Here is a 121896-nt window from a genome sequence, read left to right as displayed (position 1 = left end):
ACACACAAAGCTGACAGCTTCTGTAAACTAGTTAGTAAATGATGCATAAGTTATCAATTGTTGCGATGAATTAAAAACAATATGATAACTTGGTATATCTGAAATACAATTGGGCACACTTTTCAATGGATTTGGGATAGAACCCAAACTCTGACATGTTTTCAATGTAAGGATTCCCTGCATATGCATTGCAGTTCCTTCTCTCTCTCAAGATGGTCTTCATCATTGTTTGTTTGTTTTAAACTATAGTCAAATGACTGATAATAACCTGGACCATCAAAACTGACTGGTGAAGTGGGCAAAACGTGAAGCAGTGACTTAGTAACATTGGTGCAATGTCACCTCAACATTTTGGATACTTTTTCACGGGGTGGAACTGTAAATGTACAGGTTGGTGCGAACTATTAAAACAACGACATCAACCAGGAGACATTCAAGTGCCAGAATATAAGTACAGAGGGATTGACTCATCAAAGTACAAACTTCATCTCACATGGCTTTTTCAGTAGATAAAAACAAGTATGTAACAACCACAATAGTAGTCATGTTAGATATGGCCATGAATACTGACATTGTATTTGTAGTTTAATTAACAACAACAGTAGTAGTAGTAGTTCGAGATAGCAGCAAAGTATTTAAGAAAATGTCCAAACAATGATCAAACTGAGTTGTTCAAACCTGTACATAAATACAATGTATGTAGAAAAGGACATAAATACAACAACTGTATGTACTGCATAAAGGGAATATTGCACAAATATGATACGACAATTGTGAGACATTGCCTTCGCCTTGAGGGCTTGTCATTTATTGGTGGAATCATACAGTAATGTGTGTGTAGACCAATTGCAACAGATAAAGTAACTAATTCTTTTTTTTAAACAATTGAACAAATGTACGTTTATACATTATATGCTACATTATATTTATTGATTACAAGTATGAAAGTGGAAACAATTGCTACATTTTCAATACAGTTGTACATCTATTTACAGTAATATATAGGGGTTTTGTTTCTCGTAAGCCTATGCTATGTTTTTATGCAGGATCTTCCAGCATTCTGTTTGAGGTGTGTGTGTGATGATGTTACACAGCCCTATCAACTGCAGCTTCTTCTACTGTCTGTGTTGATAGGTGTGTCCGTGCTTTGTTTTCATCAGCAAAATGCAACAGTGAGTCACATGACCAGTGGTGTTTTCTTTTACTGGTGATGTTTTTTGTACAATTCATCTGTGTCCTTTTGTATTGCATTTGAGTGTACAGAATGTGCCATCTGTCATAATGTATTTTTTAAATGATTCCCCCAGCAACACTTTCATCGTTTTAAACAACTCCAATTTAACATTTCAGCAGGACTTTTCAAGTTGTATGTAGTTATATAATGGCATCTTCAAGAATAATGTTAAAATCGCAAATGACCATATCCTCACAATTAATTGATGTGGTTTTAAACCGTACTGTACGTCTGATCAATGACATGCAGGATATGACACGTTAACTGTGACTTTGAGTTCAAGTCTGAGATATGTTTTGGCCAGCTGACACGTTTTAACATCGTTACTCCCACATTGGGAACATATTGCTATAAAATTGCAGAAACTTTGAGAAAGTCTGTATATTTACATTGCAAATATGCAAACAGTCAGGTTGTATTTCCCTCTTCAATCATGATCACTTCATTTCCACAATAACAATCTATTTCTACCCAAACCACAAGGCAAACCAATCCATCTCATATGTACTCAACATGTTTCAATGTTTCTATAATAGTAAGAATCCCTTATCCCATCTCATTTTTATAAAAGGATAGAGAGAAGTGTGTTTTAAATGTCTGTAACCAGGTTTCCATCCAAACTTTTTTTGTGAGGAAAGTACAAAAAAATGTAATGCCAGGCCTGATGGAAACAGAACATTTTTTGGTAAACTTTTCAAATGTCGACAAAACAAAATATTCTAGAGAAGGTGGGATCTTTTTGTGTCGGTAAAATTAATTATGCGAGAAATATCGGTGGAAATGCTATTATGCGCAAATATTAATATTATAACCATCATATCGAAGTAAATTTGAAGTCACGCGATGACATGTTGTGTGGTCATCCCACTAGGACTCGTCGGGAAAGGATGCAGTTTATAAAGCTACAGATTAAATAAATTACGATGAAGTTCACTGGGTGGTGAACGTGCAAGGTGATGAGCTTGATGCTACTTTCCAATAAATATCGATGGTCTTCGGGTGACATGATCATCGATGCTTGGCTGCCGTTTGACAAATGCACATAATCTTGCTCTTTTGTCCATGATAATCTTTCATCAATATCGGTGTGCACACTCGCTATAACAAAGCAACATGTTTTGTTCGAAAACCACTAGTAGACTTGAAAAAGTATTTTTTATGCAGTACAATTTAACAGCAACATTTATTTTTATGTGCACTAATTCATCACTCACAGCCTTTTATGTGCAACAAGTTCATTTAATGGAAACACATCTCTGGTGGGAAAATGCACATATTGTTTTTATGTGGATTTGAGAATATTCGCATGTAAATCTGTCGTCAATTGGATGGAAACCAAGTTTATGTCTATATGCTTGAACACAAGTGTGTATAAAATGTATCTTGCTGAGAATCAACCTTAAGTCTCATTCAAACTCTCCCTCCCAATGTCCATGACATTTGAGGGAGAGAGGTTTCATGTCAACCATGAGTTGATGTAAGCTGTACTTAAAGTAACTGTTCAGTGAAAATCTCACTTCAAAAGTTCATATTCTGTTAACTCATACCAAATAATGTTGTTGACTTGTCCTATACTTGTATTTGTGGCCAAAGTATACATTGGAGAGAAAAAACTACTTAAACTTGTATCTCAGAGGTTTAAAAAATGCATGCTATTTCCTCATACTCCTGAGTGGCCTACTCACATTAATATTTTGAATCACCAGTAATACGCCCACACCATTCTGTTGTTCTGGTACGCCCACACCATTCTGTTGTTCTGGTACGCCCACACCATTCTGTTGTTCTGGTACGCCCACACCATTCTGTTGTTCTGGTACGCCCACACCATTCTGTTGTTCTGGTACGCCCACACCATTCTGTTGTTCTGGTACGCCCACACCATTCTGTTGTTCTGGTACGCCCACACCATTCTGTTGTTCTGGTACGCCCACAACATTCTGTTGTTCTGGTACGCCCACACCATTCTGTTGTTCTGGTGCGCCCACACCATTCTGTTGTTCTGGTACGCCCACACCATTCTGTTGTTCTGGTACGCCCACACCATTCTGTTGTTCTGGTACGCCCACACCATTCTGTTGTTCTGGTACACCCACGCCACAGAAAAGCTGATTTTTAACATACTTAATTATAAAATGTTGGAAGGAAAACTATTTTACTCATAATGTAAGTAGCTATAGGTAATATTTCATAGTAATCTGGAAACACTGGACAGTTACTTTAATTTAGGGAAAATTAGGCCAAATGAATTGAACCAGTGTTGCTCTTATAGTATAAATACTCCCTCTTGGGGTATAAATACTACCCCTTAGAGTATAAATACTCCCTCTTAGAGTATAAATACTCCATCCTATAGTATAAATACTCCCTCTTATAGTATAAATACTCCCTCTTAGGGTATAAATACTCCCTCTTATAGTAAAAATACTCCCTCTTATAGTATAAATACTCCCCTTTTATTTTATATCAGCGAAGTTGAGTCGACTAGAGTTTAATAAATAACTAAAGAGTCAAGGAAGGGCTTTTAGAATACTACATTTAAACGGTAAGAAATCACATTTAAAGTGTAAAATATCACACAGTACTGACTGATTGTATGTCTCTTCTTGGTTTCATGTTGTATTGGTATATCCCTCAACTGAATCTTCCCCATCTTTTTCCATCTCTACAAAGTCATACTTTAAATCACGTTTATATTTCAGTTGTTCATTATTTTTCTGGCCCACACACCTCTAAACATCTCAGTAACCTTGACGACCTTGTATCAGCTCCACATGAAGTGTGTCTTACCATGTGAGAGCACAAAACTCTCATCTTACTCTCATGCATATTCTCTCTCTTCTGTGGTCAGTGGTAATCACACTGTCACTCCTAAGAGAGAAAACAGTCCTCCACCTTTTGTAGAAAGTGATTTCCACCATCTCTCTCCACTTGTAAACTTCTTGTGTCTCACAACAATTGTACCCAATAGTACTTATTTAGTACATAGTACTTGCCCCTATCTTTCTACTGTACCTCTCCTGCTCCACCCACCCCCCTCAGATGGCAGTGTCCCACACCACAGCCTGCGGCCTCTGGCAGGGAGGTGTGCCCGTCTTGCGGGGTTCAGGGGTCCGTCTCCAGCTGGGCAGGATAGGCATGCTGTCCTGCTTACACAGGCTCTTGTCCGGGCGCCGCTGGGCCTTGATCTCTTTGCATAGGCAGCGCTTCCTCTCGATGACCTCCAGCAGCTTACCATCCCTCTGGGTCTGGGCTGCGGATGCGGCGGCGCCCCCGGTGTTGGGAGGCTGTCCCTGGGCTAGCTGAGCCAGGTGCTGGAACTGCAGCTGGAGGTGGTGCTGCTGCTGCAGCTGCTGGAGCTGTTGCTGTAACTGCAGCTGCTGCTGATGGAGTTGGAGCTGCTGCTGCTGTCGAGACAGACTGGGACTGCAGGGTGTCTGGGAGGAGTGGGACAGCCCATGCAACTGGCCAGAGAGAGGCAGATAGGGAGAAAGAAGGGTAGTTAAAGGAAGATGCATGATTTGGGTATTTTGTGTCAGTACATTACCTTCAATTTAACCTGGGGTATGCATGAATACTGCATCCATGTTGTATCCCTATAAACACTGAATCTTTGTTGTAGCACTGAATGCCTGAACAGCTTCTATCCCCAAGCTATAAGAATGCTAAATACCCGGACTACCTGCATTGACCCCCTTGCACTGACTCTATGCACACACACTGGACGCTACCCACACACTCACACATACTTAAACTGACACTCCAACACACACATACACCCACACACAAATAACATGCACACACATGCATACTAATGCCACACTCACACACACCCACACACTTTCACACTCACCACATACACTGCTGCTACTGTCTATTATCTATCCTGTTGCCTAGTCACTTTACCTGTACCTATACAGTGGGCCTAAAAAGTATTTAGTCAGCCACCAATTGTGCAAGTTCTCCCACTTAAAAAGATGAGAGAGGCCTGTAATTTTCATCAATGGTTACAATTCTACTATGACAGACAAAATAAGATTTTTTTTTCTCCAGAAAATCACATTGTAGGATTTTTAATGAATTTATTTGCAAATTATGGTGGAAAATAAGTATTTGGTCAATAACAAAAGTTTATCTCAAAACTTTGTTATATACCCTTTGTTGGCAATGACAGAGGTCAAACGTTTTCTGTAAGTCTTCACAAGGTTTTCACACACTGTTGCTGGTATTTTGGCCCATTCCTCCATGCAGATCTCCTCTAGAGCAGTGATGTTTTGGGGCTGTTGCTGGGCAACACAGACTTTCAACTCCCTCCAAAGATTTTCTATGGAGTTGGGATCTGGAGACTGGCTAGGCCACTCCAGGACCTTGAAATGCTTCTTACGAAGCCACTCCAATTCTCCAAGGTGGCATAGCAGTTCAGACGTCTTTAGTCCTCGTCTTGTCGTGTCCTGTATATATATATATTTACAACTTTTTCACATACATTTTATTTTTATTTTCCATCAACTCATCTTCAAAACACTCTCCTGCAACCCGCCTCACCAATGTATATTTATAAAAAAGTATTATTTACCTCAGATCTGTAATCCTCCAAGAAGCTAGCCAGAAACTCCAGGAGGCTGGCCTGAAACTAGCCAGTAGCTAATCCAGAAGCTAGTTCAGAAGCTAGTTGGCTCCTTTACTGGCAAGTCGTTGGTGTTCAGCTAACCACGGTTTGTGGTCATCGGCTATCCTTTGGCTCGAAAGTCTATCGCCAGTTCTGTACGGCGCAGCGCGGCTCGGAGCGGAGCATACCGGACCAATTTTTCTCTCCATGTCCCTGGATTTCGACTGCTCTCTGGACATTCATGCCCGGATCTCACAGCTAGCTAGCTGCTATCCGTGTGACTATCGGCCTTCGTCGATTCCGGAGCAAACATCAATTGTTCCGGAGCTAGCAAGCTCCGTCAATCACTCCTGAGTTCCATCAATCGCACCTGGGCTGCAGTCGCCTATCCGGACCCGTTTTGCTGCCTTCGCGGAGCCCCACCGGGCCTTCACAACTGGACTGCCGACGTTATCTACCCGAAGGAGTTATTCGGCTGGCTCCTCCGTCGCGACGTTACCTGAACGCCCATCTGCGGCCTGCTAACCATTAGCTGTCTTACCGGCTGCTATCTGAATAGACAATCGGACAATTTTTTAAAATTATTTTTTTATTTATTATTATTATTATGTTTTCTTCTTGGGCCTCTATAACTATATCTATTGTTTTTATTTTTGTTGTTGTTGTGTGATTTGGATTGATCCCCTCTACCACACGGAACCCCACTAATCTACTGACGGAGCGCAGGAGGTGGCTAACAACAGACCTCCATCCTATGCTAGCTTGCTACCGATGCCCTGGCTAGCTGTCTAAATCACCAACCAACCTCTCCACTCACCGGACCCTTTTGATCACTCGACTAAGCATGCCTCTCCTTAATGTCAATATGTCTTGTCCATTTCTGTTCTGGTTAGTGTTTATTGGCTTATTTCACTGTAGAGCCTCTAGTCCTGCTCACTATACCTTATCCAACCTATTAGTTCCACCACCCACACATGCAATGACATCTCCTGGTTTCAACGATGTTTCTAGAGACAATATCTCTCTCTTCATCACTCAATACCTAGGTTTACCTCCACTGTATTCACATCCTACCATACATTTGTCTGTACATTATACCTTGATGCTATTTTATCGCCCCCAGAAACCTCCTTTTACTCTATGTTCCAGACGTTCTAGACGACCAATTCTCATAGCTTTTAGCCGTACCCTTATTCTACTCCTCCTATGTTCCTCTGGCGATGTAGAGGTGAATCCAGGCCCTGCAGTGCCTAGCTCCACTCCTATTCCCCAGGCGCTCTCTTTTGACGACTTCTGTAACCGTAATAGCCTTGGTTTCATGCATGTTAACATTAGAAGCCTCCTCCCTAAGTTTGTTCTATTCACTGCTTTAGCACACTCTGCCAACCCGGATGTTCTAGCTGTGTCTGAATCCTGGCTTAGGAAGACCACCAAAAACTCAGACATTTTAATTCCAAACTACAACATTTTCAGACAAGATAGAACTGCCAAAGGGGGCGGTGTTGCAATCTACTGCAAAGATAGCCTGCAGAGTTCTGTCCTACTATCCAGGTCTGTACCCAAACAATTTGAACTTCTACTTTTAAAAATCCACCTCTCTAAAAACAAGTCTCTCACCGTTGCCGCCTGCTATAGACCACCCTCTGCCCCCAGCTGTGCTCTGGACACCATATGTGAACTGATTGCCCCCCATCTATCTTCAGAGTTCGTGCTGCTAGGCGACCTAAACTGGAACATGCTTAACACCCCAGCCATCCTACAATCTAAACTTGATGCCCTCAATCTCACACAAATAATCAATGAACCTACCAGGTACCTCCCCAAAACCTTAAACACGGGCACCCTCATAGATATCATCCTAACCAACTTCCCCTCTAAATACACCTCTGCTGTCTTCAACCAAGATCTCAGCGATCACTGCCTCATTGCCTGCATCCGTAATGGGTCAGCGGTCAAACGACCTCCACTCATCACTGTAAAACGCTCCCTGAAACACTTCTGCGAGCAGGCCTTTCTAATCGACCTGGCCGGGGTATCCTGGAAGTATATTGATCTCATCCCGTCAGTAGAGGATGCCTGGATATTTTTTTTAAATGCCTTCCTAACCATCTTAAATAAACATGCCCCATTTAAGAAATTTAGAACCAGGAACAGATATAGCCCTTGGTTCTCCCCAGACCTGACTGCCCTTAACCAACACAAAAACATCCTATGGCGTTCTGCATTAGCATCGAACAGCCCCCGTGATATGCAGCTGTTCAGGGAAGCTAGAAATCATTATACACAGGCAGTTAGAAAAGCCAAGGCTAGCTTTTTCAAGCAGAAATTTGCTTCCTGCAACACTAACTCAAAAAAGTTCTGGGACACTGTAAAGTCCATGGAGAATAAGAACACCTCCTCCCAGCTGCCCACTGCACTGAAGATAGGAAACACTGTCACCACTGATAAATCCACCATAATTGAGAATTTCAATAAGCATTTTTCTACGGCTGGCCATGCTTTCCACCTGGCTACTCCTACCCCGGACAACAGCACTGCACCCCCAACAGCAACTCGCCCAAGCCTTCCCCATTTCTCCTTCTCCCAAATCCATTCAGCTGATGTTCTGAAAGAGCTGCAAAATCTGGACCCCTACAAATCAGCCGGGCTAGACAATCTGGACCCTTTCTTTCTAAAATTATCTGCCGAAATTGTTGCCACCCCTATTACTAGCCTGTTCAACCTCTCTTTCGTGTCGTCTGAGATTCCCAAAGATTGGAAAGCAGCTGCGGTCATCCCCCTCTTCAAAGGGGGGGACACTCTTGACCCAAACTGCTACAGACCTATATCTATCCTACCGTGCCTTTCTAAGGTCTTCGAAAGCCAAGTCAACAAACAGATTACCGACCATTTCGAATCTCACCATACCTTCTCTGCTATGCAATCCGGTTTCAGAGCTGGTCATGGGTGCACCTCAGCCACGCTCAAGGTCCTAAACGATATCTTAACCGCCATCGATAAGAAACATTACTGTGCAGCCGTATTCATTGATCTGGCCAAGGCTTTCGACTCTGTCAATCACAGCATCCTCATCGGCAGACTCGACAGCCTTGGTTTCTCAAATGATTGCCTAGCCTGGTTCACCAACTACTTCTCTGATAGAGTTCAGTGTGTCAAATCGGAGGGTCTGCTGTCCGGACCTCTGGCAGTCTCTATGGGGGTGCCACAGGGTTCAATTCTTGGACCGACTCTCTTCTCTGTATACATCAATGAGGTCGCTCTTGCTGCTGGTGAGTCCCTGATCCACCTCTACGCAGACGACACCATTCTGTATACTTCCGGCCCTTCTTTGGACACTGTGTTAACAACCCTCCAGGCAAGCTTCAATGCCATACAACTCTCCTTCCGTGGCCTCCAATTGCTCTTAAATACAAGTAAAACTAAATGCATGCTCTTCAACCGATCGCTACCTGCACCTACCCGCCTGTCCAACATCACTACTCTGGACGGCTCTGACTTAGAATACGTGGACAACTACAAATACTTAGGTGTCTGGTTAGACTGTAAACTCTCCTTCCAGACCCATATCAAACATCTCCAATCCAAAGTTAAATCTAGAATTGGCTTCCTATTTCGCAACAAAGCATCCTTCACTCATGCTGCCAAACATACCCTTGTAAAACTGACCATCCTACCAATCCTCGACTTTGGCGATGTCATTTACAAAATAGCCTCCAATACCCTACTCAACAAATTGGATGCAGTCTATCACAGTGCAATCCGTTTTATCACCAAAGCCCCATATACTACCCACCATTGCGACCTGTACGCTCTCGTTGGCTGGCCCTCGCTTCATACTCGTCGCCAAACCCACTGGCTCCATGTCATCTACAAGACCCTGCTAGGTAAAGTCCCCCCTTATCTCAGCTCGCTGGTCACCATAGCATCTCCCACCTGTAGCACACGCTCCAGCAGGTATATCTCTCTAGTCACCCCCAAAACCAATTCTTTCTTTGGCCGCCTCTCCTTCCAGTTCTCTGCTGCCAATGACTGGAACGAACTACAAAAATCTCTGAAACTGGAAACACTTATCTCCCTCACTAGCTTTAAGCACCAACTGTCAGAGCAGCTCACAGATTACTGCACCTGTACATAGCCCACCTATAATTTAGCCCAAACAACTACCTCTTTCCCAACTGTATTTCATTTTAATTTATTAATTTATTTTGCTCCTTTGCACCCCATTATTTTTTATTTCTACTTTGCACATTCTTCCATTGCAAAACTACCATTCCAGTATTTTACTTGCTATATTGTATTTACTTTGCCATCATGGCCTTTTTTGCCTTTTACCTCCCTTCTCACCTCATTTGCTCACATTGTATATAGACTTGTTTATACTGCATTATTGACTGTATGTTTGTTTTTTACTCCATGTGTAACTCTGTGTCGTTTTATCTGTCGAACTGCTTTGCTTTATCTTGGCCAGGTCGCAATTGTAAATGAGAACTTGTTCTCAACTTGCCTACCTGGTTAAATAAAGGTAAAATAAATAAATAAATAAAACTCCTTCGTTGCCCGGGCGGTGTGTTTGGGATCATTGTCATGCTGAAAGACCCAGCCACGTTTCATCTTCAATGCCCTTGCTGATGGAAGGAGGTTTTCACTCAAAATCTCACGATACATGGCCCCATTCATTCTTTCCTTTACACGGGATCAGTCGTCCTGGTCCCTGTGCAGAAAAACAGCCCCAAAGCATGATGTTTCCACCCCCATGCTTCACAGTAGGTATGGTGTTCTTTGGATGCAACTCAGCATTCTTTGTCCTCCAAACACGACGATGTGAGTTTTTACCAAAAAGTTATATTTTGGTTTCATCTGACCATATGACATTCTCCCAATCTTTTTCTGGATCATCCAAATGCTCTCTAGCAAACTTCAGACGGGCCTGGACATGTACTGGCTTAAGCAGGGGGACACGTCTGGCACTGCAGGATTTGAGTCCCTGGCGGCATAGTGTGTTACTGATGGTAGGCTTTGTTACTTTGGTCCCAACTCTCTGCAGGTCATTCACTAGGTCCCCCCGTGTGTTTCTGGGATTTTTGCTCACCGTTCTTGTGATCATTTTGAGATCTTGCGTGGAGCCCCAGATCGAGGGAGATTATCAGTGGTCTTGTATGTCTTCCATTTCCTAATAATTGCTCCCACAGTTGATTTCTTCAAACCAAGCTGCTTACCTATTGCAGATTCAGTCTGTCCAGCCTGGTGCAGGTCTACAATTTTGTTTCTGGTGTCCTTTGACAGCTCTTTGGTCTTGGCCATAGTGGAGTTTGGAGTGTGACTGTTTGAGGTTGTGGACAGGTGTCTTTTATACTGATAACAAGTTCAAACAGGTGCCATTAATACAGGTAACGAGTGGAGGACAGAGGAGCCTCTTAAAGAAGAAGTTACAGGTCTGTGAGAGCCAGAAATCTTGCTTGTTTGTAGGTGACCAAATACTTATTTTCCACCATAATTCACAAATAAATTCATTAAAAATCGTACAATGTGATTTTCTGGATTTTTTTTCTCATTTTGTCTGGCATAGTTGAAGTGTACCTATGATGAAAATTACAGGCCTCTCTCATCTTTTTAAGTGGGAGAACTTGCACAATTGGTGGCTGACTATATACTTTTTTTGCCCCACTGTATGTACAGTTGAAGTTGGAAGTTTACATACACTTAGGTTAGTTTTGCAACCACTCAACACATTTCTTGTTAACAAATTAAAGTTTTGGCAAGTCGGTTAGAACATCTACTTTGTGCATGTCATTTTTTCAACAATTGTTCACAGACAGATTATTTCAATTATAATTCACTGTATCACAATTCCAGTGGGTCAGAAGTTTACATACACTAAGTTCACTGTGCCTTCAAACAGCTTGGGAAATTCCAGAAAAAATATGTCATGGCTTTAGAAGCTTCTGATAGGCTAATTGACATCATTTGAGCCTATTGGAGGGGTAGCTGTGGATGTATTTCAAGGCCTACCTTCAAACTCAGTGCCTATTTGCTTGACATCATGGGAAAATCAAAAGAAATCAGCCAAGACCTCAGAAAAAAATTGTAGACCTCCACAAGTCTGGTTCATCCTTGGGAGCAATTTACAAATGCCTGAAGGTACCACGTTCATCTGTACAAACAATAGTACGCAAGTATAAACACCATGGGACCACGCAACCGTCATACCGCTCAGGAAGGAGACGTGTTCTGAATCCTAGAGATGAACGTACTTTGGAGCGATAAGTGCAAATTAATCCCAGAACAACAGCAAAGGACCTTGTGAAGATTTTATTTATTTATTTATTTTATTTTACCTTTATTTAACCAGGTAGGCAAGTTGAGAACAAGTTCTCATTTACAATTGCGACCTGGCCAAGATAAAGCAAAGCAGTTCGACAGATAAAACGACACAGAGTTACACATGGATGCTGGAAACAAGTACAAAAGTATCTATATCCACAGTAAAACGAGTCCTAAATCGACATAACTGGAAAGGCCACTCAGCAAGGAAGAAGCCACTGCTCCAAAACCGCCATAAAAAAGCCAGACTACGCTTTGCAACTGCACATGAGGACATGAGGACAAAGATCGTACTTTTTGGAGAAATGTCCACCGGTCTGATGAAACAAAAATAGAACTGTTTGACCATAATGACCATCGTTATGTTTGGAGGAAAAAGGGAGAGGCGTGTAAGCCAAAGAACACCATCCCAACCGTGAAGCACGGGGGTGGTAGCATCATGTTGTGGGGGTGCTTTGCTGCAGGAGGGACTGGTGCACTTAACAAAATAGATGGCATCATGAGAAATGAAAATTATGTGGATATTTTGAAGCAACATCTCAAGACATCAGTCAGGAAGTTAAAGCTTGGTCGCAAATGGGTCTTCCAAATGGACAATGACCCTAAGCATACTTCCAAAGTTGTGGCAAAATGGCTTAAGGACAACAAAGTCAAGGTATTGAAGTGGCCATCCTCAAGCCCTGACCTCCCTCCTATAGAAAATTTGTGGGCAGAACTGAAAAAGTGTGTGCGAGCAAGGATGCCTACAAACCTGAGTCAGTTACACCAGCTCTGTCAGGAGGAATGGGCCAAAATTCACCCAATTTATTGTGGGATGCTTGTGGAAGGCTACCTGAAATGTTTGACCCAAGTTAAACCATTTAAAGGCAATGATCCCAAATACTAATTGAGTGTATGTAAACTTCTGACCCACTGGGAATGGGATGAAAGAAATAAAAGCTGAAATAAATCATTTTCTCTACTATTATTCTGACATTTCACATTCTTAAAATAAAGTGGTGATCCTAACTGACCTAAGACAGGGAATTTTTATGAGGATTAAATGTCAGGAATTGTGAAAACTGAGTTTAAATGTATTTGGCTAAGGTGTATGTAAACTTCCAACTTCAACTGTAGATACTGTAGCTACCTCATTCCCCTGCACATCGACTCGGTACCGGTACTGTGTATTTATTGCTTGTTTGTAGGTGACCAAATACTTATTTTCCACCATAATTCACAAATAAATTCATTAAAAATCGTACAATGTGATTTTCTGGATTTTTTTTCTCATTTTGTCTGGCATAGTTGAAGTGTACCTATGATGAAAATTACAGGCCTCTCTCATCTTTTTAAGTGGGAGAACTTGCACAATTGGTGGCTGACTATATACTTTTTTTGCCCCACTGTATGTACAGTTGAAGTTGGAAGTTTACATACACTTAGGTTAGTTTTGCAACCACTCAACACATTTCTTGTTAACAAATTAAAGTTTTGGCAAGTCGGTTAGAACATCTACTTTGTGCATGTCATTTTTTCAACAATTGTTCACAGACAGATTATTTCAATTATAATTCACTGTATCACAATTCCAGTGGGTCAGAAGTTTACATACACTAAGTTCACTGTGCCTTCAAACAGCTTGGGAAATTCCAGAAAAAATATGTCATGGCTTTAGAAGCTTCTGATAGGCTAATTGACATCATTTGAGCCTATTGGAGGGGTAGCTGTGGATGTATTTCAAGGCCTACCTTCAAACTCAGTGCCTATTTGCTTGACATCATGGGAAAATCAAAAGAAATCAGCCAAGACCTCAGAAAAAAATTGTAGACCTCCACAAGTCTGGTTCATCCTTGGGAGCAATTTACAAATGCCTGAAGGTACCACGTTCATCTGTACAAACAATAGTACGCAAGTATAAACACCATGGGACCACGCAACCGTCATACCGCTCAGGAAGGAGACGTGTTCTGAATCCTAGAGATGAACGTACTTTGGAGCGATAAGTGCAAATTAATCCCAGAACAACAGCAAAGGACCTTGTGAAGATTTTATTTATTTATTTATTTTATTTTACCTTTATTTAACCAGGTAGGCAAGTTGAGAACAAGTTCTCATTTACAATTGCGACCTGGCCAAGATAAAGCAAAGCAGTTCGACAGATAAAACGACACAGAGTTACACATGGATGCTGGAAACAAGTACAAAAGTATCTATATCCACAGTAAAACGAGTCCTAAATCGACATAACTGGAAAGGCCACTCAGCAAGGAAGAAGCCACTGCTCCAAAACCGCCATAAAAAAGCCAGACTACGCTTTGCAACTGCACATGAGGACATGAGGACAAAGATCGTACTTTTTGGAGAAATGTCCACCGGTCTGATGAAACAAAAATAGAACTGTTTGACCATAATGACCATCGTTATGTTTGGAGGAAAAAGGGAGAGGCGTGTAAGCCAAAGAACACCATCCCAACCGTGAAGCACGGGGGTGGTAGCATCATGTTGTGGGGGTGCTTTGCTGCAGGAGGGACTGGTGCACTTAACAAAATAGATGGCATCATGAGAAATGAAAATTATGTGGATATTTTGAAGCAACATCTCAAGACATCAGTCAGGAAGTTAAAGCTTGGTCGCAAATGGGTCTTCCAAATGGACAATGACCCTAAGCATACTTCCAAAGTTGTGGCAAAATGGCTTAAGGACAACAAAGTCAAGGTATTGAAGTGGCCATCCTCAAGCCCTGACCTCCCTCCTATAGAAAATTTGTGGGCAGAACTGAAAAAGTGTGTGCGAGCAAGGATGCCTACAAACCTGAGTCAGTTACACCAGCTCTGTCAGGAGGAATGGGCCAAAATTCACCCAATTTATTGTGGGATGCTTGTGGAAGGCTACCTGAAATGTTTGACCCAAGTTAAACCATTTAAAGGCAATGATCCCAAATACTAATTGAGTGTATGTAAACTTCTGACCCACTGGGAATGGGATGAAAGAAATAAAAGCTGAAATAAATCATTTTCTCTACTATTATTCTGACATTTCACATTCTTAAAATAAAGTGGTGATCCTAACTGACCTAAGACAGGGAATTTTTATGAGGATTAAATGTCAGGAATTGTGAAAACTGAGTTTAAATGTATTTGGCTAAGGTGTATGTAAACTTCCAACTTCAACTGTAGATACTGTAGCTACCTCATTCCCCTGCACATCGACTCGGTACCGGTACTGTGTATTTATTCCTTGTGTCACTATTTCTATTTTTTATTTTATCTTTAACTCTGCATTGTTGGAAAGGGACCCGTAAAAAAGCATTTCAATGTTAGTCTACACCTGTTTTTTTCTAAGCATGTGACAAATACAATTCAATTTTATTTGAGTATTGAAGACCAAGCTCAGCAACCACCACAGTGTCAATACTAATGTGTTGCACCATATCCTGCCACTAGGGGGCAGTGTGACACCATCTTTGGGCCTGTGGCTCCCCGTGGTGTGCGAGGGAGGGTCAGGCGGCACACGCAGACTGTCTCTGCAGCACAGCACACTTGAACTGCGTCAGCATTTGAGATGCAGCCAAGTGACTGGGCAAAACGCAACACGATTGGACATCGGCTCACTGCTCCAAAACACTGTAGAGAAGCATGCTCCTTACATCTCCGCATACGTCAGTTAGAGCGTTGCTCTCTCCTGGACTTATTCTTTAAGGCTGCTGGCCACATCCTTATTCTGCTCACTGAACATATCTCCACACTATAAATAGCTCAGGAGGAGGGTTGTTGCTATCAGCACAGGGCATGATAAGAATGACCATATTCTTCAGAATAATTCCAATACTACTACTTGTACAAATTATAGTAATCACAGTAATACCAAAGATCATCGTTATTATAATAATAGGTATTATTCACCTGACTCAGTGCCTCTCGATGAGGCAGGCTGCTCTGCCTCTGAACGTCGCATCCACCCACCTGCCTCGCCCCAGAGGTGGATGATGAGCGGCCGAATCGACCCAGTTCTGGAACACAAAAATAACAAGCAATGTTCATACACCTGTCTATAGCCACAAATCAATAATGGTTATTGTGCTGTTCATGTTGCCAGGGAGAACAGCTGTGCATATAGAAGGCAGTGCATTCTTACATGTGTCTATGTACAACCGCTGGTACATGTGGGGGAGGTATTGTGTGCATAAGTATGTGTATATGTGTGTATATATAGCTCTGGTACTACACATGCTGCCACTGATGATCTTAACCCTTAACACCATGATCATGTGACTGTGGATGGAAGAAATCCACCTAATAGGATCTTCAGAGGCATCTGCTGATGTTATCTCTTTTCTAAATAACTTTTTGTGTGCTAGTGAAATCCTTGACATACTTTAGAGCACTTTCCCTCAGAAAGATTCTGCTAGAAGGATTCTGTTCTAGGTGTCTAGGTGCTCACCTCCATTGCGATAGGCTGGGAAGGTTTGGCAGGGGAGAGGTAGACCCCCTCTAGGCAGGGCTCGGAACCCCAAGAACCCCTCCTCCATCCCGGCCAGGGACTCACTGTGGCCCAGCCCCCTCCCTCCAGTGAAGCGTACTGGGATCCCAGAGTGGCCTCCTCCTCCTCCTCTTCCTCGATGCCCTGGGACCAGTTCCTCCTTGTCCACCCTCAGGAGGGCATCGGCACTACCATTCCATGCACGTCCTTCATCCTCTGAGAGGGGAATGACAGAAGGGAATTGTTGAGTAAACATACAATGATTGTCTATTGACAGTATAGTAACAGATGACACTCAATTTACAGTCTAATAGTCTGATTATCCCTCAAAGGGATGAGAGGAACTTCTGATAAGATTAAATATTTAATTTTAACCCATGATGCCCCCCCAGCACATGTTAACTTACTTTCTCTTGCTGTCTCTCGGCTGCCATGGCTGAAGGAGAGTTTCCTCTGCACGGGCCAGTAGGACCCGTCGTCTCCAAAGCCACTGCTGTCCCAGGGCATGAACCCAGCCTTCCCCTGGACGGGCCCAGGCACCGTGCTGCTTTTGGAGGCCACATCACCATGACCCTGGTGGTGCAAGGAGGGCAGATGAGACCCTCCTCGCAGGCTGTCGTACGCCGGGGGTCTCCGGAAGCCCACTGAGGGGTAGGTCCAGAGCAGAGGGCTGTCTGAGGAGGGGGGCTTGTAGGCAGGCAGGCCATGAGGGGTGTGGGTGCGTTGGAGGTGGGAACGAGAGTGAGGGCGAGAGTGAGAGGAGGTGGAGGAGGACTGGTTTGGGTTTGAACTGGTGCTGGTCTGGGATGAATGGCTGTTGGTGGTGGGAGTGCTCTCAGCCTGAGAGGAGGTAGAGTGGGACCCTGTTTCTCTGTCTTTGTCACGGTCTCGCTCTCTGTCTCTCTCCCTGTGTCTCTCTCTGTCACTATCCCTGTCTCTGTGATTGTCCCTATGACCGTCTCTTTCCCTCTCTCTGTCCCTCTCTCTGTCCCTGTCCCTGTCTCCTTTGTCTGACTTCAAGCAGAAGCTCACAGACTTGCCCTCCTTGCCAGAGCCCTGGGTCTGGGTCTGGGCAGTGGACTTGGAGGAGGTTTCTGAGCCATTCTTGTTGTTGGTGTTGGGGTTGGGCGAGTCTCCTCTATCTGGCTTGCGGTAGTGGTGGTAGTGTGAGGGGCGGTGGTGGGGGTGGTGGTGCTGGTGGGAGTAAGGGGAGGTGGACTTGGAGGAAGGGGGCAGCGGTGTGGAGTGGCTCCTGGCCCTTAGACCCGGTGCAGGGTCGAGCTGGCTGTCTCTGTCTCTGTCTCTGTCTTTGTCTTTGTCTCTGCTCTGCTTGTCTCTTTCCTTAGACTCCTTACAGCCTGACAGGAGCATGGGGAGATTGGAGGAGGGGGTGGTAGAGGCAGAGGAGGTGCTGGATGGCATTGTCATACTGGAGGAGGTCTGGATGCTGATGGTTCCCAGTTTGGCAGCAACAGCTTTGTGTTGGACCCCGACCCCGCTGGAGGCAGCAGCTGGCTGGGGGAAGGCGAGCAGCGGAGGCCGGTGCTGCAGCAGGTTGGGGAAGGGGGCCGGGATCTTACTGGTGGACTCTGTCTCTGATTTGTTCCCCTGGAGGAGATAGGGAGTAGGGGCCCGTGGGGGTTGCGGGCTGGAGGAGAGTGGCTGGGGGACAGGGGTGGTGGAGGTGGAGGAGGGGAGGGGCGAGGAGTGGGAAATGGACACTGTGGCTTTAGGTTTGGAACAGGAGGGGGAGGAGGAGGGGCGAGGTAGAGGGGCAGAGATGCCAGAGGAGTGGTGTTTGGAGGATTTGAGTCTCTCGTGTTTGAGAGGGATACGTTTGTGTCCCTCTCTGTCCTCTGGCAACGGGTACTTCATCTCCTCATAGATGGCCTCGTTTTGGTCTGAGTCTGAGTCGGGTGTGGTGGCGACGGGAGTGACAGGGTGAGGGGTGGCAGTCTGGCTCTCCCTTGTGAACACCTGGCCCACCATCTCTATGTAGACAGGCTCATCATCCCCCTCCTCACCCTGGGGCTTACCCTCACCCCCCTGGAAAGGCAGGGGCGTGGCAGGAGGGGGCACGCGGGCTGGTGGGGGGTCAAACGAGAGCTGAGTGCTGGGACTTCGTTTGGGCTTCAGAGGCGGCACCTTCTTGGACATGTCCCCCGAGTCTGACTTCTTCATTGCTGGAGGGGAAAGAGGCAGAGCAATGAACTAGAGACATTTCAATCATCACAACAGGGACAATAATAATAACCCACATTTCCAAATTTCCCCACTTCACTGTCCTCATTACTGTTGCAGTAGCCTACCATTCTTCTTCTCTGAGTGTTTGGCCTGCGAGTGAGTGGGTAGGGGCGGTGGAGGGGTGTCCGGGAGGACGTGAGGTGCTCTGGGGTCTGAGGAGCTGAGGCGGGTGCTGGGGTGTCGTTTGGGTTTGGTAGGGGGGCAGCGCCCGCCATGCTGTGACTGGGTGTCAGAATAATCCTCCCCATTCTCCAGACCTGTGTCTCTAGCGCCCACTGCATGGCAGGACTGGGAGCGGGGGGCCATGGCAGAGGCACAGGAGTGAGGGGACAGATCCTGGGAGGCAGGCATGGTCATGAAGCCCATGCGGAAGTGGCGTCGGAAGGACGCCAGGTCACGGACCTTGCCCACCGTTGCTGAGGAGGGGTCTTTCTGGCTGGAGCTGGAGAACACAGGAAGCACAGCATTCCGTCATTCAGCAGTTAATCACGTCTCAGTCAAGGACCTTAATTTATTTCCCCATTGTGTTGCCCCTCCCCTTTTCTGCCTCGCTCCCTTTTTCTTTTTCTCTTCAGAAACGTTCTTTAAATAGCTTCAGTCCTTTACCCGTCTTCCTCTCCCTCTGTCTGTCACACACACACTGCTGCTCATACATGGATGGCACAGAGAGACTAGCTTCCCGTTGAAGAGTGAGTGATGAGAGATTGGGCGAGGCAGTGCAGCAGCTGTGCATGCCAGTATTGTGTGTAAGGGGGGACTCTTCCGTCCTTCCATTTCCCTCCACATCTGCTCCCCTAGCTCACAAACACATTCAATTAGGAAATGACTTCCCCTAAAATCAAACTCCCCAAAATCTAGCAACTCCTCTCTGACTGTAATCTCCCTGTATGTACATCACTGTGTCACTGGGTATCTCGAACTAATTGTTTATCTGTTTTATTACGTTGTCTCTTCACTACACTCATCATGACCTCTGCCAAGCATTTGATCTGTTTCCATGGCAACTGGCTTGCCTGTTTATTGGTTTAGTGGTTTGTCTTAAAAACCCATGACATTTCACATGGTATTGCTTGCCAATGTACAGTACTAAACATACTGCAAACAAGCACACAAAGGAACTGCAATTTTTTGGGGCTATTTATTGCCTGAAAAAAAGGTGTGGCAGTGCAGCATAAAAATTCAAACTGGAGTTTTCTTCAATTAAAATATATTGGAGTTGAAGGTATAAAGTACTGTGCTGTTCCTTTGATTAAACAGGTCACTCAATTCATATTCGCTCTCTAAAGCCAATTTTACTTTCTAAAACTTCATATGGAAAATCCCTGAAGGTCTTTTGAAGGTCATCATGACCACATCCAAACTACCATCATGCATGAACACCACAGATTCAGAACATCTTTGGTTTCCTAACAGGTGAAACCAAAATCTATATCTCTACAATAAAGCTACTGGTTGATTAAATTGGAGCAGAATCCATACAACAGTGTATCTTGATGAGCAACAACATGGGACGGGGAGTTGCAGCTGACATGGTCCAAATCTGGAGTTATTGCATTTAAAATATACAGTATAGGTCTGTAACAACAGCGGCTGAAGTCATTAAAAAAACACTGTGCACAACAACTACCGTGAAAAGAGCTGAAAGGATACCGCTACAACCATCTAGAAGGAAATGATTGGCTGTCTGGCACAGAACAGAAAGCCTCAGTGTCAGCTATGGCTCGTGTCCTTTTCAACCTGTTTCTCCGATTCTATTGATCCTGTTCCACCGTGGTGACTAGTGGAGCGGTAGCCATTGTAAGGAAGGAAAGAGGGGATGGATGGGTGGGATCTGACTTCCCTAGCCGGACCAGAGGAATGGTGCTGGAGGAATGGTGCTGGAGAAATGGTGCTGGAGGAATGGTGCTGGATGAATGGTGCTGGAGAAATGGTGCTGGAGAAATGGTGCTGGAGGAATGCTGCCGGGGGCAAAACCGCCTTTTGGTTTCCCTGCTGGGAACGAGTGAGGGCTGAGTGCGTGGGTGCACACATCTGTGTATGTGTATGTCTGGTATGTGTGTGTGTTGGTGAGAAAGAGAGAGAGAGAGAGAGAGAGAGAGAGAGAGAGAGAGAGAGAGAGAGAGAGAGAAAGAGCAAGCCTAGGTAACTGGGTCTTTACGTGTGTGAGAAGAGGAGGAGGAGATGTTGAGCTTCCGAGCATGCAATCAAAGGCCTCATTTAAGAGGTTATCGCAGGTGAGTGAACCCTGAGTGCATGTTGCCTTGTTTGTTTGAGCTAGAGGAAGCAAGAGCGATAAAACATAACAAACTACACATCAAATGTAGGCCTCATTTTTAGGTCACAATGTGTCCTGTACTACTGATGAGCCTTAATTCTGCCATCATTCCTTATGAAGAGCTTTGCACCTTCCTTTTGAGAGGAGGGAAGCTGGCGCAGGGAGAGGAAACAGCACTGAGCATGTTCATCATGGAGAACCGAGATGCAACTGTTTTCTGTCTCATTGCATTATGTGAAGAAAAGCCAAGAGCAGAGCTCTGTGTGTGTGTGTGTGTGTGTGTGTGTGTGTGTGTGTGTGTGTGTGTGTGTGTGTGTGTGTGTGTGTGTGTGTGTGTGTGTGTGTGTGTGTGTGTGTGTGTGTGTGTGTGTGTGTGTGTGTGTGTGTGTGTCTTTAAGTGTTCCTGTGTGTATATGTGTGTGTGTGTGCCTGCGGAAGTGTGTGTGCGTGCCATAATCTAGATAGACACCAATGGGCCACATTGGCCCTGTAATGAAGGCCATAATGCTCCTCTCTTCACATTTTCTGTTCCTCTCATCTGGTTTCTTATCTTCCTTTCTACATGCCCCCACTCCCCTTAGGATGACAATTAAGAGGTTGCACATAAAATATGAACAACAAAACTCTTCCACTTCAGTTCAGAAATGTACAATTGAACTGAACTGAATAATCTTCATTCCATCTCTCCAGTGCAGCATGCAGCTGTGAGTTGAGATCAGTTCACCTCTCCTCACCTCTTTTTATTGCCTTCCTGGTCCTTGTGCCTCCAGTCCAGCCGGCTCTTACGATACAGCAGGTTCATGTCGCCGCGGGGACACTGCTCCTCCTCGCAGCCAATCACAGCGCAATGTAGCCGCTTGCCCCTCCTCTCTATGTCACGCAAGAAATGCTCCACCGCCACATCCTGGGCGGAGCCAGAGCTCATGGTATAGAAGACCAATAGGGTGAAGGGGATGAATGTCACTGCAGACCAAGCTTGAGTCACCTAGACATGGAGAAGATGGGGACATTGTCATTGTTAATAGTCATTTATTATATGTTGAGCTGACATGACAGAGCCCTGTCCAGTTGTCCTCTTATACAGCTCCCCTACACAGCTCTCATGTCGACATGCTGTATGTAGGGCAGTAGCAATTACAACATGGTTGTAGTACCTGGCTCCTTCTCTTCATTACAGGTGAACAGGGCAGGAGGGATTCCTCCAGACATAATGAGGTGCTCAGAGACAGGGTAGGACTTACCAGAAGTGAAAGGTAAAAACCAGAGAGGTCGCATTATAAACCATGTCTGACACAATATCTGACCAAAATATGTGAAAACATCCAAATAGATGGACAGGCAGGAAACGTAACTAATAAGGCTCCTTGTGTCATGGACATCCTTTCCTCCAGGGTAAAACAAACTAGCCAAGCAGCCAGGTAGTGAGGTAGCAAGGTATTGTATGTTTACTCAGTCCACTGTGTTGTTTACCCCAACGCCCAACCTACAGTGGATCACATGAAAACACTATTTATATTTTCATTATCCAATTATGACTATCTGAGTAAGCATGGTAACTCAGCTGCAGTGTTTCTCTCTGGCTGGGGGCCTTGGGGTGGCCTAACTAGGGCTGTTTGCTACCCAGGCAGTAATGTGGTTTGTCATATGTAGCGCACGCAGGGCTTCCTGCACACGCTATTCACCCCATGAAGAGTCAGGCTTGTTGTGGGGCAGATATTTGAGGGCCCAACAGTGTTGTGTGCATTGGAGTATGTATGCGAGCGCGGCGCTGTGATTGGCTAAGAAAAGCGCAGCTGTCAGCTGGTGTGCGAGGGTTCCCAGTATTTTTCCATCTTAAATGTTTTTAAAAAATGGAGTGTGAGTGTTCAAGTGCTTTTGGTGGTTTAACTTTATACTGCATGGGACTCCGTGCAATGGGTTTTAGTCTGAACATAATCACGCAAACACTGGATGAAACGCACACCAACATACAATGTAGACTAATTCATTTAGAGGCCTGCTGCTACTACACATTGAAGAATACACTCAATGAACCCACCCATACATAACCTTATTAATCCTTCTCCAACAGCATGGGGGATTCTCTAAACTGATTCCATTAGGTTACACATCAATTATTGTCTCTGTACTTTGTTGTTCTGTTGAACTATCTATTTTTACTGATTGGCATTCTATAAGTAAGAGACCAATTTAATATCTATAACCAATACAAATCTAAACCTGAATCTGATTCCAGTGGAGGAGCGCAGGCTGCAGAGTCATGAACAATATGGCTCTGAGAACACAGGGTTCTCTACAGTGAGAGATGACATCATACAGAGAGCAGTGTCATCCCATCATGATTCTGACATGGCCCTGTGTGTCACCCTGTGTGCCATCGTAGCTCCCGCTAATTCCTATTGTCCAGTGCCCTGGCCTCCCTACACACAATGGCCTGCTGCATTGCTGTGGCCTGGCTGCCCTGCGTGGCATGGCGTGGGGTGGCGTGTTGTATGACTCAGTGTTAATTAGGTTAGGGAGTTGAGACGGTGTAGGTTGGGCTTCTGTTAACAGGGCCGCTGATTTGGGCTTCCAGGATCTGGCAGCTGAGTAGGCAGCCGTACAATTGTCGCATTACAGCTGTGGGGAAGTGTGCAATTACGCAGGCTGCTGAGGAAAAGGACACTGCTTGGGAGACGGTTCGTCAGGTTCACTAGTCCACTATACAGCACACTTCCTCTACTCCTAGAGCATGTCTTATCCATAGCCTTGGGCCATACAACATCTTTTCCCCCAAAATGATATTGCTCCTGTCTGTACAGACATAAATAAAATAATTCTAAATACTACACCAGAGAGCATCATTTAGCTACAGAGGATCAATAGCTTCAAAAAATAGCTGTGGATTAAGTTTTATCACAAGTCACAATTTGGGCAGAACATGTGCCAAATATAGAACAGCCTGTAGCATTGTGGCCATAGATATCAGCGAGAAAACGTAGGCCTACCATTTGGAAAGCAAATGCCTACTGCTGAAAATAGAAGACTAATCTGTCTGTAGAAGCGAACAATTGTTTTATCAACAACTGTTGCGGGATTCTGAGTGAACAGCATTGTTTTTCAAAGTATCTTATCACTGGTGAGTAGCCTATGCTTCATCTTCATCATTGGGTGAGTCAGTGTCACTGGACACACAGTATTTATATTTGTATTGTCTATATATGTATATATATATATATATATATGTATACTGTATATATATATATACAGTACCAGTCAAAAGTTTGGACATACCTACTCATTCAAGTGTTTTGTTTTGTTTTTACTATTGTCTACATTGTAGAATAATAGTGAAGACATCAACACTATGAAATAACACATATGGAATCACATAGTAACCAAAAAAGTGTTAAACAATTCAAAATATATTTGAGATTTTAGATTCTTCAAAGTAGCCACCCTTTGCCTTGATGACAGATTTGCACATTCTTGGAATTCTCTCAACCAGGTACACGAGGAATGCTTTTCCAACAGTGTTGAAGGAGTTCCCACATATGCTGAGCACTTGTTGGCTGCTTTTCCAACACTCTGTGGTCCAACTCATCCCAAACCATCTCAATTTGGTTGTGGTTGGGTGATTGTTGAGGCCAGGTCATCTGATGCAGCACGCCATCACTCTCTTTCCTGGTCAAATAGCCCTAACACAGCCTGAAGGTGTGATAGTCTAAATGATAGTCCCACTATGCGCAAACCAGATTGTGTATTGCTGCAGAATGCTGTGGTAGCCATGCTGGTTAAGTGTGCCTTGAATTTTAAATAATTCAGACCGTGTCACCAGCAAAGTACCCCGACACCATCACACCTCCTCCTCCATACTTCAAGGTGGGAACCACACATGTGGAGATCAACCATTCACAAAGACACGGCAGTTGGAACCAAAAATCTCAAATTTGGACTCATCAGGCCAAAGGACAGACTTCCACTGGTCTAATGTCCATTGCTCGTATTTCTTTCTTTGCGACAATCTGACCATGAAGACCTGATTCACACAGTCTCCTCTGAACAGTTGATGTGGAGATGTGTCTGTTACTTGAACTCTGTGAAGTCTTTATTTAGGCTGCAATTTCAGAGGCTGGTAACTCTAATGATCTTATCCTCTGCAGCAGTTTCAACACTTTCTTGGTTACTACATGATTCCATATGTGTTATTTCCTTGTCATGTCTTTACTAAATCCATCAGGGCATTGCATGCATTGTCACGGTCGTCATAACGAGGAGACCAAGGCGCAGCGTGATATGAATACATTCTTCTCTATTAAACGAAGAACACTAAACAAACTAACAAAATAACAAAAACGCCCATGACGCTATAATACGAATGCTGACATGCAACTACACATAGACAATAACCCACAAAACCAAGATGGAAAATGGCAACCTAAATAGGATCCCCAATCAGAGACAATGATAAACAGCTGTCTCTGATTGGGAACCAATTCAGGCCACCATAGACCTACATATACCTAGACATACTAAAACCCCATAGATATACAAAAACACATAGACAATACAAAAACACCTAGACAATACAAAAACTAAACCAACCACACTTGTCACACCCTGGCCTAACCAAAATAATAAAGAAAACAAAGATAACTAAGGTCAGGGTGTGACCCCCCCAAAGGTGCGGACTCCTGGCCGCAAACCTAAACCTATATGGGAGGGTCTGGGTGGGCATCTAACCTCGGTTGGGGCTCTGGTTCTGGACACCGCCCCCCTTCTTTACACTGAGTCCGCTCTTGTATCACTGACCCGTGGATCATCGTCGGAGGCTCTGGACTGCGGATCCTCGCCGATCCCCGCTGTGTGGATCGTCGCCGGATGTTCTGGACTGGGAACCCGTCGTTGGACCCGTTGACTGGCCCGTCGTTGGAGTCCCCGGACTGTGGCCCGTCGTTGGAGGCCCCGGACTGTGGCCTGTCGTTGGAGGTTCCGGTCTGTGAACTGTCGCCGGACGCTCTGGACTGGGTACTGTCGCCGGACGCTCTGGACTGGGTACTGTCGCCGGACGCTCTGGACTGGGTACTGTCGCCGGACGCTCTAGACTGGGTACTGTCGCCGGACGCTCTGGAATGCCGAGGCACACTGTATGCGTGGTGCAGACACTGGTGGTACCAGGCTGGGGACACGCATCTCAGGGCGAGTGCGGGGAGGAGGAACAGGACATACTGGACCCTAGAGGCGCACTGGAGGCCTGGTGCCAGAACTGGTGGTACTGGGCTGGTGACACGCACCTCAGGGCGAGTACGGGGAGGAGGCACAGGATACATTGGATACTCCCCCGGCTGTGTCCAGGGTCCTGCTCCACCTAAAATCTCCTCCCAGGTCCATCTCCCCATTAAGCGCTGTTCCTCCTTTTCACGCTGCTTGGTCCTTGTTTGGTGGGTTATTCTGTCACGTTCGTCATAACAAGGAGACCAAGGTGATATGAATACATTCTTCCTTATTAAACGAAGAACACTAAACAAAATGAACGTGACGCTATAACACGAGTGCTGACATGCAACTACACATAGACAATAACCCACAAAACCAAAACCTGAATTGGCCTGAACCAATTCAGGCCACCATAGACCTACATATACCTAGACATACTAAAACCCCATAGATATACAAAAACCCTAGACAGGCAAAAACACCTAGACAATACAAAACTAAACCAACCACCCTTGTCACACCTTGACCTAACCAAAGATAACCGAAGTCAGGGTGTGACATGCATATAGGCTTATAGGCCTAGGCTTCCACTGTATGATATGAAGAGAAGCCTCGGCCTAGACACAGAGAAAGAGAGAGTGAGAGATATGCTTTATCGTTGTCGGATAGGCTACTGCTGTCTGCTATAAAGATATAGGCATACAGAAGAAGGCAAATGTTTTATTTTTTCCATCAGAATATTGTTTATAAAGATAAGCATTATATTGTTAGATTATAGGAGTAACTCTGGTAGGCCTAAAACATTCATCCTCACCTCAAGTTCAACTGTCGGAGTCAGTTGGAGCGCCAAGTCAAGCCATTGTTTATAGGGAAAATACCAGCAGGATATTATATCATGGCAAACACAACATTACAGTTGGAAACTTAATTAGGCCAAAGAAAATGGCTCAACAGAATTAAACAAAACACTTGCTAAGTGGTTTAAACCTTCATAAAAGTTCTGAAAAGCCTATATTGCCGAAATTACCAAGAAAGGCTAGTGCCTGCTGTACCCAACAAATGACAGCAATAGGCTATTGATATTGAAAGGCCTACGTATAACCTATCTTAAACCAAAACCAGGAAAGCCAAAACCAGGAAAGCTAAGGCCAGCTTCTTCAGGCAGAAGTTTGCATCCTGTAGCTCCAACTCCAAAAAGTTCTGGGACACTGTGAAGTCCATGGAGAACAAGAGCACCTCCTCCCAGCTGCCCACTGCTCTGAGGCTAGGTAACACGGTCACCACCGATAAATCCATGATTATCGAAAACTTCAATAAGCATTTCTCAACGGCTGGCCATGCCTTCCGCCTGGCTACTTCAACCTCGGCCAACAGCTCCACCCCCCCCCCCGCAGTTCCTCGCCCAAGCCTCTCCAGGTTCTCCTTTACCCAAATCCAGATAGCAGATGTTCTGAAAGAGCTGCAAAACCTGGACCCGTACAAATCAGCTGGGCTTGACAATCTGGACCCTCTATTTCTGAAACTATCTGCCACCATTGGCGCAACCCCTATTACCAGCCTGTTCAACCTCTCTTTCATATCGTCTGAGATCCCCAAGGATTGGAAAGCTGCCACAGTCATCCCCCTCTTCAAAGGGGGAGACACCCTGGACCCAAACTGTTACAGACCTATATCCATCCTGCCCTGCCTATCTAAGGTCTTCGAAAGCCAAGTCAACAAACAAGTCACTGACCATCTCGAATCCCACCGTACCTTCTCCGCTGTGCAATCTGGTTTCCGAGCCGGTCACGGGTGCACCTCAGCCACACTCAAGGTACTAAACGATATCATAACCGCCATCGATAAAAGACAGTACTGTGCAGCCGTCTTCATCGACCTTGCCAAGGCTTTCGACTCTGTCAATCACCATATTCTTATCGGCAGACTCAGTAGCCTCGGTTTTTCGGATGACTGCCTTGCCTGGTTCACCAATTACTTTGCAGACAGAGTTCAGTGTGTCAAATCGGAGGGCATGCTGTCCGGTCCTCTGGCAGTCTCTATGGGGGTGCCACAGGGTTCAATTCTCGGGCCGACTCTTTTCTCTGTATATATCAATGATGTTGCTCTTGCTGCGGGCGATTCCCTGATCCACCTCTACGCAGACGACACCATTCTATATACTTTCGGCCCTTCATTGGACACTGTGCTATCTAACCTCCAAACAAGCTTCAATGCCATACAACACTCCTTCCGTGGCCTCCAACTGCTCTTAAACGCTAGTAAAACCAAATGCATGCTTTTCAACCGATCGCTGCCTGCACCCGCATGCCCGACTAGCATCACCACCCTGGATGGTTCCGACCTAGAATATGTGGACATCTATAAGTACCTAAGTGTCTGGCTAGACTGCAAACTCTCCTTCCAGAGTCATATCAAACATCTCCAATCGAAAATCAAATCAAGAGTCGGCTTTCTATTCCGCAACAAAGCCTCCTTCAATCACGCCGCCAAGCTTACCCTAGTAAAACTGACTATCCTACCGATCCTCGACTTCGGCGATGTCATCTACAAAATGGCTTCCAACACTCTACTCAGCAAACTGGATGCAGTCTATCACAGTGCCATCCGTTTTGTCACTAAAGCACCTTATACCACCCACCACTGCGACTTGTATGCTCTAGTCGGCTGGCCCTCGCTACATATTCGTCGCCAGACCCACTGGCTCCAGGTCATCTACAAGTCCATGCAAGGTAAAGCTCCGCCTTATCTCAGCTCACTGGTCACGATGGCAACACCCATCCGTAGCACGCGCTCCAGCAGGTGTATCTCACTGATCATCCCTAAAGCAAACACCTCATTTGGCAGCAAAAATCGCTGAAGTTGGAGACTTTTATCTCCCTCACCAACTTCAAACATCAGCTATCTGAGCAGCTAACCGATCGCTGCAGCTGTACATAGTCTATTGGTAATAGCCCACCCATTTTCACCTACCTCATCCCCATACTGTTTTTATTTATTTACTTTTCTGCTCTTTTGCACACCAATATCTCTACCTGTACATGACCATCTGATCATTTATCACTCCAGTGTTAATCTGCAAAATTGTTATTATTCGCCTACCTCCTCATGCCTTTTGCACACATTGTATATAGACTCCCCCTTTGTTTTCTACTGTGTTATTGACTTGTAAATGGTTTACTCCATGTGTAACTCTGTGTTGTCTGCTCACACTGCTATGCTTTATCTTGGCCAGGTCGCAGTTGCAAATGAGAACTTGTTCTCAACTAGCCTACCTGGTTAAATAAAGGTGTTCTCAACTAGCCTACCTGGTTAAATAAAGGTGTTCTCAACTAGCCTACCTGGTTAAATAAAGGTGTTCTCAACTAGCCTACCTGGTTAAATAAAGGTGTTCTCAACTAGCCTACCTGGTTAAATAAAGGTGTTCTCAACTAGCCTACCTGGTTAAATAAAGGTGAAATAAAAAAATAAAAAAAATAAAAAATAAGGAACACACAAATAAAAAGACAGATCAAACTTCATTCAGCAAAACTGTCTCAAAAGAATGAAACCAAACATAATTAGCATATTTAAAGAACTGGTTTAGATGAATAAATAGGCCTACAAAAATGACAATGATTTAAAATAATAATAATGATAGAACAAAAAACAATACAAATAAAGTAAGAAATGGCATCCTACCTACCAGTGAGTTGCCTGCATTTGGCCATTTGTGTGGTATTAAAACATATTCTACTAATGTCTTCTAGCATATAAATGATGTAGAATTGCATGAAATTGTCACGCCCTGGTCTTAGTATTTTGTGTTTTCTATATTTATTTGGTCAGGCCAGGGTGTGACATGGGTTTATTTTGTGTTGTGTTTATGTATGGGGGTTTTTCGTAGGTTTTGGGATTGTGGCTTAGTGGGGTGTTCTAGCAAAGTCTATGGTTGCCTGAGGCGGTTCTCAATCAGAGGCAGGTGATTCTCGTTGTCTCTGATTGGGAACCATATTTAGGCAGGCATATTCTTTGAGTGTTTCGTGGGTGATTGTTCCTGTCTCAGTGTTTTGTATTTCACCAGATAGGCTGTATAGGTTTTCACGTTCCGTTTGTTGTTTTGTATTGATCGTGTTTTGTCTACATTAAACATGTATCGTATTAACCACGCTGCATTTTGGTCCGACTCTCCTTCAACGGAAGAAAACCGTAACAGAATCACCCACCACACCAGGACCAAGCAGCGTGGTGACAGGCAGCGGCAGCAGGAGCTACGAAGTTTAGAGTATACGACTTGGGAGGAAATAGACAGGTGGGCGGTCGACCCAGAGAGAGTGCCGGAGCCCGCCTGGGATTCGCTGGAGCAGTGCGAAGAGGGCTATAGGAGAATGGAGTCGAAGAGACAAGCACGGCGGCGCAGAAGGAAACCCGAGAGTCAGCCCCAAAAATGTCTTGGGGGGGGGGGGGGGGGGGGGGGGGGCTCAGGGAGAGTGCGGCAGAGTCAGGGTTCAAACCTGAGCCAACTCCCCCTGTTTATCGTGAGGAGCAGCGATCACAGGACTTCTGGATGTGGGAGGAGATATTGGACGGAAAAGGACCCTGGACACAGCCTGGAGAATATCGCCGTCCCAAAGAAGAACTGGAGGCGGTGAAAGCGGAAAGGCGCTGGTATGAAGAGGCAGCACGGCGACGCGGATGGAAGCCCGAGAGTCAGCCCCAAAAATGTATTGGGGGGGGGGGGGGGGGCTCAGGGAGAGTGTGGCAGAGTCAAGGTTCAGACCTGAGCCAACTCCCCCTGTTTATCGTGAGGAGCCAAGGAGGAGACCAGAACCAGAGCCGGTGTTGGAGGTGAGTGAAGCAGAGACTGTGAAGGAGTTAATGGGGAAAGTGGAGGAGAGAGTTATGAGGGAGTTGCTAGGTTGGTGCTTTAGATACGATATTCGCCCGACGGAGCATATCGGGGATTTGATGGCACCTGGGTCAGCGCTCCATACTCGTCCTGAGGTGCGTGTTAGTCAGCTGGTGAAGAGTGTGCCAGCCTCACGCACTAGACCTCCTGTGTACCTACCTAGCCTTGCACGTCCTATGCCAGTCCTGCTCTCAGGCTCTCCAGTCCCCCTTCACGGTCCGGTCCATCCTGTGCCACCTTCACACACCAGTCCTCCGGTGGCAGCTCCCCGCACCAGGCTTCCTGTGCGTGTCCTCGGCCCAGTACCACCAGTGCCAGCAACACGCACCAGGCCTTTAGTGCGCCTCGCCTGTTCAGCGCTGCCAGAGCCTTTCTCCTCTCCAGCGCTGTCAGAGTCTCCCGCCTGTTTAGCGCTGCCAGAGCCTTCCTCCTCTCCAGCGCTGCCGGAGTCTCCCGCCTGTCTAGCGCTATCAGAGCCTTCCTCCTCTCCAGCGCTGCCGGAGTCTCCCGCCTGTTTAGCGCTGCCAGAGCCTTCCTTCTCTCCAGCGCTGCCGGAGTCTCCTGCCTGTTCAACGCAGCCAGAGCTGCTAATCTGCATGGAGAAGCCAGAGCTTCCAGTCTGCATGGAGCAGCCAGAGCTGCCAGTCTGCATGGAGCAGCCAGAGCTGCCAGTCTGCATGGAGCAGCCAGAGCTGCCAGTCTGCATGGAGCAGCCAGAGCAGCTAGAGCCGCCAGTCAGCCAGGATCTTCCAGATCCGCCAGTCAGCCAGGATCTGCCAGTCAGCTAGGATCTTCCAGATCCGCCATTCAGCCAGGATCCACCATTCAGCCAGGATCCACCAGTCAGCCAGGATCCGCCAGTCAGCCATGATCTTCCAGATCCGCCAGTCAGCCAGGATCCGCCAGTCAGCCAGGATCTTCCAGATCCGCCAGTCAGCCAGGATCCGCCAGTCAGCCATGATCTTCCAGATCCGCCAGTCAGCCAGGATCCGCCAGTCAGCCAGGATCTGCCAGAACCACCAGCTAGCCAGGATCTGCCAGTCAGCCAAGATCTGCCAGAACCACCAGCTAGCCAGGATCTGCCAGAGCCTACTACCTGCCTGAGTTTCCTCTCAGTACTGGGCTTCCTCTTGGTACTAGGCATCCTCTCAGTGCTGAGCTTCCCCTCAGTGCCGAGCTTCCCCTCAGTGCCGAGCTACCCCTCAGTCCCGAGCTACCCCTCAGTCCCGAGCTACCCCTCAGTCCCGAGCTTCCCCTCAGTCCCGAGCTTCCCCTCAGTCCCGAGCTTCTACCTCAGTCCCGAGCTGCCCCTCAGTCCAGTGGGGTCCTTGGTGAGGGTTATTAGGCCAAGGGGGTCGCCAATCAAAGGACGCGTTATAGGGGGACTAAGACTTGGTTGGAGTGGGGTCCACGTCCCGAGCCGGAGCCGCCCCCGTGGACAGACGCCCACCCGGACCCTCCTCTATGGGTTTAAGTGTGCGGCCGGGAGTCCACACCTTGGGGGGGGGGGGGTTCTGTCACGCCCTGGTCTTAGTATTTTGTGTTTTCTATATTTATTTGGTCAGGCCAGGGTGTGACATGGGTTTATTTTGTGTTGTGTTTATGTATGGGGGTTTTCGTAGGTTTTGGGATTGTGGCATAGTGGGGTGTTCTAGCAAAGTCTATGGTTGCCTGAGGCGGTTCTCAATCAGAGGCAGGTGATTCTCGTTGTCTCTGATTGGGAACCATATTTAGGCAGGCATATTCTTTGAGTGTTTCGTGGGTGATTGTTCCTGTCTCAGTGTTTTGTATTTCACCAGATAGGCTGTATATGTTTTCACGTTCCGTTTGTTGTTTTGTATTGATCGTGTTTTGTCTACATTAAACATGTATCGTATTAACCACGCTGCATTTTGGTCCGACTCTCCTTCAACGGAAGAAAACCGTAACAGAAATGCGTTTCTAAAAGGCAACTAAAAACAAGTCTGCTCAACTGTATGTGTTATAGATGCATGCAATGCTTTACTTTAAAGGGGTATGTTTTTACCCCACACCCTCCAGCACCCACAAATCAAAACAAATTCTGCAGCTACTGTATGTCCTTAACGGAGCCTAAATGAATATGGAGGCAACAGCATCGCTCACATAGACGTCCCAGTTTTAATCAGGTCTTACATGTGCTATAAGCATACACACGCACGCACACACGCACGCACGCACACACACACACACACACACACACTACATAGGCTATACTGTATATGCAGCCCACAATGTAGATATGCAACCAAAGCCCCCACACTGACACATTAAATCAGCAATTCAGGGATTGTAAAAGAAGCTTAAGAGGCATTTACAGGGTCAGAAGTCATTTAAATCCACCTCGTTAGAGCTAGGAGGCAGATGGAGGCAGATGGAGGCAGATGGAGGCAGATGGAGGCGTGATTCACATTCCTGGATCTGCATGCAAGGCTGCAGAAAATTTTGCCATTCAGCACTTAAACAAACACGACACACACACACAAACACACACACACAGACACACACACTGTGACACATGAACAAACAAAACACACAACCACAGACATACACACTGTGTCACATAAACAAACACAACACACACAGACACACATACAAACAAAACACACTGTGACACATGGACACAAACACACACACTGTGACACATGGACACAAACAAACACATTGTGACACATGGACAACAAACACACACATTGTGACACATGAACAACAAACACACACACTGTAACACATGGACAACAAACACACACACTGTGACACATGGACAACAATTACACACATTGTGACACATGGACACAAACAAAACCCTTGGAGCTACAACCCCAAATGCTCCCAGAATTAGAATGTAGAGATTTGCCACAGATTTAGAATGTAGAGGCTTGCCACAGTATTAGAATGTAGAGGCTTGCCACAGAATTAGAATGTAGAGGCTTGCCACAGTATTGGAATGTAGAGGCTTGCCACAGTATTGGAATGTAGAGGCTTGCCACAGAATTAGAATGTAGAGGCTTGCCACGGTATTAGAATGTATAGGCTTGCCACAGTATTAGAATGTAGAGGCTTGCCACAGTATTAGAATGTAGAGACTTGCCACAGTATTAGAATGTAGAGGCTTGCCACAGTATTAGAATGTAGAGGCTTGCCACAGTATTAGAATGTAGAGGATTGCCACAGTATTGGAATGTAGAGGCTTGCCACAGTATTAGAATGTAGAGGCTTGCCACAGAATTAGAATGTAGAGGCTTGCCACGATATTAGAATGTAGAGGCTCGCCACGGTATTAGAATGTAGAGGCTTGCCACGGTATTAGAATATAGAGGCTTGCCACGGTATTAGAATATAGAGGCTTGCCACAGTATTAGAATGTAGATGCTTGCCACAGTAAATTATGTGGGAAAAGATGTGAAAATGAGATATGCCCATAATTTAAACTAATCAAACAATAATTACTGTGAGAAGTATCTCTGGTTATAAAAAAAAGGGAAGGGAGTGGCTAACCATTGTAGGCCTACAGTATATTGAGGATCTGGGGTGTCAAAGGACTGTGGCTGTTTCTACATTTCCTATTTAAACTCAACCTTGGATGACTTCTGGATGCAGGCTTTGCATTCACTGCCATCTGGATTGTTTGTGGGAGACAGTGCTCCCGAGACAGTGAGCCCAACATCATCAACCCCTTCTCCCCCTCCTACTGTCTCCCTCATTTCTGTCTCCCCACCCGTCTCCCATGTCTCCCCTCGTCCCTTCCTCTCTCCCGCCTCTCTGTCTGTCTCCCTCCTACCTCCCTGCCTCCACCTGCATCTCCCTCCCTCCCTCCTCCCCCATCCTGCCTCCCAGTGGTGGCAGAGAGAGCACCTAGCTGTCAGGTCGTCTGCTCTATTGGGCCGTGGGGCAGCTGTCTGTCACTCCACATTGCTGGCCTGTTACAGGGCTCCACCACACCGCCACACCGTCACAGCATACAGCACAGATCCACATGGCGTGTTATTATGGCCTGACCCCTGTGGCCGTGTTGTGCCGCACGCATTCACAATGTCACTATCACCACATTCTGACACGCCCGGCTATACGCTGTGGCAGTCCAACACACTGCAGCCAATCAGTCAGGGAGAGAAGGACCGAGAGGAAGGGAGAGAGATAGCGATTGAAAGAGATACAGAGAGTGAGAAAGAGAGCGAAAAGGGTGAGGGAGAGGTAGAGAGGGGAGGAGTGGGTGAGGGAGAGAGAGAGAGAGATAGGGGAGGAGGGGCGAAATAAATGGTCCTCTAGAGTAGGATGGGTAGAGATGCATAGACAAGGAGAGAGAAAAGAAGAGGAAGGGAGAGGAAGGAAGACAGCTCAGGCAGGAGCTTGACGGAGAGAGGAGAGGAGGTTTGGGGGAGAGAGGAGAGGAGGTATGGGGAAGAGAGGAGAGGAGGTATGGGGAAGAGAGGAGAGGAGGTATGGAGAAGAGAGGAGAGGAGAGGAGGTATGGGGGAGAGAGGAGAGGAGGTATGGGGAAGAGAGGAGAGGAGGTATGGGGGAGAGAGGAGAGGAGGTATGGGGAAGAGAGGAGAGGAGGTATGGGGGAGAGAGGAGAGGAGGTATGGGGAAGAGAGGAGAGGAGGTATGGGGAAGAGAGGAGAGGAGGTATGGGGGAGAGAGGAGAGGAGGTATGGGGGAGAGAGGAGAGGAGGTATGGGGGAGAGAGGAGAGGAGGTATGGGGAAGAGAGGAGAGGAGGTATGGGGAAGGATGAGGGAATCCGATAAATAGAAACAGAGAGAGAGATCAAGGTAGAGATAAACAAGAAAACGAAATGGGGACAGATTGATAGAGAGAAATAGAGATGGAGAAAGAGAGCGAGGGGGTGAGTAAATGGAGAAAAAAGGAGGCAATAGATAAACAGTGAAAGAGAAAAGGAGCTGGACTGTAAGAATGGGGAGGGCTGCATGTGAAACCAACAAGTCTTTCACACCAGTCAATGCGTGTGTGGTCTCCTAGCAACACTGTCTGCTACTTGTCTCTCTCCAACCGCTAAATATTCACAAAGGGGGATGTTAGCGCTGTCGTTCATGATTATATGAATGGGAAAGTTAACATGCTAGGGATCCAATTCTACCCTGCTTAATTAGCCTTTCTGTGTACACCTACATTGTGTCTTAATTCCCATAGTATATCTATAATATAGATACCATACACTGTGTAGAGTGCCATTTTCACATGTTCTCCAAATGATACACAGTCATCTCTAAGGCTACCAGTCGATTCCACATATATGTATTATGAAAATCCATACAGGCCTACTATGAAATTAAATTGGACGCAACTTTTCCAATGGTGTGATGATGTTATCACGCTGTATTTGGTGTATATTGTTGTGGTAGTTAAGATAATACAGTGTGTTGAGTCACTGTGATGTAATGTATGGTCAGAAAGGAATCCCACTGGGACACTCCATGGGATCACTGCCAACCACTGGGCTCCTCACACTAAAACAAATGAATACAAAGACCTTCATTCTTACAATGCATGAGAAATAGAGCAGTATTGGGTGTCAAATGACTGCATGTGACCGGCAGCACTTCAGAATGAAGATAATTGAATAAGGCAATGTATGGAATATAGATTGAGTACAAGACAAGTACAATACAATTCTGAAGGTCAGTGATGGGCAATTTAGATGGGGTGGGGACCACAAAAAAATCTGAACTCATCATTAGGGGTCGCATTGGCTCAAGAGTCTGCTTACCCACATCCATACCCACACATGGAGTCAGAGTCGGTCGGCCCTAGACTTTGGGGGCCCTAAGTTCAATTTTGTTGCAGTTTTTAACCTGACATCTGAGTGATAGAGACTAACAAAATCATTGGGGGCACCCCGTTCTGTAATTCGACCATGATTAATACACGTTTAGATAGGTGGCTAGACTAATTTACCAATTTGCAAAATGTTAGCTGACATGAGCTAATTGAGTGACTGTCAGTGTCTGACATAGCAAGAGAAAAACTGCTGATGCACAAATACATTTCGAAATTGCACCTTGTGTATTCTACTATTCTAACTCTCAACAGTAAGTTGAGACCCCAATTGAGTCCCCCCCCAAAATAAGAATACTGGGGGAGGAGGAGCAATGAAAATGTACTGTTAACATGCATGAGGACTTAAAAATACAATTGACTAAGCTGACTAAAACTGATATGGTAGGCAGTATAATCTTCTATTTCTGTGTGATAATTATGACAGACTCAATTTTACCAGATCAATAAAATTAGAATAGAAAGAGAAAGACACTGAAACAAATTAAACTGAGAGAGTACACTTTTAAATAAAAACATCGGATGCTGACCCAAACAAAGTGCACTGGGTATAGTCACCTAGTTCAAAGAACATACAGACTCGTACACACACACGCGCAAAAACAAGCACAAACACACGCGCATGAATGCACACCACATACACACACGCACAAACACACTGTATATAAACACACTACACCCTCCTTGGTTGGCATATCCCTCTTCCACCCCTGCAATGGCTGCTCCAGCCCCAGCCCAGTCAACGGCTGATCCTCTTCCTCTGCATTGTACAAACTGAGTGAGCGATGAATCTTTCATTGAGTTGGAACCAAAAAGATACTCAAAATACCTTCTTCCGTCCTCACATATATCTCTGTCTCATTGCATTATGTGAAGAAAAGCCAAAGGCAGAGCTCTCTGTGTGTGTGTGTGTGTGTGTGTGTGTGCGTGTGTGTGTGTGTGTGTGTGTGTGTGTGTGTGTGTGTGTGTGTGTGTGTGTGTGTGTGTATATGTGTGTGTGTGTACAGTGCCTTGCAAAAGTATTCATCCCCCTGGCCGTTATTCAAATTTTGTTGCATTACAACCTGTAATTTAAATGGATTTGTATTTGAATTTCATGTATCAAGCCCCTAAATAAGATCTGGTGCAACTAATTACCTTCAGAAATCACATAATTAGTCAAATAAAGTCCACCTGTTTGCAATCTAAGTATCACATGATCTGTCACATGATTTCAGTATATATACACCTGTTCTGAAAGGCCCCAGAGTCTGCAACATCACTAAGCAAGGGGCACCACCAAGCAAGCAGCACCATGAAGACCAAGGAGCTCTCCAAACAGGTCAGGGACGCAGTTGTGGAGAAGTACAGATCAGGGTTGGGTTATAAAAAAAGATACAAAACTTTGAACATCCCACGTAGCACCATTAAATCCATTATTAAAAAATGGAAAGGGCCTCCCGGGTGGCGCAGTGGTTAAGGGTGCTGTACTGCAGCGCCAGCTGTGCCATCAGAGTCCCTGGGTTCGCGCCCAGGCTCTGTCGTAACCGGCTGCGACCGGGAGGCCGTGGGGCGACGCACAATTGGCCTAGCGTCATCCGGGTTAGGGAGGGCTTGGTCGGTAGGGATGTCCTTGTCTCATCGCGCACCAGCGACTCCTGTGGCGGGCCGGGCGCAGTGCGCACTAACCAAGGTTGCCAGGTGCACGGTGTACCCTCCGACACATCGGTGCAGCAGGCTTCTGGGTTGGATGCGCGCTGTGTTAAGAAATTGTACGGCTGGTTGGGTTGTGTATCGGAGGGCACATGACTTTCAACCTTCGTCTCTCCCGAGCCCGTACGGGAGTTGTAGCGATGAGACAAGATAGTAGCTACTACAACAATTGGACACCACAAAATTGGGGAGAAAAAGGGGTAAAAATTCTAAATAAAATAAAAAATGTTTTAAATGTGTTGTGTTTTTTTTAAATGGAAAGAATATGGCACCACAACTGTCACGACTTCCGATGAAGTCGGCTCCCCTCCTTGTTCGGGCTGCGTTCGGCGGTCAACGTCACTGGCCTTCTAGCCATCGCCGCTCCATTTTTCATTGTTCCACATTCCCTAATCACACTGCATATATATATATATATTCCTCTGTTCTCCCCATGTCTTTGTGTGGAATGGTTTTGTTTTGTGTTTGTTGTATCGCGCCAGTCTGGTTTTTCACCATGGGCATTGCCTGTTCCCCATTTGAGGAATTATTGATGAACCTTATTGTTATACAGTATTTTGGGCTTGTCACTTTTGCCAGTTGGCTTGAGTTGTAGCTGTTTGCGCCCGTCTGTTTGTTGCTCTTGGCTAATAAAGTCGCCTGATCACCTATTCTCTGCTGTCCTGCACTTGACTCGAATGACCAGCAGCGAAAACCCTGACAACAACAAAACTGCCAAGAGAGGGCCACCCACCAAAACTCACGGACAGGCAAGGAGGGCATTAATCAGAGCGGCAATAAAGAAACCAAAGATAACCCTGAAGCAGCTGCAAAGCTCCATGGCAGAGATTGGAGTATCTGTCCATAGGACCACTTTAAGCCATACACCCCACAGAGTTGGGCTTTACATCGGCAGGGACTGGGAAACTGGTCAGAATTGAAGGAATGATGGATGGCGCTAAATACAGGGAAATTCTTGAGGGAAACCTGTTTCAGTCTTGGAGTGTGAAGTCTTGGACTGTGAAGTCCATGGAGAACAAGAGCACCTCCTCCCAGCTGCCCACTGCACTGAGGCTAGGTAACACGGTCACCACTGATAAATCCATGATTATCGAAAACTTCAATAAGCATTTCTCAACGGCTGGCCATGCCTTCCGCCTGGCTACTTCAACCTCGGCCAACAGCTCCGCCCCCCCCGCAGCTCCTCGCCCAAGCCTCTCCAGGTTCTCCTTTACCCAAATCCAGATAGCAGATGTTCTGAAAGAGCTGCAAAACCTGGACCCGTACAAATCAGCTGGGCTTGACAATCTGGACCCTCTATTTCTGAAACTATCTGCCACCATTGTCGCAACCCCTATTACCAGCCTGTTCAACCTCTCTTTCATCTCGTCTGAGATCCCCAAGGATTGGAAAGCTGCCGCAGTCATCCCCCTCTTCAAAGGGGGAGACACCCTGGACCCAAACTGTTACAGACCTATATCCATCCTGCCCTGCCTATCTAAGGTCTTCGAAAGCCAAGTCAACAAACAGGTCACTGACCATCTCGAATCCCACCGTACCTTCTCCGCTGTGCAATCTGGTTTCCGAGCCGGTCATGGGTGCACCTCAGCCACACTCAAGGTACTAAACGACATCATAACCGCCATCGATAAAAGACAGTACTGTGCAGCCGTCTTCATCGACCTTGCCAAGGCTTTCGACTCTGTCAATCACCATATTCTTATCGGCAGACTCAGTAGCCTCGGTTTTTCGGATGACTGCCTTGCCTGGTTCACCAATTACTTTGCAGACAGAGTTCAGTGTGTCAAATCGGAGGGCATGCTGTCCGGTCCTCTGGCAGTCTCTATGGGGGTGCCACAGGGTTCAATTCTCGGGCCGACTCTTTTCTCTGTGTATATCAATGATGTTGCTCTTGCTGCGGGCGATTCCCTGATCCACCTCTACGCAGACGACACCATTCTATATACTTTCGGCCCGTCTTTGGACACTGTGCTATCTAACCTCCAAACAAGCTTCAATGCCATACAACACTCCTTCCGTGGCCTCCAACTGCTCTTAAACGCTAGTAAAACCAAATGCATGCTTTTCAACCGGTCGCTGCCTGCACCTGCATGCCCGACTAGCATCACCACCCTGGATGGTTCCGACCTAGAATATGTGGACGTCTATAAGTACCTAGGTGTCTGGCTAGACTGCAAACTCTCCTTCCAGACTCATATCAAACATCTCCAATCGAAAATCAAATCAAGAGTCGGCTTTCTATTCCGCAACAAAGCCTCCTTCACTCACGCCGCCAAGCTTACCCTAGTAAAACTGACTATCCTACCGATCCTCGACTTCGGCGATGTCATCTACAAAATGGCTTCCAACACTCTACTCAGCAAACTGGATGCAGTCTATCACAGTGCCATCCGTTTTGTCACTAAAGCACCTTATACCACCCACCACTGCGACTTGTATGCTCTAGTCGGCTGGCCCTCGCTACATATTCGTCGCCAGACCCACTGGCTCCAGGTCATCTACAAGTCTATGCTAGGTAAAGCTCCGCCTTATCTCAGCTCACTGGTCACGATGGCAACACCCATCCGTAGCACGCGCTCCAGCAGGTGTATCTCACTGATCATCCCTAAAGCCAACACCTCATTCGGCCGCCTTTCGTTCCAGTACTCTGCTGCCTGTGACTGGAACGAATTGCAAAAATCGCTGAAGTTGGAGACTTTTATCTCCCTCACCAACTTCAAACATCAGCTATCTGAGCAGCTAACCGATCGCTGCAGCTGTACATAGTCTATTGGTAAATAGCCACCCTTTTCACCTACCTCATCCCCATACTGTTTTTATTTATTTACTTTTCTGCTCTTCTGCACACCAATATCTCTACCTGTACATGACCATCTGATCATTCATCACTCCAGTGTTAATCTGCAAAATTGTAATTATTTGCCTACCTCCTCATGCCTTTTGCACACATTGTATATAGACCCCCCCTTTGTTTTCTACTGTGTTATTGACTTGTTAATTGTTTACTCCATGTGTAACTCTTTGTTGTATGCTCACACTGCTATGCTTTATCTTGGCCAGGTCGCAGTTGCAAATGAGAACTTGTTCTCAACTAGCCTACCTGGTTAAATAAAGGTGAAATAAAAAAATTAAATTTTTTTTTTTAAATTCCTGAGATTTGAGACTGGGACGGAGGTTCACCTTCCAGCAAGACAATGACCCTAAGCATAGTGCTAAAGCATCACTCGAGTGGTTTAAGGGAAAACATTTAAATGTCTTGGAATGGCCTAGTCAAAGCCCAGACCTCAATCCAATTGAGACTTAAAGATTGATGTACACCAGCGGAACCCATCCAACTTGAAGGAGCTGAAGCAGTTTTGCCTTGAAGAATGGGCAAAATCCCAGTGGCTAGATGTGCCAAGCTTATAGAGACATACCCCAAGAGACTTGCAGCTGTAATTGCTGCAAAAGGTGGATCTTTAAAGTTTTGACTTTGGGCAGGTGAATAGTTATGCTCAAGTTTTCATTTTTTTTTGTCTTATTTCTTGTTTGTTTCACCAAAAAATATATTTTGCATCTTCAAAGTGGTAGGCATGTTGTGTAAATTAAATGATACAAACCCCCAAAAAATCTATTTTAATTCCAGGTTGTAAGGCAACAAAATAGGAAAATTGCCAAGGGGGGGTGAATACTTTCCCAATCCACCGTACACTTGCGTACATAGTGAATTAGTGTAACTTTTTTTGAGTATGTTTTTAAGGCCAAAACTATACTGTATATTACCTTAAGATTCTTTCCTATTTTTGCAAGCAAATTAAAATTACAGTAAACTAGTCGTGCTCTCTCTTTCTCTCTCCCTCTCTCTCTCTCGCTCTCCCACCATGGTGTAGTCAACATACAAAGGCACTCAATGACCTCCCTCTCCCCCTCCCTCCTGCCCTCCATTCCCTACCCCAACCTGCCGTTGGCTTCATCATCTCTGGCTGGTATCTGCAGTAACCAAGGTGACTCAGTGCACTCAGCACACATGAACATCCACTGGCCACACGCACGCACACACACACACACACACACACACACACACACACACACACACACACACACACACACACACACACACACACACACACACACACACACACACACACACACACACACACACACACACATACTGTGCTCAAGAAAATTACAAACGGAAGAGAAGCTAAAACAACCCCAGAGCTCCAGACACACACAACCACCTCTACTGTCTCAGACAATACCTTAGTGCTGCTCTGTGAGAGAGAGAGAGAGAGAGAGAGAGAGAGAGAGAGAGAGGGAGAGGGGGGGGGGGAGAGGGAGAGAGAGAGAGAAAGACAGAGAGCGACAGATAGAGAGGGGGGAGGAAGAGAGAGAGAGAAGGGGGGACGAAGAGAGTGGAAGTGAGAGAGAGAGAGAGAGAGAGAGAGAGAGAGAAAGTTGAGAGATAGAGGAAGCAGAGAAGAAGAGAGAGAGAAAGAGAATGAGAGAGAAGGGGGGAGAGGAAGAGAAAGAAAGAGAGAGAGGAAGAGACAGAGTATATACTGCCACTGAAAGCTCAGCATGTGTGGTACAGTATGTGCATAATGAGAGGCTTGGCACAACAGCACATCACACTCCTCAGTGACACCAATGGGTTGCTGCTGAGTCTCTCATACAACAGGATAGCTTGCCCTTGAGACACAGACACACTCTGCCTCAGCTGCCTCTGTGAGCCGAAATTCACACACTCCAAATGACCAGGCCAGCTTGACCTGCTGCTGGTGTCCTGCGTTGCCATGGGAAATTTGGTATCCACCATCATGTCATACACACACAGACAGGAACACACACAAACACTCACTTACTTACACTCAATCATGCACAAACAAACACACACTGATATCCCTCCCACCTCGAAATCTCTGGGGAGCATCTTGGATAGTTGAGGGTACTTCCTGTGACTACTTCCTGTCATGTGCTGTCTGTGCTACTGGGTTCATCCCTCCCCTCTGGGTAGCTAAGGTATAGAGAAGGCATGTGAGTGTGGAAAGAGGAAGGTGTGTGTGTGTGTGTGTGTGTGTGTGTGTGTGTGTGTGTGTGTGTGTGTGTGTGTGTGTGTGTGTGTGTGTGTGTGTGTGTGTGTGTGTGTGTGTGTGTGTGTGTGTGTGTGTGTGTGCATATGAAAGAGAGAGAGAGAGAGAGCTAGAGAGAGAGAATGAAAGAGAGAGAGGAGTGAGAAAGAGAGAGAGAGGGTTGGTATCAGTAATGAAAATGGTAAAAATGCAGTTCCTCAGGGAGGACGGGGCGCCCCGTTCTGCTGAAGCCTAAAGACACACACTCCTGAACACTAAGCCAGCATTCTTTCCGAAACAGGATCTGACTATCCTATCGTCTGATGCCAATTTCCCTGCAACATTGCCCTGCGCCCCTCCTTGGTACTCTGAAATCTTTTTTATAATACAGAGCAATTGTTTGTTTCTTGACCAATCAAAAAATTATGAAAACATATGAAACATTGAAAAACATGGATGCAAATTTGTTTTTAGGCAAACCTCTGACATCATTAAAAATGTAGTAGCATCATGAGGCAATGAATCAGGACTATGTGAAATACATACAACATGATCCACAGTCATGTACCAACCCCTTTCATTTCTACCATCTCCCAAAATTGTCATCATATTCTGTCTGAGAAGACACCAATGTCTAAGGGAGTGTCTGTCTGTCTACTGTAGTTGAGGTCTATTTCTGAGTTAAATATATTTACATACTGTGTAGCAAACCCAGATGAGATGAGATCCATGACAATTAACACAGTATTTGGAGAAGATAGAGTCCTACCCCTGGGGGTGTGTACCCTTTGACCTCTTCTGAAGTGGAGCGAGCAGCAAGGAGCAGTGTTTCTGTAATGTTTACCTGTTTCTGGGCCAGCCAGCGAAAGAGAGGAGAAAGGGATGCTACTGGAAGGAGGTCTGCTGCTCTGCACTGCCTTCCATGCCTGTTTCGCTCCCTCGCCGTTGTGTATGATTCATGTTCCAATAAACCACTTCTTTGAAACATTTATGTGGTTTATTTGTTTTTATCCTATCGCTGCCCTCTTTTGTTCCTTTCAACTGCCTCTTTCCCCCCCCCAAAAAAAATATTCTAAATCTACCTCTCTCTCACTCTCTCTCTTGTTCACTACAGTCTAAATAGTCGATTAACCCTTTCCCCTTCATTTATCTTCAATTATACTGCATGTCAGCTTTGTGCAGTTCAGTGGGTGAATGGCTTTTATTGCTGGCTCCAACAAAATGGACTTAATCAACACAACACTAACACTAATCACATTGCGGTCATTTCAACCAGCATTCTACTGTAAGGCATATTGTACTGTGCCTCCAATTTGCAAGGTCAACTCGACCAGATCACAAATAGAGGTTGGATACTAATGTTGGACTAATGTCTGCGCAGAAAAATATAGTGTTTAATAAATTCATATCTGGGTTTCGATCAGACGGAGAGGAGCTCATCCACACAAGCTGAGTTCTCAAAGAGGAGAGGAGAGAAGAGGAGAGGTGGGGGCTGTTGTTATGAGAGACATACACATCACAATATCTCATTGAAACCCTCATCTCTGTCAAGTTTATTGCCATATAAAGACAGTTATTATGATTGATCTAGACTTCCATGTGACTCAGAACCTTACATCATTTGGGGATATTCTGTGTAGGGGAACTTTTCTTTTATTATAATGTATATGTTTTTAGGGGTTAGATCAGCTTTAATATTGCAGATAGATTGTAGCTTCCATCAATGTAATTTTCTGCATAATTTCCAATCCCCCATATATATTGTATATATATATACAGTGGGGCAAAAAAGTATTTAGTCAGACACCAATTGTGCAAGTTCTCCCACTTAAAAAGATGAGAGAGGCCTGTAATTTTCATTATAGGTACACTTCAACTATGACAGACAAAAGGAGAAAAAAAATCCAGATAATCACATTGTAGGATTTTTTTATGAATTTATTTGCAAATTATGGTGGAAAATAAGTATTTGGTCACCTACAAACAAGCAAGATTTCTGGCTCTCACAGACCTGTAACTTCTTCTTTAAGAGGCTCCTCTGTCCTCCACTCGTGTCCTGTATTAATGGCACCTGTTTGAACTTGTTATCAGTATAAAAGACACCTGTCCATAACCTCAAACAGTCACACTCCAAACTCCACTATGGCCAAGACCAAAGAGCTGCCAAAGGACACCAGAAAAAAAACCTGCAGAGAGCTGGGACCAAAGTAACAAAGCCTACCATCAGTAACACACTACGCCGCCAGGGACTCAAATCCTGCAGTGCCAGACGTGTCCCCCTGCTTAAGCCAGTACATGTCCAGGCCCGTCAGAAGTTTGCTAGAGAGCATTTGGATGATCCAGAAGAAGATTGGGAGAATGTCATATGGTCAGATGAAACCAAAATATAACTTTTTGGTAAAAACTCAACTCGCCGTGTTTGGAGGACAAAGAATGCTGAGTTGCATCCAAAGAACACCATACCTACTGTTTTTCTGCAAAGGGACCAGGTCGACTGATCCGTGTAAAGTAAAGAATGAATGGGGCCATGTATCGTGAGATTTTGAGTGCAGAAAACGTTTGACCTCTGTCATTGCCAACAAAGGGTATATAACAAACTATTGAGATAAACTTTTGTTATTGACCAAATACTTATTTTCCACCATAATTTGCAAATAAATTCATTAAAAATCCTACAATGTGATTTTTTTACTCATTTTGTCTGTCATAGTTGAAGTGTAACTATGATGAAAATTACAGGCCTCTCTCATCATTTAAGTGGGAGAACTCGCACAATTGGTGGCTGACTAAATACTTTCTTGCTCCACTGTATATACCCCATAATGACAAAGCGAAAACATGTTTTTAGAAATTATAACAACTTTATTAAAAATAGAAATACCTTATTTAAATAAGTATTCAGACCCTTTGATATCCTGTTTCCATTGATCATCCTTGAGAGGTTTCTACAACTTGATTGGAGTCCACCTGTGGTAAATTTAATTGATTGGACATGATTTGGAAAGGCACACACCTGTCTATATAAGGTCCCACGGTTGACAGTGCATATCAGTGCAACCAAGCCATGAGGTCGAAGGGAATTGTCCATTGACCTCTGAGACAGGATTGTGTTTAGATAAAGATCTGGGGAAGGGTACGAAAAAATGTCTGCAGCATTGAAGGTCCCCAAGAACACAATGGCCTCCATCATTCTTAAATGGAAGAAGTTTCGAACCACCAACACTTTTCCTAGTGCTGGCCGCCCAGCCAAACTGAGCAATTGGGGGAGAAGGGCCTTGGTCAGGGAGGTAGCCAAGAACCGATGGTCACTCTGACAGAGCAACAGAGTTCCTCTGTGGCGATGGGAGAACCTTCCAGAAGGGCAACCATCTCTGCAGCACTCCACCAATCAGGCCTTTATGGTAGAGTGGCCAGACGGAAGCCACTCCTCAGTAAAGGAACATGACAGCCCGCTTGGAGTTGGCCGAAAGGCACCTAAAGACTCTCAGGCCATGAGAAAAAGAGAAACAGATTCTCTGGGCTGATGAAACTAAGATTGACCTCTTTGGCCTGAATGCCAAGTGTCAGGTCAGGAGGAAACCTGGCATCATCCCTATGGTGAAGCATGGTGGTGGCAGCATCATGCCGTGGGATGTTTTTCAGTGACAGGGACTGGGACTGGGAGACTAGTCAGGATCAAGGGAAAGATGAACGGAGCAAAGTACAGAGAGATCCTTGATGAAAACCTGCTCCAGAGCACTCAGGACCTCAGACTGGGGCGAAGGTTCACCTTCCAACAGGACAATGGCCCTAAGCACACAGCCAACACAACGCAGTAGTGGCTTTGGGACAAGTCTCTGAATGTCCTTGAGTGGCCCAGCCAGAGCTCGGACTTGAACCCGATCGAACATCTCTGGAGAGACCTGAAAATAGCTCCAACCTGACAGAGCTGGAGAGGATCTGCAGAGAAGAATGGGAGAAACTGCCCAAATACAGGTGTGCCAAGCTTGTAGTGTCACACCCAAGAAGACTCGAGGCTGTAATTTCTGCCAAAGGTGCTTCAACAAAGTACTGAGTAAAGGATCAGAATAACTATGTAAAAGTGATATTTCCATGTTTTTGCTTTGTCATTATGTGTATATTGATGAGGGAAAACATTTTTAAATCCATTTTAGAATAACCTGTAACATAACAACATTTTGAAAATGTCAAGGCTACCTGCCGCCCCACATATATATATACAGTACCAGTCAAAAGTTTGGACATAGAATAATAGTGAAGACAGCAAAACTACAAAATAACACATATGGTAACATGTAGTAACAAAAAGTGTTAAACAAATCAAAATAGATTTGAGATTTTTCAAAGTAGCTACCCTTTGCCTTGATAACAACTTTGCACACTCTTGGCATTCTCTCAACCAGCTTCACCTGGAATGCTTTTCCAGCAGTCTTGAAGGAGTTCCCACATATGCTGAGCAGTTATTGGCGGCTTTTCCTTGCTCATGTTTCTTGGCCCAAGCAAGTCTTTTCTTCTTATTGGTGTTCTGTAATAGTGGGTTCTTTGCAGCAATTCGACCATGAAGGCCTGATTCACGCAGTCTCCTCTGAACAGTTGATGTTGAGATGTGTCTGTTACTTTAACTCTGTGAAGCATTTATTTGGGCTGCAATCTGAGGTGCAGTTAACTCTTATGAACTTATCCTCTGCAGCAGAGGTAACTCTGGTTCTTCCTTTCCTGTGGCGGTCCTCATGAGAGCCAGTTTCATCATGGCGCTAGATGGGTTTTGCGACTGCACTTGAAGAAAATTTCAAAGTTCTTGACATTTTCCGAATTGACTGACCTTCATGTTTTAAAGTAATGATGGACTGTTGTTTCTCTTTGCTTATTTGAGCTGTTCTTGACCTAATATGAACTTGGTATTTTACCAAATAGAGCTATCTTCTGTATAGCACCCCTACCTTGTCATATATATACTGTACTCTATATGTCATGACCTTGGCCAGTGGGTAATTTGCAAATAAATTCATTAAAAATCATACAATGTGATTTTCTGGATTTTTATTCTCATTTTGTCTGTCATAGTTGAAGTGTACCAATGATAAAAGTTACAGGCCTCCCTCATCTTTTTAAGTGGGAGAACTTGCACAATTGGTGGCTAACTAAATACTTTTTTGCCCCACTGTAAGCCCTTGACGAAAATGTAACCTCCTGTTCCGAGGACGATAGGAAGACGGTCCATACGTTGAAAAGGACTAACAGAACTAAGCCAACCTCAGCGTGAGCTTTGGTTGTGAATGGCATGAACTTTGATCTCTTATTCACTAAAGAAGTGAGAAATCCTAGCCATTAAGTTAGCAACAGCAGCTGTAAACGTGGGCTAGGAAAGGACGGACAGAGTATCCCATCTACCACACAACGACGACACTACAACGTAACCTGTTCACCACCAGAGACACTCTTCAAAGGACAAAGGACTCTGTTGGGCAACACGGCCTTCCATCTACCACCAACCTATTGAAGCGCAGCTCAGAGTAAATATTTATGGGCAGTAATTTAGAATGCATAAGATACTGTATTTACGATAGCATGGCTTCTACCTTTGTTCCTCAAGTCTTCCCGCTCTTTCACTCAAACCCAACCCACGTTCTTTGTGTAACCAGCTGTCATATCTGTTCCGCCCACTAGGGACGTTTTCCTTTATGACATCATTTGTAATCAATGTATGATTCATTCTGTGTATATGTAATTCTGTGTGATTAGTTAGGTATTTAGTAAATAAATAATTAAACCCAATTTTGTATTGCTGATTCAACTTGTTAGCCAGGGTTCGTGAAGATAACCAAGAATTTACAACTTTCAGATGAGACAGAAACAATGTGACGATTAATGTTGATTGCTATTGATGTAAAATATGACTAGGACTTTAAGAGTTTATTTGGAAGATAACAGCTCCATAAATATTATTTTGTGGTGCCCCGACTTTCTAGTTAATTACATTTACATGATTAGCTCAATCAGGTAATATTAATTACAGAGAAAGGATTTTATAGCATGTCATATCACTTAATCCGGCAAAGCCAAAGACACAACATATCCTATCTATTGCATTTTAGCCTATGCCGCTCTGACATTGCTCATCCATATATTTATTTGTTCCTATTCCATTCCTTTACTTAGATTTGTGTGTATTGGGTATCTGTTGTGGAATTGTTAGATATTACTTGTTAGATATTGCTGCACTGTCATAACTAGAAGCACAAGCATTTCACTACACTCACAATAACATCTGTTAATCACGTGTATGTGACCAATTACATTTGATTTGATTTGACAATACAACTGATTGGCTCAAACGCATTTAGAAGGAAAGAAATTACGCAAATGAAATTTTAACAAGGTACACCTGTTAATTGAAATCCATTCCAGGTGACTACCTCATGAAGCTGGTTGAGAGAATGCCAAGAGTGTGCAAAGCTGTCATCAAGGCAAAGGGAGGCTACTTTGAAGAATCTCAAATATAAAATATGAGTATATTTAAATATAATATGAATATATGTATTGATTACTACATGATTCCATATGTGTTATTCTATAGTTTTGATGTCTTCACTATTATTCTACAATGTAGAAAATAGTTACAAAAATAAAGAAAAACCCCTTGATTGAATAGGTGTGTACAAACTTTTGACTGGTACTGTATATTTTCAAAGAAGAGTGGATCCTCATTATTTGGACCGTATAGGTTAATGAGCCATATCTGTTATGGGCCAATAACATATTTAAAATCATCCATCTACCTTGAGGATCTGTTTTGAAAATTTGCACATTCGGATCAAAATTACTATTAATTAATATCATCACCCCTTTTGAACTCCTTTGCCCATGGGAGAAGTATACCCCCCCCCCCCCAGTCCTTTTGAACTCCTTTGCCCATGGGAGAAGTATATCCCCCCCCCAGTCCTTTTGAACTCCTTTGCCCATGGGAGAAGTATATCCCCCCCCCCAGTCCTTTTCCCACACAACTTCATCTAAAATTGTTGAATGAGTTTCCTGTAAAAAAAAATAGATATTATATTCCTTCTCTTTTAGCCAGTTAAACACTGATAGTCTTTTCTTATTATCTGCTAAGCCATCACAATTATAACTGGCTATACTTATTTCACCATTTACCATAATGAGACCTCACCTCAATTTGCATTATATACAGTATAGCTAATAAAATATATATAAAAATCCTGCTTATCTTCATTTCCATAATTAACAAATAATATTTGTAATAATGTAGGTGGATTGTTACCTCCCACCAGGATTGTTACCTCTAACTAGGATTGTTACCTCTAACCAGGATTGTTACCTCTAACCAGGATTGTTACCTCTAACTAGGATTGTTACCTATTACCAGGATTGTTACCTCTAACCAGGATTGTTACCTCTAACTAGGATTGTTACCTCTAACCAGGATTGTTATCTCTAACCAGGATTGTTACCTCTAACCAGGATTGTTACCTCTAACCAGGATTGTTACCTCTAACTAGGATTGTTACCTCTAACCAGGATTGTTACCTCTAACTAGGATTGTTACCTCTAACTAGGATTGTTACCTCTAACCAGGATTGTTACCTCTAACCAGGATTGTTACCTCTAACTAGGATTGTTACCTCTAACCAGGATTGTTACCTCTAACTAGGATTGTTACCTATTACCAGGATTGTTACCTCTAACCAGGATTGTTACCTCTAACTAGGATTGTTACCTCTAACCAGGATTGTTACCTCTAACTAGGATTGTTACCTCTAACCAGGATTGTTACCTCCCACCAGGATTGTTACCTCTAACCAGGATTGTTACCTCTAACCAGGATTGTTACCTCCCACCAGGATTGTTACCTCTAACTAGGATTGTTACCTCCCACCAGGATTGTTACCTCTAACCAGGATTGTTACCTCTAACCAGGATTGTTACCTCTAACCAGGATTGTTACCTCTAACTAGGATTGTTACCTCTAACCAGGATTGTTACCTCTAACCAGGATTGTTACCTCTAACCAGGATTGTTACCTCTAACCAGGATTGTTACCTCCCACCAGGATTGTTACCTCTAACTAGGATTGTTACCTCTAACTAGGATTGTTACCTCCCACCAGGATTGTTACCTCTAACCAGGATTGTTACCTCTAACCAGGATTGTTACCTCTAACCAGGATTGTTACCTCCCACCAGGATTGTTACCTCTAACCAGGATTGTTACCTCCCACCAGGATTGTTACCTCTAACCAGGATTGTTACCTCTAACCAGGATTGTTACCTCTAACTAGGAGTGTTACCTCTAACCAGGATTGTTACCTCTAACCAGGATTGTTACCTCTAACCAGGATTGTTACCTCTAACCAGGATTGTTACCTCTAACCAGGATTGTTACCTCTAACTAGGATTGTTACCTATTACCAGGATTGTTACCTCTAACCAGGATTGTTACCTCTAACTAGGATTGTTACCTCTAACCAGGATTGTTATCTCTAACCAGGATTGTTACCTCTAACCAGGATTGTTACCTCTAACCAGGATTGTTACCTCTAACTAGGATTGTTACCTCTAACCAGGATTGTTACCTCTAACTAGGATTGTTACCTCTAACTAGGATTGTTACCTCTAACCAGGATTGTTACCTCTAACCAGGATTGTTACCTCTAACTAGGATTGTTACCTCTAACCAGGATTGTTACCTCTAACTAGGATTGTTACCTATTACCAGGATTGTTACCTCTAACCAGGATTGTTACCTCTAACTAGGATTGTTACCTCTAACCAGGATTGTTACCTCTAACTAGGATTGTTACCTCTAACCAGGATTGTTACCTCCCACCAGGATTGTTACCTCTAACCAGGATTGTTACCTCCCACCAGGATTGTTACCTCTAACCAGGATTGTTACCTCTAACCAGGATTGTTACCTCTAACTAGGATTGTTACCTCTAACCAGGATTGTTACCTCTAACCAGGATTGTTACCTCTAACCAGGATTGTTACCTCTAACCAGGATTGTTACCTCTAACCAGGATTGTTACCTCTAACCAGGATTGTTACCTCCCACCAGGATTGTTACCTCTAACTAGGATTGTTACCTCCCACCAGGATTGTTACCTCTAACCAGGATTGTTACCTCTAACCAGGATTGTTACCTCTAACCAGGATTGTTACCTCCCACCAGGATTGTTACCTCTAACCAGGATTGTTACCTCCCACCAGGATTGTTACCTCTAACCAGGATTGTTACCTCTAACCAGGATGTTACCTCTAACTAGGATTGTTACCTCTAACCAGGATTGTTACCTCTAACCAGGATTGTTACCTCTAACCAGGATTGTTACCTCTAACCAGGATTGTTACCTCCCACCAGGATTGTTACCTCTAACTAGGATTGTTACCTCCCACCAGGATTGTTACCTCTAACCAGGATTGTTACCTCTAACCAGGATTGTTACCTCTAACCAGGATTGTTACCTCCCACCAGGATTGTTACCTCTAACCAGGATTGTTACCTCCCACCAGGATTGTTACCTCTAACCAGGATTGTTACCTCTAACCAGGATTGTTACCTCTAACCAGGATTGTTACCTCTAACCAGGATTGTTACCTCCCACCAGGATTGTTACCTCTAACTAGGATTGTTACCTCCCACCAGGATTGTTACCTCTAACCAGGATTGTTACCTCTAACCAGGATTGTTACCTCTAACCAGGATTGTTACCTCCCACCAGGATTGTTACCTCTAACCAGGATTGTTACCTCCCACCAGGATTGTTACCTCTAACCAGGATTGTTACCTCTAACCAGGATTGTTACCTCCCACCAGGATTGTTACCTCTAACCAGGATTTAGCAAGCAATTATTATTTTAGCAAACAACTATTGTAATTCATCCTATATTGTCCTTAACATCTTTACTCCCTAGCAACAGTTGTGGGATACACACACACACACACACACACACACACACACACACACACACACACACACACACACACACACACACACACACACACACACATACACACACACACACACACTCAACCCCTTTCCCCACAACCAACCATAGTCTCAGATTCTCAACAGTTGCACCATCCCAGAGCCCAACTCAAGAAACGTCTTGATTTACAAATGCATATACAGTTGCAGCTGTTTGAGAAGGCAGGGAAAACTGAGCAAAAAAGGCAGATTGGTAGATTTGATTAACCATTGTCACGTCCTAGGTGATAGAGGTCAGATACACCCTGTTCCCCTGAAACACCCACACATGGTCCCCCGTTGTGACCATATTCTCAAGCATTTCCGTGCAATCAGACCTTTGATTATTTTGGGGCACCAGGGCCGCAACAATATGCCCCCTCAACGAGTGTGACCCCTTCCCCATGGGTTACTGCAGCTAGTGTTGCCAGCACTACCTGGGTGGGGGCACCCTACCGGAATCACCACCGGCTAGGTACAAGGTCGTCAAGGTTCTCATTAGCAGTTTTGAGAATTTCCTTAAATGATGCTCTCCCATCAGGGGGTTTTGGCTTTGTAGGACCAGCCCTGCCAGGCAGGCTCAGAATCTTAAAACAAAAGAAAACAAGAATGTAACCCCCTTTTTCTCCCCAATTTCATGGTATCCAATTGTTATTAGTTACTGTCTTGTCTCATCGCTACAACTCCCATACGGGCTCGGGAGAGACGAAGGTCGAGAGCCATGCGTCCTCCAAAACACAACCCAACCAAGCCGCACTGCTTCTTAACACAGCGCGCAACCAAACCGGAAGCCAGCCACACCAATGTGTATAATAAATAAATCAACTATATTTCTCATTTCTTTTCAAATGTATATCCCATATCTGCACAAAAAAAGCTCTCACTTACAAACCCTGCTTACAAACACACATGGGCTCTGGGATTTGCCACCGTTATCCTTTTTCACTCACTTAACTCCACACTTTTCCAAACACAAAAACACACACCTTCCATCACAATACATCTGTACATACCCACATACTGAGCCTTCTATGTCCTCTGTGTTTTATCTCTAGCATGTTGATTCAGTACTTTTGTGTTCCAGTTCCTTATATTTGAAAATGTATTATTTCGTTAATGATCTTTTCTTCTAATGCTGTCTTATCAATTCATGAAATAATATAAATGAAAAGTCGAATACTAATTATTTGACAACATTCCCCATCTAGAATGGTAATAGTGTAGTTGTAGTTTATTTTCTTTAACAATTGTTTTTTTTATTACAATCCCTAACATGGCTAGTATTGGGTTTTCCATTATTCAACTCCTCCATGGGAACGTTGTAATATCAGAACATTTGTATTAATATACAGTTTATTGACTCTGAGAGCCTCACGCTTCCCTTTTATTATTAGGAACAAAACTTTGCGCCATTCTTCATTTTCCTTCGGGAACTGACCATTCATGCCTATTGTTGTGTTAGCAAGTATTTTACCCAGGCTTTAACCATTATTTTATCTTTAAATAGCAAATTTGGCAACGATTGGGCGCTCATATCTCAGTCCTCTCTGTCCAAAACGGTGTACACATTCTATTTGGATTTTGTCGACAGCTTTGCGTGGGATCTGAAGCGCTGTAAGGAGGAACTCCCTCACTACACCCTCAGGAACATCTCCTTCTTTCTCTTGGATACCAGTAATACAGGATGTTCTCTCCTAGATCTGGTCTGCATGTCAACTAAGGCTTCTCTCAGACAGAAGTTTCCTTTTTAAGTTCATTAACGTCCGTTTCAATCTTATTGACTGTCCCTTTTAGCTTGTTTGTTTCTTTCTCCATTGTCACAGCTTTTTCATCACTCATCTCAAGGCTCACCTTCAACTCCTTAATAGCTTCACTAACTAATTCAAGTATGCCCAGTTTGTGATTTATCCATTTTAACAGATCGGTTATCCACCCTTACCAGTCTTGTTGGTGAAAAGCTAAAATTGTCTGTGTCCCTCAAGGAGTCACGTTTTCTTTTGGCGATTGGTTCTCCATCATGTTTGGGTGTTGCTTGTTTTTGTAATATTTGTCGATACATTTCTCTACCCTTATGATTTGTTTTGTGTTGTTATCCAGGTTATTACCTACCAGTATGTGAAGTGCTAATATTTAGACTAACTTACAGATATTGAATATTACGTTTTTATATTGAGGTGAACTGCACTGCTGTGTTCAGTCCGCCACCTTGTTCCTCTTATTCCTTAACTTAATCTACTAACAAATCTGGGAATTATCCTGATCCCGTGAGCACCCCACTCCTCCTCCCATCAGTCCTCAGCTTTAGAGAGGACTACAGCTGGACTCCACAGTCACACTACAGTCTGTGCTACTCCTACACCTGCTCTGGTTCCTTTACCCACACTCACAGACTCTCTCTCTCCCTCTCTCCCGCTCCCCCCCCCAAACAGGGCTCTGAATCATACTGTATATAATCATACTGCTCACACTCTGGTCCAGTCAAATTAAATTTTGCGCTTCCAGGACATCTGCAGTAAAAGATTCATTGCGGATCAGCCAGATCAGGAGCCCAGCAGTGCGGAACTCTAGTGGAGAAATGAGCTTTAAATGTGAGCATCTGCCATGTCTGTCTGACACTCGTCAGTTCCTCCCTTCATCTCTCTCGCGCTGTCTTTCTCTCTCTCTCTCTGTCCTCTCTTTCTCTCTGTCCTCTCTCTCTGTCCTCTCTCTCTCTCTCTTCTCTTCTCTTCCTCTCTCTCTCTCTTTCTCTCTCTCTCTCTCTCTCTCTCTCTCTCTGTCCTCTCTCTCTCTTTGTCCTCTCTCTCTGTCCTCTCTCTCTCTGTTCTCTTCTCTTCCTCTCTCTCTATGTGTCCTCTCTTTCTCTCTGTCCTCTCTTTCTCTCTCTGTCCTCTCTTTCACTCTGTCCTCTCTCTCTCTCTTTGTCCTCTCTTTCTCTCTCTGTCCTCTCTTTCTCTCTGTCCTCTCTCTCTCTCTTTGTCCTCTCTCTCTGTCCTCTCTTTCTCTCTCTGTCCTCTCTTTCACTCTGTCCTCTCTTTCTCTCTCTGTCCTCTCTTTCTCTCTGTCCTCTCTCTCTCTCTCTTCTCTCTCTCTCTCTCTGTGTCCTCTCTCTCACTCTCTCGGTGCTCTCTCTCTGTCCTCTCTCTCTCTCTGTCCTCTTTCTTTCTCTCTCTCTCTCTCTCTCTCTCTCTCTCTCTCTCTCTCTCTCTCTCTCTCTCTCTCTCTCTGTGTGTCCTCTCTCTCTTTCTCTCTTCTCTCTCTCTCTCTCTCTCTCTCTCTCTCTGTGTCCACTCTCTCTCTCTCTCTCTCTCTCTGTGTGTCCTCTCTCTCTTTCTCTCTTCTCTCTCTCTCTCTCTCTCTCTCTCTGTGTCCACTCTCTCTCTCTCTCTCTCTCTCTCTCTCTCTCTCTCTCTCCTCTCTCTCTCTCTCTCTCTCTCTCTCTCTGTCCTCTCTCTCTCTCTGTCCTCTTTCTCTCTGTCCTCTCTCTCTTTGTCCTCTCTCTCTCTCTCTCTCTCTCTCTGTGTCCTCTCTCTCTTTCTCTCTTCTCTCTCTCTCTCTCTCTCTCTCTCTCTCTCTCTCTCTCTCTCTCTCTCTCTCTCTCTCTCTCTCTCTGTGTCCACTCTCTCTCTCTCGGTGCTCTCTCTCTCTCTCTCTCTCTCTCTCTCTCTCTCTCTCTCTCTCTCTCTCTCTCTCTCTCTCTCTCTCTCTCTCTCTCTCTCTCTCTCTCTCTCTCTCTCTGTCCTCTCTCTCTTCCGTCTTTCCCTCTGTGAGCCTTATCTTGACCCCTGTCTGTCAGGCTCATTTGAGTATCCCTCCATCTTTCAATCACTCAACATCTCTGGAATCCCACTGCATGTCTGTGTCTGATGGAATGTCTAAGCGTCCTCAGGCAAATGGCCAGATAGTGGGCTCTCTCTCTTTCCCTCTCGTTCATTGCAGTGGACCCTTTCGTTTTCCCTCTTTTAGTCATCACCAGTTTTACACCGACAGTGCCTTCAGAAAGTATTTACATCCCTTGAGTTTTTCCACATTTTGTTGTGTTACAGCCTGAATTTAAAATGGATTAAATATTGTTTGTCACTGGCCTACACACAATACCCCATAATGTCAAAGTGGAATTGTGTTTTTCGAAATGTTTACAAATTAAGAAAAAATTAAAAGCTCAAATGTCTTGAGTCAATAAGTATTCAGCCCCTTTGTTATGGCAAGCCTAACTAAGCTCAAGAGTAAACATTTGCTTCACAAGTCACATAATAAGTTGAATGGACTTACTCTGTGTGCAATTATAGTGTTTAACATAATTTTGGAATGACTACCTCATCTCTGAACCCCACATATACAATGATCTGTCAGGTCCCTCAGTCGAGCAGGGAATTTCAAACACAGATTCAACCACAAAGACCAGAGAGGCTTTCCAATGCCTCGCAAAGAAGGGCACCTATTGGTAGATGGGTTTTTAAAAAGCAGACATTGAATATCCCTCTCAGAATAGTAAAGTTATTCATTACACTTTGGATGTATCAATTTACCCAGTCACTACAAATATATAAGCATCCATGAAACAGTTAAAGAGTTTAATGACTGTGATAGGAGAAAACTGAGGATGGATCAACAACATTGTAGTTAGTCCACAATACTAACCTTTTTTTTATTTATTTATTTTACCTTTATTTAACCAGGTAGGCAAGTTGAGAACAAGTTCTCATTTACAATTGCGACCTGGCCAAGATAAAGCAAAGCAGTTCGACAGATAAAACGACACAGAGTTACACATGGAGTAAAAACAAACATACAGTCAATAATGCAGTATAAACCTAATTGACAGAGGGCAAAGAAGGAAGCCCGTACAGAATTTCTTTTTTTCAGAAACATGCATCTGGTTTGCAACAAGGCACTAAAATAATACTGTAACAAAATGTTTCAAAGCAATTAACTTTTTGTAGTGAATACAAAGTGTTGTGTTTGGGGGAAATCCAATTCAACATATTACTGAGTACCACTTTCCATATTTTAAAGTATAGTGGTAGCTGCATCATGTTATGGGTATGCTTGTAATCGTTAAGGACTGGGCAGTATTTCAGGATAAAAAAGAAACGGAATGGAGCTAACCACAGGCAAAATCCTAGAGGAAACCTGGTTCAGTCTGCTTTCCACCAGACACTGGTAGATGAATTTACCTTTCAGCAGGACAATAACCTAAAACACGAGGCCAAATCTACACTGGAGTTGCTTAACAAGAAGACAGTGAATGTTCCTGAGTGGCCGAGTTAAAGTTCTGACTTAAATCTACTTGAAAATGTATGACACGGACTTAAATTGATTGTCTAACAATGGTCAACAACCAATTTGATAGGTCTTGAAGAATTTTGAAAAGAATAATGGGCAAATGTTGCACAATCCAAGTGTGGAAAGCCTTTAGAGAGTGTGAATACTTATGTAAATGAGATATTAATGCATTTAATTTTCAATACATTTGCAGGAGATTTTAAAAACATGTTTTCTCTTTGTCATGATGGGGTATTGTGTGTAAATAGGTGAGAAAAACATATATTTAATCAATTTTGAAATTAGACTGTGACACAACAAAATGTGGAATAAGTCAATGAGTAGGAAAACTTTCTGAAGGCACAACACTATCCACGCCGGTGACGCGGTTTGCATCCTACTCATTGATATCTGGAAATGGATGTTAAAATGAATGAGAGGGTTCCTGCAATGCTGCTGAAACATGTGTATTTCATTCATGTACTTTCAGTCAGAAGCTGCTCAATATAGAGAGGGTTCATTAGGTCCATCGACTCCACTGTAACTGTCCTTTCTCAGGTGGATGGTAGCATTGGCAAAGAAAAAAAACAGAATTCTGTGACATTCAGGGAGAAAGGGTTCAGGTGGCATTAGCCACCTTAGTAGGAAGAGAAATATTTAGGCTGTGTGTTCTAATCCACAACCACTAGGAGTTGCTATAGATGATCTTGTTGCTATAATCACTGAACACAGGAGGAGTTTAGGGACTTTGGATGATGATACTTTTTCTTCCATTTAACCTTTATTTAACTAGGAAAGTCAGTTAAGAACAAATTCTTATTTACAATGACGGCCTCAGAACAGTGGGTTAACTGCCTTGTTCAGGGGCAGAAAAACAGATTTTTACACATTGTCAGGGCAGGGATTTGATTTAGCAACCTTTCGGTTACTGGCCCAAAGCTCTAACCACTAGGCTACTTAATGCTTTTAAGTTTTGTTTTCAACAATATTTTAGGATACATTGGTACCTACAGCACCCTATAATAAAAAAGACATACACAGAGACACACGCACATAAATACCTATATGGAGATTGATTTTCATATATGAATATGATCAAATCCCGACATATGCATGCACATTTATAGTATAATACCAATATGTATGTAAACTTTCACGATAGCAGAAAATTGTCAAACAAACACACAAGCGAGTAAAGAAGCAGTTTGCCATCTTAATGCCAGTCAATTCAGGTATTGCACTTGAAGTTGATGTTAAATTCAACTGGCCAGAAATTAAATGAAAATGACCACAAATCAGATGCATATTACTGCACATGTACACTCATAGGAACATACAGTTGAAGTCGGAAGTCTACATACACCTTAGCCAAATACATTTAAACTCAGTTTTTCACAATTCTGGACATTTCATCTGAGTACAAATTCCCTGTCTTAGGTCAGTTAGGATCACCACTTTATTTTAAGAATGTGAAATGTCAGAAGAATAATAGTAGAGAGAATGATTTATTTCAGCTTTTATTTCTTTCATCACATTCCCAGTGGGTCAGAAGTTTACATACACTCAATTAGTATTTGGGAGCATTGCCTTTAACTTGGGTCAAACGTTTTGGGTAGCCTTCCACAAGCTTCCCACAATAAGTTGGGTGACCCATTCCTCCTGACAGAGCTGGCGTAACTGAGTCAGTTTTGTAGGCCTCCTTGCTCGCACATGCTTTTTCAGTTCTGCCCACAAATATTCTATGGGCTTTGTGATGGCCACTCCAATACCTTGACTTTGTTGTCCTTAAGCCATTTTGCCACGACTTTGGAAGTATGCTTGGGGTCATTGTTCATTTGGAAGAACCATTTGCGACCAAGCTTTAACTTCCTGACTGATGTCTTGAGATGTTGCTTCAATATATCCACATAATTTTCCTCCCTCATGAAGCCCTCTATTTTGTGCACCAGTCCCTCCTGCAGCAAAGCACAGCCACAACATGATGCTGCCACCCCAGTGCTTCACGGTTGGGATGGTGTTCTTCAGCTTGCAAGCTTCCCCCTTTTTCCTCCAAACATAACGATGTTATTGTGGCCAAACAGTTTTATTTTTGTTTCATCAGACCAGAGGATATTTCTCCAAAAAGTACGATCTTTGTCCCCTTGTGCAGTTGCAAACCGTAGTCTGGCTTTTTTATGGCGGTTTTGGAGCAGTGGCTTCTCCTTGCTGAGCGGCCTTTCAGGTTATGTCGATATAGGTCTAGTTTTACTGTGGATATAGATACTTTTGTACCTGCTTCCTCCAGTATCTTCACAAGGTCCTTTGCTGTTGTTCTGGGATTGATTTGCACTTTTTGCACCAAAGTACGTTCATCTCTAGGAGACAGAACGCATCTCCTTCCTGAGCGGTATGACGGCTGCGTGGACCCATGGTGTTTATACTTGCGTACTATTGTTTATACAGATGAATGTGGTACCTTCAGGCGTTTGGAAACTTCTGACCCACTGCAATTGTGATACACTGAATGATAAGTGAAATAATCTGTCTGTAAACAATTGTTGGAAAAATGACTTGTAGATGTCCTAACCGACTTGCCAAAACTATAGTTTGTTAACAAGAAAATTGTGGAGTGTTTGAAAAAACGAGTTTTAATGACTCCAACCTAAGTGTTTGTAAACTTCCGACTTCAACTGTACATACAGTGGTAACCTGTGACAAGACATGGAATTGGATTCAGTCACATAAATTGTTAGCCTCCAGACATGTGTAGACATCATTGTACATGTGGAGTTTCTTATCATGTGGAGCTTCTTATCTTTTCATTTTTATCAAAGCTTCCTTCCCCAAGCTAAAACTCCTCACTACACCCTGGTATTCAAATACAATTGATTATAAGTATTGGCATAGAATATGCTTGTATAGAAAAGCTCCACATGGAGCAAGGGTGGAGACAAATACAAGGGTGGAGACAAATACAAGGGTGGAGACAAATACAAGGGTGGAGACAAATACAAGGGTGGAGGCAAATACAAGGGTGGAGACAAATACAAGGGTGGAGACAAATACAAGGGTGGAGACAAATACAAGGGTGGAGACAAATACAAGGGTGGAGACAAATACAAGGGTGGGAACAAATACAAGGGTGGAGACAAATACAAGGGTGGAGACAAATACAAGGGTGGAGACAAATACAAGGGTGGAGACAAATACAAGGGTGGAGACAAATACAAGGGTGGAGACAAATACAAGGGTGGAGACAAATACAAGGGTGGAGACAAATGGCTGCAGTCACAGTCACACAAATAACTTACAGATAGTGTATATTGGAATCTCCCACCCCACCAAACTCCCTCCTGTAATTTAATAGGCCTATATTCTGTGTAAATTTGTCAGTCTGCAATACAAATATGTTATCCTGAAAGGTGTATCTAAGGGAATACTCGTCACGTCTCAGCGTATCCAGCACTAAAATGTTACACACGCCACGCCCCCACGCCTCTGTTTGTCCAATTTAACGACCAGCTTGATAGATGCATTCTGTACATGTGGCATATGCATTCTCACGCTGTCATTAAATGTGTTTAAGACGAAATTATATTAGCTAAAGCACTGATATCGAAATAGCTTCATGAACTCAAAACAAATTATCATCCCAGCCAGACGAGCACATCCCCAACCCCAACACCCCAAAGACGCGCGCATGATAAACCCATTCACCTGACTACGCGCACAGACGCGGTGCGTAGGCCTAATGTCTACACATTTATTCACATAAACAACAGAAACAATGTCATTATTATGAATTCCAACGACACTGTCGGTATGTTTACGCGATGACCACGTCTGATAAGAGGTTTTTTGACAAAGCCATCCGTTAAAATATGATTAGAAAGATACGGTGCATGGGATCCATCATCACAAGTCAGCAGCTGGACTTTTTTGTTTTTCTGTGAAATATTTACGAGCACTAGTCACGTCACGACTGAAGTTAAACGCACAGTACTAAAACCTTGGATACGATATCTTTATTCTATCGCCAATAAAGCAGACATGCTGACTAGAGTTTCTGTGGGAAATGGCATAGCATACAAACACACGATATATCATCTACCATGCCTACTTGTGCTACAGCAGAAATTGCATACATGTAAATTATTGTGGAAAAACAACTTGCACCGACCTCTAGCTCCTATTTACATTGACTTCACATGCAATATTACAGTAAGGAAGGCTATATGCAAAAACCTATTTAAGGGATCTGATTTCATCTATGGTGTTTGGGGCAACATTTGCTGTTCCTATAACATGGTATGGGAAATGAAGGTAAAGGCATTACCTTATAGAAATACTGATGTATGGCTTGGCGCAGGGGTAACTGCCGATATCCAGTAGTAAAATCAGACAACAACAAAACCACGCCGGGATGTTGATGATGACATTGCTGTCTTTGTGGAAGAACGGTCGAAAAAAGCACTTTTCCAAATGTGTCAAGAAATACTGAAAGATATAATAAATAAATGGGGCGGATCTGAGAGGATTCTCGGTTCTTGTTTACATGAACAGCGTTTCCCTCTTTCCACCGATTAAACCGGCACCATACCCTAAGAAATCTGATTGAAATCCATGATGCAGTTCATTGCGACGTTATAAAAATGTTCCTCTCCAAAAAAACAGAGGGATAAACCCCATTCACAAATAAAATAATGTAATGCTATATAATTATGCGCCTTTACGGAACCATCAGATGAAACATGGATGGTTTTGGCTAAAAATAACAACAGCACAAATAAACACAGACATTTCGGTTCAAGCAGTGCGCTACCAGATATTTGCATTTATATTCATATGCATAGCTGTCCAGAAGAGGCCATTGGTTGATAAAAAAAACGGATACAACGAGGCAGGTTTATGAAGATTATATAATGCGCGTCTCTTTCAACCCGATGTGACGTCGTTTTTTTCGATGGTCGAGTCGACATATCTGCCCGCCTGACCGAGTAGCCTACGAATTTTCTATACGTCGTTTTTTTTCTAAATTTATATGTCTGCCCTTTTCTCCACCTCTTTCAACTGACTCCGCTCCAGGAGGCTATTTACAATTTCGTCTGCGGACTCGTTGCAGACGTAAGCAGACTGACAGCGTGTGCATTCCTAAACGCACATCCCCAATAGCTGCCCATCTTCACCTTAGGAACTGACAGACCTAGGCTACAACATTACATTCACACATAAAATAACACACGGCTTGCGAAAAGCACATTGTGCACCGGTTGACATGACACATATTCACACCAAACTCATTGAACTTCAACAGACATGGTCAAAACAATTATTCAGAAATACATTAAACCATTTCAGGACTTTGTCGACTAGCCAGTTATAGCCTACTTATGAACAGTTTATTACAGGCATTAACCCTGTCAGTTCGTTAGGCTAGTCCTATTTCCCATCCTGAGGTCTGTATTTTTAATATTGTGAACTGCAAACTGATTTGGGATTGAGTTAAATTGGGATTGTGTCGGCGGTGGAAGTGTCCCAAAACTGTTTGACATTCCACTATGATCTTTTTCAAACAGATAGCCAGTCTATTCAATTACCACTCTATAACAGTTGCCTATTTAGCCTAAAGTTCTCTAAGGCTTACTTTCATGTTGGTATTCCTTCAATCCCGCCTAGTTTCTCCTCTCCTCTCCATCCCATCACTCTCTTCTTAATCTATAAATAGAAGCACATTTGAAAATGGCTGCACCATCATCACTGTCTTATATGACAGGTTGGCATGTGAAGAAGGGAAATATGTATCAGATTTATTCTCAGAAGCTGAACACTGTCAGGGTGTAACGGGATACCAAAGAGTCTGAGAGCAGTTTTGCAGTTATGTTCTATTTATTTCCTACAAGTTCGCAATTCTAAAGTTCAGGGGGGACTGGAAAGGGGAATGGAAACAATAGCAAAGTATGAAATCTGTCAGCAGGCTTTCCGCTTACAATTAGAGGTTTGGAATGTTCACTCAGGATATGAGCTGCCTGGGTGCGGCGCTGTTCAGAAGCTGTGGTGCTGAATCTAGATGGTCTTCTCTTTACTTAGATTTTCGCCTTTGCGGTATTGTCCATGGTGCTGAACTACCGTGCTCATGAGCGCAGCGCTGTTCAGTGGCATGGTGCTGAATCAGCTGTCAGTCTTCTGTTGAGGCTAGCCTACTTCATGCTGGTCGCGGGCCTGTCCACGGTGCTAAAAGGTGTGTGGGCCTGAGCGCATTGCTGTTCAGTTGAACAGTGGTGCTAAGGTTTCTGTTGACTTTGAGCTGAACTCTTAACTGCCCATGTTGCTGAATGTTTGTGAGGTGGTGAGGCTTATCAATGGATTCCTGCAGGCTAGAGATATCTTCATTGTACTTGCGACTTCTACAATGTCAGTTACAACGCAGGGAGGGGTTCAATGCTTGGGGTCTCAGTCATGCAGTCAACAGTCCATTACATGCTTTGTTACAGGTAATATAAAAAGTTATACATTCCTGGTCCCTCCTGAGAAATGTTTGTATAAGTGTATTCTTTGTCTGTATGTAGCCATAGGCTCTCCGTGATTATACAGTTAAAGTCGGAAGTTTACATACACTTAGGTTGGAGTCATTAAAACTCGGTTTTCAACCACTCCACAATTTTGTTGTTAACAAACTAAAGTTTTGTCAAGTCGGTTAGAACATCTACTTTGTGCATGACACAAGTCATTTTTCCAACAGTTGTTTACAGACAGATTATTTCACATATCATTCAGTGTATCACAATTGCAGTGGGTCAGAAGTTTACATACACTAAGTTGACTGTGCCTTTAAACAGCTTGGAAAATTCCAGAAAATGATGTCATGGCTTTAGAAGCTTCTGATAGGCTAATTGACATATTTGAGTCAATTGGAGGTGTACCGTGGCTGTATTTCAAGGCCTACCTTCAAACTCAGTGCCTCTTTGCTTGACATCATGGGAAAATCAAAAGAATTCAGCCAAGACTTGAAAAAAAAGTCTGGTTCATCCTTGGGAGCAATTTCCAAACGCCTGAAGGTACCACGTTCATCTGTACAAACAATAGTATGCAAGTAAAAACACCATGGGACCAGGCAGCAGTCATACCGCTCAGGAAGGAGATGCGTTCTGTCTCCTAGAGGTGAACGTACTTTGGTGCGAATCAATCCCAGAACAACAGTAAAGCACCTTGTGAAGATGCTGCAGGAAACAGGTACCAAAGTATCTATATCCACAGTAAAACAAATCCTATATCGACATAACCTGAAGGACCGCTCAGCAAGGAAGAAGCCACTGCTCCAAAACCACCATAAAAAAAGCCAGACTACGGTTTGCAAAGGTACATGGAGACAAAAATCATACTTTTTGGAGAAATGTCCTCTGGTCTGATTAAAGAAAAATAGAACTGTTTGGCCATAATGACCATCGTTATGTTTGGAGGAACAAGGAGGAGCTTGCATGCCGAAGAACACCATCCCAACCTTGAAGCACGGGGGTGGCAGCATCATGTTGTGGGGGTGCTTTGCTGCAGGAGGGACTGGTGCACTTCATAAAATAGATGGCATCATGAGGTAGGAAAATTATGTGGATTTATTGAAACAACACATCAAGACATCATGTTAAAGCTTGGTCGCAAATTGGTCTTCCAAATGGACAATGACCCCAAGCATACTTCCAAAGTTGTGGCAAAATGGCTTAAGGACAACAAAGTCAAGGTATTGGAGTGGCCATGACAAAGCCCTGACCTCAATCTGATAGAAAATTTGTTGTCAGAACTGAAAAAGCATGTGCGAGCAAGGAGGCCTACAAACCTGACTCAGTTACACCAGCTCTGTCAGGAGGAATGGGCCAAAATTCACCCAACTTATTGTGGGAAGCTTGTGGAAAGCTAACTGAAACGTTTGACCCAAGTTAAACAATTTAAAGGCAATGCTACCAAATACTAATTGAGTGTATGTAAACTTCTGACCCACTGGGAATGTGATGAAAGAAATAAAAGCTGAAATAAATCATTCTCTCTACTATTACTCTGATATTTCAGATTCTTAAAATAAAGTGGTGATCCTAATTGACCTAAAATAGGGATTTTTTACTCAGATTAAATGTCAGGGATTGAAAAAAACTAAGTTTAAATGTATTTGGCTAAGGTGTATGTAAACTTCTGACTTCAACTGTATGCAAATATCGCTATCGTAGAAAGAATCATATCTATTAGGCTACTGTGTAGGCCTAAGCTCCAAACCAGGGAGATGGAAGAAATGTCAGTTGTACAACTGAATGCCTTCAACTGAAATGTGTCTTCCCGCATTTAACCCTCTGAATCAGAGAGGTGCGGGGTGCTGCCTAAATCAAAAATAGCTGAGTGCATATGTGTAATATCCTTTCTAGATAAATAAATAACATTTTTTTATGTATTCTCTATTTGACTCATACTCTTAACTTCATTTTACCATTAGTTAAAGGCCAACCTTTTGTGCTTTATACCCTTTCAAATCAAATCAAATGATATTCGTCACATGGGCTGAAAACAACAGGTGTAGACCTTACCATGAAATGCTTACTTACAAGCGTTAACCAAAAATGCAGTTCAAGAAATAGAGTTAAGAAAATATTTACTAAATAAAGTTTAAATAAATAAATACAAATAAGTAACACAACAAAATTACATAACAATTTCGATACAGGGGGTACCAATACCAAGTCAATGTGCGTGGTACAGGTTAGTCGAGGTCATTTGTAAAGTGACTATTCATAGATAATAAACAGCATGTAGCAGTAAAAACAAAGGGGAGGGGGGGTCAATGTAAATAGTCCCGGTGGCCATTTGATTAATTGTTCAACAGTCTTATGGCTTGGGGGTAGAAGCTGTTAAGGAGCCTTTTGGTCCTAGACTTGGTGCTCTGGTACCACTTGTCATGCGGTAGCAGAGAGAACAGCCTATGAATTGGGTGACTGGAGTCTTTGACAATTTTTGGGGCCTTCCTCTGACACCACCTAGTACATAAACTCAGCAAAAAAAGAAACGTCCTCTCACTGTCAATTGCGTTTATTTTCAGCAAACTGAACATATTTATACAGTGAGGGAAAAAGTACTTGATCCCCTGCTGATTTTGTACATTTGCCCACTGTCAAAGAAATGATCAGTCTATAATTTTAATTGTAGGTTTATTTGAACGGTGAGACAGAATAACAACAAAAAAATCCAGAAAAACGCATGTCAAAAATGTTATAAATTGATTAGCATTTTAATGAGGGAAATAAGTATTTGACCCCCTCTCAATCAGAAAGATTTCTGGCTCCCAGGTGTCTTTTATACAGGTAACGAGCTGAGATTAGGAGCACACTCTTAAAGGGAGTGCGCCTAATCTCAGCTTGTGACCTGTATAAAAGACACCCGTCCACAGACGCAATCAATGAATCGGTGGGTACGGTGGGATTCTAAATGGTCGGTGATCTGTTTGTTAACAAGACTTTAGAAAGGCAGGGCAGGATGGATATTGGTCTGTAACAGTTTGGGTCTAGAGTGTCTCCCCCTTTGAAGAGGGGGATGACCGTGGCAGCTTTTCCAATCTTTAGAGATCTCAGACGATACAAAAGAGAGGTTGAACAGGCTAGTAATAGGGGTTGTAACAATTACGGCGGATAATTTTAGAAAGAGATGGTCCCGATTGTCTAGCCCAGCTGATTTGTAGGGGAACATATTTTGCAGCTCTTTCAGAACATCAGCTATCTGGATTTGGGTGAAGGTGAAATGGGTGAGGCTTGGGCAAATTGCTGTGGGGGGGTGCAGTGCTGTTGACCGTGGTAGGGGTAGCCAGGTGGTAAACATGGCCAGCCTTAAAGAAATGCTTATTGAGATTCTAGATTATCGGTGGTGAGTGTTTCCTAGTCTCAGCGCAGTGGGCAGCTGGGAGGAGGTGTTCTTATTCTCCATGGACTTTACAGTGTCCCAGAACTTTTTGGAATTAGTGCTACAGGATGCAAATTTCTGTTTGAAAAAGCTAGCCTTTTCTTTCCTAACTGCCTGTGTATATTGGTTCTTAACTTCCCTGAAAGGTTGCATATCGCAGGGCTAATCGATGCTAATGCAGTAACGCCACAGGCTGTTTTTGTGCTGGTCAAGTGCAGTTCGGTCTGGAGTGAACCAAGGGCTATATCTGTTCTTAGTTCTAAAAAAATTTGAACGGGGCATGCTTATTTAAGATGGTGAGGAAAGCATTTTTAAAGAATAACCAGGCATCCTCTACTGACGGCATGAGGTCAATATCCTTCCAGGATACCCGGGGCAGGTAGATTAAAAAGGCATGCTCGCTGAAGTGTTTCAGGGAGCGTTTGACAGTGATGAGTGGTGGTCGTTTGACCGCTGACCCATTACGGATGCAGGCAATGAGGCAGTTATCGCTGAGATCCTGGTTGAAGACTGTAGAGGTGTATATAAAGGGCAGGTTGGTCATGATGATATCTATGAGGGTGCCCGTGTTTACGGATTTAGGGTTGGACCTGGTGGGTTCCATGATAATTTGTGTGAGATTGAGGGCATCTACCTTAGCTTGTTGGACGGCCGGGGTGTTAAGCATATCCCAGTTTAGGTCACCTAACAGTACAAACTCTGAAGATAAATGGGGGGCAATTCATTCACATATGGTGTCCAGGGCACAGCTGGGGGTTGAGGGGGGTCTATAACAAGTGGCAACAGTGAGAGACTGATTTCTGAAAAGGTGGATTTTTAAAAGTAGAACCTCGAACTGTTTGTGCACAGACCTGGATAGCATGACAGAACTCTGCAGTAGATTGCAACTCCACTCCCTTTGGCAGTTCTATCTTGGTGGAAAATGTTGTAGTTGGGGATGGAAATATTGGAATTTTTGGTGGCCTTCCTAAGCCAGGATTCAGACACGGCTAGGACATCAGGGTTGGCAGAGTGTGCTAAAGCATTGAGTAAAACAAACTTAGGGAGGAGCCTTCTGATGTATGAAACCAAGGCTTTTGCGGTTACAGAAGTCAACAAAGGATAGCGCCTGGGGAATAGGAGTGGAACTAGGGGCTACAGGGCCTGGGTTAACCTCTACATCACCAGTGGAACAGAGGATGAGTCGGTTAAGGGTACGGCTAAAGGCTATAAGAACTGGTCGTCTAGTGTGTTGGGGACAGAGAATAATAGGAGCAGATATATGCTTCAGCAAGGTTGGCTTATCGTTCATAGCAATGGTAATCAACCGTATCGCTGAAATGGAACGTAAATCACAGAAAATATAGGTTGTGGTGGCAGCTGCAGAGACACAGGGTGTGTTGAGTGGTGGTGTTCTGTCCTCCCAGGTTGTTGGCATGGTGCAGGAGCAGATACGGTCAAAGTAGTGGAAAGGGGTAGGGTTAGTGTTAGTTGGGTGTTTTTTTATTTTCCTTTTTTGCCATTTTGTATCAAATTATAATGTAATTATACTATTGTCCAATTGGGGGCGGTAATGCAACATATTGAACGCCAACCGCAGTTAAACCACACAGAAGAAGAAGCCATGCTGCTGTCTATCGTTTGACCAAATACTTTTTATAGCTAAACCAAGATAGACCACAGCCCGTCGTTTCTATTGGGAACAAATTAGTCATAGGGGCAGAACAAGTAAGGAGGTGGGCAGAGCCAAGCACAAGCTGGCAGGTCCTATTGGCGCGTTCTAACAGACATCTGCATATTTCCGTTAGGGAACGTCTGCTCTGTGAAGTGTGCGGGTGCAAAAACCCAATTCGCCTTTGCACTCCTTCTAAACAATGCCATTTTTTTAAATCTTTGGGGAAAAGTCTAAACGTTGTTGGCTCTGTTCGTAACAGATTATAGTGTTTGGAAAAATTCTGCAGAATGTTGGACAAAATCAATCCAACGTCATCACTACCATATTTATTATTGAGTGGAAACGCCAAGCGGATGCTTCATATTTATACATCCAGTGAAATATCTGTCTCATTGTTCTATCTGCGTTTCGACTGTTGATCCGGAAACTCACTGAGGGACATACTCTTCCGCTCCGAGATTTGTTCTAGTAAATAGATGATATTGAGTTACTATTAAAGATAATAGTATTGTTAATATAGTAACTTGTTCTACTGTCAATGGTTCAACATATTAGACACACTAACAATAGCTCGTTAGTGTGTCAAAGTGTTGGGAGTGGAAGTGATCGTTATTTTCCATATATGCAACTTGAATTGTGATCGAAGTAGCCTACGTCAATGCAGGGTATAACGTTAGGTCTACTAGGCTACGCCGGACAGTTGCTCTGTGAACAATTTAGGGGAAATGACAGGAAAGGTAACAGGAATCAAATCCTTTTCCTATTAAATGCATTGTAGTTTGTCTAGATTGTCAAGTAAACTTTTTGGTGGATTATCGATGTTACATTTAACACATTGCCCTGATCTTTTGATTGATATTCCGTAGGCTAGACATAATGATATATTGATGCACAGACATTAGTGCTATCGCCAATGTTAAGGTCACAAGTAAAATTGAATTTAGATTAGTGATGTAGACAATACCACTGCATTTGATTTGTCATCTCAAGTCTCCAACAAGTGTAGTAGCCTAGCCTAAAGGCCTACACGTCCCCAAGACAATCTCATTTGAAACACACAAATTGCTGACAGAGATGGGAATGCCTGATCATATTGAACTGTATCTATTTTTGCTCTTTAGGTTGAAGGAATGAAGCAGAAAAAGACTAAATTGAAGGATTTCCTCGAGAATATCAGTGTGCTGCAATGGATACTGACCTTCCTCTTATTAGGTGAGACCCCATGTTTACATGTATCTGTGCTTGTATATTTGTGTGTGAGAGAGAAACATGCTTTTTAATGAAATGTTTTTAACCATTATTTAACTAAGGCAAGTCAGTTAAGAACAACTTCTTATTTACAATGACGGCCTACACCGACCTAACCCAGACAATGCAGGGCCAATTGTTCACCGCCCTATGGGACTCCCAATCACAGCCGGATGTGATACAGCCTGGAATCAACCTGGGTCTGTAGTGACGTCTCTAGCACTTAGATGCAGTGCCTTGCGCCACTCGGGAGCCCTTTTGCTCAATGCCAGTCAGCATAATGTATGTGTCATATTTTGCATCCCTCTCTGTGGACCCACTCACCATTCCCTATTCCTCAGGTCTGGCTTGTATTGGGTTGATGGTGTACCTTATGTTTACCTCTCTGTGGCCACTGCCTACTCTCTACTTCATATGGCAGTTGAAGGACTGGCACACACCTGAAAGAGGTACTGGCATACTGAATGTTGCCCTGAATGTTGTGCATTTTTCAAGTGATACTAATCTCTTAAGGTCTCTTAACTCAAGTAAACAAAAAAATGAATTCCTGAATGTGTGCAACTTAATTTGCTTGTGTGAAAGTTCTGCTCTGTCACCACCAGGGGGCAGGAGAACTGCATTTGTGAGAAACTGGAAAATGTGGAAACATGTAAGGGACTACTTCCCAATGAAGGTATGTTGATGATGACAAGCTTTGTAAATTGACCGGAATGATTTTAGTTTTTTGTCTTAATCATTTTAAACACCCTGCTTCTCTCTCCCAATCTGTATCTCTCTCCCTGCCTTTGTTCAGTTGGTGAAGACAGCGGAGTTGAATCCAAACAAGAACTACATCTTAGGGTGTCATCCACATGGGGTCATGAGTATGGGAGCCTTTACCTCTTTCAGCACTGAGGCCTGTGGCTTTATGGACCTCTTCCCTGGGGTGCGCTCCTGCCTCTGCATACTAGGTGGCATCTTCAAGGTCCCCCTCTACAGGGAATATGCCATGGCCACAGGTATAAATGGCTTCCAGGGAAGTTTAGCTCTCTGGAAGCTGTAGTAGTGGATATTGTAAGGAGATGTAAATGTTTTCTGTGAGGAAAAGGGATGTTGTGGTGTTGCCAATCAATCACCATGAATTCCCCCTTAATGTAACACAATATCCTTCTACTCGCCTCTGTTCAATAAATTACTCTGTCTGTCTGTTCCTCTCATCAGGTTGTTATCCAGTCAGCAAGCCCAGTCTAGAGCACCTTCTGTCTAAAAGTGGGAAAGGCAATGCGGTAGTGATTGTGATAGGGGGCGCTACTGAGTCTCTGCTGAGTCTGCCTGGGGTCAATACTGTGTATATGAAGCAGAGGAAAGGCTTCGTCCGGGTGGCCCTGGAGTTTGGGTGAGTTATCTTATCACTCACACTGATGCAGACTACTGCCAATCTAGTAAGGCCAACCTTACTTTGCTACCTGACACCTTTACGGTTTTTACTTTTTTTTTCCCTCACTCAACTTGTTTTTCATTCAACTTTTTCACTCCGGACGCTTTATCTGGACATGGTTCGTCAGGACCTCCAACAGTCGAAGCTAAGTAGTAACATTAACATGATGCCTTCTAATTGCAGTCGCTGTACTCATAATATACAGGAGAACGATCGCCTTACGGCGAGGATAGCTGTGCTACAAGTCAGCTTCAGACGCAATCGTTAGGCAAGGGTAATTTCAGGGTAGGAAAGGATGAAACAGCTTCTGTGCCATCAGTAAGTACAAATAGTAACGTTAGTATAAATCCCCTCGCACGGTCCCCCCAGCCGGACAACATTCTCATGGTTTCTGGAGGGAAATGCTGTAGAAATGCTCAACCGGTGTCACTCATTCAGCCAACAACCTTTCAACTGGTTTTCCCCATTAACCTTTTATAACTAGGGGGCAGTATTTTCATTTTTGGATAAAAAAACGTTCCCGTTTTAAACAGGATATTTTGTCACGACAAGATGCTCGACTATGCATATAATTGACAGCTTTGGATAGAAAACACTCTGACGTTTCCAAAATTGCAAAGATATTGTCTGAGTACAACAGAACTTATGTTACAGGCAAAACCCAGATAAAAATCCAACCAGGAAGTGCCCCATTTTTTTGAAAGCCCTGCATGCCAATGACTCCTTATATGGCTGTGAATGAGCTACGAATGAGCTTACGCTTTCTACGTATTCCCCAAGGTGTCTACAGCATTGTGACGTCTTTTTACTAATTTATGTTGAAGACTAGCCATAAGGGACCACATTTAGCAAGTGGTCACATGACGGCTCCCGCAGAAAATCTTGCGTAAAGTACACAAGTAGCCATTTTTCCAATCGCTTCTTATGAGAAACCAATTGTCCCGACGGATATTTTATCGAATAGATATGTGGAAAACACCTTGAGGATTGATTCTAAACGTTTGCCATGTTTCTGTCGCTATTATGGAGCTAATTTGGAAAAAAGTTTGGCGTTGTAGTGACTGCATTTTCCGGTCGATTTCTCAGCCAAACGTGAAGAACAAACGGAGCTATTTCGCCTACAAAACTCTTTTTGGAAAAAAGGAACATTTGCTATCTAACTGGGAGTCTCCTGAGTGAAAACATCTGAAGTTCTTCAAATATAAATTATTTAATTTGATTGCTTTTCTTATTTTTGTGAAAATGTTGCCTGCTGGTAGCAGAGCCTAGCAATCAAATTTTATTTGTCACATACACATGGTTAGCAGATGTTAATGCGAGTGTAGCGAAATGCTTGTGCTTCTAGTTCCAACAATGCAGTAATAACCAACAAGTAATCTAGCTAACAATTTCAAAACTACTACCTTATAGACACAAGTGTAAGGGGATAAAGAATATGTACATAAAGATATATGAGTGATGGTACAGAGCGGCATAGGCAAGATACAGTAGATGGTATTGAGTACAGTATATACATATGAGATGAGTATGTAAACAAAGTGGCATTGTTAAAGAGGCTAGTGATACATGTATTACATAAAGATGCAGTAGATGATATAGAGTACAGTATATACATATACCCTACATTATTCACCTCATATGTATGTAAACATTATATTAGGTAGCATTGTTTAAAGTGGCTAGTGATATATTTGGCGACATTTCCCATCAATTCCCATTATTAAAGTGGCTGGAGTTGAGTCAGTGTGTTGGCAGCAGCCAGTCAATGTTAGTGGTGGCTGTTTAACAGTCTGATGGCCTTGAGATAGAAGCTGTTTTTCAGTCTCTCGGTCCCAGCTTTGATGCACCTGTACTGACCTCGCCTTCTGGATGATAGCGGGGTTAACAGGCAGTGGCTCGGGTGGTTGTTGTCCTTGATGATCTTTATGGCCTTCCTGTGACATCGGGTGGTGTAGGTGTCCTGGAGGGCAGGTAGTTTGCCCCCGGTTATGCGTTGTGCAGACCTCACTACCCTCTGGAGAGCCTTACGGTTGTGGGCGGAGCAGTTGCCGTACCAGGCGGTGATACAGCCCTACAGGATGCTCTCGATTGTGCATCTGTAGAAGTTTGTGCTTTTGGTGAGAGCATTATGCCATGATAAACTTACACAAATGCTTGTCTAGCGTTGGCTGTAAAGCATATTTTGAAAATCTGAGATGACAGTGTGATTAACAAAAGGCTAAGCTGTGTCAATATATTTCATTTGTGATTTTCATGAATAGGAAGATTTTCTAGGAAGATTTTTGGTTGGGCAAAACTAAACATGGCGGTGTTCGCCTTAGCAATCTCACTAGGATAAAGACCACCTCCATTCCTATTATTATTGAAAGAGATCGTGATACCTCACATCTCAAAATAGGGCTACTTAATGTTAAATCCCTTACTTCAAAGGCAATTATAGTCAATGAACTAACCACTGATCATCTTGATGTGATTGGCCTGACTGAAACATGGCTTAAGCCTGATGAGCCATCATCGACTCAGTGGGTTTTGTCCAACATGTCTCTGGACCTACTCACTGTCAGTCATACTCTGGACCTAGTTTTGTCCCATGGAATAAATGTTGTGGATCTTAATGTTTTTCCTCATAATCCTGGGCTATTGGACCACCATTTTATTACGTTTGCAATTGCAACAAATAATCTGCTCAGACTCCAACCAAGGAGCATCAAAAGTTGTGCTTTAAATTCACAGGCAACACAAAGATTCCTTGATGCCCTTCAAGATTCCCCCTGCCTACCCAAGGACGTCAGAGGACAAAAATCAGTTAACCGCCTAACTGAGGAACTCAATTTAACCTTGCGCAATACCCTAGATGCAGTTGCACCCCTAAAAACTAAAAACATTTCTCATAAGAAACTAGCTCCCTGGTATACAGAAAATACCCGAGCTCTGAAGCAAGCTTCCAGAAAATTGGAACGGAAATGTCGCCACACCAAACTGGAAGTCTTCCGACTAGCTTGGAAAGACAGTACCGTGCAGTATCGAAGAGCCCTTACTGCTGCTCGATCATCCTATTTTTCCAACTTAATTGAGGAAAATAAGAACAATCCAAAATTACTTTTTGATACTGTCGCAAAGCTAACTAAAAGGCAGCATCCCCCAAGTGAGGATGGCTTTCACTTCAGCAGTAATAAATTCATGAACTTCTTTGAGGAAAAGATCATGATTATTAGGAAGGAAATTACGGACTCCTCTTTAAATCTGCATATTCCTTCAAAGCTCAGTTGTCCTGAGTCTGCACAACTCTGCCAGGACCTAGGATCAAGAGACAAGTGTTTTAGTACTATATCAATGATGAAATGAAAATAATCATGGCCTCTAAACCTTCAAGCTGCATACTTGACCCTATTCCAACTAAACTACTGAAAGAGCTGCTTCCTGTGCTTGGCCCTCCTACGTTGAACATAATAAACGGCTCTCTATCCACCGGATGTGTACCAAACTCACTAAAAGGGACAGTAATAGAGCCTCTCTTGAAAAAGCCAAACCTTGACCCAGAAAATATAAACTATCGGCCTATATCGAATCTTCCATTCCTCTCAATTTTTAGAGAAGGCTGTTGCGCAGCAACTCACTGCCTTCCTGAAGACAATGTATACAAAATGCTTCAGTCTGGTTTTAGACCCCATCATAGCACTGAGACTGCACTTGTGAAGGTGGTAAATGACCTTTTAATGGCATCAGACCGAGGCTCTGCATCTGTCCTCGTGCTCCTAGACCTTAGTGCTGCTTTTGATACCATCGATCACCACATTCTTTTGGAGAGATTTGAAACCCAAATTGGTCTACACGGACAAGTTCTGACTTGGTTTAGATCTTATCTGTCGGAAAGATATCAGTTTGTCTTTGTGACTGGTTTGTCCTCTGAAAAATATACTGTATATTTTGTTTGTTCCTCAAGGTACTGTTGTAGGACCACTATTGTTTTCACTATATATTTTACCTCTTGGGGATGTTATTCGAAAACATAATGTTAACTTTCACTGCTATGCGGATGACACACAGCTGTACATTTCAATGAAACATGGTGAAGCCCCAAAATTGCCCTCGCTAGAAGCCTGTGTTTCAGACATTAGGAAGTGGATGGCTGCAAACATTCTACTTTTAAACTCTGACAAAACAGAGATGCTTGTTCTAGGTCCCAAGAAATAAAGATCTTCTGTTGAATCTGACAATCTTAATGGTCGTACAGTCATCTCAAATAAAACTGTGAAGGACCTCGGCGTTACTCTGGACCCTGATCTCTCTTTTGATGAACATATCAAGACTGTTTCAAGGACAGCTTTTTTTCCATCTACGTAACATTGCAAAAATCAAACTTTCTGTCAAAATGATGCAGAAAAATTAATCCATGCTTTTGTTACTTCTAGGTTTGACTACTGCAATGCTCTACTTTCCGGCTACCCGGATAAAGCACTAAATAAACTTCAGTTAGTGCTAAATACAGCTGCTAGAATCCTGACTAGAATCACAAAAATTGATCTTATTACTCCAGTGCTAGCTTCCCTACACTGGCTTCCTGTCAAGCAAGGGCTGATTTCAAGGTTTTACTGAACCTACAAAGCATTACATGGGCTTGCTCCTACCTATCTCTCTGATTTGGTCCTGCCGTACATACCTACACGTACGTTACGGTCACAAGACGCAGGCCTCCTAATTGTCCCTAGAATTTCTAAGCAAACAGCTGGAGGCAGGGCTTTCTCCTATAGAGCTCCATTTTTATGGAATGGTCTGCCTACCCATGTGAGAGACGCAAACTCGGTCTCAACCTTTAAGTCTTTACTGAAGACTCATCTCTTCAGTGGGTCATATGATTGGGTGTAGTCTGGCCCAGGAGTGTGAAGGGGAATGGAAAGGCTCTGGAGCAATGAACCGCCCTTGCTGTCTCTACCTGGCCGGTTCCCCTCTTTCCACTGGGATTCTCTGCCTCTAACCCTATTACAGGGGCTGAGTCACTGGCTTACTGGTGCTCTTTCATGCCGTCCGTAGGAGGGGTGCGTCACTTGAGTGGGTTGAGTCACTGATATGATCTTCCTGTCTGGGTTCCCCCCCCCCCCCCTTGGGTTATGCCGTGGCGGAGATCTTTGTGGGCTGTACTCGGCCTTGTCTCAGGATGGTAAGTTGGTGGTTGAAGATATCCCTCTAGTGGTGTGGGGGCTGTGCCTTGGCAAAGTGAAGTGGGTGGGGTTATACCCCCGGACAGGGCCTAACAGGAAGGATATCATCGGATGGGGCCACAGTGTCTCCTGACCCCTCCAGTATTTATTCTGCAGTAGTTTGTGTCGGGGGGCTAGGATCAGTTTGTTATATCTGGAGTTCTTATCCGGTGTCCTGTGAATTTAAGTGTGCTCTCTCTAATTCTCTCTTTCTCTCTCGGAGGACCTGAGCCCTAGGACTATGCCTCAGGACTACCTGGCATGATGACTCCTTGCTGTCCCCAGTCCACCTGGCCGTGCTGCTGCTCCAGTTTCAACTGTTCTGCCTGCGGCTATGGAATCCTGACCTGTTCACCGGACGTGCTACCTGTCCCAGACCTATTATTTGACCATGCTGGTCATTTATGAACATTTGAACATCTTGGCCATGTTCTGTTATAATCTCCACCCGGGCACAGCCAGAATAGGACTGGCCACCCCTCATAGCCTGGTTCCTCTCTAGGTTTCTTCCTAGGTTTTGGCCTTTCTAGGGAGTTTTCCTAGCCAACGTGCTTCAACACATGCATTGCTTGCTGTTTTAGGTTGTGTTTCTGTACAGCACTTTGAGATATCAGCTGATGTACGAAGGGCTATATAAATAAATTTGATTTGATTTATGGATGGACCAGTAGTGAGAGGCCACGAATGCACAAGAAAGCAGTGTTGTAGTTAAAAAAATACAACCATACATCACATAGCTACATCATTGATTCACTGAACTGACTGGCTAACTGCTTTTGGCTGTGTTTTAAGAATTACTTTTTTGTACATTTATTAGATAACAACCCAGTGGGTCAGTTCTCATCTCTCTCATTGTTCCTCAGGGCTGACCTGGTGCCTGTCTACTCGTACGGGGAGAACAATATCTTCCGCCAGGTCATCTTCACAGAGAACAGTGTGGGCTGGAGGTTGCAGCAAATCTTTAAGAAGCTCATGGGCTTTGCCCCCTGTCTGTTCGTGGGTGAATGCTGGTTCTGGATGCCTTACCACTGCCCTGTTACCACTGTCGGTCAGTGACTATGTCAACGAAATGCCTTGCTTAATTTACTGATTAACTTATCATTTTGAAAATGCACAGCGTTGTCTTATGATCTGCCATCGGTTACTGAGGTATAGCTTTTTTCTGTTATACAGTAGTTTGCAAAAGTAGTGGCTTCAGAAGTGTTTTAGTAACTTTTAGTGAGTTTTAAAGTCACTTTAGTAATTCACTAGATTAGAAAACCGCTTTGCGTGACTGATTATAGAACGCAGCTTGTGTAGCTTTGAACAAATGCTCTCTCTCTTTGTGATACGGTATGCACAGCAACATAGTGTTAAGTATCTCACTCTGCTCCACCCATTTTTGTGTATTCCTCTCCAGTGGGTAGTCCTATCCCAGTGCCAAAGCGGCCTTCCCCCACTCAGGAGGAAGTGGATCACTACCATGGCCTCTACATGGAGGCCCTGGCCAAGCTCTTCCATGGACACAAGGCCAGCTGTGGACTCTCAGACAGCCACGAGCTACACATCATATAGGCCAATCATTTAGACTGCTCCCACAAGGACTATGTGAATGACGAGAGTTGTCATGGTGTCTTTCTGTCAGATACTGTAGCCAACCTCCACAGTGGGACTACTTGAATGAACATATTCCAACTCAGGATCCAGCGATGTCCCAATCATTGATCCACTAAGCTGCCTGGCTAATAACTTTGGACTGTATTTACTGTAAGGGAACAGTGCATGTGCTTTAATGTACCAATAATTTAACCACTTTGGTAAGGTTTTTTTTCAGTTGTTCAGGTACACATTTTTTTCTTGAGGCAAGCCGAAGTCGGTAACCCCTTCGTCGGTAGTCAACAGTAGGATTCTTCAGTAAAATCTTTGTAATTCAGCAAGAGGCGACTAATTTTCATGCACATTTTTCCATTGAGAAATACTGTACCAAACATGTAAAATGCGTGACTAAGATCTCCTCTGCAAAAACGTCAATTAATGACAGATTTCTTGAGTCATCTTAGATGAATTCTGACTATTTTGAGAAAGTGTATACTGGCTAGGACTTTGGCTAGCCAACCAGCTGAACTGAAGCATACTGATGCTTTCCACTCGTCCAACATCCCACATCTCAATGTTATTACCCCCAAAAGCTGTTAAGTACAACACGCACACACACCACAACTTTTGGGGGTAATATTATTGATTGATACTGGCAAGATGCACAGTGCAACAGGTAGATATTATATTCTTAGTAGTTGTAATGTGTGTGTTATATATCCATCACAGACTATCGGAGGTGGTGGTACAGGTTGCCATGGAGATGTATGGATGAGTGGAATGCCCTGCAGGAGTTGAGGTGGAGTTTAACCTCCATAAGCCTGACAGCATGGTGCTCTCTAAAGGCCTCATTATGCTTCAGTTTGGGTGGCACCTAGCCGAACCTAATGAGTGTGCTCGCATACTCCATTGTTTGAAAAATGAGAAAAAAAAGTGGCATATGAGACGCTGTAGCCAATAAATACTTTCTCAAAATAGTTAGAATTAATCTAAGATAACTGAAAAATTCTGTCATTAATGTTGACGTTTTTGCCAGAGGGATCTTAGTAACACAATTGTACATCTGAAAAAGAATGCACCAAACATCTTAGTTAATGAAAAAATGTGCATGAAAATGAGTCGTCTCTCATTAAACGACACAGACATTATTAAAGAATCCCTACTGTTGACCAACAACCGACGAAGGGGCGTAGACTTCAGCTCCGAACTACGGCTCGCCTCCAGAAAAACATTTGTGTTCCCGAACAGCAGAAAAAAACCTTCACCGAAGTCCATAACGAACAAAAACGTCACAAAATGTTGTCTTAATTAATGCACAAACTCTACTAAACAGTTTCGGCTGGGAATCATGCTGACGCCTTTAAGATACTCTCCATTTCATAACAAACAGAGATTGATTGTGATTTAGGATTTATAAGGAAATACCGTGCATACACTTCTACATGAATGTGGATGCTACCATGATTACAGGTAGTCCTGAATGAATCGTGAATAATGATGAGGGAGAAAGTTAGAGACATAAATATCAGACACCTGTGAAAGGAGGGAGTCATTGCTAAGTTATGAGTGGAGAAACTCACAAGTTCTACCCATCACAACACTAACAACATTCAACCAAAAGAGAAGAGACCAGGTACACCCTCTGCAGTGCCAGTGGTGTACCTGGTTTCATGTTGCGTGCCCAGGCAGCGGACACAGCAGTAGCGCGCCCAACAGGAATTGCAGGTGTAGGGAGACCGGAAGCCACACATGGCACAAAAGTGACGCTGGGGCAGTTTGGAGGGCTTGGCACAGGCAGTCGGGTCCCTCATTCCGACTCAGTTCCTATAGCGAGCAGCTGGAGATGAAAGGAAACAAGGATTGTGAAGAGAAGGAGCAAATGATTAAAGAGAGGGGAGGAACGCAGGGCCAGATTTATGGACCTCACCTCTTCTTCCAGTAGAGCCAGGAATTTTTTCTGAAATCTCAATTTGAAATAATCTCGTGTCTTCTTCTTGCCTGAGGACATAAGTGGAGTGAGCCAGGAATGGACAGATCAGTGATTGCAAAACTTGTGTATTAGGTAGCTTTAGACTCATGGCTGTCCTCAAACTGGGGGAGCATCTTGGTCAGCTGGTTTAGGCTGGAATGAGGATCATCAATTGTCCTTTTCGAAGTGTCTTTAGCTGTCTGGTTAAAAGCCAAGTTATGCTTCATCCGAAAATGTGGTCGGAGGCTTCGTATGGAGATTGTGACGCCATTGTGGAGCCTCCGGAAGCATGCAGAGGCCAAATCAAGCTCCATGCACCTCTCAAATGTTGTAACAATGCAGCGGGCTCCGTATAGCTCCGCATTGACGTGATTGGTTGAAGCATGTTGTCTTCTTTTGACTCTATACTCCAAAAGTATGGATTTGAAATCAACTTTAATTATCTTCATCCATATTGGGTGAACCGTATAGAAATTACAGCACTTTTGGTACATAGTCCCCCCATTTTAGGGGAGCAAAAGTATTGGGACAAATTCACTTACCGGTATGTGTATTAAAGTAGTAAGAAGTTAGGTATTTGGTCCCATGGGAGCGGTTGGAACCCCAAGGGGTTAAATGAAAACGTCACATCAAAATAAAAAATATACAATAAATAAGTACAAAGATGAAAAAGGTTTGTTAAAATAGATAACAAAACTTACTAATTATAAATGACCTGGCAATGTGAAGATAAGAATTCCAGGGTATGGTACCTCCATGTCTGACAGTGACCTGGCAATGTGAAGATAAGAATTCCAGGGTATGGTACCTCCATGTCTGACAGCGACCTGGCAATGTGAAGATAAGAATTCCAGGGTATGGTACCTCCATGTCTGACAGCGACCTGGCAATGTGAAGATAAGAATTCCAGGGTATGGTACCTCCATGTCTGACAGCGACCTGGCAATGTGAAGATAAGAATTCCAGGGTATGGTACCTCCATGTCTGACAGCGACCTGGCAATGTGAAGATAAGAATTCCAGGGTATGGTACCTCCATGTCTGACAGTGACTTGGCAATGTGAAGATAAGAATTCCAGGGTATGGTACCTCCATGTCTGACAGTGACCTGGCAATGTGAAGATAAGAATTCCAGGGTATGGTACCTCCATGTCTGACAGCGACCTGGCAATGTGAAGATAAGAATTCCAGGGTATGGTACCTCCATGTCTGACAGCGACCTGGCAATGTGAAGATAAGAATTCCAGGGTATGGTACCTCCATGTCTGACAGCGACCTGGCAATGTGAAGATAAGAATTCCAGGGTATGGTACCTCCATGTCTGACAGTGACTTGGCAATGTGAAGATAAGAATTCCAGGGTATGGTACCTCCATGTCTGACAGTGACCTGGCAATGTGAAGATAAGAATTCCAGGGTATGGTACCTCCATGTCTGACAGCGACCTGGCAATGTGAAGATAAGAATTCCAGGGTATGGTACCTCCATGTCTGACAGCGACCTGGCAATGTGAAGATAAGAATTCCAGGGTATGGTACCTCCATGTCTGACAGCGACCTGGCAATGTGAAGATAAGAATTCCAGGGTATGGTACCTCCATGTCTGACAGTGACTTGGCAATGTGAAGATAAGAATTCCAGGGTATGGTACCTCCATGTCTGACAGTGACCTGGCAATGTGAAGATAAGAATTCCAGGGTATGGTACCTCCATGTCTGACAGCGACCTGGCAATGTGAAGATAAGAATTCCAGGGTATGGTACCTCCATGTCTGACAGTGACCTGGCAATGTGAAGATAAGAATTCCAGGGTATGGTACCTCCATGTCTGACAGCGACCTGACAATGTGAAGATAAGAATTCCAGGGTATGGTACCTCCATGTCTGACAGTGACCTGGCAATGTGAAGATAAGAATTCCAGGGTATGGTACCTCCATGTCTGACAGTGACCTGGCAATGTGAAGATAAGAATTCCAGGGTATGGTACCTCCATGTCTGACAGTGACCTGGCAATGTGAAGATAAGAATTCCAGGGTATGGTACCTCCATGTCTGACAGCGACCTGGCAATATGAGGTCTTGTGTTATTTCGGTGGATTTCAGAATTAACCTGGAAGAGTCAATTGAAGGGTTTAAGTAAACTGTCTGGGCTGTATAAATATTTGTAGATAGTGCATAATTGGCGTACATTAATGTCATAAATAGACAACATATTGAACTTCTTAAACAGAGGTGCAGATGGTGCCAGGTAATTACAGGTGGCCAGTCTTGAAAATGTATTTAAAATTTTACTGGAATTTTTTTAATGTTTGTGCTTTTCTAATGACTGTTTTCTGTGTTCATGCAAGTGTGACTGACTGAACAAATCCTCACTGTCAGTAGCTGCATTTTGACAGTACGTCCAGACCTTTGTTTTGAGAATGAAAGATATCTGTTTCAAGATCTCAGCTTAGTCTGTCACATGTTATGAGCCAGTATTGGTCAGTCACATGAATGAAACAAAATGGTAATGATGAATTCATTATGCTAAATCATGGAAATATAACTTGTCTGTGTATATCCCTATATAAGACAACTGCTGGGACTGCCCTGGCAGAGCTCCTGACAGACATGTGTACTATAGGGCGTTGAGTTGGTTGGAACCTCTCCAGCGCGCTGATAATAATCAATGATTAATTTAAGATTGGCTTTGAGAGTCTCTGGTGGTAATTTCCACAACATGGAAGTGAATTTCCACGACAATTTGGCGTCACGAACTACATAATTGATTCTGCCTGCAGAGTTTTCCCAGTGGGGGTCTGCGAGGAAAACCGGTGGCCCATTTTATGAAGCGTGAGGGAAATTCCCATCTGACCGAAAGAGGACAAGAACCCGCCCAGATCAGACTCTTACTGTGAGCTGCGCAGGAGGAGACACATCATCTGCAAACAATTGAGGGATGGCAACTGATTTCAGTAAGTCAATTTAAAGGAATTTGTATAAAAATTATATTTAAAATATAAATAAACAAAGATGTAGAAGGATGGTACCACTAACCTACAAGATAACACAAGGTGTTTTTGAATACCAGGTGTTATTTACATGTATGGGAAGTGGCAAGACTATAGAACCTATAGAGACCATAGCAATCTATTACTATATCAACTATTGACACAATGGATGCTGAGGGACTGTAGATGCTGTAGGGACCATAGATGCTATAGCTATAGGGACTATGGATACTCAGGGACTATAGATGCTCAGGGACCATGGATACTGTAGAGACTATGGCGACTGTAGAGACTATAGAGGAACTGCAGAAGATACATATGATGTGGAAGAAGGCTAGACCTAGTCTTAGAGAGAAGACTAGAGCGAGGGCAAGTAACAGTAGCATGCTCCACTGACAGCTGTCTGTAGGCATTTATAAGAGAAAGGTGCACGTGGTCTGCAGCCACTGGTAGAGAATAGCATAAGGTGCACTCTGTGCTATTTTATATGTATAGTGAAGATATGATGCATAGGAGATAACGGCAGAGAATCGTTGAAGATGCTCATGGGGTAATAAGGGAGATTACAGAGTGTGTTTGGGAATTGTACGAAGTGAATGTGGATGTGAAAGTTGTGTATGGTTGTGTTAGTGAGGAAAGGACGTGTTAAGCTGATTGAAATTTGGATAATAAGCTGATTGATTGAAATTTGGGTGTTAAGCTGATTGGAATTTGGATAATAAGATGATTGATTGAAATTTGGATGTTAAGCTGATTGAAATGTGGATAAAAAGCTGACTGAACAGAGTGAATGAGAGCTGTCAGGGGACTAGCTCCAGTGGGAAAGAGGATTACTGATTCTGTGTGAGCTGAGTTTTCAGATCAATAACATTATCATGGGGTTCTGTCCACCACTGCCCATCGATCTACAGGCTGTGAGCACAGACAGAAGAATACCTATAACGTTATAAAGGGATTCTGTATGGAGATATGAAAGGAGAATATGCAGAATATATTTCTGGACACCTAGCCATGGCCCGGGACTGGAAGATGCTTGTCGATATTGGCCAGCAACTCATTTTTCCACCTGAGATTGCTTCTACCAAGCTTAGGCCAGACATGGTACTCCGGTCCCCTTCACGAAAGGCTGTGTACATCATAGAGCTCACAGTCCCGTGGGAAAACTCTGTTGAAGAGGCCTACGAGCATAAGAAACTGCGTTACACAGAGTTGGCAGCTGACGCAACTCAGCATGGCTGGAATGCAAAAGTCTGGCCAGTTGAAGTGGGATGCAGAGGATTCGTGGCTTCTTCCACCATCAGGTTGCTGAAAGAACTTGGAATCCATGGACAGGCTCTGCGGCAGACCGTCAGAGCAGTTTCTCAAGCAGCTGAAAGAGGCAGCCAGTGGATCTGGATCAAACGGAAGGACCCTTGCTGGGCTATAACTTCATGACCCCCCACCCCCACCTGAGAACCCAATTCAGATACCTCCAACTTGAGGAGGGCATATGAGGTATGCGGTCAGCTGTATGGCTGACTCAGGGAAGAGGACGCCCCTGCCTTGCATAGTCCCGTGGGAAATCTTAATTGGCCATGGGACACAAGCTAAGGCTTGATCACCCTTTAGCTGGCCACCTTTGATGAGGGTGTTTAGTGATTAAAGGCCGAAACACCCACTGATTCGAAGGCACACTACTGAGGATGTGGGTTACTATGGGTTACTAGAAATAAAGTAACATAATATTTGTATAATGGATTACTAGAGATAAAGTAACATAATATTTGTATAATGGGTTACTAGAGATCTGATGAAGTAACAATATAAATAATAATAATAATATACAACTTGCACACACTCATGTAGATGTACAGTGCCTTGCGAAAGTATTCGGCCCCCTTGAACTTTGCGACCTTTTGCCACATTTCAGGCTTCAAACATAAAGATATAAAACTGTATTTTAAAACTGTCATTCAGAGATCCTCACTGAACTTCTGGAGAGAGTTTGCTGCACTGAAAGTAAAGGGGCTGAATAATTTTGCACGCCCAATTTTTCAGTTTTTGATTTGTTAAAAAAGTAAATAAATAAATGTCGTTCCACTTCATGATTGTGTCCCACTTGTTGTTGATTCTTCACAAAAAAATACAGTTTTATATCTTTATGTTTGAAGCCTGAAATGTGGCAAAAGGTCGCAAAGTTCAAGGGGGCTAGTAACCGGAAGGTTGCGAGTTCAAACCCCCGAGCTGACAAGGTACAAATCTGTCGTTCTGCCCCTGAACAGGCAGTTAACCCACTGTTCCTAGGCCGTCATTGAAAACAAGAATTTGTTCTTAACTGACTTGCCTGGTAAAATAATAGATGAGGGGATACAGATAGCTGGAGTATAAAGTATTTAAAAAGTCAGATGTCAGTGAGTGGTTCTCACTTTTAAATACATTTATGTTGTAATCACCCAATAGAAAACACATTTTATCTTCATTATTAATCAAATCCAAGGTTGATGCAAGGATATTTTAAAAAAAACGACCAATGTCAGAATAGGGTGGTCGACAGATGCATCCAATTACCACTTTTTTACCACCCCTATGAGAAGAGATTCAGCGTCACTGTTATCAGATGTAAGTGCGAGGTCCTCTCTTACAAATAATTGAAACGTTTATGAACAAAAATGGATATTCCTTCTCCATTGCTATTTTCTTCTCTGGGTCTTCCTTTCCTGTTGTGGTCCTCATGAGAGCCAGTTTCATCATAGCGCTTGATGGTTTTTGCAACTTCACAAAAAATTTGGGGGTTACTACATGATTCCATATGTGTTATTTTATAGTTTTGATATCTTCACTATTATTCTACAATGTTGAAAAATAGTAAAAATTAAGATAAACGCTTCAATGAGTAGGTGTGTCCAAACTTTTGATTGTGTGTGTATGTATATATACACACACATATATACACTGCTCAAAAAAATAAAGGGAACACTAAAATAACACATCCTAGATCTGAATGAATGAAATATTCTTATTAAATACTTTTTTCTTTACATAGTTGAATGTGCTGACAACAAACTCACACAAAAATTATCAATGGAAATCAAATCTATCAACCCATGGAGGTCTGGATTTGGAGTCACACTCAAAATTAAAGTGGAAAACCACACTACAGGCTGATCCAACTTTGATGTAATGTCCTTAAAACAAGTCAAAATGAGGTTCAGTAGTGTGTGTGGCCTCCACGTGCCTGTATGACCTCCCTACAACGCCTGGGCATGCTCCTGATGAGGTGGCGGATGGTCTCCTGAGGGATCTCCTCCCAGACCTGGACTAAAGCATCCGCCAACTCCTGGACAGTCTGTGGTGCAATGTGGTGTTGGTGGATGGGGCGAGACATGATGTCCCAGATGTGCTCAATTGAATTCAGGTCTGGGGAACGGGCGGGCCAGTCCATAAGAGAGCACAGGGCGCCAGTGGCGAATTTGCCAATCTTGGTGTTCTCTGGCAAATGCCAAACGTCCAGCACGGTGTTGGGCTGTAAGCACAACCCCCACCTGTGGACGTCAGGCCCTCATACCACCCTCATGGAGTCTGTTTCTGACCGTTTGAGCAGACACATGCACATTTGTGGCCTGCTGGAGGTCATTCTACAGGGCTCTGGCAGTGCTCCTCCTTGCACAAAGGTGGAGGTAGCGGTCCTGCTGCTGGGTTGTTGCCCTCCTACGGCCTCCTCCACGTCTGCTGATGTACTGGCCTGTCCCCTGGTAGCGCCTCCATGCTCTGGACACTACGCTGACAGACACAGCAAACCTTCTTGCCACATCTCGCATTGATGTGCCATCCTGGATGAGCTGCACTACCTGAGCCACTTGTGTGGGTTGTAGACTCCGTCTCATGCTACCACTAGAGTGAAAGCTTCTACACCTGCTTCTACACCTGCATTGCTTGCTGTTTGGGGTTTTAGGCTGGGTTTCTGTACAGCACTTTGAGATATCAGCTGATGTACGAAGGGCTATATAAATAAATTTGATTTGAAAGCACCGACCACATTCAAAAGTGACCAAAACATCAGCCAGGAAGCATAGGAACTGAGAAGTGGTCTGTGGTTATCACCTGCAGAACCACTCCTTTATTGGGGGTGTCTTGCTAATAGCCTATAATTTCCACCTGTTGTCTATTCCATTTGCAAAACAGCATGTGAAATGTATTGTCAATCAGTGTTGCTTCCTAAGTGGACAGTTTGATTTCACAGAAGTGTGATTGACTTGGAGTTACATTGTGTTGTTTAAGTGTTCCCTTTATTTTTTTTGAGCAGTATATATATATATATATATATATATTCAGCAAAAAAATAAATTGTCCCTTTTCAGGACCCTCTCTTTCAAAGATAATTCATAAAAATCCAAATAACTTCACAGATCTTCATTGTAAAGGGTTTAAACACTGTTTCCCATGCTTGTTCAATGAACCATAAACAGTTCATGAACAGGCACCTGTGGAACGGTCGTTAAGACACTAACAGCTTACAGACAGTAGGCAATTAAGGTCACAGTTATGAAAACTTAGGACACTAAAGAGGCCTTTCTACTGACTGAAAAACACCAGAAGATGCCCAGGGTCCCTGCTCATCTGCGTGAATGTGCCTTAGGCATGCTGCAAGGAGGCATGAGGACTGCAGATGTGGCCGGGGCAATAACTTGCAATGTCCGTACTGTGAGACGGGACAGACAGCCGATTGTCCTCGCAGTGGCAGACCACATGTAACACCTGCACAGGATCGGTACATCCGATCATCACCCCTGCGGGACAGGTACAGGATGGCAACAACAACTGCCCGAGTTACACCAGGAACGCACAATCCCTCCATCAGTGCTCAGACTGTCTGCAATAGGCTGAGAGAAGCTGGACTAAGGGCGTGTAGGCCTGTTGTAAGGCAGGTCCTCACCAGACATCACCGGCAACCTATGGGCACAAACCCACCGTCGCTGGACCAGACTAGAAAAAAGTGCTCTTCACTGACAAGTCACGGTTTTGTCTCACCAGGGGTGATGGTCAGATTCGCGTACAGGGTCGAAGGAATGAGCGTTACACCAAGGCCTGTACTCTTGAGCGATTTGGAGGTGGAGGGTCCGTCATGGTCTGGGGCGGTGTGTCACAGCATCATCGGACTGAGCTTGTTGTCATTGCACAGCGTTGATATTGCCTGCGTTACAGGGAAGACATCCTCCTTCCTCATGTGGTACCCTTCCTGCAGGCTCATCCTGACATGACCCTCCAGCATGACAATGCCACCCGGATCGCAATCCCATTGAGCACGTCTGGGACCTGTTGGATCGTAGGGTGGGGCTAGGTGGAAGAGTGGGGTAACATCTCACAGCAAGAACTGGCAAATCTGGTGCAGTCCATGAGATACACTGCAGTATTTAATGCAGCTGGTGGCCACACCAGATACTGACTGTTACTTTTGACCCTCCCCTTTGTTCAGGGATATAGTATTCCATTTCTGTTAGTCACATGTCTGTGGAACTTGTTCAGTTTATGTCTCAGTTGTTGAATCTTATGTTCATACAAATATTTACACATGTTAAGTTTGCTGAAAATAAATGCAGTTGACAGTGTAAGGACATTTCTTTTTTTGCTGATATATATTTTAAAAAATGCCATTGTCATCAAATGTTTTTTATTGAGGTTATACATTTTTGTAATTCGAGTTGGTTACAATTGTACTGAGACTTTGCGCTGCAGACACTGAACAAAAAAAATAGGAGGCTAATTCATCACTTAACATAAGGGGATGAGAAGGGGAAATTACAATGATTAGAAACAAAAGAGATTAAAATAAATGGATAGTCTAGAAGAAGTCCATGTCATCAGGTGCATCCAGGTCACGGTATTCAATGATGTTGCGTGGATCTCCCCGAGACATTCTGAAGGAAACAGCCAGGATGCAGTGCAAAGAGGCACAGCATAGAGATAGGAAAGATTGAGAGAAAAATTAACAGAGGTTTCTAAACATAAGCCTGTCATTAGCAGAAAAGGAAAGCTTTTTTTAAAAATGTTTTTATTTAACTCTAATTTTACCAGGCAACACATTCTCATTTACAGCAACGACCTGGAGATTAGTTACAGGGGAGAGGAATGAGCCAATTGGAAGCGGGCAATGATTAGGTGGCCATGATGGTCAGATTGGGAATTTGGCCAGGACACCAGAGTTAACACCCCTACTCTTACGATAAGTGCCATGTGATATTAGTGACCAGAGCCAGGACACCCGTTTAACGTCTCATCCGAAAGACGGCACCCTACACAGGACAATGTCCCCAATCACCGCCATTGGGAATTCAGATGTTTTTTTAGACCAGAGGAAGAAGTGCCTCCTACTGGCCCTCCAATACCACTTCCAGCAGCATCTGGTCTCCCATCCTGGGACCGACCAAAACCAACCCTGCTTAGCTTCAGAGGTAAGCCAGCAGTGGGATGCAGGGTGGTATGCCGAAGATAATGGTGCGGTATTCGTCCCTAACTGACCATTGTCTCACCTGTTGTTGCGAGGTTTACCAGGGTAGCCACCACCCTGTCCACGGAAGTTGTCATAGTTACCCCGACCGCCCCCATACTGGTTTGGTGGGTAAGGAGGTCCACCTTGGGAAGAGTAAGGTACAGTATGTCAGAACAGAACACCTGAGAGCTGCAACCAAATTAATTACATAGTTGTGGTAAACTTAAATTTGTTAAATTCTCAGGATAAGTGGCGATGTAAAAAGAGCTTAATAAATCAATGTCATTGATAATATGATAGGAGATGAGGCAGGGGCTCACCTCCGTAACCCATGACAGGAGGACGAGGCTGGCCGGGACCGAAGCCCATGAGGCCCTGGGGAGGGAAGGGCATGCCTGGAGAAAGAACTCCTACAGAGAGATGGAGAGAAACAGGGTCAGTGGAAAAATACACACCTAGATTTAATGATACAGCTACACCTAAACTCTTCTAGAAACATTTGCTCCCCGGGGGATCTTTTCAGGAGGATGTAACATTATAGAAGGTTTGAATACAAAAATGTATGTTGTAGAACAAATATGATTGTCAGCGACAACAGGGAATCGTGTCAGCGCTATTCATTCTATTTCTATGTGCAACGTGTCTCTCACCCTGTCCTGGGCCAGGCGGAGGAGGTGGCTTCATCTCCGGGAGGGAAGGTCGCTTGGCATCCATGAGGAAATTGTTGAAAAACACCACCTCCTTTTTCACCTCATCAATTTTGTCCCCGTGTTTGTTCAGGATGTGCTTGCGCACAAACTCTGGGCCCTGGCCAGGCAGAGGGAACAAATTAATTCACATTTTAATCTGCACCACACCGTGGCAAGGGAAACACAGACCAGTACATGCTTAATGCTTTTTGGATATACAATATTTCTGTTTGACAATTTACTTCCATCCTAACAGACACACACCTTGAACTTCTTGCCACTGAGGGGGCAGAGCCACTTGTCCTTGCCCAGCTCCTGGGTGTTTGCCGACACAAACTTCTCCACCTCATGCTCTGGGTCCTTCCGGCCCATCTTGCCTGCCTCCTCCTCTGATAGCTTCTCCTTCACACTGAATAGGGGGCTCAGCCTCTCCTCAAATGTCTTCTGCCACTCCAACACTGAGTGCATGACAGGGGGAGGGGGAGACAGTCAGTCAATCGTGTGTGTCAATGTATGATGCAGCCATCTCAAATGTGTGCCTAGCCAGTGTTGAATATTACAGTAGTGTCCTGCTCACCTTCCCCGTGTGTGATGCGGTTGGGAGGGATGGGCCCACGCACATGGATCATGCCACAGCGGTTGGGCATCTCATCCTCGCTGGGGTACTCGCAGTTGTTGTAGTAGTCAATGGAATGGACAATACGCAGGTACAAGAGAAGACGGTCCAACACCTGGGAAGAGATGAAGGAAATCAAGTCAAGATAATGTACTTTTTCCTTTTCATTTGACCACTTTAGCGTCAGACAAAACCCAAACATTTCACTGCATAAAAATAATGTAAAGCTGCTGTGTGCCAAGGCAGATGGATGGACCTTGACCAGCGTGTCATCCCTCTCCACAGTGATCTCGGCTGGGTTCCCCTCCTTGCTGCCCTCCTCTGCATCAGCTCCGCCCACACTGCCCAGTAGCTCCTCCTCCTCAGCGCTCACCTCCTCTATCAAGTAGTCAGTGATGTTCTTCAGGATGGGGTTCTGAGCCGCCATCTGATACAACCACACAATACGGGATTAAACATCCAAGAAACTGATAAGTTCATGATACATACTGCAAAGACGCCAAATTGCTTTCAGTGTCTTGTACCTCCACAGCAGACACATTATCTCCCCGGGCCTTTTGGCTCCACAGCCTGCCTCTGTCGTCCAGAGAGTGGATGAGTTTGGCTGACAGTTTGATGTCATTGCGCAGCACCTGTTTGTGCTGAGTGATGCCATTGATGTTGCGGACCCTCCGGGCTAGGTCTCTGTTCACCCCCGGGGCCAGCTCACAGTCACGCAGCTACACACAGTCAAGAGGACACATACAGGGTCAAAACACTCACTAACCAGCTGTGTGACTCAAGTGCCATATCTTGCTCATCATCAGGTTCCAGTACTGCCTAACGTTGTAGTCTTGAAAGGTTGTTAAACTCACTCTGATGTTCTGGAGGTTCCAGCAGGTCTCCTTGATGTTGACACTACGGTCAAATGTCACCCAGCAGCGTCGGAAGAACCTGAGGTGAATGACAGACGTTACATTTTCAACCGTCCAGTACAGTCCATTAGCAGCAAGGAGCAGCAGACAGGGTCCAGCTGTGGATGTGGTCACGTGGAAGTGGAACTAACCTGCGCTCCGGTTGGGGATCAGACAAGCACACTCTCATAAACCCAGGATATCTCCGACATAACTGAGGGAGGCAAAAACAACAGGTTAGTTATTCCTCCTGGATGCCTCCACTCATTGTGTGTGTGTGTGTGGGTAACAGCTGTATCTGAGAGTCCCTTGTATCAATGTAACTTCAGAGTAGAGTGTCATTCTGACAGTCCATACAAGTGTTCAGTATGTTTGTACAGTCAAATTGCTTAAACTCACAGCTATGATCTCAGCCTTGGAGATTGTGGGGGCAATGCTCCTCATGAATAAAGAGCAGGTCCTGTGGAGAGGCCTGGGTCTCAGGGGCTGGTCCTCCTTGGGTTTCTTCTCCTCTTGTTTCTCCCTCTCTCTCGCCCTTTCCTTTGGTTTCTCCTCTTTGCTTTTCTTACCGTCAGCTACACAATGAGTGGAGCAGAGAAGTCATTACCTTACCAAAAATACACTGCTCAAAAAAATTAAGGGAACACTAAAATAACACATCCTAGATCTGAACGAATGAAATATTCTTATTAAATACTTTTTTCTTTACATAGTTGAATGTGCTGACAACAAAATCACACAAAAATTATCAATGGAAATCAAATTGATCAACCCATGGAGGTCTGGATTTGGAGTCACACTCAAAATTAAAGTGGAAAACCACACTACAGGCTGATCCACCTGTTGTCTATTCCATTTGCACAACAGCATGTGAAATTTATTGTCAATCAGTGTTGCTTCCTAAGTGGACAGTTCGATTTCACAGAAGTGTGATTGACTTGGAGTTACATTGTGTTGTTTAAGTGTTCCCTTAATTTTTTTGAGCAGTGTATATTTGAATACTAGAATTTGTGAAAACAGTGACCCCAACGCAGTGCCTTCATCACTCACCTTCACCCTCTTCTTCCTCTTCATCCTTGTCCTCCCCCTCCTCCTTTTCCTCATCGTCCTTGTCCTCCCCTTCCTCCTTTTCCTCACCCTCATCCTCCTTCTCTGCATTTTTATCAGAGGAATGATGGGAGTTGGAGTCCGAATCGGAGTCACTCTCAGAGGCACTGGCCTCATCTTCACTGTCTCCACTGTGCTTCCGCTTCCTCTTTTTACTCAGCTAACAAACACATGGGAAGGAAAATAGGTGGTGGTAAAGGTCAATAGATCCATCACTGATACAAATCAATTAGCCCAAATCCTAACTTGAGTACTGTTTTAGTGCAAATTTCCCACCGTCATCGATGCAAGTTAGGATTTGGCCCATTAAGAGCAGCACATTCAAAAAGTCAGAAAGACAGACGAAGACACATGGACGCTAAACACTAACCTTCTTAGGCTCAGGCACAACTTCTTTGCTTTTCACCTCTTTTTCTCCTTTCTCTTCTCCCTCACTCCCTTCTGCTGCTGCTTCACCACCACCGTTTGCCCCCTTCTCCGTGCTGCAGGCATCACTCTCCCCCTGTGGCAGAGTTTGCTACATCAATGACTAGTTGACAAGCATTTCACTACATCCGCAATAACATCTGCTAAATAGGAGTATGTGACCAATAAAATTTGATGACTCCCTGTCTCGAGGGGAAAGAATAGAGCAGGGCAAAGAAAAGGTGGTTACGACAAGATAGCATACATTCTCTTTGTCAGCTGGGGGTTTGCGGTCATTGTCCTGATTCTTATCCTTGGGCTCCTCTTTTTTGGGGGGTTCAGTTCCAGGACCAACAGCTGCCGCCCTGTCAGCTCTCTCCCTCTCCTCTTCCTCCTCAGACGGCAGCTCCAATATACGCAGGTCATGATCTGTCCCTCCCTCCATCTTTATCACCGCTGAATGACAGAGGGAGGACAGGGGTAAGGACACTGGTCACCAACCGGTCGATCGTGATAAAGCCTTGCATATCTATTTTTGTCTTATTCATTTCATGCTGTTGGCAGTAGGTGCACTAGCTGCCCTAGCGCTGGCATAGTGAAGTGTTCCCAGTTTTAACCATTTCATGTGTCTGAAGGTAAAACTGTGCCTACCCGGCAGCCCCAGGGAGAAAATCAAGATAACCGCAGACACTGATCTGAGCTTCCTTATGTAAAAACTGTAAAAAGAAGCCTCAAACGCACAGCAAAGTTGATACTGTGAGATTTAAACCATGACTAAAGAGTGTCAATGAATAGAGCAAAGACCTTCCTTTACAAGGAAGTTCACATTTAAGTTATTCAACACTTCACCGTCAAACACTTTGTTCGACACTTTTATAAGTCATTAAATGTGCTTCTCCCTACTTCCACTACAACCAACACTACAGTTGCAATGCATAAGTAGCAAATTGTATAGATAAGCTTGCGTTATTTTTATCAGCTTGTCTTCAATATTAAGAAATATTAAACTTTCTCTGGTCATAGGAGTAACAACATGAATTGGTGCATGGGGCAGAAATAATGCAGTGCGACTAAAGTTGCCATTAGCTGGAATAATGTGTGTCCTTTTGGTCAGTCTCAGGGAGGGACGGTGAGAGGAAGCCTTAGACGCAGGCCATCAGTTCAGTACATTTTTAAAAAGCAAATTATGCTCACTCAGCTGTGCCTCAAGTAATACAACAAATTATATATTACCAGTGTGATTTTTACATTTTTAAATATCATTTCAAAATGGTCTGAGAAAAACATTGAACCACCCTCATTGCTACAGAACTGTTTTTAAATAGGTTAATGTTGTATAGGCGTACATTTTTTAAGCCAGGCCCAGACTCAGAAAGTGATATTGAATCAGAAAAGGTTTGGTGACCACTGGGTTAGGATATATAACCTGTTGAGGTAATTAAACCTAACTAAACCAACAAATAACACCCATCCTGACACTGCTCGAAACTAAGGTTGACGTCCAAGTACTCTGCAAGAGAGCTGAATGAAGCCATTAGAGAGGTCTCCCACTGCCACCCACCTCCAACCACACCCACTACTCTACCTGCATCCAAGACCTTCATGATGGCCTGGGCCTTCTCCATGTCCAAGGAGACTGTGTCGAACCAGCCGTTCTCCATCAGGAATATGTAGACATTCAGCCGGTTCTGCAAGCCACTGTGGGCCTCAGCCTTCCGCCGGCCCGCCTCATCCGGGTGGTATTTGGATCTGAACCTGAGTTCACAACAATGTCCCCAAAAGAGCACGGGAGAGAGACAGGGCAGGGATGGAGGGGAGGAGAGCAGAATGTTAGAGAATGTCCTTGTATGTATGGCCAGGCCAAATAAACTGGCCTACAGCAATGAACTGGGACTAATATACTGCCATTCTATACCCAAACACTAAATCAAATTTAAAAAACAAAATTAAAATACTGGAGGAGAACTTTTTTCTGAACGTTCCTGTATCCTGCAATGTCTTATTTTGGGGGAACACAGCATCAATTAAATGCAACTACAATATATACTCAAAAGTATGTGGACACCACTTCAAATTAGTGGTTTCGGCTATTTTTTTACCCCCCTTTTCTCCCCAATTTCGTGGTATCCAATTGTTTTTAGTAGCTACTATTTTGTGTCATCGCTACAACTCCCGTACGGGCTCGGGAGAGACAAAGGTTGAAAGTCATGCGTCCTCCGATAACACAACCCAACCAAGCCGCACTGCTTCTTAACACAGCGCGCATCCAACCCGGAAGCCAGCCGCACCAATGTGTCGGAGGAAACACTGTGCACCTGGCAACCTTTGTTAGTGCGCACTGCACCCGGCCAGCCACAGGAGTCGCTGGTGCGCGATGAGACAAGGACATCCCTACCGGCCAAGCCCTCCCTAACCCGGACGACGTTAGGCCAATTGTGCGTCACCCCAAAAACCTCCCGGACGCGGCCGGTTACGACAGAGCCTGGGCGCAAACCCAGTCTCTGATGGCACAGCTGGCGCTGCAGTACAGCGCCCTTAACCACTGTGCCACCCGGGAGGCCCCGAGCTCAGTGACTTTCAACAGGGCTCCATCATAGCAAGCCACCGTCCCAATCTGTCACATTTCTGCCCCAGTCAACTGTAAGTGCTGTTCTTGTGAAGTGGAAACAACTATGAGCAACAACGGCTCAGCCATGAAGTTGTAGGCCACACAAGCTCACAGAACAGGACCGCCGAGTGCTGAAGAGTGTTAAAACCATCTGTTCTTGGTTGCAATACTCACGGCAGAGTTCCAAACGGCCTCTGGAAGCAACGTCAGCACAATAACTATTTGTTGGGACCTTCATGAAATGGGTTTCCATGGCCGAGCAGCTGCACACAAGCCTACGATCCTATAAACGCTACAGCATACAATGACATTCTAGACGATTCTGTGCTTCCAACTTCGTGGCAACAGTTTAGGGAAGGCCATTTCCTGTTCCAGCATGACAATGGCCCCGTGCACAAACCGAGGTCCATACAGAAATGGCTGGTTTGTTGAGATCGGTGTAGAAGAACTTGACTGGCCTGCAGAGCCCTGACATCAACCCCATCAAACACATTTGGGATGAATTGGAATGCAGACAACAAGCCAGGCCTAATCTCCCAGCATCAGTGCCCGACCTCACTAATGCTCGTGGCCAACTGGGAGCTAGTCCCCCACAGCAATGTTCCAACATCTAGTGGAAAGCCTTCCGAGAAGAGTAGAGGCTGTTATAGCAGCAATGTGTGGAGCAACTCCATATTAATGCCCATGATTTTGGAATGAGATGTTCAACAAGCAGGTGTCCACATACTTTTGGTTATGTAGTGTATCTAGGTCCACTCAAGTGACTGGCATATGAAGAAACACTTTTGTTCTGCACCTGGAAATGCTCTGGTGTCCTACTGTGGATTCTTCACAAAGTTTGCATGGTGTTATGTTTGTGTGTGAGTATAGCCGTTTGTGAAACATATCAGGATGCTTTAGGTCAACGCACCAAAAATAACTCAAAGGCAAAAGGGACACATATTCAAATAAAATAACATAACACAGTTTAGAATTTTACAGTTCAGAAGAGCAAATTTGCCATGGAGTGGACAAAATTTACCTTTTTTTCTCCCAGTATAACAACACATATATACTGAGAGGGGTCTCTTCTGTAAAAATGGGCTCCACTTCACCCCCCTACTGTGTTTGTGTGCGCACACAATTTCATTTTCGGTTTTGGGATTCGATTTGATCCAAATATAAAAACAAAAATGGGGGAAAAAAGCATCACATACTAAAGAAAATAAAATATTTCCATGCGCGCAAGTGGTTTATTTGTCTGTCTAGCTAGTATCCCTGGTACTGTACGTCTAAAAGCAACTGCATTGTGCGCAGTGCAAACCCTAGCTGTCTAACAACGATTCCTGCGAGGAGTTCCAGTTTTTCCTCATCTTCAAAAACCTTGTTGTGAAGGGCGGGGGAGGAGTGGGAGGGAAGAAGGTTTGGTTAAGTTAAGAAAAAAAAAATAACATTGACATTGTATCATAATCCCTGGACACACTTGTGTAAAGTGTGATAAGCAAAACCGACAAACATACTCTGTTAAAAACTGTGTCAACTGATAATCCAAATCAGACTCACTTAAGAGCCAAATCTCTATCCTGTACTGTTTACTAGCTAGGCTATTTACTGACCTCTCTATTGATGATGGTAACCACCCAAAGCATTAACCAACTATTCTTATCTGAAGGTGGCATGGTATGCATGATAAGCCTGCCCAAAATACCAAGTATTATCTTAACACTTTCAATAATAGATCAAAATCGTTATATATAAAAATAGCTTAAATTAAATATGTTCAGGATGTTTTAAATACACCCATTCAACTATACCCTTTTTTAGTTAGATATCCAACTAAAAGTCTTGTATGCCTTGATAATGCAACCTGTCAAATATAGGCCTAACGTCTTCCACAAACTATACTGTCTTTACCAAGCTATTAACGAACAGCTCCGATAGCGCCAGATCCATTTGACTGACAATTTCTGTGAATAGAAAGGTTGTCAGGGTTGCCAGCCTAATTCACAGTGAACTGATCATGAATACTAATAATAGAGCAGCAAAGGCTATGATAATCGTACCACTCTTCATCTTTGTGCGCAAGGAAGAAGTCCTGCATCTGCTGCCGTCGGAAGTCTATCTTGTACTCATTATAACGTTTGACTGCCTCGGTCTCATCCACAGAGTCATCCAGGGACAGAAGGAACTCCTTAAAGCTCTTCATCACCGGAGGTGGCAGGCCCAGATCCATATCATGGATGTTTCCTAGCCTTTGTAGACAAATGACAAGGTTAAAAAGTGTGTGAGATAACCAGTTACTTAGAAACTGACTAACTAAGGGCAAGCTAATCTATTGGGTGGAACAGTCACAGCTCCAGTCAAGGACATGGTGCCATCTTATTGTCATCTGCTTTCCACAGATGACAAAGTCTGCATGAACAGGTTGGTTGTGCCCAGTCTACCCTCCTCACCTTGCCTGGATGGGTATGCCATGGTGAGGCTGCATGAGATGAAGGTCAGGGTGGCCCCAAGGCTGTGGAGGGGCGTAGCTGGGGCCTCCGCCACCACCGTAGCCCAAGTCATACCCACCATGGTAGGGATCTCCTCCATGATCATCCCTGATCAAAACAGAGGGAAGATTAACTCAAACATTGTGTACAGCAATGTAGGTAGTGTAGATAAATGTGATTCTCACCAATCTCTCCTCATGCGTTTCTGTTGGGGACTCATGTCGTGCCTGGGTGGGGAGAACCTCTCCCTGCGACCTCTCTCGTAGTCCCGATACTCCCCCCGGCTACGCCGCTCCCTGCCCCTGTCCCACTCCCTTGCAGATGGGCGCCAGTAAACGGAAAGAACAAAAAGATACATGTGAAACACCATGTATGTACGACATGGATTGGAATTGTTCTCTCTAATTTCAAAAGTTGCTTCCAATGTGCCATTTTTCTCTTTTGTTTTATACAAGTATATTCCCTCTTCCTCACCTGTCATTCCAGTCATCCCTACGCCTTTCCTCTCTCTCTCGGGAGCGGTCATAGTTGTCGCTCCTCTCACGACGAAACTTGTCTCTCCTTCTGCGATCATATTCATCATCACTGTCCGCCATCACCCTAAAAATGTAGGTCTGTAGACAAATAGCATAAACATTAAAATGGTAAGTAGCTAAATAGCATAAAAATTAACATGGTAAGTAGCTAACGGCAGCAAACAAATTAAATCGAACGGGCCACAGTAATCAAGCTAATAAAATCATCATAATTTGTTAAACACCAACATTACGTTGTCCTTAGCCAAATGTGTGTAGCAAAGCATGTGCCTCCTGATTGAGTTATGCTACTGGGAGTCACATGACCAGTTAGCTAACCAACATCTTACATGGCATGTCAAGTAGCTAGCTAGCCGTTTATGTAGCTAACGTTAACTAGCTAGCTTGAATATCTGTTTTTCGAAGTAGGTTAAGTGAAGCTTGCTACTTCTTTCTTCATGGTAGGCTAGTCGTAGTTTAATTAGGTACTTCCATTTTACTGCTAGCTTAGTTTACATGTTCATAGTAGCAAGCTAAAGTTAGCTTAGCTAGCGTCCCCAGCACTGTAATTTAGCTATCTAACTAGCCGCGTTAGTTGGAAGAAGCTAGCTAGTACCGGTAGACGCAAACAAAGCACGGTCGGTATTTTTACTAGGCCCTTGTATTTTACGTGCTACAAAACATATGCTGTTACTTATTTTTTTACATAACATCAGCTTTAGCATACATCTCGTGACAGCATCAAATGAAACTTTATAAGGGGTAAATTACCTGTTAATAAATCACGTTATTTTAGCAATGCTGCGTGGTCTCTTAATGGCGACGCCGTTAGACAGGAAACACATTTTCCGGAAGTTGGATTACACGTTCAAACTGCATATTTAGATAAGCATATAGCCAAACACACAGAAAAAAAGAACAATAAAACGTATAATAAAAACAAACTTCACAAAGTTCTTATATCCCTTTAATTACACATATATAGGTTGAATGCTTCAAAGGCAACATATGAATTTCAGGGGACGTTAATAATTGCACAAAAATATGAATCATAAAGGGGTAGTTTTCATAAATATACACTGAACAAAAATAAAACACAACATGTAAAGTGTTGGCCACATGTTTCATGAGCTGAAATAAAAGATCCCAGAAATTTTACATGAGCACAAATGCTTATTTCTCTCAAATTGTGTGCACAAATTTGTTTACATCCTTGTTATTGAGCATTTATTATTTTCCAAGATAAACCATCCACCTGACAGGTGGTGTGCGTGTGACTCAGATCACAGGGCTGGGACCACCAGGCTACATGATCCTGTCTGGTCCAATACTGTGTGCTGTAGCCAACTCCTCTATCATTGGCATGACACACATGGCATGACAACAACAATAGACGAGTTGGCTAGAGCACATACAGTCCAGTACTCACCTTTGTCATTCAATGGTATGACACATCCTTTTGGCTCTTAGTCTTGCCCCTGAACTTATTATGCTGGTGATCCAGGAAGTCCCAGAGGATGTGCGACCAGACAGGAGTGGGTTCAACTCCCTGATCCACGTTAGACCATACATCCTTGTATGATGATAATATGAACATCCCCTGACTCGTCATTGACATCTGGCTGCTTAAGAGACATGAAATTAATTTGTAGTACAAAATAGTAATTTGACGAAACCGATGATGGACAGGAAAACACAATACAAACAGTCTGAAACCATCATTTGTATTATACATGAATTACAGTACAAGTGTATATTTCAGCTTTAAATGGAACAAAGGGTCCCCTAAAACAGTGATGTTCCTGTAGCTAACCTATTTTTATTCAGCACAAAGGCAAATACATTTGGTCACGTTCCTCCCTGTCTAGTTTTTAAGGGAACTCTTTTGAAACAAGCAAAAAAGATGATATCAATTAGAGTATTAAGCGGGAGACACAGGAGAGGGGGAAGGTGATGATCCAGGCATCCTTTCCCACAACAGACAGTAAGAAATATCAGCTATGTTGTATCAGGTGTAATGAACATTGAAGGTTTTAGATCATTTGAGGTTATATACAGTGGGGCAAAAAAGTATTTAGTCAGCCACCAATTGTGCAAGTTCTCCCACTTAAAAAGATGAGAGAGGCCTGTAATTGTCATCATAGGTACACTTAAACAAAATTAGAAAAAAAATCCAGAAAATCACATTGTAGGATTTTTAATGAATTTATTTGCAAATTATGGTGGAAAATAAGTATTTGGTCACCTACAAAGAAGCAAGATTTCTGGCTCTCACAGACCTGTAACTTCTTTAAGAGGCTCCTCTGTCCTCCACTCGTTACCTGTATTAATGGCACCTGTTTGAACTTGTTATCAGTATAAAAGACACCTGTCCCAGCTTGGTTTGAAGAAATCAACTGTGGGAGCAATTATTAGGAAATGGAAGACATACAAGACCACTGATAATCTCCCTCGATCTGGGGCTCCACGCAAGATCTCACCCCGTGAGGTCAAAATGATCACAAGAACGGTGAGCAAAAATCCCAGAACCACACGGGGGGACCTAGTGAATGACCTGCAGAGAGTTGGGACCAAAGAAACAAAGCCTACCATCAGTAACACACTATGCCGCCAGGGACTCAAATCAAGCAGTGCCAGACGTACTGGCTTAAGCAGGGGGACACATGTCCAGGCCCGTCTGAAGTTTGTTAGAGAGCATTTGGATGATCCAGAAGAAGATTGGGAGAATGTCATATGGTCAGATGAAACCAAAATATAACTTTTTGGTAAAACTCAACTCGTCGTGTTTGGAGGACAAAAAATGCTGAGTTGCATCCAAAGAACACCATACCTACTGTGAAACATGGGGGTGGAAACATCATGCATTGGGGCTGTTTTTCTGCAAAGGGACCAGGACGACTGGTCCGTGTAAAGGAAAGAATGAATGGGGCCATGTATCGTGAGATTTTGAGTGAAAACCTCCTTCCATCAGCAAGGGCATTGAAGATGAAAGGTGGCTGGGTCTTTCAGCATGACAATGATCCCAAACACACAAACAAACGAAGGAGTGGCTTCGTAAGAAGCATTTCAAGGTCCTGGAGTGGCCTAGCCAGTCTCCAGATCTCAACCCCATAGAAAATCTTTGGAGGGAGTTGAAAGTCCGTGTGGCCCATCAACAGCCCCAAAACATCACTGCTCTAGAGGAGATCTGCATGGAGGAATGGGCCAAAATACCAGCAACAGTGTGTGAAAACCTTGTGAAGACTTACAGAAAACCTTTGACCTCTGTCATTGCCAACAAAGGGTATATAACAAAGTATTGAGATAAACTTTTTTTTTTGACCAAATACTTATTTTCCACCATAATTTGCAAATAAATTCATTCAAAATCCTACAATGTGATTTTCTGGATTTTTTTTCTCATTTTGTCTGTCATAGTTGAAGTTTACCTATGATGAAAATTACAGGCCTCTCTCGTCTTTTTAAGTGGGAGAACTTGCACAATTGGTGGCTGACTAAATATTTTGTTGCCCCACTGTATATGCTTTCACAGGGGTGATGTGTACTTGCCCTTTAGAAAGTGTTTGACAACTGATTTGTGTGATGACTGTTTACTAGCTGAATGTCTTTCATAAATGGAGTTTAAACAAAGAAAGTGTGTGGGAGAGAGCCTTATTGAAATGAAAACAGTCAGGGAACATATCGTAGCCAGACTCGTTGAGCTATGCTCAATGTTAATTAGCCTAATCACTGTACTCTGAGGTATTTGCTTATAAATGAGCCTGTGTCTCTTCGACGTAGAATAGAAATGAGAGAGGCGTGGTGACTGGTCCAATCCATTGACCATAACCATTAATGGCTCAGTTCAATTAAACCAATTGAACTGCAGGGCTGGTAAACTGCAGGGGGCTAGAAGCAAATTCATGCTGTCATTAAAGTTATGGTACAGTATGAGCCACTAGGTTTGTAGTTGGTAATGATTTAGAACATTTATCAAACAAATTGCCTATTTTTAGAATTATTCAGATTTTAACGACTGTTGTGAATCTTATGACAATTGTTCTTCACTTTCAAACACAGCCAGGAAAGACACCATTCCCACTAATCATGGTATTTTGGTGGAGGGAGAGGGGATATTTAAGTTAATTTACCGTATTCTAACTAAAGTCAATAGGAAGTTGATTCCTGGCTGATAAAAACTCTAGACTTTAAACAGAAGCCCAAAATATGTCATTTATTTTTATGGGACCAACATAAAATGTCACAAGACTATATAAATCTTCAGCAGTGAGAAAGGAGGTTATGGAAATGCAGCAGTCAAGGACTAACCGACAATGACATAATAAATGAAAGTTACATAACACTTCAAACTTGGTCCCAATGGCATGAGCCCACAGAAGCTTATAGCCAGTTCCATTACTATTGTTACTAGCGTTTTGCTCGTGCTTAAAGGTACTTTGACGTAAGTCTTTCATTTGATTTCCAAAATGTTTTAAAAAATACATCTACAAATTAAATTGTGGTATATGAACATTGATCATTTATCAGCAATAAAGATCCATTCTGACTGAAATTAGGCACATTCTACTCAAAAGCTAAATCATACATCATGTCATAAGGGAGGAGATGTCAACATATAATTTGTCAACAAATAATTGCCATCCTAAGAATACTAGAATGCAATGTACACAGAAAATCAAGGAATTGCATACAGAAAGCAATAGATTCACAGCCAAGGTGGAGACCAACGTGAATATGTTTACAATGTGTAAGTACTGGCATCCCCCTTCTCCTGCTATTTTCAGGGGGAAAAAATATCTAAACAGAGTGTATTTTGATGCATGGACATATGATCATATACATGGTAGCCTACCTTGTTCCTAAAGTGTGTACTGTGTATAAAAGGCTACACAGAAGAAGAAAAAAAAACACTGTTACATGAGTAAGTCCCTTAAAATACACACTATTCTCCTGACAATAAATCTGTACTTCTACAGGTAGACAAAGGCTGATGTGAGGAGAATGACAAAACTGGAAAGAATTGTGCCGATGGTTTGCTATATTCTATGGTGTAATATGTTCATTCTGTATGAAAATAAAACAAGAATATCCATGAAGAATTCTGAAATGTAATTTCCATACAGAGTGAATATGTTCCTATTCCTGAGTTTGTTCAACTTCTTCAGAGAGCAGATGGAATCTCTTTTAGACAGACCATATCACCAGTTATGTCAAAAACAAAAACAGAAAGAAAAACAAACATTACAACATCATGAAGAACTCTGAACGATCTATCATAGAAGAGACTGAAATAAAATCAAACTGGACAAATTCTGAACTTTTAAAAGGAGTAAAAGAAGTTCAAAGAAACAATGCTGGATAATAAAAATGTATTACAGTGAAGTAAAAAATAAACAATCTCCTTTGGCATGCCCCGATTACTGGTCAATGATGCATAACAAATTAACAGTCCAAAAACTCCATAAACCCATCAGACAGAGAAACACCCCATAGAGTAAACTATACTCCCACTTAACCAATATAATGACAGAACCCAGTTACAGAGATGCATACAGGTATACTACTAGCATGGGGAAGAGATCTTATTAATGAGACTGCAGCACTGTAGTTTCCTTTCAACTCAAGTTAAGTTTTAATGTCACATGCACAAGTACATTGACATGCCTTTCTTTCAAAATCAAAACCCAACAATGCAATAACAATGTAATACTATAATAAAAATGTTGAAAAAATATGAAGAACAACTGGTGGATGACTTGAGTCTACTCAATAACTACAAAAATAATCTCAGGTGGGTTATCTCCATGTACAATATGTTCATTGAAAATAAGAATTTGGGGTATGTCAATTGTCAAGTAGTGCATTGAAAAAATGTATTCAACTAAATACTGCTAGTTAAAATTGAGACTACCTGTCAGTTGATTCATTTTGTGCAAATCTTAAGTTTTAGGGATGGGTGGCGGGGTTATAGTTCACTGGCAAAGACTCAAAGCTAAATGTTTGAACTGATTTACTGTACTCATCAATGTGTGCCTCATGTTGAAGACAGAACTGCTAAAACATAACAGAATCTTGGCTAAATATTAACATCTTAGAGCTAGCAACATTGAGTCTAAGTTGGAAAAAATATGTAAATCTGTTCAACGTAACCAAAGTGACAATAGTGTTCTAGAAAGTCTATGGCTGAGACAACTCCATAGCCACAACTCCATAAACCATTTAAAAACACCCTGCGGGGACAAGCCTGACCCTATTGAGCTAACACAAAGTAATTTTATCTCAGCTCCCTCCAGGCTTTCAGACCCCCACTGCACCCCTAACAATGAGCTGGGCAGTGTCATCATCTGAGGGATGGGAGTCCATCCCCTCTTCCTCGGTATCAGAGTCTGACTCCCCCTGAGGGGAGTAGTATCCCTCGTACTCCAGGATGGGCGAGTCGCTGTGCCCAGGGGAGCCTAGGCACTGGGCAGTGGTTACCGTGGTGACAGTGGCAGAGTAGGCCCCTGGGTTGCCAGAAGGGGAGCCTGGGTTGGAGGGGCGGAGCAGAGGGGTGCGCTCGGTGTCAGCTTCACCCTCTGCCCCCTCTTCATCTGCACGAGATGCCCCATCATCCTCAGACTCGGACTCAGAATACTCTGGATTAGGTCGGGTTACGCGTTGTTTACACACAGGGCAAGTTTTCTTAGTCCCTGTAAGCCAGGGGTCCACACACTTGCTGTGGTACGCTGAAGAGATGACAGAAATAAAACAGTTACCATATGGCCTTGGACCTGTGAGAACAACTTCTGAGTGAGACAGGGCCAAATGTGATCACTTGCAATTACCATGTGAGCAAGGCAAAACTCGCAGTCTGTCACCCTCTTCATACTCATCCAGACAAATAGCACAAACATCATATTCATCACCTAGAATACAAATAAGATTGACATGTGACAGGTGGAAATACAATGCATTGTAATGCTACGTGTAATGTAATAATAACAGGAGCAGACAATCAGATTACCCTTCTTGTTAATCAGGTTTCTCAACATTCCAGAGAAGAAATACTGTACTGCTGTTTCACAAAGTGTTTTTCAATGTCTTTGACTAGTTACACGGGTGACAGATTCTCAGTTGAATGTGTGGAGGGACTCTCTCGTTACCTTTAGTGAACTTGTGAATGGGGATCTTCTTCAGCTGTTCCTTAGTCAGCCTATATTTCCTCATCCTTTTCCTGTACTGCACACAGCGCACAATCTAAACCAAGATGAGACACAGACCACACCAAAATCTAAGGATTGAGAGTCACAGTGCTTTTAATATGCAAATATAATTATTGCATTCCATTGATTTAGGATGTATGAAATGAATATTTAACTATTCAATTGTGAAATCAACTCCCCATTCATAGCAAAATGAGTCTGTTTCCTAAAGGCACTTACCAGGATGACAACCATCACAAGGATGATCATGCCCACTATTCCAGTGAAGGGGATGAGATAGTATGAGAGTGGGAAGGCAAACTCCGGCTTGAGGATCACATAGGCCCTGCATACCAAATACAGCACCATCCGCATTAGTATGGGGGCATTGTTCAGAAAAGCGACCACCTCTGGATCACAAATCTGTACGACTAAGAGGGACAGCAGTGCCAGACTCAACACCACCTCCAACATAGTGATGACGTCCACATAGGACCATCCAATCGCACTTTATTCCTAGTTATATGTACATATCTACCTCAATTACCTCGTACCCCTTGCACATCGATTCGGCACTGGTACTCCTTGTATAATGTCAAGTTATCGTTACTCATTGTGTATCTACTATTACTTTTATTATCACGTGTTTTACTTTTCTATTATTTCTCTATTTTATTTCTCTCTGTATTGTTGGGAAGGGCCTGTAAGTAAGCATTTCACTGTCAGTCCACACCTGTTGTTTACGAAGCACGTGACAAATGTATGATTTGAGACCCTCAGCAGGGTTGACATGATGAGTGCAAAGATGTGAAGAATATGACTGAATCTCAGTGCAACTCTGATCAATAAAGTCCGGTCTTCACAATGGTGCAAGACCATGAACAAATATCCCCAAAAAATATTTGTTGAATGGTTACATTAGCAATCATAACCCCTCAACAGACAGTTAAGTCATACCTCCATCTAACATTGTGACTAGGGGTAGAAATGAACAAATAAATAACCAATTAAAAGCTTGTCATGGAAGTTGAGCTTGACAAAAAATAAAAAACGTCACAATGGTACTCACCCATGTTCAGGAATGATGAAAGTCCTTAGAATTTGGGAGGCGTAGTAGCTGGTGAATACGGAGGGGATCTCAATCTCCTCTGCAATAGTTTCTACACACAAACAAACAAAAAGGGGAGCACTGCCACTCAGCATTACCAATGTATTTAATTATTAGGACGATACTGGTTAATAAAGACTACTTGAGATTTTGAGGAGAGAGAGGCAACCTGGTTAAGTAAACATTGTACTAACTGAACTGATTCTGTAAGAAATGGATATAGGCAGCTTAGAGAAGGTGATGATTGTAGGATCCTCACCATTGCTGTAGTTCATGTTGAGTAGAGTCTCTGAGTACATGTTGTGAACAATGGCTGCACTGAATCCAGCTTGCTGTGCATGCAGCACCTGCGTTGAAAACAAAACCATAATTTACACTGTAACAATTGAAAACACTAGGCGCAGTGTGATTTTACACTGAATATGTTGCAATTACATTTAAATTCAACAGATTATGTATTGCAACACCTTATATCCTAAGCAACCCAACAGCATAGCTACACACACCAACCTTGATATCAAAATTGCAGTCATAGCGTCGGATGAGGACTATGTACTTAGTAGTGGTCGTGTTGGGATCACTAGATGTGGGCAGTGGTGGTGGAGGTTCTATCGGAGTGCAGCCGTTGAGTGGTCGTGACTCTACTAACACACCCTTGAAGAGAGAGCAAGGATGTTTCAGCTGATGTTTGCAATGGATCAAAGGACATGTTGCTCCTGTATTCACTCTTCCATTACCCTTCTCTCACATTAGTGTTGCATGGTATACGGAAACTTCTGTACTTTTTCGATACTAGAAAATGAAAACGGTTCGGTACTACACCCCAACCCGAGCACTCCGTTCTGCCACCTTAGGTCTCTTGGGCCTCCCACCCCTACGAGAGGGTAGCTCCCGCTCAGCCCAGTCCAAGCTCTTCTCTGTCCTGGCATCCCAATGGTGGAACCAGCTTCCCCCTGAAGCTAGATCAGCCCATCCCTGCCCATCTTCCAAAAGAAATCTGAAACCCTATGTTAAACAATCTCACAGCACCCCCCTTCCCACCCTGACCCTCACAAAAAACAAGGGGAAAAAAGCCTTTTGTGAACTAACACTTTAAATTGAGGAAAAATGTACTTACTATAACTGTGAGATGTGGTGGTCCCACCTAGCTATCTTAAGATGAATGTACCAATTCGCTCTGGATAAGAGCATCTGCTAAATGACTCAAATGTAAATATACTAGAATTTGTATTTGCTTTCGGTACTTCTGTGAAATGTGTCTCACGGATCAAGTCTGTGGAGCGAAGCCGACGTCCCCCTTAAAAGAAAATCTTTTGGAATTTCTTTCATTGATGAATTGTTGCCATAGTCCCAAAATATTTTGCATGTTAGCAATCAAGTTTAAGATATATAACTTTAAAAATACAGAAATACAGCTGGTATGAAACCATAACAAAAAATGTGGACATTCTATCTTTAGCTGATATGGGAGCGAAGACATTGAAGAAGCATATCAAAGTAGGAATAGTATTTTAAGTCACACCGGAAAGTTTAAGAATAGTGGCCGGGGCATATTATTTCATTATATTACTTCACATGGCGATGTGGGATGCTAAAAGGCTAGCTAGCTTGCAATGTTTAACCAACTTGCTAGCAAGGGGAGAAAAGAGACTCTTATTTTGCTTTCACAGCAAATGAGAAGACAACAAGAACACATCTGTCACCCCCTTGTGAATGATGCTATTTGGGAGTATGGACTGATGAGATATCATGTAACAAAGGATGCATGACTCCACCCGGCGTACGCACAACTCTACGCACATTAAGTGTGTAGAAACCTTTATACCGTGCCTGCTCCTGCACTGGGAAGGCTGCATCATATGTTAGCTTCCCACTCATACTGCACAGAAGTTAACACACTTGAATAATGCGACACGGTATGTAAAAACTGTTTGCAAAACAACATCCATAATGGCTAGAACACTTGACAATGCAAGAAGATACCAGTAGCTTCCAGCGCTGTAAACTAACTTTCCTTGCTAGCTTACAGCTGAAGTGAATATCAATTATCTACCCTAGTACTTAGTGATAATATGCTAACCATATTGCAAAATATGCTGATTTAAAAGCTGATTGAAAAAAGTTTGTGCCATTCACTTAAAATTGGTCTCTCCGAAAGATTATCTATTGCCTCAACGAAACTGTGTATGAATCACTGAGGTATAATAAGAACTGGAGACTGACTCTAAAATGCCTGACCTCTGTTTTCAAGGTAATCCACTCATGTTTGTATACGCCGATTCACGGACCGGCTATATCCAGGTTACATTTGGTTTACATAGACCAACATCACATGCACACTGGCACTCAGGGTGCACAGGGAGACATTGGGATGAATATAAAACGTTAGGATCTGTGGCTGAGCGATATTATTTTTTTTTTTTAAACTGGCCTTATTTGAATAATTCATTGGCTGTTTTGTGAACAATGGTGTTGACTAAAGTGCCTTATTGGGAAATGTCTAATCTGACTTCTCTATTTGGCCATATATGGAAATTATTTTTCTGGGCCGGGTGTCACTTAAACTGCAGTAAAATAAAACAAATCCCATATGGTTCCATGAAATAAGGCAAAACAAGCCCAATAACTGAATGCATACACACACTGCTATTGAATATGCATTCACTTGGTAAAATAAGAGTAAACAACAACAAAAAATATGAATAAGCAATAGGCCTAGGCTACAGCTCAGTTTTCCAAAGACATTTACCATTCAAATAAATGAATACCATTATGTTATGTAGTATAGTTAGTAAAAAAAAAAAACTCTAATTGATTGTATGACTGTATAATTGATTCAGTAATGCATACAGTGCATACGGAAAGTATTCAGACCCTCAGATTTTTTCCACATTTTGTTACATTTCAGCCTAAAATTAATAAATGTTTGTTCCCCCAATCAATCTACATACAATACCCCATAATGACAAAGCAAAAACAGGTTTTTATACATTTTCGAAAAAGTATTACAAAAATGTACTGAAATATCACATTTACATACAGCTGAAGTCAGAAGTTTGGATGGGGAGCGTCCAACCTGACAGGTCCGGGCTCTGGTTGGGTCCCTCAAGGATATTCAGGGTTGTTGGTTACCTCCCTGACCAAGGTTACCCCCCCCACCCCCCGATTGTTCAGTTTGGCCAGGCAGCCAGTTCTAGGAAGAGTCTTGGTGGTTTCAAACTCCTTCCATTTAAGAATAATGGAGGCCACTGTGTTCTTGGGGACCATCAATGCTGCAGAAATGTTTTGGTACCCTTCCCAAGATCTGTGTCTTGACATAATCCTGTCTCGGAGCTCTACGGAAAATTCCTTCCACCTCATGGCTTGGTTTTTGCTCTGACATGCACTGTCAACTGTGGGACCTTATATAGACAGGTGTGTGTCTTTCCAAATCATGTCCAATCAATTAAATCTACCACAGGTGGACTACAATTCAAGTTGAAGAAACATCTCAAGGATGATCAATGAAAACAGGATGCACCTGAGCTCAATTTTGAGTTTCATAGCAAAGAGTCTGAACACTTATGGTAAATAAGGTACTTCTGTTTTTATTTTTTATACATTTGCAAAAACAAACAAAAAAACTTTTCACATTGTCAGTATGGGGTAGTGTGTGTAGATTGGTGAGGATTTCTTCGTATTTAATCAATTTTAGACTAAGGCTGTAATGTAACAAAATGTGTAAAATGTCAAGGGATCTGAATTAGAGGTCGACCGATTATGATTTTAACGCCGATACCGATTACTGGAGGGCCAAAAAATATATATATTTGTAATAATGACAATTACAACAATACTGAATGAACACTTATTTTAACTTAATATAATACATCAATAAAATCAATTTAGTCTCAAATAAATAATGAAACATGTTCAATTTGATATAAATAATGCAAAAACAAAGTGTTGGAGAAGAAAGTAAAAGTGTAATATGTGCCATGTTAAAAAGCTAATGATTAAGTTCCTTGCTCAGAACATGAGAACATATGCTGGTGGTTCCTTTTAACACGAGTCTTCAATATTCCCAGGTAAGAAGTTTTAGGTTGTAGTTATTATAGGAATTATAGGACTATTTCTCTCTATACCATTTTGTATTTCATATACCTTTGACTATTGGATGTTCTAATAGGTACTTTAGTATTGCCAGCCTAATCTCGGGAGTTGATAGGCTTGAAGTCATAAACAACGCAATGCTTGAAGCATTGGGAAGAGCTGCTGGCAAATGCAGTAAAGTGCTGTTTGAATTAATGCTTACGAGCCTGCTGTTGCCTACCACCACTCAGTCATTCTGCTCTATCAAATCATAGACTTAATTATAATATAATAACACACAGAAGTACTCGCCTTAGGTCATTAATATGGTCAAATCCGGAAACTATCATTTAGAAAACAAAATGTTTATTCTTTCAGTGAAATACAGAACCGTTCCGTATTTTATCTAATGGGTGGCATCCTTAAGTCTAAATATTGCTGTTACATTGCACAACCTTCAATGTTATGTCATAAAATTCTGGCAAATTAGTTCACAACGAGCCAGGTGGCTCGTTGATGTTTATGGTTAGGTACACATTGGTGCAACGACGGTGCTTTTTTTGCGAATGCGCTTGTTAAATCACCAGTTTGGCGAAGTAGGCTGTGATTCAATGATTAACAGGCACCGCATCGATTATATGCAATGCAGGACAAGCTAGATAAACTAGTAATATCATCAACCATGTGTAGTTAACTAGTGATTATGTTTAGATTGATTGTTTTTTACAAGATACATTTAATGCTAGCTAGCGCCTTACCGTGGCTCCTTGCTGCACTCGCATAACAGGTGGTCAGCCTGCCACACAGTCTCCTCGTGGAGTGCAATGTAATCGGCCACGATCGGTGTCCAAAAATGCTGATTACCGATTGGTATGAAAACTTAAAAATCGGCCCTAATTAATCGGCCATTCCGATTAATTAGTCGACCTCTAGTCTGAATACTTTACGAACACGCTGTCTCTGAAAAAGTTGACCCAAAAATGTAAAGTGTAATGATATTGAACTCTAAAGATGCCTAACGATTGAATAGAGCAGTCGTGGAGTTTCTGTCTGGATCAAGTGCCATTCTGTTACTTTGGCTAATATGCCTTCTTTTTCCATGGTATCATTTTGGTATTGAGTATTTTGATATTAAACCTTACTCACTACTCACCATAAGTCCTTCTTTGGGTAGTGATGATCCAAAAAAGGCAGGCAGGTCCTCAAACAACATGTTGGTCATATTGCTGTAATGCTACCAGACAGAGACACAAGAGTTCAAATCAATGCCAGTACACTGAGATCACGTGTAAATCCACAACAAACTTGATCACACAGTTCAACAATCATGAGGACTCACAGCATAGATGTACGCATGTGCAGGTAAGGGAGCCAGTGTACAGCACAGCGCTAGAGTGAGAACGCCCAGTCGGGCACCCATGCACCACAGACCCAACATCCTGCCTCACTGTCTGTCTGGAGAATGGGATGAGTAGAGCTGGGAAGTTCAGCCTGGGAAGTGGAAGAGGCAAATCTCATACATCGATTCATCAATTGCATAATAACAAATTATTCCAATACCAGACCAAATAAACAAGGGTGGAATTGCGGCCTGCATTTCGGCGTGTTTTCATGAACCTCTCTTTATACTTCTATTGGTACATTGTTAAACTAGCAGAGGCGCTCCAGTACAGTACGTGGCGTTAATGCACAATAACGTTGGATGTCAGTAGCCGATAAAGCCCATAGAAAGGCCGGGGCGACAATGGTATCTAGCTAGCCGTACACCGGCAGACAGTGTCATTCGTTCCCGCCTGTCGGGCACTGTTTTCCCGCAGGTAACGTGTGTTAAAGTGTGCCAGCTAGTCCGGTACACAGCTGGCGGGAACGACACTGTGTGCTAGCTAGCATACACACCGTGTAGCCCCATCCTATCGCGCTAGCGGGAGCGACCGGTAGACAGTAAACTGTACACAACAGGCGACAGCTAACGGTGTCGCGAACTAGCCATCACCCCATGGCGGGGAAAGCCCACAATACAGGAACGCCCAGAATTGCGGGATGCAGTTGCAAGCTGTTGAAATAAACAAACACACTTTCACGGTATAATAGTTTTACGATCAATGGTGCCTGTAAATACAACACAAATAGCTATTTAGCGTTCCCTGCTAGCAAATAGCGAAAACACGTTAAAAAATTGTAATCAATGGGGGGAAAACATTCGGTCTGGTGGACAAAACTATTATGTTCGGTAACAACTCAGCTAGCTAAAGTTAGTTAGTTTACTTGGCCTGATAAATTCACGTTAGCTCGCTAGCCGGGTGCGCTAAGACAACAACAAACACGAATTTGATTTACCACGGATTGATAGCTACGCTTACATTAGCTAGCTGTAATCTTAGCCAATATATTTTAACGTTAGCTAGCTAGCGATCTTAAAACTACGGTACTTTATGTCAGGTTGATCATCACTGACTGTCCGATCTACTGATCAGAACAATATCAATAATCGGAAGTAAAACATATCTAATTAGCTATCTAGGGAGAAGTGGTGTGATAACTGATTTATAAAATAAAGGGGTATGATCCTTCTTGTACCAATCCAGTGCCTTGTTGTTTTGTCCTCTCCTTCCCGGTTCCAGGGGCTAGATTTAGCGAACTAATTTAACTAGTTAAAAGCTTCGAATTTTTAGAAGACTCAAGTAGCTAACGGTGTATGCCACAGCTAGCAAACTAAAGTATAATTGGAAAGATAGCTAGATACGTTATAATAGTGTATAACTATATTGTTTGGTGCCTAAAGCCACTCTTATGAAAATACTATGCTAAAGACTTGCATTTCCTGTATAATAATATCCTGCCGCTAGGTGAACGGTCACAGATAGAAAAATGAGCCAGAAGTTTCCCCGGATGTATAAATCTGAAGCATCCGGTTGGCGTTTTCGCTTCCCACCAACCAAATATGGTGATGAGAGGAAGCCCATTGATGGAGTTTGGCCAACATTCTGCAATTTGTTTAACATCGATGAAACGTTTGATCTCAATACCGTTTTCTGTTCCCAGAACTAGAATATGTTACGAACAGACTTTACCCTTTGCCAAATTAATTGCGTTGTTGAGAAGGAGTGCAAGGGCCAATTGAGTTATTACACACGCACACTTGACAGTAGGCGTTCTCTAACGGAAATATGCAACGACATGCTAGAACGCGCCAATAGGATCTCTCTACATCGTGCTTGGCTCTTGCTTGTTCCCATTCGAAACGCCAGTTGGTGGTCAATCTTGGGTTAGTTATACAAATCTTTGGAATGGTCATCTGTTCTTCTTCTGTGTTTTTTAAAGGTGCATTATAAAGAAATCGTTCCGCCATTTCCTGGTTGCTAAAATTTCAGACAAAACAAGCAGGTATTAAACCGGTGTGAAATATATTTTCCATAACCAAAAATATTGTATTTTCAGCTGTTTGAAGCTGGTGTACAAAACCCGAAAGTAAAAGCATAGAAATAATGCACATATAACAGATCTAGCACTTCTTCATATCAAATCAAATTTTATTTGTCACATACACATGGTTAGCAGATGTTAATGCAAGTGTAGCGAAATGCTTGTGCTTCTAGTTTCGACAATGCAGTAATATCCAACGAGTAATCTAACAATTTCACAATTTTTACCTTATACACACAAGTGTAAAGGAATGAATAAGAATATGTACATAAAAACATATATGAATGAGTGATGGTATAGAAAGGCATAGGCAAGATGCAGTAGATGGTATAGAGTACACTATATACATATGAGATGAGTAATGTAGGGTATGTAAAAATATAAAGACTTGCTTTCAATGAACTTGACAGATCTATAACTTATTTCTATGTGAATTTGGTAGGGTGAACCAAGCAGTTACATATTGCAGCTTTAAATGGAGGTTGGCAACCTAAATGTGCATTACCGCCATGTGCATTACCGCCACCAACTGGAGATGAATGTAAATATATTTCACTTTGTGATACAAAAGGGAAAAGGGAAAGAAATGACCCTGCCAACTAATCAATCACGTATCAAATAAAAACCCACCACCCCATTCCACTACTTTCTGAATCTACCCCAGGCCAACAGCCTAGGGGGATGGGACACCACCATTCAACACTCCCTGTAATCCTCTGCAGTAAAATCTGAAGTGCTTCCCTGCAGCTTCCCCTACAACACCTATCGTCTGTGATTTGAGTTCCATTTCTGCGGTAGAGTTGATAATCATGGCAATGAACGCTAAAAAGCCAACCTGACTGAAGCACATTTAATTCGTGGAACTATTACTCTGTACTGGCAAAGGACTACTATTCACCGGGAGCATTTGTAGAATCCCTCATCCTTGACCCATCTTCCTCTACTCTCTTCATAGCCCAATCAGTTGTGAGTCTACTCTCTACAGATTATAGAAAGTAGCAGGCCAGTCTGACTGCATGTTTACTTGTGATATGACCCTGAAACACGACAGGTCGGAGACAACCGTAAGTATATCTTTCTCTCTAAGCATCCGCAACCGATACCGAGTCATACACTTAGACACACCAAAACAAAAAGCTATTTTTTATTACCATTTTCTGTAAACTGCATTGAAAATGCCATTTGAATAATGGCGTAAAAGCCTTGTTATTTGAATTTTCATTCCATTCACTCACACGTTTGGATCAGTTGTGGGTGTACTCTCAACAGATTATAGAAAGGCATAGTAGCAGGCCAGTCTGGCTTTATTTTTTACTTCTGATACTGATGCGCTGTCTGTTGCCAATCATCATTCTCCCTAGTTGTTCTATGTGCCACATAGGCCTATGCACCCAGCAGGCAGTTATTCAGGAAAGTTTAACACGTGTTCTGCTTTCTTTCCGATCCTAGCGGCTATTCCTCGACCTAAAACCTAGCACTTGAATAAAGCCTAAATATTTGTCATTTCACTTTTAAAATGTATTACATTTTATGTGTGGCATAAACACAACTAGTCACAATGTTTTAATATGATTAGGCTATTTCAGAAATCACTTCCTGGGCTTGACATTGGACCTTGAAATCATGTGTGCAACACTCTCTGGTATCTTTGGCAAATTGTCTTTCAACATTCAAACTGAGAAAACAGGTGACAGTGCTAGTCATAGGCTCCTTGGCCTCCTAGCTGCTGCAATCAATGTTGTACCATTGGGCTTGTTCCACATGCAGCCAATACAGCACTGATACAAGAGTCACAATCTATGTCCCAGAAGGGACAAACCAAAAAATCTCACAATTTCAATGAGTTGATGGAGAGCAATAGAATCATGGAGCCTAGCACTTCGAACTCCCAGTGGAGCTCTCCTAGTCGTAGTTCACAAATGGGTGATTTTGACCACAGAGGCCTCCCTACAGGGATGCGGAGTTGGTCTTGAACCAGTCAGGGGTCCATGGTGTATGATCAGCACCATGTAAAATGGTTCACATCAACGTACTGAAGCTCGATTCGGAAGTGCCATCGTCGTTCTGTTTGCATCGCAAGACTCAACCCATTGTCCTATGTGGTTCTCCATAAAGGGTCCAGCAGGCCCGCTTAGGGTCGATGCCCTATCACACAGATGGCCAAAGGGGATGCTGTATGCGTTTACAGGAAGTGGTGTGTCGACCGTGCAGAATCGCCATCTTCCTGCCCAATTTCTGTCATTTTGACTTTCCTCCAGGAGCTTATAGCTGTAGGGAAGTTCCCATCTACATTGAAAGTGTATATGGCAGCCATCTGTATGGGACATGACCAGATTACGGGTGCATCACCAGGGGCACACACTCTAGTATCACAATTCATGGAAGGTGCCCACAGGCTACGGCTCCCAAGGCTCCTTCAGTACACTCATGGGAGTTAGATGTTGTCTTATGATCACTTGAGCCAGGGTCTTCACTTAAACTATGTGAGCTCTCAGTCAAGACTGCCTTTCTATTGGCCATTGTTACAGCCAAGCGTATTGGAGAATAACATGCGTTTTCTACACATCCTTCATGCCTCAATTTAGCAGAAGATGGATCTATGGCAGTGCTTGGGAAAAATACAGCATTCTTACCTAAAGTGCTTTCATCATCATATGCCATCCAGCCCTTAATTCACCCGCAGCATTTCACCCACCTCCCCACTTGTCACAGGAGAGTCGTGAGTTGCATACACTTTGCCCAATTAGGGCATTGAGTGCCTATCTTGCTGCAACAAGAAATGTTCATCAAATAGAACAGCTATTTGTGTGTTATGGGGAGAACACCAAAGGGCGTGCTGTCTCAAAGCAGAGACTGGCATTTTGGATTACCAATGCAGTGTCAAAATCATAACCTGCAGCAGGTAGACCAACTCCAGACAGTGTGGTAGCACACTTTACCAGGGCTGTGGTCACTTCATGGTCCATGTTCAAAGGAACCTCCCTGGGCTCTATCTGTGCTGCTGCAAATTGGGCAACACCCATGACTTTCATGAGGTACTACAGGCTCAATGTTATGTCCACACCATCAGTGGCATTTGTGGTTCTGGACACGGAACGCTCTCTCAACCTAGATAAGTGAGCGTACCGAGAACATTGAGATACTTATCAACCATCAGTGAGATGGATGTTCTATACAGAGGCCTTCCACCGTAACAAAGGTTACATCCGTATCCCAACGTTATGTGTTGCTTATTGGATGTGTGTGGTGCATGTTTTAACAGTACAAGGGGAGGGTCATGTGAAAATATTGGTAATTAAAAATAGCTGCATGAAGATTTTGGGTGTGGGGGTGCTGCGGTTGAAAAATATATATTTGTTTTAATTCAGATTTTTCTCTTACACCTACTTCTTACCTTCCGCTGCTATGCAGTCTCAAATTGCTGTAGTTCGACAGGTCATTCATCCTCCTTAGGGTCTCAAGTTGGAAAAACTCATAGCCCACTGTGAATGTTTTACAAAGCTTTACAATGTTATCTAAATGTCCTTTCACTATTTACAGGAGTTAATTTATCCAGAATCAGAAACAGAATCATGCTACTATGAGGCTGAACAAGAATTGTTCCACTGCACCAGGGTACAGAGAGAATTGTTCCACTGCACCAGGGTACAGAGAGGGATGAAAGGCACCTTCCCTCGACATCTTCACTGAGTCTACATTTTCACAAGTCATTCCATGTTTGCTTCATGCATTATCCCATCCTGTAAAATAAAAAACATTTTGTACATGCTCTCTGTTTTCTTTCTCCCTACATTAGTAAATATTGCATTAGATATACACTACCGTTCAAAAGTTTGGGGTCACTTAGAAATGTCACTTAGAAATGTTTTTGAAAGAAAATAAAACATGTTGTCCATTAAAATAACATCAAATTGATCAGAAATACAGTGTAGACATTGTTAATGTTATAAATAACTATTGTAGCTGGAAACAGCAGATTATTTTTTTCAACCTTCATTTCATTTCTTGTTTCTGGCCATTTTTAGCACATAATCGAACCCACAAATGCTGATGCTCCAGATACTCAAATATTCTAAAGAAAGACAGTTTTATTGCTTCTTTAATCAGGACAACAGTTTTCAGCTGTGCTAACATAATTGCAAAAGGGTTTTCTAATGATCAATTAGCCTTTTAAAATGATAAACTTGGATTGGCTAACACAACGTGCCATTGGAACACAGGAGGTATGGTTGCTGATAATGGGCCTCTATACGCCATGTAGATATTCCATAAAAAATCAGCAGTTTCCAGCTACAATTGTCATTTACAACATTAACAATGTCTACACATGTATTTCTGATTAATTTGATGTTATTTTAATGGACAAAAAAATGTGCTATTCTTTCAAAAACAAGCACATTTGTAAGTGACCCTAAACATTGCAACGGTAGTGTACATTTTTGGTAAACTTGATGAAAGATGATTCATGTCTCTTTTGGTTTTGTTGGTCATACTTGCTGTAGTCTGAAATTTTGTGCCAGACTATGAACTATGTTTAGGGTACTTCATGTTCATGCATTGCCAAAATCAGGGGGTAGGCAGAAAACTTTCCAGAAGTGAACATGGGTAGTGCAGTAGTAGCTAGCTAGCTAGAACATCCAAGAAGGAACATTTATAACTCCCGTGGGGTACGGAAATGTTCAGCCTTTGTAGTTTGTTTAACTACAATATACATTTGTTAAGCCATCCAATTTCAATTGATAGCAAGCAAGCCAAAGTTATTAGCGGGCTGACTTTCTATGGGCTGAACAATGCTAGCTAGAGTTAGATATGCTAGCTAACGTTAGTTGCTACTTGCTAGCCACAAGATCGTAATGTTTAACAGGTTGCAGTTGTCTAATATGTCACTTGTTTTAGTGTAGAAGGGTTGTTATAACATGATTTATGCATCCTATTCATGATGGGTGGGGTCCAGTGGCAACTCCCTCTGTGCAGGGATCAATTATCCCAGGCACACATATCCCAGGCACACAGGCAAGTTTGGCACCCTCAGCCAGAGATTTTGGGGTCTGTGGTTCTTGGCATCTGAGAGGTCCAATCTCGGGAATAGAGGTTTACCTCCGAACGTGATTTCTACTATTCGTCCACAATGACACTGTATAAGTGGCAGGCATTGGAGCTGGCATATAGCAGCAAGGGGCAAGTGTTACCTATTGATGTACACGCCCACTCCACCAGGGTCTGGCAGCGTCTTGGGTGTTTTTTTAAAGGTTGACTGTAGGAGATATTTGAGATGCGGCGAGTTGGGCATCACCACACACTTTTGTGAGGTTTTATCACTTTGAAAGTGACTAGGCACCATGACTTGTGCGCAATACCC

At 43.4% G+C, this 121896-nt stretch overlaps 4 protein-coding genes across 11 annotated transcripts; 1 reads left to right on the top strand and 3 right to left on the bottom strand.

Moving 5' to 3' along the window:
* Positions 1-777: 777 nt before the first annotated feature.
* On the bottom strand, positions 778-64133 carry LOC109875628 (neuronal tyrosine-phosphorylated phosphoinositide-3-kinase adapter 1). The gene is made up of 7 exons (XM_031808644.1): positions 63347-64133; positions 21879-22129; positions 18935-19311; positions 17033-18808; positions 16587-16841; positions 16049-16155; positions 778-4698 (listed from the first exon to the last, which is right to left on the bottom strand). Exons 2-7 carry the CDS (start codon positions 22067-22069, stop codon positions 4273-4275), a joined length of 3132 nt encoding a protein of 1043 aa, XP_031664504.1. The 5' UTR covers positions 22070-22129; positions 63347-64133; the 3' UTR covers positions 778-4272.
* A 4285-nt stretch (positions 64134-68418) lies between these two features.
* mogat3b (monoacylglycerol O-acyltransferase 3b) lies at positions 68419-81380 on the top strand. 4 transcript variants are annotated; one of them, XM_031808279.1, is made up of 8 exons: positions 68419-68448; positions 71713-71803; positions 72181-72288; positions 72442-72512; positions 72633-72837; positions 73040-73214; positions 79318-79502; positions 79854-81380. In XM_031808279.1, the coding sequence occupies exons 2-8, from the start codon at positions 71722-71724 to the stop codon at positions 80006-80008; spliced, it is 981 nt and encodes a 326-aa protein (XP_031664139.1). In that variant the 5' UTR covers positions 68419-68448; positions 71713-71721; the 3' UTR covers positions 80009-81380. The 4 variants fall into 4 exon arrangements, with proteins under 4 accessions (XP_031664139.1, XP_020323645.1, XP_031664138.1 ...); XM_020468056.2 differs by having other exon boundaries at positions 68430-68472; XM_031808278.1 differs by having other exon boundaries at positions 68440-68782.
* A 9234-nt stretch (positions 81381-90614) lies between these two features.
* Positions 90615-101613, bottom strand: LOC109875618 (serrate RNA effector molecule homolog). Of its 2 annotated transcripts, XM_020467997.2 has the most exons (20): positions 101526-101613; positions 100714-100853; positions 100425-100568; positions 100201-100347; positions 99811-99999; positions 96746-96915; positions 95426-95616; positions 95126-95257; positions 94699-94915; positions 94048-94223; positions 93801-93862; positions 93610-93688; positions 93280-93474; positions 93012-93182; positions 92717-92870; positions 92404-92597; positions 92101-92257; positions 91771-91860; positions 91491-91593; positions 90615-90878 (listed from the first exon to the last, which is right to left on the bottom strand). In XM_020467997.2, exons 2-20 carry the CDS (start codon positions 100833-100835, stop codon positions 90803-90805), a joined length of 2769 nt encoding a protein of 922 aa, XP_020323586.1. In that variant the 5' UTR covers positions 100836-100853; positions 101526-101613; the 3' UTR covers positions 90615-90802. The 2 variants fall into 2 exon arrangements, with proteins under 2 accessions (XP_020323586.1, XP_031663706.1); XM_031807846.1 differs by having other exon boundaries at positions 92717-93182.
* Positions 101614-104952: 3339 nt separating this feature from the next.
* On the bottom strand, positions 104953-115983 carry LOC109875633 (E3 ubiquitin-protein ligase RNF167). Of its 4 annotated transcripts, none has more exons than XM_020468021.2 (10): positions 115692-115983; positions 114454-114605; positions 114268-114348; positions 109554-109697; positions 109303-109390; positions 109005-109095; positions 108176-108281; positions 107897-107990; positions 107579-107659; positions 104953-107479 (listed from the first exon to the last, which is right to left on the bottom strand). In XM_020468021.2, the coding sequence occupies exons 2-10, from the start codon at positions 114550-114552 to the stop codon at positions 107052-107054; spliced, it is 1212 nt and encodes a 403-aa protein (XP_020323610.1). In that variant the 5' UTR covers positions 114553-114605; positions 115692-115983; the 3' UTR covers positions 104953-107051. The 4 variants fall into 4 exon arrangements, with proteins under 4 accessions (XP_020323610.1, XP_031663816.1, XP_020323611.1 ...); XM_031807956.1 differs by lacking the exon at positions 115692-115983 and adding an exon at positions 115452-115670; XM_020468022.2 differs by lacking the exon at positions 115692-115983 and adding an exon at positions 115475-115670.
* Positions 115984-121896: the final 5913 nt, after the last annotated feature.

This window comes from Oncorhynchus kisutch, linkage group LG28 (genome assembly GCF_002021735.2).
Source record: "Oncorhynchus kisutch isolate 150728-3 linkage group LG28, Okis_V2, whole genome shotgun sequence".
NCBI lineage: Eukaryota > Metazoa > Chordata > Actinopteri > Salmoniformes > Salmonidae > Oncorhynchus > Oncorhynchus kisutch.
This window is presented reverse-complemented; position numbering and strand designations above follow the sequence as displayed.

What these genes read in the sequence shown, in the direction of transcription:
- LOC109875633 (XM_020468021.2), bottom strand. Translation starts at nt 114,552, where the DNA reads ATGTTGGGTCTGTGGTGCATGGGTGCCCGACTGGGCGTTCTCACTCTA. An exon ending in TTCATCATTCCTGAACATGG is followed by an intron (nt 108,282 to 109,004) that starts GTGAGTACCATT and finishes TTTGGTATGCAG; the next exon opens with GGCCTATGTGATCCTCAAGC. An exon ending in TTGTGATGGTTGTCATCCTG is followed by an intron (nt 107,991 to 108,175) that starts GTAAGTGCCTTT and finishes ATCTTGGTTTAG; the next exon opens with ATTGTGCGCTGTGTGCAGTA.
- LOC109875628 (XM_031808644.1), bottom strand. Translation starts at nt 22,069, where the DNA reads ATGAGCTCTGGCTCCGCCCAGGATGTGGCGGTGGAGCATTTCTTGCGT. An exon ending in CCGAGAGACAGCAAGAGAAA is followed by an intron (nt 16,842 to 17,032) that starts GTAAGTTAACAT and finishes TTCCCCTCTCAG; the next exon opens with AGGATGAAGGACGTGCATGG. An exon ending in ATCGAGAGGCACTGAGTCAG is followed by an intron (nt 4,699 to 16,048) that starts GTGAATAATACC and finishes CTCTCTGGCCAG; the next exon opens with TTGCATGGGCTGTCCCACTC.
- LOC109875618 (XM_031807846.1), bottom strand. Translation starts at nt 100,835, where the DNA reads ATGGCGGACAGTGATGATGAATATGATCGCAGAAGGAGAGACAAGTTT. An exon ending in TCCTGTCATGGGTTACGGAG is followed by an intron (nt 91,594 to 91,770) that starts GTGAGCCCCTGC and finishes ACTCTTCCCAAG; the next exon opens with GTGGACCTCCTTACCCACCA. An exon ending in GGTAAACCTCGCAACAACAG is followed by an intron (nt 90,879 to 91,490) that starts GTGAGACAATGG and finishes TGTTTCCTTCAG; the next exon opens with AATGTCTCGGGGAGATCCAC.
- mogat3b (XM_020468055.2), top strand. An exon ending in ACTGACCTTCCTCTTATTAG is followed by an intron (nt 71,804 to 72,180) that starts GTGAGACCCCAT and finishes CCTATTCCTCAG; the next exon opens with GTCTGGCTTGTATTGGGTTG. An exon ending in GGGACTACTTCCCAATGAAG is followed by an intron (nt 72,513 to 72,632) that starts GTATGTTGATGA and finishes GCCTTTGTTCAG; the next exon opens with TTGGTGAAGACAGCGGAGTT.